Source organism: Daktulosphaira vitifoliae, unplaced genomic scaffold (assembly GCF_025091365.1).
Source record: "Daktulosphaira vitifoliae isolate Bord-2020 unplaced genomic scaffold, ASM2509136v1 Scaffold_4, whole genome shotgun sequence".
NCBI lineage: Eukaryota > Metazoa > Arthropoda > Insecta > Hemiptera > Phylloxeridae > Daktulosphaira > Daktulosphaira vitifoliae.
Genome location: NW_026099575.1, coordinates 26,182,457 through 26,326,635, shown reverse-complemented (window position 1 = coordinate 26,326,635; position 144,179 = coordinate 26,182,457). Strand labels below are relative to the sequence as shown.

At 27.7% G+C, this 144,179-nt stretch overlaps 8 protein-coding genes, 2 long non-coding RNA genes and 1 other non-coding gene across 22 annotated transcripts in view; 5 read left to right on the top strand and 6 right to left on the bottom strand.

Moving 5' to 3' along the window:
- Window positions 1-2,034: 2,034 nt before the first annotated feature.
- Window positions 2,035-11,634, bottom strand: LOC126904425 (glucose dehydrogenase [FAD, quinone]-like). Of its 3 annotated transcripts, none has more exons than XM_050683461.1 (6): window positions 11,616-11,634; window positions 8,112-8,315; window positions 7,801-7,942; window positions 7,591-7,719; window positions 7,301-7,521; window positions 2,035-3,313 (listed from the first exon to the last, which is right to left on the bottom strand). In XM_050683461.1, the coding sequence occupies exons 2-6, from the start codon at window positions 8,235-8,237 to the stop codon at window positions 2,165-2,167; spliced, it is 1,767 nt and encodes a 588-aa protein (XP_050539418.1). In that variant the 5' UTR covers window positions 8,238-8,315; window positions 11,616-11,634; the 3' UTR covers window positions 2,035-2,164. The 3 variants fall into 3 exon arrangements, with proteins under 3 accessions (XP_050539418.1, XP_050539419.1, XP_050539417.1); XM_050683462.1 differs by lacking the exon at window positions 11,616-11,634 and adding an exon at window positions 9,082-9,098; XM_050683460.1 differs by lacking the exon at window positions 11,616-11,634 and having other exon boundaries at window positions 8,112-8,552.
- A 6,582-nt stretch (window positions 11,635-18,216) lies between these two features.
- On the bottom strand, window positions 18,217-22,957 carry LOC126904426 (glucose dehydrogenase [FAD, quinone]-like). Of its 2 annotated transcripts, XM_050683464.1 has the most exons (6): window positions 22,841-22,957; window positions 21,953-22,095; window positions 21,623-21,764; window positions 21,393-21,521; window positions 21,100-21,320; window positions 18,217-19,557 (listed from the first exon to the last, which is right to left on the bottom strand). In XM_050683464.1, exons 2-6 carry the CDS (start codon window positions 22,076-22,078, stop codon window positions 18,409-18,411), a joined length of 1,767 nt encoding a protein of 588 aa, XP_050539421.1. In that variant the 5' UTR covers window positions 22,079-22,095; window positions 22,841-22,957; the 3' UTR covers window positions 18,217-18,408. The 2 variants fall into 2 exon arrangements, with proteins under 2 accessions (XP_050539421.1, XP_050539420.1); XM_050683463.1 differs by lacking the exon at window positions 22,841-22,957 and having other exon boundaries at window positions 18,218-19,557; window positions 21,953-22,266.
- Window positions 22,958-35,424: 12,467 nt separating this feature from the next.
- LOC126904432 (mothers against decapentaplegic homolog 6-like) lies at window positions 35,425-48,956 on the bottom strand. The gene is made up of 5 exons (XM_050683474.1): window positions 47,759-48,956; window positions 45,587-45,640; window positions 42,473-42,547; window positions 37,031-37,246; window positions 35,425-36,956 (listed from the first exon to the last, which is right to left on the bottom strand). The coding sequence occupies exons 1-5, from the start codon at window positions 48,183-48,185 to the stop codon at window positions 36,634-36,636; spliced, it is 1,095 nt and encodes a 364-aa protein (XP_050539431.1). The 5' UTR covers window positions 48,186-48,956; the 3' UTR covers window positions 35,425-36,633.
- Window positions 48,957-60,356: 11,400 nt separating this feature from the next.
- On the top strand, window positions 60,357-60,438 carry Trnas-uga (transfer RNA serine (anticodon UGA)). Its single transcript has one exon. It is a non-coding gene; the product is annotated as a tRNA-Ser (tRNA).
- Window positions 60,439-83,964: 23,526 nt separating this feature from the next.
- Window positions 83,965-85,334, bottom strand: LOC126904177 (transmembrane emp24 domain-containing protein 3). Its single transcript, XM_050682940.1, has 3 exons — window positions 85,049-85,334; window positions 84,733-84,978; window positions 83,965-84,675 (listed from the first exon to the last, which is right to left on the bottom strand). Exons 1-3 carry the CDS (start codon window positions 85,208-85,210, stop codon window positions 84,433-84,435), a joined length of 651 nt encoding a protein of 216 aa, XP_050538897.1. The 5' UTR covers window positions 85,211-85,334; the 3' UTR covers window positions 83,965-84,432.
- Window positions 85,335-85,457: 123 nt separating this feature from the next.
- On the top strand, window positions 85,458-87,498 carry LOC126904176 (charged multivesicular body protein 5). Its single transcript, XM_050682938.1, has 4 exons — window positions 85,458-85,624; window positions 86,520-86,671; window positions 86,779-86,944; window positions 87,032-87,498. The coding sequence occupies exons 1-4, from the start codon at window positions 85,556-85,558 to the stop codon at window positions 87,299-87,301; spliced, it is 657 nt and encodes a 218-aa protein (XP_050538895.1). The 5' UTR covers window positions 85,458-85,555; the 3' UTR covers window positions 87,302-87,498.
- Window positions 87,499-87,606: 108 nt separating this feature from the next.
- LOC126904174 (putative lipoyltransferase 2, mitochondrial) lies at window positions 87,607-93,191 on the bottom strand. Of its 6 annotated transcripts, XM_050682932.1 has the most exons (7): window positions 92,907-93,191; window positions 92,719-92,828; window positions 92,471-92,603; window positions 92,303-92,388; window positions 92,072-92,216; window positions 91,565-91,666; window positions 88,341-88,534 (listed from the first exon to the last, which is right to left on the bottom strand). In XM_050682932.1, the coding sequence occupies exons 1-7, from the start codon at window positions 92,967-92,969 to the stop codon at window positions 88,493-88,495; spliced, it is 681 nt and encodes a 226-aa protein (XP_050538889.1). In that variant the 5' UTR covers window positions 92,970-93,191; the 3' UTR covers window positions 88,341-88,492. The 6 variants fall into 6 exon arrangements, with proteins under 6 accessions (XP_050538892.1, XP_050538893.1, XP_050538890.1 ...); XM_050682935.1 differs by lacking the exons at window positions 91,565-91,666; window positions 92,303-92,388; window positions 92,471-92,603; window positions 92,719-92,828 and having other exon boundaries at window positions 87,607-88,534; window positions 93,015-93,184; XM_050682936.1 differs by lacking the exons at window positions 91,565-91,666; window positions 92,303-92,388; window positions 92,719-92,828; window positions 92,907-93,191 and having other exon boundaries at window positions 87,607-88,534; window positions 92,471-92,587.
- Window positions 93,192-93,582: 391 nt separating this feature from the next.
- Window positions 93,583-112,851, top strand: LOC126905474 (uncharacterized). 4 transcript variants are annotated; one of them, XM_050685197.1, is made up of 26 exons: window positions 93,583-93,601; window positions 96,455-96,592; window positions 96,691-96,767; window positions 100,845-100,919; window positions 100,977-101,283; window positions 101,349-101,636; window positions 101,714-101,943; window positions 102,001-102,183; window positions 102,247-102,395; window positions 102,459-102,721; window positions 102,793-102,889; window positions 103,920-104,274; window positions 104,668-104,773; window positions 104,833-104,950; window positions 105,353-105,438; window positions 108,163-108,275; window positions 108,331-108,395; window positions 108,517-108,586; window positions 108,847-108,908; window positions 108,979-109,081; window positions 109,144-109,284; window positions 109,350-109,453; window positions 109,514-109,584; window positions 109,860-110,750; window positions 110,821-111,250; window positions 111,674-112,851. In XM_050685197.1, the coding sequence occupies exons 2-26, from the start codon at window positions 96,484-96,486 to the stop codon at window positions 112,596-112,598; spliced, it is 5,418 nt and encodes a 1,805-aa protein (XP_050541154.1). In that variant the 5' UTR covers window positions 93,583-93,601; window positions 96,455-96,483; the 3' UTR covers window positions 112,599-112,851. The 4 variants fall into 4 exon arrangements, with proteins under 4 accessions (XP_050541154.1, XP_050541152.1, XP_050541155.1 ...); XM_050685195.1 differs by lacking the exon at window positions 93,583-93,601 and adding an exon at window positions 93,616-93,841; XM_050685198.1 differs by lacking the exons at window positions 93,583-93,601; window positions 96,455-96,592 and adding an exon at window positions 100,613-100,772.
- On the bottom strand, window positions 95,308-99,180 carry LOC126905478 (uncharacterized). Its single transcript, XR_007704005.1, has 4 exons — window positions 99,024-99,180; window positions 97,851-98,007; window positions 96,020-96,196; window positions 95,308-95,575 (listed from the first exon to the last, which is right to left on the bottom strand). It is a non-coding gene; the product is annotated as an uncharacterized LOC126905478 (long non-coding RNA).
- Window positions 112,852-114,458: 1,607 nt separating the features above from the next.
- Window positions 114,459-116,551, top strand: LOC126905479 (uncharacterized). The gene is made up of 4 exons (XR_007704006.1): window positions 114,459-114,769; window positions 114,901-115,014; window positions 115,883-116,219; window positions 116,293-116,551. It is a non-coding gene; the product is annotated as an uncharacterized LOC126905479 (long non-coding RNA).
- A 19,807-nt stretch (window positions 116,552-136,358) lies between these two features.
- LOC126905477 (uncharacterized) overlaps window positions 136,359-144,179 on the top strand; it is a 38,576-nt gene continuing 30,755 nt past the window's right edge. The window contains exon 1 of the mRNA XM_050685201.1: window positions 136,359-136,720. Within this exon, the coding sequence (XP_050541158.1) occupies window positions 136,506-136,720 (215 nt within the window). The 5' untranslated portion in view covers window positions 136,359-136,505. The remainder of the gene's footprint in view (window positions 136,721-144,179) is intronic.

Genomic DNA, 144,179 nt, shown 5'->3' with positions numbered 1-144,179 from the left:
GCTCACTGGGAGGATTTAAAATAGTAACTTTTTTACAAAAAATAACTTTTTCAACTTAATTTTTGAAAATGTTCCGGAAATACTGCGTCCTTTAAACATATATAAAATTAAAGCTTATTTTATGTACTACAAAATGAAAAAAAAAAATTTGTCCCGACGATCTATCTTCTATACGCAAATGGCTACCATATTGAAAAATATTTTTGTATGATAATTATGGGTTTTGTATTTTATTTTACTAGAACTTGATGTTGCTTTTGCAATTATCCATCAATTTTTTTAAATTAAACACTATCTACAGATTTGCATCGAAGCGTTTCTTATGATAGTGATTTTAATCACTGTCAGATTAAATCTTTACTGGACCCTACTATGCAATGTCTCCACTATGCCGCGACCCCACTGTGCTACCGTTTTTTTAAATGATTTTTTCTAAAAAATTTTTTACCTTTACTTTGGTTTGGTATCTCGAAAGTTACATACACAAATTTTATAGTCGCAATATTATTAAAACTTTTAATTATAACTATAGTATGTATAATACTTATAATTTAAAAGTATTATACATATCACTTCTTCTTTAAACATATGACAACTATAAAATAACTATTTACTAAAAAATAATTATCTATATTGGTTGCAGTCATTGTTACCTTGGAATTCCTAGAATAGATTTTTAGGGGTCATTTTTGAAAGTTAAGTTATTATTTTCTTACTATTAGATAGAATAGCGTAAGAATTCTTCTAAATTGCGCCCTCCGCTCACCTATAACTTAATATTATAACTACACATAATTTTTATCTGCGTAGTTTTCTCACCTTATAATTAAAGTGAACTATAGTAATGTGAATTTTTTATAATTATTATAGAGTAGTGAGAGGAGTACTGTGAGAGTGAAAGGGAACGCATTTTAGAAGAAATTTTATCTGTGCGTTATAATAAAGTAAAGCTGCACTTAATACTACCCCACTCATTACCATTTCTATGTCCTCAAATGCTAATATCTCATAATATAAATAATACAAATCTGGTTATCAACTAGTTAACATTTTATTAACCATTCACATTTAATAGTAAAAAATAAAAATAAGTTCATTGGAAAATTTTAATTTCCAAAATGAAATAATAAATTACAATTTTTTGTTAATTAATTATAAATATTTTTATTTTATTATTATACATTATTTTCTAGGTAACATATATATAATTTAGTGTGACATCAAAATATAATTAGAAAAAGAACTTTTATAGATAAAAAAATTAATTATTCATTCACTGGTGAAGTCAACTTATCAATTTTTATGAAAAAATCATACAGTAGTATACTTAATAAATAGCAAACTATATGAGGAAAAAAGCGAACAATTATATTTGAGTTCCATATATTTATTACTTTTATTAATTTATCAATAAATAAGGCTAAATTGCAATTAAAAATTGCTATTTAAGAATTATAAAAAACTTCACAATAGTACACCCCATTCTGCTTTAATCATATCAACTCCTTTTTCACCAATCTTAATGGTCTTTGCATTTGTGACAAGAATTTGTGCAATAGATTTACTGCAGCTGAAAATATTTACTACTTCTTTAATTTCAACTGAACAATGTGTAATTATGACGCTAGACGACTAGTCTAGTCTTTGCTTGAAGCAAAGTAGTCTAGAAGCAATATATACTAACGATTCATCCAATATTATTTTATGTATTATCACTATGGACCATAGTGATTGGAATAAAATTACAATATATATATCTTTCACATATTTCTAAAAGCAATTTTAATTAAAAATAAGAGTATCCTAAATACGGTGTAAGTAATTAGTAATTTTATTAAAAACACTTCCTTCTTAAATTTGAAAATTCAACGAAAATAGTTTGAAACCAGTAATTTTAAATATTTCATGGAGATTTTTTTACGCAAAGATGAACAGAGCTGTTAGAGAATCACTGAGAAATGTGTAAGGGATGTTATCAACAACAACTAATGAGTTGTTAAGATTTTTAATTAAAACATTATTTTTATAACACAATTTTTCTTGAACATAATAAATATATTTAAATTAAAAAGACAAATATATATTAATATTCCTAATATGAAGGGGTATCTTTCGAAAGTTACCCCTAAATAAATTATAATTAATATCAAATATTCAATTGCATCTAAACATTATTTACAATAGTGGCACCCCAATCCTCTTTAATCATATCTGCCCCTTTTTCTCCGATCATAATGGTAGGTGAATTTGTGTGACCGGCTGGAATTTCAGGCATAATTGAAGCGTCTATGACCCTCAATCGCTTGACACCGTGAACACGAAGTCTTGGATCAACTACCGCAGTGGGATCACCAACTGGTCCCATTTTACATGTACCAGATAAATGATACATAGAATAACTAATTTGTCGGGCTGCACATTTCCAATAGGCGTTCGAATCAAAAACGTATTTGGTACAACCAGGCAACGGAGTTGTCAATATTTGGGCATCAAGTTTTCTCATAGCGTCTGTCTTTAACATTCGCTGAACAATACGAACGCCAGCAACTATCACATCCAAATCGGCCTTGTTTGAAAAATAATTAGGATCAATAAATGGATGGTGGAAAGGATTCGTATCTCTTAACCAAATACGACCTTTACTTTTAGGGCGCATGACCATTGGAAACACTATAAAACTGTCTTTGTCTGCAACTGGATTATAAACTTTATTAAAGATGTCCGTTCGAAGCCCAAAGTATTTGTGAGCTGAAACATCAGAAGTGTACGAAGAAGAAAACAATAGCAATTCAAGATCGGTATGGCCATCTGAATTATTTGGATTTTTTGTATCAAAAAATGCCAACGCTTCTGTGCAACCAGCTACTGATATTGTGCTATCTATACCAGTAGTATAGTTGTACATCGTAAACGGATCTTTTAACAATCTATCCATTTTTATCGATACGGTATCATTTATTAAGATAAATAAACCTCCTAATGATATATGATCCATTAAATTTTCACCCACTGGTAAATTACTCAATACAGGAATGCCTTTTTCTTTCAAATGAGCTTCAGGTCCAATGCCTGACAACATTAGCAATTGTGGTGAATTAATTGCACCACCACATACTATAACTTCTTTTCTAGCATAAACTCTATATTTTTTATGTCCATTCACATATTCTACTCCAATTGCTGTTTTTGAGACTGAATCAATTAAAATTTTAGTGACTGTACTATATTTTTTTACGTGTAAATTCTTTCTTTTACTTGCTGGATACAAAAAAGCTGAATTGGTACTCCATCTACGACCGTTTTTCATTGTAACCTAAAAAATCAAAATATTATTTAACACTTTTTTCAAGACATAATTAGAAATTTTAAGAATTATCCATTGTATAAAGCTAAGAGTTTATGATATTTTAATATGAGTTTACAATTAATTAAAAATAAAAATTCCCAACATTTCTATTGTTTTTAACCTGACTCCTTATTTATTAAGATTCTCAAAAAATTTTAAAAACTCACTTCCTCCGACAGCTGCACATTTTAATAACTATATATAACTAGATATGTCAGTTTTTTACATGTCCTAAAAGTGTAGTATAACTTCTACATATGTACTCTTTAATATTTAAAGTATATTCAAATACTAATTTTTTACATATTCATTGAAAATTTAATTTTTTAAATATGTTGAAACGAATGAGCTTTCAAATGTCATTACTAATTTGTTTATTCAACATTATAAAACTGACTTCACTAGAATTTTTTTATAAATATATTTTTATGACACATATGCCAACATCGAAATCATGTAAAACAATAAAAAAGAACTTATTGTTAAATTAAGTCACAATAAAATAAAATATTATAAAAATAAAAAGTAAAATATTTCGTAGTTTTTTGACAGACAAATATTAACACTAATAATTTGTTTCATTATTAATTAATTCTAATTAACTATTTTATTAATTTTAAAATGACAAACAGTTCATAAATAATCATTATAAATTAGGCATATTATTATTAAGTACTAATTTTTTTATATATAATTTTACTTTTGCACATCATTGTATAAATTATTTATTATAACAGACAATAACTTTTAAATAATTTAGACACCCAAAATAATTAATCTTGTATTTATTATTTCTAGTAATTAACTAGAAAAATTATTCTATAGTAAAAATAAATTTACTAAGCCAAAAATGTAAAACAAAAATTTAATTATAGCTAATCTTAAAATTTGTTTTTTTGTTTGTCAATTCGATTTACCATTCTCTTCTATAATATTATTTTAATTATAACAAAAAAAAAAACAAATTAAACTTTCCTATAAATCATAAGCTATCAATAAATGCTATCGTACGTCGGTAGTATCCTGACGTAGACACAAAAAGTCGTACACAAATTAACAAATGTTCTTTGACGACGAGTTCGTCGTTTTTAGCTTTTCTCAAGTCCTCCCGTTGGATACACTGATCAGCCCCAATCCTTCAAATTTGTGAACTATTAAAGGAGTAGAGTTTAGACCCGTCAGCACAGTTTAGCTCAAAGTAGCAGACTGAAGGGTGGCTCCTCATCAGCCACCAGCACAACTACCTTTTCACTATATCTACTAAAGGACGGTAAATAACATTGCTATTTAGTGGTATCATATGATACCACTAAATTATAGAATTTATATAAAATCGAAAAATCGTGGTAGCAATGTTATTATTGTTTTCGTTTAATGTACGGAACGTTACGCATCGGTCTACTTAGTTGTGTCATCATTGAAAGAGATATATTAATAAACGCGAAACTGTTTTGTGCATTTGAAAAAGTCAAATTTTACTTTTTTTTTATATATAATTAACGACCAAATAATGTAAGTATATTTATAATTAATTACTTTTATTAAGGACGATAAGCCCAAAAACTAGCCAGGAAGCACACCAATTACACCGGCACACAAAAAAAAAAGTTGTCTGTACTTTTGACCAGACCCACCTACGGACATGTATTTTGACCCGTTGAATCCGAATTTGAAGCCCGTTTGGCCCTGTCACCCTTCAGATTTGAGTAAAATGCAAAAAACCAAAAAATAAGCAAAAAATTGCGAAAAACTGCAGTCACAGCGATGAAAAAAATTTTATGGACCCTGATCAAGTATGATTTTTATGTATTTCAATTTACTGAAACTGAATCTGAACGTTAATTAGCCCGTTGAGTTGTTAACATTTGAAAAATAGCAAAAAAACCCAAAAATTGCAATAAATCATGAAAAATCGAAATTATTGAGATGAAAACAATTTTTTGGATTCAGATTGAGTATGATTTTTATGTATTTTATTCCACTGAATTTGAATCTGAAGTTTTCTTGTCCCATTAACGTTTTAAAATTAAAAAAAATCTCAAAGAACCAAAAAAATCAGGAAAATTGTAGTTATAAATATGAAAAAAAATTTTAAAAGATTAATATTGAATAATAATAAACAAATAATATTAAAAAAATTATAAATAAGACTAGGTATTTTTCTTAAATTTCAGACTTCTGATAACTTCAGTTTTTTAACTGAATATAAGTTTTATAACATATTTTAAAAGTATTTAACAAAATAATATATACTGTAGTCAATTTTTTATTAATTTAGTATAAAATGCTCTCATACATTCTGGACATACAGCACATTCTGAATCACTAGGGATTTCCAAATCAAAAAAAAAAAAATATATCTTTATCCCTGAGATCTATTTTCAACTAGCAAAAAAAACATCATACTATAAATTGTTATTATTTTTCATATAATAGGCACAGTGGTATCATTCCACATAGTAACTAAGCAATTTGGAATACATAACAACATTATATTGTTTCAATATTGCCAAATATGAATAGATTGTACTATTTTATGTAATAAAAGTAATTAATTATAAATATACTTACATTATTTGGTCGTTAATTATATATAAAAAAAAAGTAAAATTTGACTTTTTCAAATGCACAAAACAGTTTCGCGTTTATTAATATATCTCTTTCAATGATGACACAACTAAGTAGACCGATGCGTAACGTTCCGTACATTAAACGAAAACAATAATAACATTGCTACCACGATTTTTCGATTTTATATAAATTCTATAATTTAGTGGTATCATATGATACCACTAAATAGCAATGTTATTTACCGTCCTTTAGTAGATATAGTGAAAAGGTAGTTGTGCTGGTGGCTGATGAGGAGCCACCCTTCAGTCTGCTACTTTGAGCTAAACTGTGCTGACGGGTCTAAACTCTACTCCTTTAATAGTTCACAAATTTGAAGGATTGGGGCTGATCAGTGTATCCAACGGGAGGACTTGAGAAAAGCTAAAAACGACGAACTCGTCGTCAAAGAACATTTGTTAATTTGTGTACGACTTTTTGTGTCTACGTCAGGATACTACTGACGTACGATAGCATTTATTGATAGATTATGATTTATAGGAAAGTTTAATTTGTTTTTTTTTTTGTTATAATTTACTTCAAATTCGGATTCAACGGGTCAAAATAAATATCCGTAGGGGGGTCCGGTCAAAAGTACAGACAACTTTTTTTTTTTGTGTGCCGTTGTTATTAAGATTGACTAAAGTACCAGCAGTTCAACTTCGACTCTTGCTGCACACAAACACACAATTTTAACAAAATATAAAATATTTAAGCTAAGTGCAGGTTTTTAGATAGTTATTTTATTTAAGAAACGTAATCAACAAAAAGTCAAATTGTAATATAAAAATGTAACACAAAATAAATTAAATCGTACAAAATACAAAGTTGATCGCATCAAACATCCTGACCCGTAACTCGACGTTTCTTTGTCAAAACGTCCAGTCTCACACTCCTTTTCACGTTTCCTTTTTATATTCTTTTTCCAACCATTTTAATTTGCTTACCCTGCAGTTCCCTTTTATATGACGTTATCGTATTGCTTGGGAATTCAAAAATTGCTAACTCAGTGCCTGAGCAAGTGTCGTGGCAAGCGGGACACCTGCCCCGGGACCCTCGGTCATTGGTTTAGTTTAAATGCCTACCTACTTTTTTGTCCGTTGAGCAAATAAAGGTCTTTAAAAAATTTCAACCCAGAAATAGAGAAAACCCACACGGCTAACTTGCCCCGGGTCCCGCAAAACTTTGCGCCAGCACTGTGCTTACTCCTGTTGTAAATTTTGTATTATACTAAAATCGACGTTATTCAGCTTTTACTATAAGGCCTAATTTATGCTGTATAACACTCAAATATAAAACACTATTTTAATGAAAAAAATTAAGTATTCTTAATATATCATTATTAACCTGTAAATAGTTTGCTCCGATTTGTTTTTCACCATTTATATCAATAATAGGATGTCCGATTTGTAGTAAACTGTTAACAAAAGCTTTAGCAACTTTTGTCTTATAATTGACATCAGATACCCATAAAGGCCCATCTTTGCCATGGAAATTCTTTTCACGTTGTGATAGATTGTCCCGCTCCGATTTTATGAAATATTTAAGGACTTGATCGTAACTCCAACCTACAGGATTAGATTAAGAATTAAAAAATTAAAATTGTATAACAAATTCAAACATTTATATCTTCACACCTTCATTGCCTAATGCGGCCCAGTTGTCATAATCTCTTCTGTTACCTCTATTGTAAATCATAAAGTTCAGAATGCTGCTTCCACCCATCACTTTTCCTCTTGGTATCTTGCAGCGTCGTTTATCAAAACCTAAAATAAATAAGTTACCATACGTAATATCAAATAGTATATGTATTTTATAATAGCATTAAGAAAAATTAATTTTAGTACTCAAGCAAGAATTGTTCATCGGTACTGTTTTATACTTCCAATCAACATCCGACCCTTGCAAATAAACTGCTGTAATTGGTACATCCATTAAATGAGTGGATTTTTGACCAGCTTCAATTAGTAGAACTTTCCATTCGTGTACCTTAAAGTATAACAATTAATAAAAAGGTTTTTTTTTTATGACACAAATTAATTGTTTGATAATTGTTCTTTTCAATTATCATTTATCTTGAATTGATCAAAAACTAAGTATCCTCTGAATTTGTGTTCAAGTGTTAAATAAAAATAATAAATGATATGATAATGCGTACCTCTGATAATCTGCTTGCTACTACGGCTCCTGCACTTCCTGCTCCAACCACAATAAAATCATATTCCGGAAGAACAATTTTTCTATCTTTTGGTTCTTTAGCTTCCCATTTAATAGCCTCAATCATATATGTCAAAAAAGATTCTGACAGTGGAGGAAAATTTTCCTTTTTAGCGTTCTGTCTGGATTGTCTTGAACAATCAATCTGAATAAGAAATGTCAAGAAAAATAGTGAAGTAAAATTTAATATTAGCGAACGCATAGTGTTAATAACTTTAACTGTGAGAGTCCAATGTAAAATGTCGAAGAGGACAATCGTTCATACTTGTTTTATTTAAAACATTATAACAAAATTATTTCGTGTTTTGGAAGGGCGCTGACTGTTATTATATAATTCATCTCAGAAAACAAACAGTAAAAATTATCTGATGGTTTCAAATTTTTCGTATGTTTAAATGTAAAATTATTGACACCTCTTCAATTTGGAAAATAATCAATAAAGCAATGTAAAAAAATCAATTTTTAACATTTTTTATTTAAATTGTTATCGAAGTTAAAATATAAAATATATAATTGAATAAAAATTTAATAAGCTTTAAAAATTATTTGTTTGAAAATAATTTTCATTTTTTCGGAATATTAAAATTTCGAGCTATCTAAAAGACAAAGTAGGTTTTTGTAAATAAGTTAATATTTTGTATTACAGGAGACAGAAAACCATTTAATGAAGAAAAAAATAAAAAACATGTGTAATGTATTTCTACACATATTTTTACACATAAATTTTTTTTTTTAATTAAGTTGAATTTTTGTTCATCAACGTTTATTTACTAAACTTAAATAATAAATATTTTGATTTATTATAATTTGATAATTTAACAATACATTGATTTGTCCAGCCTTACAAATTTTATTAATTAATTTAACATAAAAAAGTAGTTTTGATTAGAAAAATTAAGACAAACATTTACTTTTAAACTGTTAAAATAAATTATAACTTTCTTCGACCAAAAACATCAAATTTTTATCTCTAACTTTGTGATATAATTTTAAACCATTAGTTGAGCAATATACAGTGTTCAGTAAGTAAGGAAACAGAAAATTGCTACAAATAATAAGAACAATAGAAATCAGTTTCCTTACTTATTACACACTCTATAGAACAAATTATTGCTCGTTTTATAATAAGTAATAACCAGTTACAGCTAAAAATCTGACAGAAATATAAGTTATTATATATTTTAAGAATGCTTGTATTAATGTAAACAAAAATATAATTGTACTTTTTAATGGTAACGACGAAAAAAAATAATATTGTGTAATATTTTATGTTATTATGAAAATTAAAAGATGATACAATTCTATTTTCCCTATATTTTTCTAAATCAAACAAAAAAATGTAAAATTAATTGAAATTTCAAGGATATACGCTTTATTTTTTAATTTACAAAATTAATTAGTTACAAATACCAAATAATAATGGGAAAAAAAAGAAAGCAAACTAAAGAATTTATGTATATCTTAATTTTAAGTTGCTAAAAACCATGTTTGAAGGAGAAAAAATAACTCGAAGAAAAAATTAAAGACGTCCTTAAAAATAAAAATAAATAATAATAAAAAATAAAACAAAGTAAACTTTATTTAATTTAATACAAATAGGTATATATTGATATATTATAATGATATAAGATTTATACAATGATTTTAATTGATTAATTAGATTTTTAGTTCATTTATACCACTATTTGAGTTCTAAAATAAGGATCTCAAATAATTATTAAATAGTTAAGAATAATATTTAAAGTTTTGATATTATTTATCTTAGGCTAAAATTTGGAGTAACAATAAAATGTGTAAAAAAAATTTTTTGTGTGCCTATGTGCCTTAATTTTCAAATTATAATATATAATTATTTCTCATTAATGATGGATATGAAATTAATTATGCTAACACAAAAACCAATAAAAGTTTAAAACCATAAAATTTTTTGAATTATCATCAACATCTGGGACATTTTAAGGATAAATCAAACAAACAATAGCACTTCCGTAAAAAAAAATGATGAGACTTTCTAAAACATTTAGGAGAGCTAAAATTATGTAGTCAAATTTTAAAATATATCCCTGATTTTAAAGACATTATAAATATATATTTTTTTGCTAGGGTAATCACTTTCTTTTCGCTACCTCTAAAGGTTAATTTCCTCAGAAGGAAAATAGAATGTTACTAAATCATAGTACTATAATTATAAAAAACTACAATGAGTCATTTATTAAATAATTTTTTACTCTAAAGAAAATTGATTATCACTTAATAATATAAATCGGTGTACTACAGTGAACTTACAACTCAATTATTTTTTTTACTTGGAATGAAAAATTGTTTGTAAATATCTTAAAACTACTAGTTTATTAAAATGTATATATATATTTATATATAGGTGAACCAGATCTATTCAACAATTTTTATAACTTATGATCTAATAATCATTTTGTTATATATTTTTTTTAATTTTTTGTATTTTTAAAGTACGTTTAAAGTAAACTTTTCATTATTTGTCTCACTTTAAAAAAAAGTTCATTTTTTATAAATTTACAATAAAACTATTTTTTAATCCTTTTTGACAAAAAATATTAATGGCTTGATAATAATTTTAATTTATAGAGTGAATATGTAGCAGAGGTCGGTACAGCCAGACTTATTAATATTTTTGGATATTTCCGCTATAAGAACAATAATTTCATATATATTAGCTTAGATGCGAAGCTTAGAAGATATTAGTATTACTACGATGTATTTTTTTTTTTTGTATCTGTTACCACTTTTTTTCAGCTCTCACCAAACCAATTTCTTTCAAGAATACATCATAAGATCACAAATCGTATATACTGGAATACTTTACTCTCAAAAATTGAAAAAAATTCACTCGTTCCTCGTAAGTGGGGAAATCCTTAAAAAAATAACAATTTTTAAAATCAGTATTTTTTGACATCTTTTACTTATCTGCCATAACTTTCTGAAAAATGAATGAATCAAAACAAATTTGTTTTATAAATACTGAAGGTATTTTTCTATCATTTGATATAATGTTTTTTTTAAATCTAACTTTATATGCTATTATAACTCAAAAATTAATAAAAATAAAAAAAGTGGTGAGGATAAAATTTGTAAAAGTGGGAGTTACACCTAAAGAAAAACCTCAATCAATTTTGATAGAGAAATTTAATCAAGGGTTTATGATAATGTTTTATTAATACGAACAAAATAATTATTCTTATAAATAATTATTGTTCAAGACAAGAAAAAAAAATATCATGTTGATAAATATATCATAGATTTAATAGTAATGATATATTTATCAAATTGAACAATGAATTTATTATATAGATCGAGGTTTTTCTCTGGGTGTAGATTAATAGTGAGAGTTACTTTTAATTCGGGTTGTGGTTTGAGGGTTATGAAATAATATAAATATAAACTCTTATGGATTTAAAAAAAATCTTACCTAGTAATTTTTTCTTAGTTCTTATAATATCTTAAATAATAGTATTAATTAATAATTAATGAATAATATAACATAATTCAATTTAGTTCACAACTTTAACACGTAAGAACTTCCACAATGATGACGACAATGTTAGCGTAGTAATGTCTAGAGCACGAAAAGAAAAGACCAGAATAAGGGTTTGCTCTGCCCTTTTATAATACTTTTTATCCTTGAAAATCATCATTGTCTAATTCTTACAGTATAACTGTTTATTGATAAGTAAGCATAAAATACAGAAATGATTACAGATGAATAGAGTATATAAATCATTTTGACATTTTATATATAACATTAACATAGTTTTATTACACATAAGATTAGGGTTGATACAGTGCATTTAATTATTAAAATTATAATAAAAAGATGACAAAAATAATTTATAGATTTCTTTTCGGAAGGAATGATTTTGAAAAGTGACTATTAATCAATTTATGATTGAATTGTGTGTATTAGAATATAATTAGTGTGTGTTTGTTGAATGTTTCTCCAAGTTGTTTATTTATAAATTTTTGTTTGAAAAGAATTTATATTTTTCTAAGAATATAAATATAATGTATAAGTAGAAATGGTTATTATTTTAAACGAAAAAATAATAAGATATCATTATTGTGGACACAAACAGGGTAACCTAGTGTTATCCCATGTCAATGGTAGTGACGATATATTACGGCAATATAATGAGATTTTAAAATACTTAAAATATACAAAGTACAACATTTGCACAAAAATCTAACTTCAACAAAATTTCATAATTTTTTAGCAATACTGCGTTCTTTAAACATATGATAATTTAAAGCATTTACTATATACTACACGTTGAAAAAAAAATTGTTCCGACACCTTATCTTCTATTTGCAAATGGTCGCCAAAATTAACGTTAAAACAACAAAAGATATTATTTTTGCGTAAATAACCACTGTTTTTTAATTTTTTATAATTTTCATTTTTTTTCAACTATTTACTTACTTATTAATTTTTTATTTTTTATTTAGCAACATTAGGTTAAAATAATATTAGTCATATATAACGCAGAGGCAAGTACTTCCATTGAACTTCCTTTCCTATTATACAAAAATAAATAAATACGATTTAAGTTTAAATTATAAATTTTTTTATCAAAGATTTTTGTAGCTTTTAATGTACATATAATACAAGAACACCTGCAAACAAATGTCTTAGAATAAATTTAAATCCCTCAAAATCCTCGAATATTGAAGATTATAATTGCACGAATCAGGTTTATTAATATTTTTTAGGTTAGATAAAAATTTAAAAAATTCCCAGAGTATTAAGGAAAGTTTCTATCTACACCCAGAGAAAAACCTCGATCTATATAATAAATTCATTGTTCAATTTGAAAAATATATCATTACTATTGAGCCTATGATATATTTATCATTATGATATTTTTTTTCTTATCTTGAACAATAATTATTTATAAGAATAGTTATTTTGTTCGTATTAATAAAACATTATCATAAACCCTTGATTAAATTTCTCTATCAAAATTGATTGAGGTTTTTCTTTGGGTGTAAGTATGATAACTGAACAATTGTAATAGTAAATTTTGTGTATGAATTACATACTAAATTTAATTGGTATAATAAGTATTTTCCAAGTATTATATTATAATTATAAAACTTGTAATCAGGGTATAAATAAGGAAATAGATGTTCATATTAGTTTTGGAGCAATTTAACAATTCCTTCTAAAAATTAAACTGTATCTATAGATTTGCATTGAAGCTTTGTTTTATATGATATTGCTTTTTACCATTTTCATATGAGGCGTATAGTTTCAATATCAGCTATAAGTGATTTTTTTTTAAACGATTTTTTTTGTATTTTCTAAATGGTCACACTGTACTAAATGTTTTGTACAATTATTGTACTTAAAAAAGGCTATAACAGTTTTAAATTAATCATGGAAAAATATGGGGTTGGTTTCAAAATCGCCCATCTAACAATGTCAATTTCAAAAGAAGCCATAATCAATTATATGTTTTTCTTCGCGGTAAAATAATAATTGATAATGATTATATTTTACGCTACGATATTAATACTGATTAATATTTTTAAGTATTTAAATTTAAAAGTAAAGTTTTTATATTGATTAAAGAGTACAGTAAAAAATATAATATTTAGTTTTTATTTCAATGTTTGTTTCAAAAAATACCTATATCACATAGTCAATTTCAAAACCAGCCATATATACAGGAAAAAAAATGTTGAATTCAAAACCAGCCATCTGATGAAATTGGCAACAAAACCAGCTGTATAAAAATTATAAAATTAAATAACTCTCTTAAAAATATTTTGTTAAATTAAATATTTACTCACAATGTGTTTACACTCCTAAGCTTTAATATCATATATATTATAAAATCTTCGAGTTAAATCTTAACCTCATTATTTTATTTTGTTGTTCCTGAAAAAATTCAAAGAATGGTCTAGCTGGTTTTGAAACTATACGCCTAATATATCATATATACTTGTCTCAACTATGTCACGTCCCAAGTGTGTACGATTTTTTATCTCCAAACTTAACTTAAACGAAAATACTTATTTAAATTGTATATTACACTTTAAGGTCAATTTTCTACAATAAAATTTAGGATTCACTCTGTATATAATTAAAATTATATAATTGTCAAGGGCATATGTTTTAACTGGATTTTTAAAAAGTATTCTTTTGTGTTGAAAAACACGTTTTTAGCTTGTGGTGCAGGATTATTTTTTTATATATGACATTTTAAGAGGAACGTGTTAAAATAATTTCTTATTGATGTTTTGTACTTAAATTTTTGTAGCATTTTAAAGTTCATCAAAATAATTTTATTGTGTCGTTTGAAATATATTTAATATAAACCAAAAATAATTATCAATCAAAATATTTTTTAGTGTTAATAACTTTAATACGGTCAATAACAGCATATGTCACCTCAGATTTGTATTTTCAATATGTATAGTTTTTAGAATAATTAATGAAACAATTTTTTTAATGGATTTAAATATATAGAATGATCAAAAAAATCTTATTTTCATATTTTTAGTTTAAAAATTTCAAACAATTTTGTTCTTATATATATATTTTAAACCGATGAATCATTTCCGTTTTAAAACTAAATAAAAATTTGTTTATTAAATAGAAATTCATTTTTAATTTGATTTTCATAATACTGGAGATAACAATAAGCCATCTATTATTGTCAGTATTTATTCTTGTTATTCATCAACAGAAAATTACCAATAGAAAATTGGTCAAATATTTAAACTTTATCTAGCAAATAATAGTAGAAGAATGATTTGTCGAATAAAAAATGGCCATAACCTTAATCAATCACCCTACATAAGGATAACAAATACCTAAGGAAGTCATTAATTAATTTATATACTGTAAATTGAACTAGAAAAACACGTTTAATTTACATAACGACCTTAATGTTAAGATTCTTACACTAACAATTGTAAAATAAAATGAAAAAAATTATACTTAATAAACTGAATAAGCTTACTGAATTGTTAATGGTTAAAAAAATAAGATTATAGGCAAAATTTAGATTAATTTATACTTATAATTAATTTCCTAATTTCATTAAATAACCTCATCACTATACATTTTTTATAAATGATCAAATTCTTTAAAAAATATTCTCTTTGATAATCATTAGACTCATTATCGAAGATAAGTTTCTGTCAAATACCAGATTTAACCTGTTAAATAACTTGTTTGTCTTCGTCTTCATAGAATAATGAATATTAAATTTTTTTTTATTGCTATAATTATGAAAATAGAATAAAAACAAAGGAGTGATAAAAAACCAACACAAGAGGGTCGCGACACAGTGGTGACGTGCAATAGTTGGGTCATGTATAATGATATCTGACAGTGATTAAAATCACTATAAAAAAAAAACGCTTTGATGAAAATCTTTAGATAGTGTTTAATTTTAAAAAATTGGTGGATTATTTCAAAAGCTATATGATCTGCTATTTCCTTATTAATATCCTGATTAAGATAAAGTACGTATAATGAAAGAGGGATATAAATATTATTTCTCATAAAAAAATTGTATTGATCCATACACTTTTTAATAAGTTATAGCATTTTAAAGTTAAAAAAATAAAATCTAAAATTTTAACACAAAAATATCATTCGGTAACTATTTACACCGTGAAGACAAAATAAAGTCCGACATTTTTTTTTTCCATAATAAAGTATATTACATTATCTTTAATATAATATATATATAAAAGTGTCAGAGTTTCCGGAACACTTTCAAAATTAAAGTTGAAAAAGTTAATTTTTTGTGAAAAAGTTGTCATTTTAAATCCCTTCCTGTGAAAGGATCAGATTTATAAAAAAAATATACCAAATGCTAAGTAATGACATAAAGCATCTTTAAAAAAGTTATGGCAGTTTTAGGTAACAAAAATTGAAAAAATTAGCAATTTTTAATTTGTAAATTCTTATGAGATTTCCCCCATTTACGGGGAAAGAGGGAAATTTGTCAATTTTTGAGGGTAATGACTTCGACTAGATACGATTTGTGATCTTATGATGTATTCTTGAAAGAAATTGGTTTGGTGAGAGCTGAAAAAAAGTGGTAACAGATACAAAAAAAAAAATACATCGTAGTAATACTAATATCTTCTAAGCTTCGCATCTAAGCTAATATATATGAAATTATTGTTCTTATAGCGGAAATATCCAAAAATATTAATAAGTCTGGCTGTACCGACCATGAGACACATGGATAACATACACATTAAAAAAATACATCATAGTAAAATTAATATCTTCTCAGCTTTGACACCAAAAACGTTTTAAAAATATTAAAATTTATCGATTTTAAAAATTGTTTGAGAGGATGTGTTCAACTATATAAAATCTGTTTAAAAATATTTGTCCAATGAGAGCTGAGAAAATTATTAACAGATATACGATAAAATAAACACATTAAAGTAAAATTAATACTTTCTGATAAACCAAGAGTTATATCATTCAACAATTTTCTTAAAATAATAATTATTTTAAGAAAATTTGAATGACAAGCGTTAAAAAAATCACTTGTATAAGATACAATTTAAACAAATACCAACCATAAAAAACAATTTACATTATAATACAAAACTATTGTACAGACCTTAATGTAATTTATGTTGTATTTTTATTTTTTAAAGGGGTATTTTACATAAGAAATAATGTATTGAGTAAGATTCAATCAATAATTTTGAGTCTTCACGAAACACATAATAATGAATAAGAAACTTAAGAGCGTTTTCCTTGACACGAAATGTGTTTTCGTATAACTAATGAAGTAATTTTTTTTTCTGAACAAATTTTTTGGGGTACCTATTTTAGATATTTTGTAATATTTTTCCAAAATGTTTTTCATAACAACTTCAGATTTCAAAAACAATTCTATTCGTGCTACTGATTAACGCTACAATTAAATTTAAAATTACTTATATCTTTTAAAATGTAGTATATTTTATGTCATGTGTAGAATAACATTTTACAAGTGTTTTACTTCTCTATAAAATAATAATTTTTAATTTATATTTTAAGTTCAAATATCTCAGAAGAAATAGGAGTAATTAATCTACTTATCTATATCATATACATTTTCAAAAATTTAGTATATTAAATGATATATCTGCAACACCATTACCCTTATATTATTCAAGTGTTTTGATACTTAATAACCAAAATCAATCGAATGTAAGAAGAGTTTAAAGTTAGATTTATAAATAGGACAGCAACAATATTCATTTATAATTTTTTTTAATTAATCCAAACACACCAATGAACAAAACTCATATTTGTTGTACATCAGTAAGACGTGCTCAATAAAAGATAAAGTAATCGAATAATAAAACTACATCTAAATCTTCAATTAATTATTGTCTAAACACCATTAATATTAAAAAACATTTAACAAAAAAGAAATGCACCATTTGTCTGAGATAATGAAAGTAAAAAATTCATTGGTTTAGGAAACAAATCTGGTTCGAATTTTGCGTGAGAACAAATCACAATAGCCCGTCAAAAACTTCGGCAATAGACTGACTACAGCTAGAAATATTCTCTACTTCTTCAATATCAACTGAACAATTTGTAATTATGATGTTGGATAGTGAATAATTTGAAGCAAAATATACTATCGATTCATCCAATATTATCTAATGTTTTATCACTATGGACCATAGTGATTAGAATAAAATTACAATTTTTATATCTTTCACATATCTATAAAAGCAAATTTAATTAAAAATAAGAGTATCCTAAATACGGTTTAAGTAATTAGTAATTTTATTAAAAACACTTCCTTCTTAAATTTGAAAATTCAACGAAAATAGTTTGAAACCAGTAATTTTAAATATTTCATGGAGATTATTTTTACACACAGATGAACAGAGCTCATTAGAAAATCACTGAAAAATGTGTAAGGAATGTTTTCAACAACAACTTATGAGTTGTTAAAATTGTTAATTTAAACATTATTTTCATAAGACAATTTTTCTTGAACATAATAAATATATTTAAATTAAAAAGACAAAAATATATAACTATTCCTAATATGAAGAGCTATCTTTCGAAAGTTACCCCTAAAAACTAATCTTAAATAAATAATTGTTTTACAATAAAATTGATATTTATCATAATTCATAAAAATAAATAAAATTTTTATCAATAAATCATTATTTAACAAATAAATAATAATTATATATAAAATATTCAATTGCATCTAAACATTATTTACAATAGTGGCACCCCAATCCTCTTTAATCATATCTGCCCCTTTTTCTCCGATCATAATGGTAGGTGCATTTGTGTGACCAGCTGGAATTTCAGGCATAATTGAAGCGTCTATGACCCTCAAACGCTTGACACCGTGAACACGAAGTCTTGGATCAACTACCGCAGTGGGATCACCAACTGGTCCCATTTTACACGTACCCGATAGATGATAAATGGAAAAACTAATTTGTCGGGCTGCACATTTCCAATAGGCGTTCGAATCAAAAACGTATTTGGTACAACCAGGCAACGGAGTTGTCAATATTTGGGCGTCAAGTTTTCTCATAGCGTCTGTCTTTAACATTCGCTGAACAATACGAACGCCAGCCACTATCACATCCAAATCGGCCTTGTTTGAAAAATGATTAGGATCAATAAATGGATGATGGAAGGGATTAGTATCTCTTAACCAAATACGACCTTTACTTTTAGGGCGCATGACCATTGGAAACACCATAAAACTGTCTTTGTCCGCAACTGGATTATAAACTTTATTAAAGATGTCCGTTCGAAGGCCAAAGTATTTGTGAGCTGAAACATCAGAAGTGTACGAAGAAGAAAACAATAGCAATTCAAGATCGGTATGTCCATCTGATTTATTTGGATTTTTTGTGTCAAAAAATCCCAACGCTTCTGTTCCACCTGCCACTGAGCACAGGCCACCATTACCCATATAAAAGTTTTGCATAATATACGGATCTTGAAGCAACCTATCAGTTTTCAAGGACACTGTATCATTTATTAAAATAAAAAGTCCTCCAAGTGATATATGATCCATTAAGTTTTCACCTACTGGTAAATTACTCAACACAGGAATGCCTTTTTCTTTCAAATGAGCTTCAGGTCCAATGCCTGACAACATTAGTAATTGTGGTGAATTAATTGCACCACCACTAACTATAACTTCTTTTCTAGCATAAACTCTATATTTTTTACGCTCATTCACAAATTCCACCCCAACCGCTGTTTTTGTAACCTCATCGATTAATATTCGGGTAACTGTACTATATTTTTTTACGTGTAAATTCTTTCTTTTACTTGCTGGAAACAAGAAAGCCGAATTAGTACTCCATCTTCGACCGTTTTTCATGGTGACCTAAAAAAAAATTATGTACATTTTTTTGACATTCCTCATATTTAAGATAAATTCTTAACTATGCAATGTCTTCACAATTGTATAAATGTTATTTTTATTAAAATAACATTTATATAATTAGGGAGTAATTGATTTATTGTAGATTTTGATTTGTATAATTATAAACATTTATTTTTCGATTGCTAAATCATGATTTAAATACTTTTTAATTCTATTCTTTATAAAATAAATGAAGTTAACATCTTATAACTTATAAAATGTTAACATCATTTATTTTAGAGAATATTTATATTTATACACATTTATTTTAGTATAAATATTAGTATATCTAACTGAAGAATTGACTGGTCGATTATAACTATTGAGCCAATATTTCGGAAATTATAAATATTTCTCTATCATGCTACTCCAACGATCCAAATGTAAGCAACTAATTTTGAGCTGCACATCTTATTTTGCCAAAACATTAACGGAAAAGCTACTTTTAAAATTGTTCAATAGCATGTACTAATATTCTATGCTATAAAAGTGATAACTTCTAATGGTAAATATCAAACTATATGATAGTCATATAATATTAATTTAAATACTAAATATATACCCTAGTTTTAAAAAGTCATTGATATGAAAACTATTTAATGTTTTTTTTTTTTTAAATTTTTGGAATACGAAAAACTTTTTTTCAAATTTATGTAATAGGTTCAACAAATTACTAATTGTGATATTTAGATAAAAAGAGGCATGCCCTTCCAATTAAAAAAAGTTTTTTACCAAAATTATGAAACCTACGAACATCGAAATATTAAAAAAAAATATTAGCTTATTTTAAACTGGGAAGGAATTGGTTTTGTGATAATGTGCATTTTTTATGCTTGTTTATTAAAATTTAAATTAAATTAAAACTTTTTAAAAGTTTTCAATGGTTAAAAATAATCTTTTTGATGATATTTTTTCAATGTGTTATTTGATTTTAAAATGTATTTTTTCAAGAAAATATTTTGCAGATTCACATCGAAGTGTGTTTTATAAAAGTGATGTTAATCACTATCATCTATACATGTTCCAACTATGTCACGTTCCCTCTGTACTAGGTTTTTTCATTGTGTAATGAATCACGATTAGCAAAAATGTAGAAACTCCTAAACTCATATTATATTGTCATTGTCACTATCATCGAATGCTAGAATTCATTATTATAAAAAACTTAATTCATAATATGTTATTAAGATTATTATAAACATTTAATTTTTAAAGCAATATTTAGAAAAAAACTATATTATAACAACTAGCACTCAGTATGTAACGACTTATAACACAATAAACTAAATTTTACGTTTTTATTAGCTCTAGTAAAACATTTTATTTTCGTATTATAATTATTAAATTGAATATATAAAAATTTAAACCGGAAAAATTCATAAAAATAAAAATATATAAACTATAACAGCTAGTCCCACTTTTCACTATTAATTACATATAATACGATATATTTTCATGTAATTGGATAACTCGTTTAACGTTTATACTATTAAAAATAATTACCTGTAAATAATTTCCTCCTGTTTGCTTTTCCCCATTTACGTCAATAATAGGATGCCCAATTTGTGATAAACTCTTAACGAAAGCTTTGGCTATATTTGACTTAAATTTAATATCTGATACATATAAAGGTCCGTCTTTACCGTGGAACATCTCCTCACTTTGAGACAGATTTGCTCTTTCCGATTTTATAAAATATTTTAGTACTTGATCGTAATTCCAACCTACAATGATAACAATTTTAAAATTGAATAAATTAATGTTATGCGACAAGCATAAACATATATTTTACACACCTTCATTACCCATTGCAGCCCAGTTATCATAATCTCTTCTGTTGCCCCTAGTATATATCATGAAGTTGATAGCACTGCTTCCACCCATCACTTTTCCTCTTGGAATTTTGCAGCGACGATCATCAAAACCTAAAATATATTATTTAATAGATGGATACTACCCCTTAAATAATAACACATTAATAGTATATGTATAATATAATAGTATTGAAAATAATTAATTTCAGTACTCAAGCAAGAATTATTCATCGGTATTGAACTATACTTCCAATCAATATCCAACCCTTGCAGGTAAACTGCTGTAATTGGTATATCCATTAAATGAGTAGCTCTTTGACCAGCTTCAATTAATAAAACTTTCCATTCGGGAACCTAAGTATAAAGATTTTTGTATCCGTTATTATTTTTAATGTTGTGAAGATGAAATCATGTTCAAATTAGAGTCATACAGTTTTTTATTGAATACATTTTATCAAAACTCAATATTTTATCATTTAATTGTGTAAAAACATGTTAAAAGTTGTAATAAAAATTATAATTGATAAAATATTACTACATACCTCTGACAGTCTGTTGGCCAAAACAGCTCCTGCACTCCCTGCTCCAACCACGATAAAATCATACTCCCGAAGCAAGTTTTTTTGATCTTTAGGTTCTTTAGATTCCCATTCAATACTTTCCATCATATACGCCAAAAAACCTTCTGTCAACGGAGGAAATTCTGTATTAGTGTTAGTATCATTATCACGAGAGCACTCATTGAATGCCAGAAACGAAAAAAATAATAATATAAAAATATTAAATATTAGTGGGTGCATTTTTTCTAGCTTCAATCACAGTTGCTCAGTTTGTAATAACCGACAAAATAAAATTCTAACTTGTTTTATACCGTATCTAACAAATTTATCCAATTTGTATTGGAGGGGTAATGAATATTAATCAAACAACCTGTGGATTTTTTATTTGGTTACAAAATAATAATACAAATATTACAAACTATTTTGATAAATAAATTAAAATTATTTGTGATCGAAGAATAACCAATACATATATATATATATATATATTTTTTTTTTTGAAAGACCCCAATTTTACAATATTTACATTGATATAAGATAAAAAATTGTTTTTTAAAAATTTTTTAATAATCTTGTTTTGTTTAGATATTCATTTAATAATATATTTAATGTATCAAAAATTGGCATTTTATTACCTACAAATTTAAAATAAAATTTCATTAAGTTTTATTTATTATATATTTGTTACATTTCAAATTAATATTATAGCTAAAGTTGTAATTTCAAATTATAAATTCTTATAATTCTAGTAGAGATATTAATTTTCCACAAATTCATTTTCCTAAAAAACTAACAAACGTTGGATAGAATCCAAATTTTCTAGAACAAAAATATTATTTTGGTTTCAATAGGAAGCTGAGAAGATTTTACCTTGATATGCATTTTTTTTAGACTGTCCATGAAAATTCACAACACTCACTGGACCGCTTTCAATGATTAATATATCAAAAGAACCCGATTTCAAACTAATTAAACCTATCGCTGTCGAAAATTAAAAAGAAAAACCTTCATTTATAAAAATTGAGAAAAAAAATCTCAAAATTACGCTATTGTAAAAATAGCATTAATCAATTTTTTTGTATTTTAAAACTACTACTATAAAAAAAATTAACTTATTGAAATTTTAATATGGTATACTAAAAACAATAATTTTTCTTTTGATATACTTTTTATGAAAACCCATTGAAACACATAAGTATAGAAAGGGTTTAAAAGTGATTAACGCATGTAATAAAAATTTCTTCAACTCAATTTTTAAAAATATTCTAAAACGTCTGACAACTTTTAACCTATATTAATTTAAAGCTTTTGAAATTTACTACAATAAAAAAATATTCTTTCTTACCATTTTTATATTATGAAAAATCGGCCATCAAAGTAAAAATTGCAATTTAAAAAAAAATTTAATAATTTTTAATTAAGTAAATAATTTAGCAAGCACTTAATATTCGAGTGAAATTTGAAAACATAGAAATTGATTTATTAAAAATATACAAATTATTGCATAATTTAACAGAAATGAAGCGTTTTTTATTAAATAAATGTTAAACACATATCATCTATACTTGTCCCAACTATGGCACGTCCACACTGGGACGTTTTAAAACTTTACTTACAAAAAAATAAAAATTAGTATAATACAATTTCAGAAGACTTATAAAGACTTAAAAATTTTTCATATATATAAATTACTTCGACAAACCCATATTTTAAGAACTATAAATATAAGACACGTTAAATCAATATGTGTTATCACACCTACAATATGTACATATATATATCATTGAAAATAAAATAAAAACAACAATAGATCCAACCGCATTTGGTACGCTTCCGTCTTGTCTGGTTTATGCTTCTTGCTGACTCCAATTTAATATATAAATATCATATTGCTTGAGCATCAACTGTAAATAAAACGAAAGCGAAAAAGGCTGATGCGGATACACGAAATAAAACAGCCACCTCTCGACGAACCATCGTAGAATATGTCGGTCAATGCTAATTCACGGCAAGATGTAATTTCCATAGGAAGCCGCTACACATACTGACGAAAGGAGCACCAAAGGCTTACAGCTTTGACTGCAAGCGAAACCTATTTCAGCCATTGCCTGCGCCGTGTACACCAGTGCAAAATATTAACACTAGTGTTTTCATCACATTTCATAGTTTATGTCATGACTTAAACGCTATTTAATTAAATATCCCACTATCAAACAATCGAAATCACAAAACGTTGCTGCTATGGTAGAATTTGATTAACAAAAAATATTACAAAGTAATGAGACGCAATGTTACGCCTGAGTTTCAAAAAAATATTTTTTTCGGAACTCAGAAAGAATATTTTGTCAATATGACTATATAATATTACTTAATATACAATATTAGCATTTATTATTTAGTATTCGTTATAATAACGACTTTAGAAAATATTGCAGCGATGCTTAAATTGGATTACAAAAAGAATTTGTTCATTTTAATTCTCTCGACATACAGAAAGGTTCTTAAAAGATGGGATAATTTCAAGATGTCTTAAAATACCTTGTTTGCTGTACAAGAACAATGCTTAAAGGCATATGATAATCATTACAATCTCTTTATTGTTATTGTATTAGAAGACATATTTTTTCATTGTTGTATTACAAAATCTTTTGATTTAATTTTACACCATATCATAAAAAGAAAAAAAAAAATTATATATGAATAGTAACCAATAACACAGGACGAAAATAAAAATTTGTATGGTTTATATCAATATTTTGACCCATTTTCTTTGTTGTATTAACACAACATAACATTTAACAATATTGTGAAACCTCTAAAGCTTTAATCTAAGTTATTTCAAAATATATTTCCTCTAGCACCAAAAAATAAATGCCATAGAAAACTAGTAAAAATTACTATTTTGTTTAAAAACTATCTATATTATTTATTAAATTAAATATAAATATAAATTAAAATACTTTAGTACATATTTTTGTTTGTTTTAGTACTAAAAGAATAATCAGAAAAATAATCTAAACTAAATAGGATGTATTGATTAAATTGGGTCCGCTTTGATTGACCTTTAGGTACATTTAAATATACCAATATATTTAAAATATATTCAAACTTCCGTTACAAATAACCACCATATTAGTTTAAAATTCTAAAATAATTATCACAAATTCATTTACATGTTATAAAATAGTGTTATTAATGCTTCTATATCAATTTAACACATAACCTTACACAGTGGCAAATTATGTATTTCTTAAATTGTTTAATGTGTAGATAGGTATTTCATTAAAATAATTAATTAATAATTTACAGTTTAAAATAACCAAATAAGTAAAAATGTTTAATTATAATACATTCTATTAGCATTGTCTTTGAATAGATTATTGACTATTATAATTTATATATTATATTTTATATGAAAATAATTAACATAATAGTGTTTATAATAATCAATATAATATAAAATATACTTTATATAGTAATCACTAATATCGAAACCGATTATGATTTCAATATTTATATTGTCGTACAACACTATTATGTACAAAATAATTGTTTGTTTGTTAAATAATTTGATGTTTTGGGTATTATAAGTTTAACAAAAAAATATATTTTTAACAGTTTTATAAATTTTAGCTTCGATGTGAAGCTGAGAAGGTATTAATTTTATTGTAATGTGTTTTTTTTTGTGTCTATTGCCATTTTTTCTCAGCTTTCGTCGAGCCGCTTTTTTTCAACTATACGTCATATATCACAAATCGTATCTAGTTGAAGACATACCTATAAAAATTGAAAAAAATTCCCTAGTCCACTGTAAATAAAGAAAATTTTTAATTTTTAAAATTGGTAATTTTGGACATTTTTTAATTTTTCTTTTTTTTACTTAAAACTGCTATAGCTTTTTGAAAAAGGAATAAATCAAAATTTAATAATTATAAAATAATTTTTTTTTACAAATATACCTTCGGAGTTTCCTATTATATGTTTTTTTTTTAAATTAAACAGTTTACCTGCTCATAGGAGGGATTCAAAATTTCAACTATTGCACAAAATATTAACTTTTTCAACTTAACTATTGAAAATATTCCGAAAATACTGACACTTTTATATATGTATCTTAAATTAAAGCAAATAGTACCTAGTTAAAGACATTGCCTTTAAAAAATCAAAAAAATTCTCGTAAAGTTATATCCTATAGTATTCTATAATATACTGACATTCAGAAATATTGTGTGCCTAGTTTCACCTATGATTTCGGCCGCTGTTGTGATGTTAAATTTAATTTTAACCTATATTTTTGTGTTTATTTTTTATATGTTAATAATTGTTTTTAACTAATTAGTAATAATAGCAAAATTTAGTAGTGGTAGAAAAATCTAAATGCAGATTTGAAATCAGTGCGAAAAATTTATCAAGAAAAGTATATTTTTGACTAATAAAAATTCCTTCTTTACAATTTTTTCATAATTAACAACTAATTGTTTTCTGAAATGTTTTGGACCAAGCCCTTTAATTTTTTATACAAGTTTGCCATAACATAACAACTATTTAATCATTTTTTTTATAATTTCCCCGTAAGAATTTCAATAATATATTATTAAATATCAATTTCATATTATATTTAATTGCTCTAATATATAATAAAGATTGATCACTTGTGTCTAATATTACTTAAAATTAAAACTATATTAATAATATTATTAATTTAAAACTAAAAAATCCAGCAGAGTAGGAATTGCGGCACAGTGGGGACGTGGCATAGTTGGGTCAAGTATAGATGATATCTGACAGTAATTAAAATCACTATCATAAAAAACGCTTCGATGCAAATCTGTAATTAGTGTTTAATTTTAAAAATTTGGTGGATTATTTTAAAAGTTACGTGATCTGCTAATTCTTTATTTATATCCTGATTAAGATAAAGTATGTCGATTTATAAGTGTAATATATGAATTAATATTTATTATAGCAATATAATATAGTATGAAATTTGTATTGAATAATTTAATATTGTAATTTGGTGAAAAAATCATATTTTTTTATTAACTTTGATGTCCGTTATCACAATGAAAACAAAATAAAGTCCGAATTTTTTTTCATAGTACACTATATTACATATTCTTCTTTTTCTTAGCCTTAATCCCAACTACTTGGGGTTGGACACCCTTATCCTAAACTTCCACTTGAACCGATCTCCCATATCATCTATCCTCACATCAGCTGTCCTCATATTGCATTCAATAACATCCCTCCATCTTTTTTTTGGTCTTCCTCTACCTCTTCTTCCTTCAACATTCATTTCTATAACTGTTCTTACAGCTTCCGATTCTTCTCTCCTCATAACATGACCAAATCATCTAATTATATTTTCTCTCATCTTATCCACGATTAACTCTACACCTATACTCCCTCTTATATGCTCGTTCTTTATCCTATATTCCCTAGTCACTCCACTCATTCATCTAAGCATTCTCATCTCTGCTACATTCATTATCTGCTCTACTTTCTTGTCAACTGTCCAACATACATCATAGCTGGTCTCACTACAGTCTTGTAGAATTTACCTTTCAGCTTCATTGGAATTCTTTTATCGCATAAGATACCAGACATTTTTCTCCACTTCAACCATCCACACTTAATCATGTGTCTTACATCCTCGTCAATACCACCACTCTTTTGCACAACTGACCCTAAATACTTATACCCTAATACTCCACCTCTCCAATCACGTCCTCGCCTATTGTCACTGACCTCCTCATTTCACCTACCTTGTGTTCTTAGTCAAACTCGTACTCTATATACTCTGTCTTACTTTTACTTATACTTAAACCCTTTTCTTCAAGAGCTGATGTCCACACCTCTAGCCTTTGATTAATTTCCTCCCTATTTTCTCCTATTAACACTATATCGTCAGCAAACAACATGCACCACGGCACCTCTCCTTGTATTTCTCTAGTAATTTCATCCATCATTATAGAAAATAAGTAAGGGCTTAAAGCAAAACCTTGGTGCACTCCTACTCTTACCCGAAAAACTTCTGTTACTTCTCCCGCACTTTTTATCCTAGTACAAGTGCCATCATACATATCCTCAATTATATTAATGTACTTTTTCGGTACTCCTTTTCTCATTAATGCCCACTTTAAAACCTCTCTCGGTACTCTGTCATACGCTTTCTCCAAATCTATAAATAACATACAAAGCTTTTTCTTCTTTTCTCTAAACTTTTCTATTAGTTGCCTCACACAAAATAATGGCTCCATTGTTGACTTACCAGGCATAAATCCAAACTGGTTTTTAGATACCGATGTCTCATTTCTTATTCTCTTATCTATTATCTTTTCCCAAATTTTCATACTATGACTCATAAGCTTTATATCTCTATAATTTCAATACTCCTGTATGTTTACTTTGTCTTCAAATATCAGCACCACAATACTATTCCTTCATTCCTTTAACATTTTGCCTTCTAATGGAAATTTATTAAACAGATCCTTCAACCACCTTATGCCAAGACTGCCTAATATGCTCCATACTTCTACTAGCGTTTCATCTGGTCTTACTACTTTATTCTTTTTAACTAATATCATAGTTTTCCATATTTCTTTCTCACAAATTAAACCTAACAGAACCTCGTTCCTCTAATGTCTCTCTTGAATAATTCTCATTCAGTCATTTTTCAAAATACTTTTTTCATATCATCAACGCTCTTTAACACTCTCTTATCATAACTTTTATATACTTTACATTATAATGACCTTTAAACCATTTTTTTCTTACTTCTATAAGTATATAGACTTATTTTCCACCTTCCTTGGTTCCTAGCCTATCATACCTCTTAAACTTCGCCTTACTTACCGCGCTCTTGGCCTCTTAACACAAACGTTTATTCTCCATTCAATCTTCTCTCTTTTTGTCTTCTGCCATACTTTGAACTGCATTTTCTTGTACACTATGATTTTCTGAACGTCCTCATACCAAGTTTCCTGAAATTCTACTCTTAATCTCACCAACAATCTCCTTCTTTCTATGTTGTGTAATTACACTTTCGTTTGGAATAATATTACAATCTTTTACTCCCACTCTTATAAATTATATAACGTTTCTCCCTCGTTCTATAATAAGTATTAACCATATCAAGATCATACGATACTGCGAAATTCAGAATACTTTTTCTAGCCTCATTCTTTCCGCTAAAACCATACCCTTCATATACTTTTTCGTATCCTCTACTCACATTACTAACATGTCCATTCATATCTTCTCCTGTCACCGCATTATCATTACTTGCATCACCTCTACAAAACCCTACCTTATCTATTTCATCACATCCTACTTGTGTTGCAATGACACTTACTACATTCAACACTTTTTCCTCGAAAATTAATTTTAGGATTATAATTTTGCTATTTTTCCTAACTACTTTTACTACTTTAATTTTCATCTCTTCATCCATTATTATTTCTACACCAATCTTTGTTTTATTCTTACATAAATATATTATTTAAATAGTCATTAAAATAATAATTATTATACTTTTACTAGGTAAAAATGTAAACTAAATGTATAAATATCAACAGAAAAATCAAAATAATTAAAACTTAAGTAATTGTTTAAAAAGCAAATAGTTAATAAATATGTACTTAAATAATATTAATAACGCTTTTCATAGAAAATTATATTTTTACATGGGGAAAATTTTTCATTCTTACATTTTTACAAAATAATTTTAACATATATTTATTAATCTATTTAAAATATATACACACTTCTGTTACACTACCATAAACTGAAATTATAAAAAAACTGGGTATACAGTTTTAGTATAGAGTTTTTAGTACTTAAGAAGATATCATTATTTAATCGTAAAAATGAAATCGTATAATCGTATAATAGCTAATTTATTAAAAAGGAATATTTATTGTTTACCAATTTTTTTATTATTACGTTAATATAAATTACAAGAAGCTTTAACTTTTTTTAAAAACATTTCTTTACTCTCAAATTCTTATACAATTATTTAACACAAACATTTGTACGTTGTAAAAATTTCAAAAATATTTCTCATCATCTTATCAAGCCACTAAAATTTATTATTTAAGCATTTCTAAATCTGTATTATGAAAAACTGGTTATAAATTTCATTATTGAAATTAATTCGAAAAAATTTGAATATTGTAATAAAATTTATATATTGTGAATATTCAATAAGTTATCCTTGATTAAGATATATTTAAATGAAATTAACGATTTTTTTAAATATATGTTGAAATTATTTTGTACAAATTTAGGAATGGAAAAATGTTTTAACAAGAAAATGGATCAAGTTTGAAAAAGTAAAATTTCAAAAAGCTTTTATCAATATTTTAAATATTTATATTATTATAAATTATTTTAAAATATTACTATTTTTTAAATCGGTAAATTTTGAAGTTTTACTTAAAATTGTCATAACTTTTTGAAAAAGGAACATATCAACACAATTTTTTTATTTAAAATACCTTAGGTATTTCCTTTTCGTATTGTGTATATTTTTTTAAATCTAATTATTTACCTACCCATGGAAAGGATTCAATATAGCAAAGAAAACCACTTCATCTTAACTTTTGAAAATGTTCCGGAAATATTCTGAGTTTCTAACATATGTTTAATGTTTATGTCACATACTATAAGTTACAAAAATAAAAATTTATCACGACACCTATGTACAAATTATATTTTTCTATTATATTTTCTATGTACAAATGGCTGCCATAGTTTAAAAACGTGTTACTTTTGTGTTACAATTTTTAATTTCATATTTTATTTTTCAAAATTATAAAGCTATAATTTTTTGAAAAACGTTGTGGATTAATAATTTTTTTGTAAATAGTACACATATTCTATTCCTCTGACTTAATTTTTTACTTAAAATTTTAATACCGTATAAAGAGGAGGCTACAGCTAAGAGGTGATCGATTTCGATAAATGTTATGTAAATGAAATTTACATTGAATATTTTATAATACCTGAATAAATACTTATTATAGTATTAATATTTGTAAGAAATTAATATTAAATAATTTAGTATTGTAAAATTTACGGAAAAACTGTAAAAAATTATTATGTTTTAGAATAAAGAATAATTCTTTAATATTAGCCACTTGCTTTCTCTTAAAATAAAAATTATTTAAAAAAAATAATTTTTTGAATTTTTAGTTTCATATAATTCTTGATTTATCAATTATTAAATATTTTTTACTTCGATGAGAAGCTGAAAAAAATATTACTTTTACTATGATGATTTTTTATTATTATTATTATTATAATTTTTTTTTTTTTTTTGGGGAGGGATCTGTTAGCATTTTTTTCAACTCTCACTCTTATTCCCGTATATGGTGGAAATCATCAAAAAAATACAATTTTAAAAATCTGTGATTTTCGACATTTTTTAAACTTTTTTCCTATAATTGTCATAACTATTTGAAAAATGAATGAATCAAAATATTTTAATATAGATACCTTAGGTATTCACCTATCAATTGGTATATTATTTTGTAAATCTGACAATGTCAATAACTTCTGAAGTACTATATCAAAAATTATTTTAAATAAATTAATACCCTTATTAGGTATAAAGAATGAATTAAAGAATACCAAAAATAATTTTCCTAATAAAATTATTTAAACAAAATTGAGTGACTAATATCAAAAGAATTGCTCTGTATACAACAATTTAATAACTTTTTATAATTTCGCCATAAAATTTTCAATACTAAATTATTCAATATCAATTTTATACAAAATTTAATTACTATAATGTAATTAGTTATGTATTCTATTTATAAATCATAAAACTTACCACAATAATATTATTTTTTAAAACTGCTATCTGGTTATAAATAAGGAGATAATAGTGCATAATTAATTACAAACTTGAAATAGTATTTCATCATATTGAATATGAAACTTAAGAATTTTTCATTAAAATATAAAAAATATTTTAATGAATAAATATGAAAAGTTGACAATCTTATGATTTACTTATTCGGCTTTCAAGTTAATCAATAATACAAAACATAATATAAGAAAATTAATAAAAAAGAAAATTATTAGTTTTTTACACAACAATAGTTCTGGTTTTAAAGAATTATACAAATTTCTTTCAATATTAATGAATGAATATTAAACAAATAAAATATATAAATCTATAAAGAAATTCTATGATTTTAAATTAAATTAAAGGTGAAAATACTAAATTCCCAACATGTAAAATTAAATTATAAATAATTTAATTAAAGTGATTGAAGGTTTAACATTTCTAAATGTCTATCAAAACAAAAATTAAATTTTAGAATAGTTATAATTTAAATAATAGTTTTGAAAACTTTATTATCGAGTATAATTATATTTACTATATACTATTTGTTAAGTTAAAACCCCAAAATTAGTAATGAAATATAAAATATAGAAGTGTTATTGAAAAAAAATTAATATATTTGAAAAATAAGTTAGACAGCAATTTTTTTATTACTAAAACATAAAAATTAAGCTTTGGTATTAACAATTATTAATATTCGAAATTAACATTGCAATGCTAATATTTTTTTATACCATACATATTTGACACAAAGTATTAAGGGGAATTTGTACATTATTATCATTGATAAATAAAGTATTCCAGTAAATATTACAAATAAAATATATTTAATTCACTCTTAATTTATATTAATTTCGTTTCTACACTTTCACAATAATTTTATCTAAATAAGTAAATAAATTATAGTTAAATTTTCTATTTTAAAAGATATTCTTTAATATTCTTGTGTTTTTTTATTAATCGTTAATATGTGAATATTTAATTGTATAACATCAATTCCGACTATTTTTATAGGATTTTTTACAACCAATAGTTTTAGTTTTATTTTTAATTTAATACTTCAAAAAACATGCTTAACTTGATATTTTCTTCACGATAAAATAACTATTATTAAATCAAGTTTTATTTTAATGTTATTTTTTTATTCTTAAGAGCGCATGCTTAGTTTTATGCTGATTTTAGTTTTTGAGAATTGTATCAATTGTTTAATATATAGAAAAAATTCTAAAAACCATTAACTAATAGTTTTTATTTTCATTTTTCATTATATGTAGAAAGATATTTAATCATAAAAATAATTTTTTTTTTAATACTTAAGTCAAAACGGTTTTGAGTACATATGAAACAGCTAGTGTTGTTTTTAACTCGGCATAACACACATCTATTTCGAATTAATGATCTCCATTAAGTTCTTAAATGCATTTTTGATGGATTAATGAAAATATACGAGTAATTAAATAAAAGAAAAATATTTTTTTTATACCAAAATATTCCAACAGCTTAAATATATATACATTTTTATTTAAAGTATACAAAATAATCATATTTTATCATTTTTTTGGTTTTTCGAGGTTCGAGATTTTAAAGCAGCAATTTTGTATATTTCACGAAGAATTAAGACCTGCGTTATTTGTCTCTTCTTATAATTCAAATCAGTCATTGGGCTTTGACAATCCTGCTAAGGAGTGGCTTTTAGCCGGGTTTTTATTTATTACTAATTCTTCGACGGTAATAACATATAATTTGATAATAATTTGATCATCATAAAACATTTCAAAGCCTGCATCATGTTTATCTCATTTTAACTAATCTATTATTTCTTTTGGTGTTGATATTTTCGTCAACACTTGCAGTCTAAAAAAAAATCCATAACGGCTCTAAATAATTGGTGTTTCCAAACTTATTGAATACTCTGTAAATGATAATTCTACTTGTTTATAAATAAAAAAAAAAAAAACAGTACGGTCACACTGACTATTTTTAAAAAGATGTTAAGTAACAAGTAGTAATAATTACGGCGGCACTATCGTTGTAACCGCCTAGTGTTATTCTTTTGTTTTGTTATAAATAGTTTTGTACTAATTAGTATTTTTTATTTTCCTTTAGTTTCTGATGTAATTCAAAAAAACATTATCCCTAAAGCTTAAAATATTTATTCTAAAGAAAGTTAACATTGTTTAGAAAATACCTAATTTATTTAATGTTAACGGGCTACAAACTTTGTTACATGTGTGCATTTGTATATTATATTAAATAATTCATGTTAACAGAAGAAATATAATATAGACGACTATACCAATGGATCTAAAATTTAATTTAACAGTAAAAAGTATGATCCAAATTAATATTTGATATTCAACATCTAATAGTCATTTTTTTAAATAATTTGTAGCAAAACATTTTAACACGTGTAATAACTAATACATATATTCTATAAAAATATATCACATAATAAGTGATCCCCGTGGATAAAATAAATTGAAAAGTAATACATTTCCTTACCCTCTTAAGCATTTTAAGAAATGCCCATGCAAAAGATTCTATTACATTTGACCAATCAAATCTAATAAAGCATATNGGAACGGAACGAAATTTCACGTTCCGGAACAATATTTTTGTTCCGTTCCGAATCCCTGCTTAAAAGACCCTCAATAAAAATCGCTAACACATTTTTACAGACTATAAAAAGACCATTTTCTCTAAAACAAAAGTTCTTGGTCAATATTCTCTCACATACAATTTGTGTCAGTATATGTAAATATTTTCATTTCTTTTAAATGTAGCAACTATGAATTTCTAAATGATAACATATATAACTAGCCAGTTTATTAGATAATGAACTAATAAATAAAGTTACTGTTTAATAAAAACTTTTGGAATAGTCAGATGAAAATAGGATGAGTACGCTTATCCTTCGACCATTACTATAAATTGTTAATAACTTCGGAAATACTGGTCCAGAAAATATTAATAACTTATCATTTTCTTAATTAGAACATTATCTCATAAATACGATTTTTAATTATGTATTGCTATTATAAAAATAATGTTGGTCCCTTATATCTATTAAGAATGAATATAAGAAATATTTACATATTGCAAAAAAGTATAGAACTAAAACAAAACAAAAAAAAATGTATCAATATTTTTTTTTAAATAATTGAATCATGATAAATATAGCATCATGTGAATATACACAGTACTGGTCTTAAGACTTTTAGTGTAAGCATTATTTTCGCAACTATAACAAAGTTATGACTTTTGTGAAAGAATAAGCCAAACACAAATTTTATAACTTATTAACAAATATTTCTTGATGAAATATAGAGAAATCATAGTCTTTTCAACAAATAATTTATTGATTTTTTATAGTATAAAATAATCATAAAAAAGGAATTATAAGGATAAATAATTACAATTCAAAGATTATTTAAATTTGATTTTATTCATAAAATATACAATATTTGTATGATAATTTATATAGTCCCCAGTTTTTTTGTCAAAAATAAAATATACTCAAATAGTTATACAATTTTCAGACTATTGACAAAAATATGTGAAATGAAATGGTCATAATAAGAAAAAAGACGTATAAATATAAGTTCATAATGTAAAATTTTTGTAAAAAAATATGACAAAATTGATTTACATTTGTAAATTTTTAATAGATTATAATTGTATAAATAAATAAATAAAGTAATATAACAGTATTGGAAAACTAAGATTTTGATTAAGTAAAATAGGCTAATTATTTGTAAAAATAAATCTACATGACTTTGAAAAATATGTACTTCATTTATAACAATAATACGCATATTAAAAAACAAACGAACAAAAGTGAAAAGTATCAATATATATATATATGCTATCAAAATAGTCACAGGACAGGAACAGACTTAAAGTAGCTTAAAACCGATATAAATTTAAATAATATTTATGATGACAAAAGGGAAAATGAGCAGTAGTAATCCTGTTTGTGTTTGTTTCAACAATTTATTTTATACAATTCAACATATTCTATTTAGTTTACAATTTAGTTAAATGTAAGAAAATATTTTTTTTTTTTTTTTACAATAAGAAAATGGGAGTAATAAATTGGTAACATCTAAAAAAATAATGCTTTTCATGTAAAAGGTACAAGGCACATTTATTTCTCTTACAATCTAACAAAAATTCATAATTTTGAAAAAAATAAATTGCCAAAAAATTATTCATTTTATTACATTTAAATTACTATTATTTAGTATTTGCTATTCTATTATAATTCCTAAACCAATTTTGATCAACAGTCAATTTTAAACATCCTGACTAGATCTTAAAAAAAAAAAAAATTACAAAATTCTAGTTTACATTAAATGGAGGAGGAACAAATAAATCCTGTAATAACAGGGCGAGAGGGAAAAAGGTAATTTGTCAAAATAGATTGGTTCATGGAATGTGGATGTCATTAAGCTCTAGTTTCCCTTACGTGTTGAAATAGCATCGTACCCTTAACAAAAAGAGCAGTCGTTATAGGACGCTGAACTAATATCACAATAGTATCCTTTTGTTATTACAAAAATTAAAAAAAAAAAAACAATAATTTAGTTTGTTCGAAGGTCTAGTTGACAATAATAAAAAATTGTACACACAAGATCAACAAACATGAACCCTAAACGAGCGTTTTCAACACAACTTGGTTTGAGTCACAAATTCAATAAAAATAATTAACCTTACAAACTAAAGTACATATTATTAGTTTGAGAGTAACAGTGTTAAGCACTTTAATCTCATAATTTCGGACTATGTTTGTTTGCAGTCACTTGTGTCATCTGCATGGGTCGAGTAATACTTCAATCCAAGTAGGACAAGAAGTAATCTCTTGCCGGGAATACTTGGGACCCCATCCTTTGGCAAAGCTTATGCGCACAGCATTTGGGTCAACAGGTCCTACACGTAATCCATTCGAATAACGAATACGGTCGCCATGAGGATTACCCGTAAATATATTTAAACAGTGGCCCGAAGGTACACGGAACACCAAGTATGACCTGCTGTCAGGATCATCAAGAGTAGGTGAGTTTACAAACATGGGCCAATCACTTAAATTGTATGCCCATACACCGTCGTCTTCTCTGCTCAGTGCTAGACCTACAATTAAATTACTCATAAATACTTCTGTTTATTTATAGTTTATGATTTATATATATATTCTTTTAATTTACCTTGTCCGATTTTGGTCCTATTTCGGAGCACTGAATCCGGGGTTTGTTGGGTAGGCGAATAATTGTGCTGAGTAAGAGCAGCAAGAGAAAGCCCCGTGCCTATGGGTACATTCCAAAACACATTTACCGATTTCGTGTCTACAGGATAGAGCCTACCGACCCTCTGCGACAATTCCCAATAGGCAACTTTACACCATTCTTTTTCATTTGGTTTTTCTGTAAAATAATATAAACGCACAATTAATATTATTTAAAAATTAGTCTAACAAAAATTATAACACAGACAATTTACTCATATAACAAAAAAATGTATTCATCTTACAATAGCCTCTAGAATACTATTTTTATTTTGGTATTTTTAATGGAAGTAAATAATAAAAAAAAAATTAATCAAATCATAGGGAATTATTTTCATTCAGATCCTCTTATTAAAAACAAATTATTAGTTGTTGTGCAAAGGTTAATGTTAAACATTTTTCAAGACCTCATCACAAATATTGTTTTTATAATTTTTTTATGGAAAACCCAAATTTTGTATTTTACACTGAGTGTAAAAATGACTATATGATGTAGCTAATTTATACTACTAAATAGTACACCACCACATGCTTCAATAGATTTTTGAAACACGAACACGAAATAAATATCTAACCTTTTCACAAATATAAGTGACGTAGATATACAAGAAAAACCCACGACAAAACCAAAGCAAAAAAACTGTAAACCGAATAGGATAATAACACATCTTAGGGGTAGACTAGTTCGTGTTGCTTCTATTCCAGTCTTTTTCTCCGCTATATAATAATAGTAATAATGGTGATAACACTATGAACGACGGCGGCGGCGGCAACCATATGTGATTTTGGCCTTATTGGTACATAACGTTATGGAAAAAAAGGTCGAACCGAGTTTAACCGCACGCACTCACACGAAATAATAACAATGGCCCCGAGGGATTCAATAATGTACTGGCGGTACAGGCGATGATGGATGGATTCTCCGAGTAATCGAGTAAATAAAAAAAATAATAATCCACCAAGAGCACGTGATACCCTCCTCTACGTGTTACACCAAAACTGGTAAAAATCATCTGTGCAATAGATCCAACGCATTTAACGATTTCAGTGCAATTTTAATCGAAGCTGATCATAACATGCAGTTGGCAACGATAAAAATGATGATGTCTTTAAACATGTTAGTCACAAATATTTTGATTATTAAACTTCTAAATAATTTAGAAGTTTAATAATCAAAATTATTAAATTCAATTATTGAAAAATTACTACTACTACGACGAACTGTAGGCGTTATAAATAATATTTTTTATAGTCATCACAAAAAACAAAACAACTGTTGTAGTGTTCATTACTGTCTTTGGAAATGAATATCATCAATTCGTATCATCGCGTGTTCACAAGACAAAGTAAAAAAAATTTTTTTGAAAATAAAACGAGTGGAAAAAACAAACAGACGGGGTTTCTATACCATAACAGACGGCGGCTGCCGTGGCGCGTTTTTAGGTACTCTCCGAGGCATTTCTAACATTCCGGGCGGCCGCCCGTCGGCTGATAGGGCGCCGCCCACCACTCGCATTCCACCGGCGTCGTCGTTTCGTCCTTCTTCCTCTGTGGTACTTTTTTATTTTTAAGGATATAACCGTCGCCGCCACACTACACACACACCAGTCTCCTCCACGCATAGGTTAGTAAATAATAAAAAAGACGCCGGATCTCTACTTGTCTTTACAAGAAGAGCACGACAACGATCCAAAGAATACGTTATTATCATTGTCGTCGTCGTCGGTCCAGCTGTTTATTGTTCCACCCTCTCGTATCTAACACATACACTTGAATAAAAAAAAAAAAAAACATGAATGAAACACAAAATATTATACTCGCAACAATAAACACAAATATAATACTGTACACAATATCAAGGTTTAATTACAAAACGTCTAAGCTCCATAGTTATATAGCTCTAGATATGGTTTAATAACAACCAATTAACAATTGGCACGTTTAATTGCATTGTTATATTCGACGCGCAACATGTGACACTTTCATGTTATAAACGTCAAGACGATAGGCACGAAATTGTAAATATTTAACTTGAGAATTAATTACCGAGGAAAAATATCACATGCAACACCACTACCACCTACAAAATTCATTCATAAGGCATCGGTGAAATAATTCAGTAAAATACACGATGAAACATAAGCCACTGTTTGAGGCCCACTGATGGGTTTGGATACTCTTTTCCAATACATTCTGTAGAGTTCCCGTAAAACCGCAGGTAAAACTGATATTTGCCTTTAAGGTTAGCGTCGAGGAAAAGTAGACGACGACGACAACAATGTTCAATAGTTAACCGAATAATATTCTATCGATAGTTTTCCTAGTGGTCGGCGGCGTATTGCATCGTTATTACACGTCTGTTGTTGCAAAACAAGCCGACAGACAGTTTTAATGCAAATTCGGTACTTCTTCAGTGATAAAAAAACCACTACCAACTATATGAACGCACCGAAAAGCAGCGGTTACATTAAATCAACTCAACGAAACAAGTTAAAAACGCAGGGGCCCCCTTCTTTGTGCGATCGAGTAGTAAAACGTTTTGTATGACGTTCCTGAACTATGTTCGTGTGAATGCGGAGCGACGCGACCCGAGAGAGAAATCGTCGTCGTGAACAATACACGTGAAAATGATTAGGAAGTAATGAATGAACCGGTCAAAACCGAGTTAGGTCGGAGGACGTCGTCGCCGCCGCCGTCGAAACGCAGTCGACACGTTTGAAAAAGTTACGGTGCACATATAGTACGATTTTGAAATATCGTCATGTTAATGGACAACCTCACGCTAAAGGCATACGGACTATAAGCGCATTGGACCGGTTTTGTTTTTTTGGACTTCACGCGTCTCATTTTTAACGCACACAAACGCATAAATTTCAATTCGTTCAATACCGGCGGCGCATAACGTTCGCAATGACATACCCGTAGCGTATAGAGCAAATTTCGGCTAGTTTTTTAAGAAAAATATTGCAAATGTAAATGAAACCATTATCTCCTAACTACGGAGGGGGGGGAGAATCTATCTGATCCTAAGGAACAAATAATCAGTGCACCCTACACTACATTAGTCGAGTTATTGTTTTTGATTCTTAGGTAAAATAATTACCAAGGCGACCACCCGTTCGTTGCATTGTGAGTAGTGACCAGTTTTGGGCGCCATACAACCGTCGCCGGCGGTGCTAGCGCTGTGTGAACGCGGCTCAGCACGGCACGACGACCGACGAACAGCCAAAAGCAAGTCGGCGGCGGCGACCGGTTCTCCGAAACGAGTGGCGCGGCGGCCGTGGAAAAACAGGGAGTACGTACACGGTGGGGGCCCGTGATGAATGGCCCCGGCACGACGGCGGCGCAATGGATGCCGGCAACCGGATCAGACTGGGCGCCACGGCGGCCCATCATTAGCCACCAACACACACACACACACACGCATAATACACTGTTGTACTGCTGTGTACGGAGAGAGAAAAACACACAATACAATAAAAATCTTAACAAATCATCACATACAACTGTACCAAACTAAAATAGATGTCTGTACAAATTGCACGTAAAAAATGAGGTTTATAGAAATATTAAGAATAACATCGCTGGATAGTTTTCGAATAAACCTTTGAAAATAAGTCTCGAACAAATATTTTCGACCCTTGTGATTCCACACACACACACACACGTTGTTTAACTCTGCCGACGGCAAAAATACATATAATATTATATCATGTAAATATTTATATTTGTATTTTATTTTATGCGACGACGATGACATCATGTTGTTCTCGAATCAACAGCGTTGAAATGACGTCACGGGCGCCAGTAAACGACGGCCGGCGGTCTTTTGTGATGGTTATTTTTATCGGGGCCGAGACGGCTGTGTGGTGTGTGTGTGTTTTTGTCCTAGTGAATCGTGTTGTATATATTATATATGGCGTGTGGCCGTTTCAAATGAAAAAATTTAAACAAAGCTTGTCCTTTTTTCGCTATTCGTCACAGAAAAGACTACGATATCACTAGTGTGCAAACATTTTGAACATTAATATACACACAGTGAATAATACATACGATATCGTCTCAACGACGGCGGCGGCACACATTTTTTATAATTGATAATAATAGTAACAGAAGTAGTGTAGTAGTCGCCGTTGCCATTACCATCATATCCTTGGTGGGTCTCTGTCACCCAACCCTCTCCTCCACCAGATAAATCACACCACCTATACCGTCCGCCTAGACTCGATCAATCATCATACGGTCGTCATAGTTGTCGACGCCAACAACAGGCGCCGCTCATTACCACCGTCGCGACCGCGAAAACGATCAACAACACGCCACCGGTTTATCATATTTTAATATTATAAAATATTCACGTAATATTATATTACTGTGGCTGCCCACCCGTACAAGCAGCAACAAACATAATATATTGGAGAAGTATTGTTTTTCATTATTCCCAGGCCGACAGTGCAGAGGTAATAATTAACGTTATTATCGGTGAAACATGGTCGTCGAACCCATTTAATACTACTATATAATCGTTAAACGAATAATACGTTGAAAAAAAAAAAAAAAATAGTTTCATTACCGGGCCGATATTTAATCTACTGGCGCCTGTGAAGTCCACGTCAGCCCGACGGCTGACCTTCCGACATTCGCGATAGTTCGAACCACCCCCGTACCGTGTTACCCAAAAGAGGCGCACGATTCTTTTGTGGGCAACTATCGACGGCGGCAATGAGCAATAATAACATTATAATATTACAATCGTTTCCGCGTCCGAGTCGGTTACGCGATGGTTTCGAAGGAGGTGGACCGCTAACCATCGCCGCCACTTGTAATTAACCTTTGGTGAGTTTTTTTTTAAGTTTGGTCGGGCGCCAGTCGGTCGCGCGGGTGCACCGCAAAATGTCATCTGCCCGACCTCGTCCCCACCGCCGTCGTAACGATACGCGTGCAATAATATAACAAACAACAGCCGTATAGATAGACATGAAATTTACTACGAGTCATTCGAGGGAAGCGCCCACACGACAGTTCTCACGTTCCTCATTACGGCTGTTGGTAAAAAATAACATTTTAAATGTTCATGGTGCATTTTGCACGGATTGATTTTTGAGGATTAAACACCCGATATTCGAGACTAACGTGAGCCGTCGTCTCGAACAGAAATAACTAGGAAATCCGAACGGATTTCTACTGATTAATATAAAAAAAAAATGAAATAGAAAATTACTATCACGACCGTTGGCAGAAACCGAGAGTTTCGGCGCGTTTTCGACGTGAGTACCTCCTAAACGTGTTTAGCATTAATAGCACAGCAAGAATTGTTTAATGGTCCGTGTTATTAATGAAGTTAAAAGTAAAAATTTGAAATTACCGTCGCCGTCGGTGCTGAACGATCCTCGGAGCTCGTCGTCGTTGCTGTCCCAGCTGCATTCACTCGGAGCCCGATCTGTAAAAATAAAATGGTAAAAAAATGTTAGCGACCACATTTTAGACATAGTATATATATACACACGCGAGCACAACTAGAACGTACTTATATTACATAAGTCGTCGGTTTCTATAACGTGAACACGGCGACGTTAATTAGGAATGACCAACGGAAATAATTCTATTTCAGGATAATTGTTATTGCAGTCCGCAAAATGTTTTGAATAAATAGACCGTTAATTTGTCCACCGTACCAATTTAGTTTTTTATTCGTATTTGCAATGGCGCATAGCGTGCGACAAACCCTAATTAAGTAGAACAGTCACCAGCACCACAATGCACGTGTTTAAAGTTCTAGGACAAAGACATCAGAGATTTATGCCGAGATTAAAGCCGACCATTAGTAGTGCAGCCTCCTCCTTCTACTGCATCATAATATAAAACGAGTAATTGACCTATTTAATGACTCATTGTGCGTACAAAGTCCGTCCGAGACACGCGAATCACACACGCGTGGACCGAAAATACGATTCCCACGATCTCAGTAAAACAGAGACACTTTAATAGATACCAAAGTTGTTAGTTTACATTAAACTTGCGTTTTGTAATACGATGTACGTATTGATTTTTTCGAGCAAATGTGAATTATCGAAATGCCACAAATATCGATAACAATTGCATAACACTAACAAATGAAAAAACAACGCAATTTACAAAAAATCTCTTTCGAGACTCTGTAAATTTTAAAATTTCTTATTATCTATTTTGATTTTTTGAACGAATCGCCTGTGCTTCGATAAAACAGAGAAAATTTCATATAATTTTATCATACACAAAATAAAATTTCACAGTTTATTTTTTGCTTTTCTATGAGAAAAACGAACGNCTTTCGAGACTCTGTAAATTTTAAAATTTCTTATTATCTATTTTGATTTTTTGAACGAATCGCCTGTGCTTCGATAAAACAGACAAAATTTCATATAATTTTATCATACACAAAATAAAATTTCACAGTTTATTTTTTGCTTTTCTATGAGAAAAACGAACATGACCGGCGATGAGTCTATATCAGAGGGGTAAAGCTAAAGATGTGACTGGAATGCGACCGGTGGTAGTCATCTCCGGAATGATAATATTACGACATAGACGTTAAGAAGAATAACGTAGGCGCACATAGAGAAAAACAATACTGTTTGTACGAACAGCGTGTATTACCCATTGCGAATGAGATATTATTAGAAAGAGAAAAAAACTATAACAATTTCATTGTGTGCGAGCAAGAACGGTATTAAAACAGGTCGCGGGGATGGCATGGCAACAGCTTGAATTGTGCACCGAGTGTTTTCATATTATTCCTGTTCTCTCTCGATCGACTGAGGCGAATGACCACATTCCCGACGAATGAATCTTCAGTTTCTTTTTTACACTCTCTCTCTGTCTCTCTCACAAACCCTACCGCCGTATTAACTGTGTCTTTCTCTGTCCCGGCTGTCACTCGGCACACAAAACACCGACCGGGTTATTTTTATATACAAATTGAACATTATTATAAGAAGAACGCCCATGCGGTCGGTCATCGAGTAACTTTGTCATTTTTATTTTTTACCTCTAGCCAACTACATTTTGTCGGACCTTCAATTTTCATTTTCATTTTTTTTTTTATTTCTGTTCGATACTACTCATTGAAACACAAAGACTTATTAATCAGCGAGTCTGCCATCTAACGAACACAAATAGAGCAAGTCCATTGCGTTTTAAGACGACGATATTTGTCACTGACGGGATTTCCTCAAACAAAGGGCCACCGAGTGAACTCGAAATAGAAAACCCAAGCCGTTTGTAAAGAGATGAAAATAATATAAACCAACTCACGGGATTTGCTCTCCCTTTTATTGCTCCACGCGTCATACCTATCGCGCCTGGCCGTTTTTAATGACCCTATTTCCCGGTTTTCTTCTTCCGCCGGCATTGTTTCCCACCCCAGGGACACCGAAACTCATTGAAATGAGTGACAGTACGCGGCGGCGAGGGAGTAAACGTACCAGTCAGCAGCACAACAGAGGCTAATCTCCAAGCTTCCACTCGAACGGATTATTTTTATGTGCGTCGCAGGGACGACGGTGGTCGTTTCGCCAAAGCCTCTGCCGCACATAACCCCCGGGGAAGAGGGTGAAGAACACGTGGCGTACCTGCTTCTCCACCGCTACCGTCAGGGTTAGAAATCGGACGAGGGTAAAATTGGAATTCCAGATCGTTTTTCACCCTCTTCTTCATACTCGCTCTCCTGTTGCCGGCAGGCATCTCAAATGCCCGAAACGGTTTATGACGCGTTTTGGCGAACTATGCGGAGGGCGAATAGTAGGCGTACACGTCGAGAGCACACACAATGGGGACCGGAAGATTACTTAGTACTTTCCTCAAAGCAACGGTCTTACCGCTAATATCACAAGGACCCTGTACGCCGTCAACATTACGCAGAACGAAATCTTTCATGGGGTGTAACGGAGCGGAAATGAGGAACGTGACAAACAGAGTTATGACAGACTCGACGAACGGCAGAAAATTAAGTATTATTACAAAATCAGCGAAACGAACTTTTCATCATAACACGTCTACCAAATTACGTTGTCGAATCAAAATATAAACGATAAAAAAATGCTTTGTTAGGAAGCATCTTGTGGTAGAAGTTATCGATCGTACATAAAGAAATTGAAAGTCATAAACCAGACGATTTAGTCTGGACCTGTGCCATCACCACAATTTAAACATTTTCCGTTCTCCCGTAATACTATTTCAAAAATAAGTTGAGATGAATTAAAAATGTATGGGAAATAAACAAAATAAATATTTGAAAGAAAATGTAGATTAAAATTAGTGGACTCAAACATATTACACAGCCGATAAAATAGCTACTAAACATTTATGCGAGTTTGAAGCGAGATATTTATTTTATTCAAAAAAAAAAGACTTATCACGAACGGAAAAAAATGTTGAGATTAGAAAAAACATAATATTTACAAGCCGCGTGTACAATAATATAAGCAAAATAAACACTTACCTTCGGGTTTTAGTTTTTCTTTAATAAACCTTGAATAAGGTGGCGGAGGTCGTTCTGAAACAAATAAAGACATAATTTTAATATAATTGTTACGAATGAGAATATTTTAATATAAATGAGTACTACCTCCTAATGAGTTAGGTGAAATAAATGTGATTTTTCGCAAGCATAAAAGAACAAAACGAAATCGACAAATGTAACCGCCACAAGTAAAATTTATGGTACACGTTCACTCGCAACTAATAATCCCATTAAAACATTTATTTCGTCACGAAGACGACTAGGAGGAGCTGACAAGACACCACTTGTTTGGTTCGTATTGGAAGGCGCGCTATTTTTACACACACACTCAACAAAGGCGTAAACACAAGACGGTCGCAAAATAGATAATTGTTTGCGAGCAATAGATTCGGTCGTTACGTGTACATGAAACAGCCAACTACGCGTACGCATCGACCGTCTTGGCGGCGTCGGTCTGAAGTCCATTTAATTCTCATCATTATTCATACGACGATAAAAAATAACCAAGGCGCCAGAGTTTTAAAAATAACCATAACACAAGATTAGAGTCAAATAAACAGCACATCAATCAAAACTTGATACACACACGCACATTTGAAAACTTGTCAAAAATAATTCGACAGATATCACGACTCTCGAATATGAACTTTCGGTTTATTGAAATTATCCCAATTATGCACGCACATTGCGCTCATATATTATTGCACACGCTAACCCGCGTCGCAATAAATCCCATATTCAGACACTAAAACGCCCCCAGTGTGGTTTTGAACTTTGGACGCCTTCGTCCTCGCCGACGGACGCCTTTGTGGAACCCACGAAGGCGACAAGTTGCGATGACGGACATCGTATTCACACGCGTATAATTCACGTTATAATATATAGATAATACGTGTATAATAATATACCGGTCGACGTGCGTTGACGTTCACAGTATGTTAGTGTATATATGTATATATGTACTCACGAGTCGGGCGCGCAAGTGTGTGAGGATAAAGCGGAGAGGAACGCGCGCGGTTGGGCGCCTCAACGCGGCGGCGGAACTGGTGGCGCCGTCGGGTTGCGTGACCGGGTCTGCGCGCTATTTATTTCTCATCCGGCCCAGGTGAAGTGGCCGCCGCAACCGTCGCCGTTGTGACGCAATTGGTACCAACCAAAACGATTATTATCGTTACAAATACACAACAATCATCGCATTGATCGAGAATACATCTGACATCATAAAATAAAACGTAGGGAAAAATACGCGCACCAGGCCTTTGGAACGGAATGAACATTATATCGTTGATTAAATTAAAAGGGGCCGCGCCTTATCATGGCCATGGCTTATCACAGTAAATGCTCTGAACATTTCCAAGAATAATAATCGCTGTTATTAAAATGTCGGCGGCAACTTCGCAGCAACCGTGATACATCACATACGCCGACCGGCATTGTGCACGTTTATCGACAGATTACATAGAAATCCTGTAAGGTGCGGTGTGCCCGGCGAAGGTTAAATAAAACGTAATACTATTGGATTTTTTTTTTTTACCGAGACGACGTACAGGGAAAAAACATCTCGCATAGTTTTACAACTCGTGTAGACTAGACTCATCTATGCATACCATATACGAAATAACACCGACTTTATTGCCAATAATTATAAATACTGTCAGTTTTACTGTTAATTCGAGTTAATCATTGCTAAAAGAGCAATGAAACGATGAATCTTGTATCAAATAAATTTAAATTATGATTAAAGGGGTAATTAGATAAAGGTATTAACTGACATTTTAAAATTGTTAAGAATGCTACTTTTTAAATGAATATTAAAGAGCTATGGAACTTTTTTGACACAAAATATATGAAATTACTTTCATAAGACAAATATTACAGGTCTAGCGATGTTTTTTTATGTACTAACACTTAAATTTGTTAACACTTAAATAAAAAATGCCAGATAACAACTTTATCCACTGGCCCCTTCCCTTTCCAATTATCATATGAAATTTAAGGACACAACTAGAAAAACAAATTTTTATTTCTCAGACAGACACGTAATATCAAAAATCAGTCAACTAATAAACATGTATGTAAATAGTGATTTAAGCAGAATATTTTTGCTTTAATTGTTAAAAACAAACAACATATTTTTATATTGAAACTTACCAATTTCACATCGTTTACTCCAATGGTACGGGTTGCAGCATACTAAATCTGGTAATCCAGTTGACGAGTACTGTTGTTGGCAGGCAGGTGTAGCCTTTAGTTGTTCGGCGGACTTGAGGTCAGGCCACCGCCACAGTCGACAGCAAATCACCGCTGGGTCGGCGAACAGGAAAGGCCTAACAGCTACACATTCGGCCGCATCCGCGCCAACAGTATCCACGGCCCTGAGTAATGTTTCCAGCTGCCGGTCATCGAGACGCTTGAAAAGCGCGTTTCGAAACTGCCGCTCGTCCGAGTCTGGACCGGGCGACAAGGCCGGCGGCTGGCCAACAGTCTTTTCCGCACACCGGGTTTCATTGTCCCTACGTACCCGAGCCTTCCACAATCGTTTAGCTAATGCCGTCCGCCTCCTCCTGAACATGAACATAAAACACGTGAATGCCGCCTCGCATTTGGTGGCCACTACTTCCGCCGAACCGCCAAACCAAACACTGCGCGGGTCCGCCGGCCGGCGTGACGCGCGCGCGGCAGGTTGATATGTGATCGCGGCGTGCGCAACTCCACGTTTCCCGGACGCATCCGTGTCGGACCGACCGCGGCTGTTGCCGGCACGTCGTCGTCGTCGTCGTCGCTGTTGCTGTCGACGTCGTCCCGTCAACAACGCGGTGCGGCCAAATCGGTCGACACCATCGCGACGCACAAACCACAACAACGCGACGACGGGTAGCAGCTGTAGGACGCGCACCACGTGTTGCAACGACCGCGACGGAACAACAAACTCTCAAACCACATATATTATATTATCTCAACAGTGGTACTGGTTTTCCCTTTAATTATCGAATAAACGATGATATTTCACACGGAGTAGTGCCAGTCGTCCCAACAACTGTTTATCACAACAATATTAATATTAAATAAGATAACAGAACTCACTAAATTTCACAATTGTTATACACACGCACACATAAATAATCCTAATTAGACACCGATAAATTTATAAAACAAACGTGAAATATTTTTATATGTATGAAATATTTTAAAATAAAAAAAAATTAAACGTTAGAAGAAGGCGGCGGAAAACAGTCGACGAACCGACACTATGAACATGCGGTGCAAGACTGACGGGTGAAAGAGAGAAACGCACGGCGTGTGTATGTGTATGGAATGGTGAGGCGACGGCTGTTGCTGTGCGTGCGCGCGCGTTGTTCGGGTAAAGAAAACGGGAACGACGACGTTGTCGTGTATAACTATGCCGGCTGCCCGCCAGCCCGGTGTTAACACCACCTCTCTCCCCGCGACTTACTGGAATAAGAGTACGATGTCTTCTCGCGCGGGGCGCCACCTACCCCGGCGCCAACGGCTATCAGTGCGACCACGCGCGCTAAACCGAATGTCGCGTATCCCACGTGTGGTCCTTTTTACAACCACAGAAAACAACACGTTGTCTGTTAGCGGTATTAGATTAAAATTAATATATTTATATAGAGATTATTACCTTAGTAATAAGCGTTGTACAATAATTACATAATCATGGTTTTAGAGTTATAAGTTTAATCAGAGGTGCTTGTAAGGAAAACATCTTAAAGAATTTGAATCAAACAAAATAAAACAGATTGACTTATAAAATTATGTTCTGCTCCATCTCATTTATTTTTAAATCTATTCTAATGTTAATGTTTAATGAAAGCAAAATGTCTCATCTATCACTCCAGAAAATATTCTTATCCATCATTGTATTATCATATAATAATTACTAAATGTTTTTTATCTATAAAAATGATTTGACTAAAATATGAAATAAAATTCTCATTTTTTACTAGACAAATGATTCACAGTGAATCATTCAATTTTAATTAAATTATTCAATCACATAAATATTAATTCTATCATGAAAATATTGATAAATATTATATAACTACTTTTAGTATGGATTAAGTATTATTTAATATTAATTATTAATAAAAAATAACATTATTTAAATTGCACATTTAATCATATTATTTAAAGTAATCGTTATCCCTAATGGTGGAAAATAAATAAATAACTCAAAAATAGATATACATTTATAAAACAATTTTTTTTTTTATATACGAATTTTGAGGCTTATTTCGAAAGTTTATTACAAGTACTTTGATTAAATACATTTATTTACCACAAAAACGATTTATTGTAGTCTACTAGTATTACAAATTATATTTTTCGAAAAGAACTTCTATACATCTTTGAAAGAAAATCCTTTTATACATTTCTAAAATTGCCTTAAAGAAATAAACTTTATTAAATAATTAATTTATAAATTTAAATTTATAAATAATTTTTTGAACATAAAAATTTTGATTTCACTATGAAGTTTGACTAATATTTCAAGATTACAATTAATTAATATTTTATTGTTAATTATATTATTTCCTTAGGTAAAGAAAAATCTCTAGGGTAATTAAAAGGTCGAGCAAACAAATAAAACCGGCTATTTGGGCGGTTGTAAAAAATACTAAAGCCCCCTCCAAGATTAATGATATAATACAAAATTATTAATAATACTTTCATAATGTATGACAATAATAAATCATTATCAGTCATCAAAGCTATATAATTAAAAAATAAGTGTAAACATAGTTCTTGTTATAATTTTATCCCAATTATTTCACTAGCACTGAATAAAAATATCTATTTTAAACGAAACAATAATTATAAATTTTCCATTTTAATTTGTCAATTCATTTTTTTTGATACCTTAGGTATAGTAAAAGTGAGAGTATTGTAATATTAGTCCTTTTAATTTTTATAATTTAAAAACTAAATATATATTTAATTTTTTTTTCTAGGTACTCAATTTAAAATATTGGCGAATGTTATATTGATACTTTAAATAGCTAAGGGTCGCAGACACTATTGAATTGAACAAAAAGTGTATTTCAAAAGTAGAAAAACGCCATGAAAATATTAAATAACCCATTTATCGAATTTGAATATATAGTATAGATCGCATTAGTTACATAACTATGATTTCTGCTCATTAGCCATTTAAGAAAATTAATAATTTCAAATGGAGTACTATAAATAGAACATCATCATTAAAATAATCTCAAAAGAAATTTATTCATAATTTTTAATAGATCAAATATAACTCTAAATATTACTATAAAAGCAACAATTATGGGACTGTAAATCAATCTATTAAAATACATATAACCACTAAAGTTATTGCTATTTTTATAATAAAACTTTATTAACAGAGTACAAAATTATAAGTCGCACCTTTTCATAAAATTTAATAACCATGTGGGCTAAATCCACGAAAATTGCACACATCTTATACAAGATGCTTCAACTATAAATGTAAGCTATGTCTTAAAACTGTATTTATTTAATACAAGTTAAAAATGATTTATCGACAACCTACTTATTGAAATAAAATGCACATGAATTTCAACGCCAACATCATTACAAACATTAAGTAATATTTTTTTTAATCAACATTACTAAGAGGATTTACCATCTACCGTGGCATATCATGACAATTTTAATTCAAATTCTCCGTAAGTACATTAAATTGTAGTTGATATAAGCTGGGTGTGTCAATGAATTTCTCGTTTTATATATCTTAGTGTACAATTGTTTTGAAATCACAATTCCATATTTTTTTTTTATTAATACACTATTAATGTATAACGGAATAAAACTTGAAGGCTTATCGTAAATACTTTGATTATGTACATTTTTATTTGCATTCGGCGAACTCACATTATACACCATATTACAAAAAACATAGCAACTTTACATATTTTATCTGGTAACAAAAAACGCAAAGGGCTTTATAAACTATAAATCATTAAGTATAAGCCCTTTGTATTTGAATTTCAACCGCAGTGACACAAAAAGATCCGTTTAATCTCTCATAAAACTAATTTGATTGTCGAGTTTATTCCTATTTAGTGTGAATATTTATCTGCGCGGGGCTTAAAAATCAGACGTTTCTTTGATAGTCTTTTACCCTCCTCCTCGTGATGGACGGTGACAAATAACCGCGAAAATCTGATGGTGTTTCTAGGGATCATGTAATTATTTATAGCGCGTTAAAAGTTTTTCTCGGTAACGTTAAATTAGAAATCTCTCGCCTCTGTCGCCTTTGCGATTAATGCGCGACTTCCCCGGCGGGGGGCAACACTTCTCATATTTACATTATTTTTCTTAATAACTATTAAATTATGTGTACATGTTCGTGTATATGTTATTATTATGGTTATCGCCGAGTGGAAGGAGGAGGAAAAGCGCCATTGTTAGTTTCGCCCAAGACGGCAGCGAGTTCCATTAATCTACACGGTTTATTATTAGAAAATGTCCCGACAACGGTTTATAAAGTTGCGTTTTTATTTCTTTAGAGTGCCCCATTAAATTTTATTATGATGAGAACACTTGATTGTTGTTTTCTGCCGACTGTTCTACTAGCGAAAATAAAAAACAATACAAAGTAGGGTACGGTGTTCTTACAGGCCATTCACCGAATTAGGAACTGGCCTAACCTTAAAAACCGGCACCTATCAACTGCATCCTAAATAACATTGACAAAAAAATTATTTAAAATATGCATAAATAAATTTTACATAAATCGCACGAAGTAAACCACCTGTGTTTAATTTAAACGACTTAGGTTAGGACTAATATTAATCTTCCATTGGGCGGTCCATCCCAAATTTCCCTAAACGCAGTTTTAAACATGCAAAAAAGAGTAAACGATTTTAATATTAGATGTCGCGACGATTTGCATTCTGCAGTTTATATTATTAGTTGTGACCAACGCGAAAACTATTTTTAATTATGTGCGAGCGCAGAAATATTTACAAACGGTGCTACGTAGTTTAGCTTTGTAGCCAACGGAGGAGACTATTAAAGTAAACAAACAAAATGCAGTTTGCATTGGTATTAAGAGTCAAATAAAAACGAAAATCAAACATCTGAAAGGTCGAAATTAAAAAAAAAAATACTATTAAATATTTAACAAAATTATGAAAATTTATAGCTATTTGCTCTGTCATTCTCCATTCAGTATATTATTTTCAAGACTGAAATTCATTTTAGTACGCTTTGCTTTAGGATTAACAATATTAAACTTTTTGTCACAATCTTTTAATTTTTTTCACACTAGACATTTTAAATTAACATTATATAAAATTTTTTTAGTCGTATATAAATTATTGTCATCAATTATGTACTTAAAATTTATTGAAAATATATTTAAACAGTTTTTATTTTATATCTAATATGTGTCATAGCTTCAGGGTAACCAATTTTTATGCATAATAAATGATTGCCTTCTTCATGCCACGAAAATTGCACAGAATATGTTATATGAAAATCTTAAATATAAATTTGATAAATTAATATAAATTGTAATATAATTAAATTCATATAATAAATATAATTTAATATAATTAATATAAATTTGTTTTGGTATTTCATATTCATTTAGGTTTTTTAATGTATTGCTAAATTTTTCGATTTAGANTAATATAAATTGTAATATAATTAAATTCATATAATAAATATAATTTAATATAATTAATATAAATTTGTTTTGGTATTTCATAATCATTTAGGTTTTTTAATGTATTGCTAAATTTTTCGATTTAGAATTTTAAAATTTCTGAGCACTATTCTGTTAAACATAAACAAATATTAGTTATGATCCTGATAACAAAATACTTTAAAGTAAGCCCAGACCTAAAAAAAATTCATTCTAGGACACATTACTAAGCTCAAAAATAACAGTTAATTACTAGCAAGTAACTCGATGCAACAATTAATAACTCTATAAAAATTATTAAATTTATTATTGTAATGTTTGATACATTATTAATAATACATTTGTGTAGTATAATTTATAACTTAATAGGGTGGTCTTAATTTTATTATCCGATGAGAATAGAATTAAATAATGTTTTTACGCCATATGCATACAATTAGAATAATTGGGAAATTGCCATTGTAAGCAAACGAGGGCGCCGGTTTTTAATACTTATAAATATTTTATCGGTTCCAAAAAAAAGTTATAATAAACTGCTTATAACATTTTTATCGTCATCCGTTTCAATGGTTTTACGGTTACAAGCATCAGTATTTACTATTTAATACACTACGTGTAGTATGAAAATAATTTCCGCTGGCCGTTAACCTGTGCGATGTACCTGTACACTGGTATGCATGCAAAATTAAAAAATGTATAATGCATGAATAACATTGATATTTATGCACAACAGATACGAAAAGCCGAAGTTTAGGCGCCACCATTACCGCGTGCATTATAAATTTGTATAACATTATTTTAATTCGCATATTGTTGCATGTGATATATGATAATAACATGTAACAACATTGAAGACATCGGATCCAGTTTGTACATACATTTCAAGTAGATTAACAAGTGTAGAAATAGGATTGTTCAAATGCATTATAATCTTACTACACCAACACAATACATGTCGGTACATTCAAATTATTATTACATTATATTAGTATAGGTATTTTCTTTTTCCCCATAAGCAAAATTTCCTTTTTAAGCAGTGTTCTAAGATATACCGTTAAATAGTATAATAATATAAATGTAATTTACACTATATAACGAGAGTAAACAATAATGTCTCAAATGTATACGAAAATAAAATACTTTATTGCAACTTATCATACTGTATACTAATTATATACAATTGCATTTTAACTATTTAAGAAAAACGTTATATGTACTGACTACAGCAGTGTAATTTAATACTGTTATAATGTCATTGAGTTCGGTTGTTCTGTCTATATGATAATCGTTCAGAATTCCTAGAAAAGTACACGTAAGAAGAAAACAACGTTTGCAATTAATACATTGATATAAAATTCGACGGCTATAAGAGAGCACATGTAATTGAAAACAAACATTAACTATGGATAAATTATGCTGCTCTGGTAAACATGTGTAAACTACACGAGTAAATTAAGTTGTGTAATTGAGAATGCAAAATAACACTTTAAGTGCTGTTTGGTGGTTTAGAATGGAGGTTTCATCGAGAATAAAGTTTTAATCATTTTAAAACAATTTCAAAATAACCCAATAATATTTTTACGGAATAGATTATTATTGTTTATATATATATATATATCATTTGAATATACACGTATTAATTAACTTGCGTTATGTCATAAATTTCGATTCTAAATATTTGAAAATTGTTTCTTTTACAGTTAGAATGGAAACTAATTATTCTACCTCGGTTCAGGTGTTATCCTCCAAACCACTCTTGATATTTATGCATTCCCAATACTTTTTACTTGCTTTACTTTAAATAAATATAATTCAAATTAACTTCTTTAAACTACAAAAAAAAGTTTTAAGCAATTATAACAGATATAAAATATATTTTGTAATAATTAATAATTTATATTATATAATTAATAATTTATATAACTTAATTTCGAATGAAATAACTTTATAATTATGCATTAATTAAAATTTCTAAAACTTTTATCACAGTCACATTTGTTATGTCACCAGTATGAATTTCATTTGTCATGAAAATTTTAATTTACTGGCAAGCAAATAAATGTGATAGTAATTATAGCTGCAAGGACAATAAATTGCATTACATTAAACAACAACTTTAGGCCACCGAGTTACACTTACTTTAATAATTTGCCTTGAATAAAAACATGAAGCTGAGGTTCAGGGTTCTAGCTTCTAGGTAAATGTTTTTATGTTAAGTATAATTATATTGAATTATAAATATAATCAAAGGCGCAAATAATACAGAATATTAGTACTGAACATAATTATCAATATTTATAAATTGCATAAATTCTCTAATACGCGATATGCGGCGTTATACGTGTTAAAACAAAATTTGAGCTCAAAATTAAAGTCTAATGAACTAACCCATCACTGTAGTATAAAAACTATACTGATATAATTGAAAGTCAAACACGAATGTAGTGTTGTGAGAGTGTGTGATCACTCGATAAGCCGCCATTCATAATATAATCGCATAACGAGCATTAATCTTCTTATGATACACGTCATGCTATTGATTTATCTCAGGGCGTTTGACTGATTTCAAACGAACGTGTAGTAGAAGGTAAATACAACTTGGAAGATTTTTTTCGTTGTTAAATCTTCTCTTGCCAACTAATAGATACCATACTGCAGCTAATTAACTTCTTGTGGGTATAATATTAATTACGACATTCTTATCGGAATCGTTTTCTGTGTTATTATCGACAGAAGTTAATATATTTGTCGAAACTACTTCAGCCTTGGTAATAGATAGTCTCAAAATAATATTAAGGTCCGACTATAAATTGGACCGATAAAACGCAACAACAGATTGCGTTTTATTTTGTTTATAGTAAACTTACATAAAAGTCGTCATGTATCACCCGTCAACTTAACTATTATATTATCTAAAAAGTCTACGCTACTAATTACAAAACTCGATCTTAATAAGTGTCTCCAGTGGGGCCCAAACTTGAAAACTATTTTTTTTTAATGAAAATTTTTAAATGTTGACATTATTTTTATCAAAAAAAAAAAATTTAGATGATCCCCAAAGTATTACTTTACCGCTAGTTGCTCCACTGTACGTTACACTTCAGTTCTATGATTTTCAAAAGTATAGAAAACTTAAAAGATTGTAAGCCGTAAGGTAAACATAGCTTTTTACTATATTTATTATACGAATATCAACTTAAACAGCGATGCTGGATTTAATGAACACGCTTACTAGGATGATAGTGTTAACCTCGTAGTCAATTAGTACTGGCAGTAGTTATACATAAATAATACGAGTGTTTAAGTGTTGCGGCGCCGTTTTATCGTTTCCTCAGGAAATTATAGCCCGACCCTGGCACGAAATAGTTTTGATTATAATAAAACGTTATTGTCTGCGCACAACAGTTACATGCCTAATATACTATTACATCGCATGTATAATGTACTTAATGTTCCACAAAACATTACACTTGAAGAATCGTCTGGACAAGTAATCTCATAGAAATTAGAATCCACAAAAATCATTGTCGGCGCCTTCCGCGTGCACATCTTGTAATTTGCTGTTATACTTAATAATATTGTATCAAAACAATGGGCGACTCTCAGATTGATCACGAGGCACATGAAACGGTCTTGCAGCCTTACGTGATTATTTTCTCGACGAAACCAGTGCACACATATGTTATTACAATAACATGTGTATATATATATATTACTTATATGTAGTTACCGGCCGGCAAACGCATCCTATCTAATGCACAGGAAAATCCCCGATTGCCCTTGAAGGAAACTCCATAACTGACACATGTGGCGCCTCGTATTATGATATTGCGTGCAACAGCAGCAGCTCCCTAGCCTACATTTGTCTTTATATTTTTTTATTCTTCTACCTTTAAATTACAATAATAATAACGGAGTGAACAATTGATTTGAAATAAAACGTTCGGCTAAAATACCACTGCGCCTTTAGGTCAAAAATTGCCATTCTCGCAATACCTACGCCGTGTGCGCATACACACACACACACACCTTGTATATTTTATGTATAAAATCAAATGGAAATAATTCATTGTTGTCATCTCTGCAGCGCCGTAAAGTTTCGATTCGTAGTTGCCCCAGCCGTAGTTATTCTTTTATTACCCATTATTATTATTATTATACGGTATTACCATTATTATTTTCATTATTATTAAACCGAAGGCGACGCACACAGCACAGACTCATATCTCCATGTGCATACCAGCGCCCGTCTCCGATAATTACGCGCTCAGACACCGAACGCTCATACCGCTAGCAGTGTATAGTAATGATAATTACAATTTATCCCACGCCGCCACGTTTGTACCAATTCATGTACATAGTCACACCTCTATCATTTTTAAGTGTCATCGATACGCGAGTTTGTCAATTCGTATTGTTTCAGCATCTGCAATTGTTGTCGGCTTTGTCGCGCCTGTTGCGTAACGCTCATTCGGTTGACACGGTCGTATGATGACACTTTCATCACTACCGCGACGACTGTGATGCGCACCGTAAAGCATACACTGTAACGATAAAAAAATGCATTGTGTTGTGATTAAACTGAAGCAATCGGAGAGCGTAATATAATACCGAATTTCCTATTAGGGTTTCACCAATATACATACTGTTCATGTGTATTCGATTGCTGTTATATAAGTTCCTGGATTTTTTTTTCTTATTACATCTATCTTCATACAATGATCCAACAAGGGAAAAATATATATTTCACTGATGTTCGACAAAAGATGATCTTGACAATACTGTGCTTACCTATTATTCAATCCGGGTCACGCGGTACACGATAATATTAGTATTATGCCTTTCAGCTGTCGCTCGATTGCTACGGAATCCGACCTAAAATACCCGTTTTGGTAGTCGATGTTTGTAGACGTTTGATATGCTTACACATACCGATCCAAGTTCACTGTAGTACTAAATCAAAAACATATGGTCTTGCGCGACCTATATTGTCTTATATAAATTATATTAAAAAAACAAACCCGGACGATGCATCATGTCAAGCGAAAAAAGCTATCTAGTGTAAACACATGTCAATACGACCGTTAAAAACCGCTATTTATGTGCGCAAATAATTTTGATAAATGCATTAATATTTCTTGACATTTGCATAGTACATATTGTAATAAATCTGTCGTATGTATTCTAAAAATATTAAAAATACAAACATTAGTTTCGTACCACCCCTTACAACTCACGAATATAGCCTAAATACAATTATTAGAATTGACAGTACACGCGATTTTGATTACGTTTAATAGATTTTGCAGAAAGCTAGTAGCCAATATTTTTAATGTTCGAAATATGGGTGACATTTTTATGTTTCATTTTAGAGTTGTATACAATTCATAACATACTATGTTCTAACAAAAAAAGCATATATATGAAAATAAAATTATTTTATTTTCACGATATATTTTTATTATTAGAATATGTTTCAAATAGGGTTCATTATTTGAAACATTAGATACTCTAGTTTATACGACCTCGAATTAAGCATACATTAAACTAATTATAATATATTAAACTTTCTTCTTCTTTTTCTTTTTCCTCGATTTAATCCTAACTACTTGGGGTCGGCCGAGTAACTTTAAGTCATTATATCTAATCCAGAGTATTAAAATTAAGTATAATTTTAAGAACAAAACGTTGAAACGATGAGTCATTCTATCAAAAATTGAGAAAATTGCAATCGAAAGTCGATGTTTGAAGAGTGAGACAAGAAATTAAAAACCTGTTTGAACTCTTGTCAGAATGATTTACAATAGATTTTATTTCTTGTAACTAAAAATTCTTTATTCAACGAAAATGAGTTGATATAACGCATATATGAATACACTGATCAATTAAGACATAAATACAATAATAAGTGAAACTTAGACAACAAGTTCAATTTTATATAACAAAAATATTTTCTGTAAAATAATATAAAATGATTGATTAACTATACCTCATGTGATATCTTTAAAAGTATAAATCATATTACAATTTTTTATTTTCAGAGTTAATAGTATCCCGATTTCAAAAAAAATTTGATCATATTTCCCCTCTATTATTAATGAAGTATCAACAAAGTTTCTTAAATGGAAATATACATGTCTAATTAACATAGAAATAAGTTAAAGATTTAACAAAGAAAAAATGTTTTTAATAAACCCAGGACGGGGATTATGGCTGGGTTGCACCAGAAACCAGACACCACCAATTTTACTACTGAATATCTTACTAAAATATAAAAATTGAACTGTATTTTTTATTGAAATGATTATTTATTTCTATCTGAAAAAAAGATACTTCTGGGCGTCTCAAAAACAGGTAGATAAACTAGAAAAAAAAATTGAAATAATTGTATCCCACATTTAAATTAACACAAGTTAATTTTTTGTAAAATTGATAAAGAATTGGAAACTAGCCTAAAATTTATGACAAAATAATATTTGTATAAGACAATAAATTTGGTAACATCATACTAATATAATTGTAGTTGCGACTATTATTTACTTTTTTATCAGAAAAGCTCTAGAAATTATTTTAATAAGATTATGTAACAAAAATAATCATGGTTATTCTTCTAGACCGTCACATTCATAATGAATATTTATATAGATTTGCGATACAAGATATTGATCTTACTTTTAACCAATAAAAATTAATATATTGTTAACGAAATTATACTCTATTTATAAATATTTTAAAATATTATAAAAGATAAAATTATTAATTATTATTAATAATAGTTATATTAATTAACTTATAATAACTTGAATATTCGGAACTAAACAGTGTTATTATCTAATTATAACAATAGCTTTTTAGTTATATAAATTTGGAATAAAACAAAACTCTGTATTTCCAATTTTAACAGGTAATATTTTCATTAAATAAATAGAATTTTATTTATATAATGAAAATAGTTGTGTTAAAGTAATTAAGTTAATATAGATTCATTTAATAAATGAAAAGTTAATTTTAACACATAATAGATTTTGTACATGCTTTCCTTAAATTACCCATTAGTGCTCCCTTTCTATCGATGCTGCGGTGTCCGAGCGGTTAAGGAGTTGGACTTGAAATCCAATGGGTTTTACCCGCGCAGGTTCGAATCCTGCCCGCAGCGAGATATTTTTTGCAATTTTATTTAAACATAATATTATACATTTAATTAATAATAAACCTAAATTATAATATATTAAAAAATATTTATGTACTGCCCGTTATATAAATTTTTTCTTTTTTTACACGGCTAAATTTAGTAATATTCAGACTTAAAAGTTTTGCTTAAATCAGTGTATTTAGAGATTACTTGTACTATCTAACTCGTAATACTTGTAAACATTTTAACGCTGATAAACTTTTTTGCAATAAATTGAGCAGAATGTCATCGTGATTAAAGCTAAATTATTTTAAATAAATTAAATATATTTTTAAACTACCTACAACTATTCTGGTAAAATACTTTATAATTTTGGCGCTTATATCCAATTTTTTTTCTTTTTGGTATTATATTATGTAAAGACTAATTGTAAATTAAACAACAAAAATATATTTTTTTGTTTTTTTTTCTTGACTTTTTTTATATACTAATAATATTTTACGAATAATCAAATAAACAATTGTAAAGCAACTGTGTCATTTACAACATAATTAGAAAAAAATTGTCAGTATGTCATTATATGTTTATAATTATTATTTTGTTATATATTATATAGAAAAATAAAATAAAATAAATTTAATTATAGAAATATGATCACATAGTACGAAACAATATTTATATTATAAATAAAATATGATTATACTGTATAAAATGATGAATATTTTATTTCTTAGATGTTTAGTTCCTCAAATTATCGCTTAGGTCAATTTCTTAAAAATAATAAATGACAAAACATCGTTTATATCTTTGTAATTTTATTAATATCTAGGTAAGAAAACATTTAGGTAGGTCAGTGTGGTCTGGATCCCCTCTAAATATTTTCAAAATGATATATATTTATGAGGTACCCACTTCTCCAATTAGAATCTTTGATACGTGCATGTTTCTAAGGAACTTTAATTGAAATTCACCTTATATATCATATCTCTCAATGTGCCAAAATTCCTTTGCTTATAAGTAGAGTATACAGGATGTTCAGTAAATAAGGAAACGAATTTCTATTGTACTCATTGTTTGTAACAATTTAACTGTTTCCTAACTTACTGAACACCTGTATATCAGGGTGACACAATAGTGCCATTTCGACGCTTTTGCTTTGTAAGTATCGATATTTACTACCTTTGAACATTTTTTCTGATGCTGCCTATAAATATTATGCTATTAGAAATACCTATTGTTTTAACTTTGGTACTATAATATAATAATCATAGGAACGTAATTGTAATGTTACAATTATTGTAATATTACAATTGAATTCCAAATGTGATTTGGTATATTTAAAATGTTAAAAGTTTAATATATATTTTATTCTATATTTTTACATGTTTTTTGTAATTTTAGCTTCGATGCGAAGCTGAGAAGGTATTGGTTTTACTAAGATAATACTAAGATTTTTTTTTTTTTTTTGTGTCTGTTACCACTTTTTCTCAGCTCTCACCGAACCGATTTCTTTCAATGATACGTCAAAAGATCACAAATCGTATCTAGTCGAAGACATTACCCTTAAAAATTGAAAAAAATTCCCTCGTTCCCCGTAAAAGGGGGAAACCTCCAAAAAAATGACAAATTTAAAAATCGCTAATTTTCGAAATTTTTTCAATTTTTTTTACTTAAAAGTGCTATAACTTTTTCAAAAATGAACATATCCATATAATTCTTTTTTATATAGATGCATAATATCATTACCTTTCATTTGGTATATTTTTTTCATAAATTTAACCCTTAACCTGCCCACAAGGGGGGATTTAAAATGACAACTTTTTCACAAAAAATTAATTTTTTTAACTTAAATTTTGAAAATGTTCCGGAAGGTCTGACACTTTTATATATATCTTAAATTAAAGCTAATGTAATATGCTTTATCATGAAAAAAAAAAATTTCGGACTTTATCTTATCTTCATGGTGAAAATGGCTACCGAATGCTATTTTTGTGTGAAAATTTTCGATTTTGTATTTTCCATTTTTAACTTTATTATGCTATAACTTTTTGAAAAATGTATGAATCATTACAATTTTTTTATGAGAAGTAGTATTTATATAGATCTTTCATTCGACATACTGTTTTTTTAAATCGGACCATTTCCCTAAATACAGGGGGGATTCAAAACATAAAAATGCATATAGAAAGTAGAACTTTTTCAACGTAACTTTTGAAAGTGTTCCGGAAGGTCTGACACTTTTATATATATCTTAAATTAAAGCTAATGTAATATACTTTATAATGGTAAAAAAAAATTTCGGACTTTATTTTATCTTCATGGTGAAAACAGACATTAAACTTAATAAAAAAAATACGATTTTTGTAAAAAAATTCTTTTTTATATTTTTAACTTTATAATGCTATAACTTCTCGAAAGATGTATGGATCAATATAATTCTTTTTTTTGTAGATGCATGATGTCTTTACCTATCATTTGGTATATTTTTTTTATAAATCTGACTTTTTACCTGCCTACAGGGGGGGATTCAAAATGACAACTTTTTCACAAAAAATTGACTTTTTCAACTTAAATTTTGAAAGTGTTCCGGAAAGTCTGACACTTTTATATATATCTTAAATTAAAGCTAATGTAATATACTTTATCATGGAAAAAAAAAATTTCGGACTTTATTTTGTCTTCACGGTGAAAATGGCTACCAAATGCTATTATTGTGTGAAAATTCTCAATTTTATTTTTTACATTTTTAACTTTATAATGCTATAACTTATTGAAAAGTGTATTGATCAATATAATTTTTTTATGGGAAATACTATTTTTTAATAATCCCTTTTTCATTCGACATACTTTATCTTAATCAGGATATTAATAAGGAACTAGCAGTTTATGAAGCTTTTGGAATAATCCACCAATTTTTTAAAATTAAACACTATCTAAAGATTTGCATCGAAGCGTTTTTTTTTGATAGTGATTTTAATCACTGTCAGATATCATTATACTTGATCCAACTATGCCAAGTCACCACTGTGCCGCGACCCCCCTGTGCTGGGTTTTTTAATTCATATTTTATTGATTATTTTATGTTTTTATAGCGTATTAAATTCTATAAAATCTTAAATTACTGCAAAAATTAAAAAAATGACCACCCTTTGAAAAGGGTTCTGTATTTTATAATAAATTAAAATATTATTAAACAATAAATATTTTATTATTTGTTTTAATAATTATTGAAAAATACATTCCCATTTCAGTGGGGAACTGGTATAGATTAAAATAAGACAGTGATTAACATCAAAATCATAAAACATTTTCATGCGAATGTGCAATTAGAAAGTTTCAAAATAATTTTTGGAGGCGTAAGAATTAATTCCCTCTCTACCTCTCATTTTTTATTGCACTATATGAAATAAATATTCACTATATGATTTATACTATATGTTTTTAATAAAAAATATTTTTAAAGTTGTTATGTTTTCCGGAACATTTTTAAAAGTTAACTTTTATATGAAATTTACTTTTTAAATTCCCGCTATAGAAAATTAAAGGATCTAATTAAAAAAAAATGACTCATAAAAAATACCCAAGTATTATAATATTTAATATAAAATGTTTTTACTCATTTATTTTTAAACATTTTAGCAGTTTTTAATATATATATTTAATGTTCAGATTATAATTTTTCTGGGGATTTGTAGTAAAATTTACAAGGAACTTTTTTTTCAAGCGTAATGTCTCATTTTAAATGAAATCTTTTAAGAGTTATTTAGTACTTTATTCAAATGGTGACAAACAAAACTCAACCACTTACATAGTGGTTTGTATTTTACGACAGTAATGTGTTGGGTTGTGTAATACTTAATAAGCTAACACAATATTTGAATCTTCGTATAACTTCTTAATGGATAAGTGTGCGTATCCACTCTTCTTTACTAATAGGTCCATTTGTATATTTTTATTATTATTATTTATCTTTAGCGAGTTACGACGTGCCTTCCTGTCCTTTCGCTATATCTGCTGCGTCACCGCTGCCCATTCAAGAAAGCGTTCCCATGCAGTGACTCTCTAGTATATTATTCAGGTACCAGCCACTACTGATAATTCATTCACGTTTTTCTGAGAGAGTTGAACAACCGACCGCGATTCTTTGCCACTCTCGGCGCCGCATAACGGTGGTCAAGTCGCAACGCAGTCACTACCGCCGCCGTCACCGTGACATTCTACACATGACCAATGCTAACTGTTGGTGACGATTGTCTAAAATATACATTTGTATGAACGGAATAATTAACTATATGAAAAATATAACGTTTAAGATTTTTTTGATAGGAATGCTTACTGGAAAATGTTTATTAGATTCCAACATTTTTTTTTTTGAAAAAGTTAAGTTACCTCGTTTTTACACAGTACCCTTCAATTATAATAGTTACACAAATTTTCTGCTTAATACTTTTAATTCAATTTAAATATTGTATACGATTTTTTTTGAACTGTAATTAGCAAAATGTAAAATTGGGGTTGGAACTGAGTTATTTAAATAACCATGATAACACATAAACACAAGTTTATGAAGATTGTTCATAAATTTTTGTATGAGTGATATACAAACATGATTGTCTAAGGCCGGGGCCACGTCTCGAGCGATGGGCTTGGCACTTAGAATCCTTCATTGGTCCCATACACTTAAAAAACTCTATGTTTTCTTTAAATACAAAAATTTACATATATTACAACTGTATTTTGTATTTTTATTTGACAGTATTATGTGATTAATTAAATGAAATCAAGTACAAAATACTTGTACAGTATAAACTATGATATTAAAGGTTTATTTGGAGTAGTCTTCTATATAGTGTTCTAAACAAAATATTAATAGGTAATAAATATACTTTACGCGTGTTAAAGTTTTAAAATAAGAGAATTTACCGACTTACGGGAGTATAGTTTTTTTCGTGCGAAAAGCATCACATTTTTTTTTGTGGACCCTGCAAATCGTAGAGACGGTCTTGCATACAAAGTGAGTTAATACGGTAAAGATTTTAAAATTTCGTCGATGATATCATTAATTAAATTATAATAATTTATGAAAGACTATAAGGAATGTTTAGATTTTGTCAATACCAAATGGGTTTGAAACTGTCTGGAAGATGTCGAAAAAATTCTTTTTTAGTTTTTTATCTGTTGTTGTCTTGTGATTCAACCTATAATTTGTATGCAGCAGCAAAGTAATCGTAAAAATAATCTAAGGACTGAATTATATTTTCTTTGCTATAAAACTGGCGTGTGGTCATTGGTTTTTTACCCAATGTATTCTTAAACAAATTTATGGTGAGAATATATTTTTATGTGTGATCATTAAACCGCGTATACAGCTTCTGCATTTTAGGGTACATAGACCATTTGTGTAGTAAATGTATATAAAACGGTATGTTTGCGATTATGGACTACACTGTACAATGTATCAAATGGTTACAAAAGATTGGAAATCATCCGTTTTAACTGCGCTTCACTATTGGATAGTATTCATTGAAAGTTGTAAACGATCGCTTTTTAAATACATTTATATGCATAAAACAGGTGTTTAACTTTTTGTTTTTTAGGTATTTAATCAAAACATCGAATAGCTATTGTCGTGTAATAAATTTTATTTGACAATAATTGCCGTTATAACGACAATTCAGTAGAGTTATTCTAATTTAAATTTATGAATTTAAGTATAACTTAACATTACCCCAAATAATTCGCAAGAAAAATGATGAAAACAAAAATTTGATTTGATATTTGAAAAAATTAAATATAAATCATACTTCAATATTGTCGGAGCGAAAACCGTTAAAATATGTTGATATTTTATTAGTTCTATGAAAGTACAATTGTCGTCAGATACAAAGTTTTAAAGTATTAAATTAACAATAGAATTACGAAATTCAACAGGCACTAAGTACAATAATAAAATTAAACAACTTCAATTAGAACTAAATTTTATTTTTCATTATTACACCATTCCCAGTTTTAATATCTCATTAGGCAAGTTTCGTTTTGTAATATCTTATAAACATATATTTGTTAAAATTTGTAGATTTCAAACTTATGTATTTTTATCTAGCAAACTAACTTGTGGAAAACACATTTTCTATGTTGTTTATTGTGAGATTTGTTTAATAATGTTATATACTGTATTTTGAGTGAAGATTATTTTTTTCCGAATGGACATGCAGACTGTACCGTAGAGGTCAAACGGATCAACAGATACGACGCATACAAAATCAACGCCTTGGGAGGTACATGCAAGATTGTGATGCGGCTGTTTTGTCCATATCTTTTATTCAGACATATATCTACAATTTGTACCTACTTAAAAGTGTTATGGCTTACCTTAATACCTTAACTATGTACTAAATTATAAGTTTAAACTACATTAAACAATCGTATACAATGATTTACATTTTGTACAAATATACAATTTTGTCTTGAAGAACAGTTTTATTATATCACGACTGTATGTCAACCTTGTGATTTAAAACTACTCAGGCTAACAACTTGGGTGTACTAACTAATGCTCTGAGCTTATTTTATACCGTAAAATGTTTTTATATAACACGAATAACATTCTGTCCCTCTTTTATATTTAATTGGAGTGTAAGTTAAAACAGAACCCACACATTCGTGTACAGCATATTATAAGTAACTCGGTACATGTATGTAATTATTTTCCTTTCGGTGGCTCAAAGTACAAAAGAACGTAATAACCAATACGATTGCTCACATACTATTATCATTATAAGTATAATACACACGTACAACAATGTACTCGCCTCCGAGCTCTCTGACGCGAGCTGCGTGGTTTACCCTATTATTTATATACGATATTATTTTTTCGGTTATGAGTATTAACCTCGGGGTAAGGTTGAAATGGAAAAGAAAATACAGTTGGAACAAAAAATAATTTTTAATCAGATTACATTTTCTATAATATTATTAGAACGAGGCGTTGGCTATTCGACGCGTCAGAAGGTCGAGTCACATAAAATTATTTTCAAACGTGTTGATGTTATTGGCGACAACGTTGTACTTGATACAATTTTTAATACTTCGTCTAAACAATAGAGTCGCAAAATATTAGATGAATAATGGGTCGGTAAATTTTTTTGTTTGCGGTGTAGTGTCTGAAGGATAAAACGAATAATAAAGTGTAATTTTTTTTTTTTTAACATTGTTATTGATGATAACTATTATTGTCATTACATGTTACAGCGCATTCAGTGATGTTTGGTACCTAGTTATTGACCGTGTTCCGTATTATAATATTCCAAGGGCAGAGGTGTTCTAGAATATTATCATATATCGAGGTAAATGTGTTAAAAAATGATAAAAATTTGTTCAAAAAAATCAAACTATGAATATATAGAGATGAAGGACCATAAAAAAAACATTATTGAGACGGCCCTCGCAGACCAAGTGATGACGGAAAGCAATAAATATCGTGACAATCAGGTGCCATTGATGTAACGGTTGGCGGCGACAGTGGCGTCTATGATGGCGGTGGTGTCGTTTGCATGTTTCATATCGTTTGTTTCGGTTGACGCCACCGTATGACATTGACGGAAAACAACAGACTACTTGAAATATTGTAATGCGACGTCGTCGTCTACATACGGACGAATGTTTAATGACAATAATTATGTCGTTATATTCAGCGGGCGTAGTCGAAACTTAGAGCGGCAGTTCAACGGTATTATATATATATATATATATATATATATATATATATATATATTATATGCTACGAATCGAGTTTACAACGATAATATCATCGTTGAAGAGAAGTTTTCAACTGCCCCGATAAGAAGACGACGTAAAAGTCAAACATTATTATTATTATTGTTATACATTCGGTGTATGTGAGCGTTGAACATATGCACGTATTGCAGCGGCAATGGTCGCCGCCGGTGGATAATTAGCCGTGGCCCGCCACCGCAGCCGCCGTTACGTTTCACCTGGTCGAATGGCGCCACAATCATCCAGGCCCTCTTTTGTTTTTATGCAATCATACGCACACACACACACACACACACACACACACCGTTGAACTATAACAATATGCGCGGAATACATACACACGTACAAATGTATACGTATCATGAACAAAACACGACAGCGACGTCCGATAGATGAGACGGCGCCGATTGCCACCGTGACGGAACGCCGACACGGACAAAATTTCACCGCATGCCCTAGAAAAAAAATTACAATGCAAATTGTAAAAACACCGGCACTCTGCAGAAAGATCGACACACGATGTTTGGGCAGGACCGAAGTGAAGACTCACGAGGCGGTTTACGCAAAGACGTGTGAAAGTGTCAATGACCCCATGCTCGCGGTGCAATGTCTGCATTGTTATTTTACACACCGCGGCTGTAGAAAGTTGGCCGTTTGCTCATGACGGATTTTTTAAATAAAATTATTACATAAAACATTTCAAAAACCAAAACGAAAGTGGAGTCAACCGAAGTGTTTTAAACGTAGTAACACAGACCAAACGGTGACTTGTAGCATTTTTTTTTGCCATACTTGGATATGTAAATTTACAAGTAAAAGTAATTTTTACAGTACTTTTTTTTTTAATGGTAAATTTTTTTTACGAAAATTTACAGAACAGTGAGATTTTTCGTTAAATACGTATTAATGTTTTATTGTGCGTTAAAATTTTGTTGTTAATGAATAATTTTCATCGTGTCATACTACTGTAATCATTGTGTCGACATTAACGGTATACTTACATCTATAATTTTTCTCAACAGTAGTGAAATTAGAAATTTTGTATGGGGATCCGAGTAGCTTTTAAATTTAGAGTAGCACGGAGATTTACCCTTATTCTCCCTTTACCACTACTATTATTTTATTAATATATACTATTATACTATGATCATACACCCAGAGAAAAACCTCGATCTATATAATAAATTCATTGTTCAATTTGATAAATATATCATTACTATTGAATCAATGATATATTTATCAATATGATATTTTTTTTTCTTGTCTTGAACAATAATTATTTATAAGAATAGTTATTTTGTTCGTATTAATAAAACATTATCATAAACCCTTAATAAAATTTCTCTTTCAATTTTGATTGAGGTTTTTCTTTGGGTGTAGGGGTCCAGAGCCAATGAATTCCCTTCCTCTGTAAATACCTCACTAGCAACAACATTTCTTTATTTTATTTATATTAAGTTTTATTTAAAAAAAAACATTTCATACGCCTAATTGCTATGGTAATATGGAATAATATTAGATAAACCTATGGTGGTTTAAGGGGTTGTTACCCTTCTCAGACATACCATATGACAGTTTAGATAATTCGACAAGGAATGGCTCGTAAATGTCTAATAATTAAATTGTCTGGAATATTATATTCAATTATATATTTTTGTTTGGAATCTCCTTCAAAAGTAAGTATAGTAGCATTTAATTTTGTAGAAACTGTACCGCGAATATAGTTTTCCCGTATTTTATTTTTTTACTACAGTGGATACATACAATCTTAATTCAAATCAAATAACATATTGTTATGTTTAAGAAGATTTTGTAGAATTAATTCTTTTAGATTTTCCATTTACATATTTAAGAAAACGTTTTGCAAACACATGTCATTTTGACTACTCTATAAATTATAGGCCATGTTTATTAAACATTGATAATTAACCGATAATTAAAAAATAAAGGTAATTATTGCTGTAAAAAAAAAACAAGAGTTTTTAGCATAATTTACCAATTTATCGAATTTCCCGTAATTTTATCCAATTAAATTTAACTCAGTGAAAAAACATCTCTATCCATACTTATTAATAGCAGCTAAGATATTAGCATTAGTCAAATAAGGTAAATTATACTTAACATGTGAGTAAAAAAATTTGTAATTTTCAAGGTAAAAATGTTAATAATAAAAATAATTTATAATTCTCTACAATTTTAAATTTGCATGATACTTAAAATTTATTAAAAACTAATTATTTTAAAAATAAATTAGTAATTGATATATTTATCATTTTTATCATACTCCCTAAAAAATAAAATATATTTATGTGTACACGACAAAGTGTTATTAGATTACGTTTTTTGTAAATGTATATTTACGTTTCTGACGTTTTTTAGGATGTACATTTTTATTTGTAATCCGAAATAAACAAATACAAATCAAACATCTAGTAAAGATATTAGATTTATATTTATATTTATATTTGAGGAAGCAATCGGTTATTATAGCAAAAAAAAAATTGATTAAGAGTAATAGTAATCACAAAACTCATTTTTCTTAGGAGGTCCAAGAAATTGGTCCCAAATGCATTGATTTATAGAGAGGCTCTCTGTAATATCGTAGAGTCCCTTTTAGTACTTTAAAATATAACATGTATGCTAATTATTGTATAACAGACGCATGACGAGAAGGGAGAGAATGAGTGACATATTCTCTCTGGGATTTGTCGCCAATCAAAATAATATAGTAGCTCACTTGGTAGATTTTAGTTAAATTTTTATCAATATAATTTAGAAATCTGAAGTTTTTTTTCCATCGATTTTCGTCACATTATTGTATGATCGGATTTATAATTAATAGAAAATAATATTTATAAATAAAAATATATAGTTTATACACGATGAAGATAATATAATATCTATTGTGAAATATTTAAGATAATTAAATACATAGGTAGGCCTAGTAAAAACCCAGTATATTAATGATAATACATGTTCATAGACATAATATTATTTTTAGGGGACAATTTATATTACGCTGACACAATAAGGATAACGATTTTAAGACTATTTATTAGTCTTATTAATAATTTTATTTATTTTATTCGCATCGAAGCTAATAATATCTCCCCCATTCAAAATTTCTGAACAGGCTACTGTATAACATACATGGTATTTTTTAAAATTTTACCTAAAAGATCTGTTATACAAATTGTTTAAATTATACCGAATTTAACATGTATAATATATATATATATATATATAAGAAGCATGCCCTTTTTTTACGACAATCAAATAATAACATAGTCGTACTTGTCATAATAACATAATGATATTGGTAAAACTGTAAATAACATTCATTCCTAGACCTAAGCCTCATTAAAACATAATTTATTTGCAATCACATGTAGTAATGTAAAATTAATCTAAATTATATTTTCCCTAATTATTAGACGTCACCTCCAATTTCTATTTTCATTTAATAAAATTCTAGATGTTTTGGTCAAATATAAAGTATATATCCATGTATTTCACAAACCTGAGCTTAAGTATAATTAATTTTCAGAATTATTTGGATAAAATCAAGTTAAATCATTCTAAACGTTCGTGTAATGTTTATAAACAAACTAACCGGAAACGTTTTACTTATACATTATTAGTACAAAATAAATGTGCAAACATTTGTTTCACAAAATAAAAATTCCTAGTATTAAATCTGTACTAGAATTAAGTTACAGACATTTTTGTTGGGTTTGATTTCTCGTAAATAGCGTTTTGATAGTATGCCAGTATGGATCAGTATTGTGCCCTCGGTAAAAATCTACATTTACATAATTATACAAAACAAATTTAAAAAAATGTTTTTTTTTTAAATTATTTGAACGAATTGTTAATTAATTATAGTTTTTTAGACTCAACGCAAAATCTTGTTATTTAGAAAACACAAGACGTCGTGGGAGCTGGTAAATTATTGTGTGTATAAAAAGTAACTAATTCAAACTAGAAATGTTTAAATTATGAATTTTTTAAGTTGTAGTAATTTTTTTCTTAGTAAAAACTGACAACAGACAAAAAAAAAATTTAAAAACAATAGCAATAATAAAACTATGTGAAGATTTTTAAAATTCTGAATATAAAGTTTAGTATTTAAAAGTCTTGTGGCAATTAAATTTTTATGTTAAACACGATTAAATAGAATTAATTATTATGCGTTAATTTACAGATTGATCCTAATGAATAACTTAATGAATTGATACGAAATACATTTTAAATTGGTATCAAACTAATGAAAGTTGAGTTGTCGATGTTTTTCTTTTCAATGTGGTAAATTTAAAAACTACTAAACTATTCATAACAATCAATTAGTGTGATTGGAAAATAAACTCAATATGTTACAACATATTATTAAAATGTTTACACGTGATAAAGTAAGCGTTAATTTTCATTTAAATTTATATGAAATTGAAAAAAGTTTCTATGAAACAAACCAGAAACGTCTCCAAATGACGCCCTGAACCAAATACTGCTAGAAATAAATTTAATTTAATTTAAAATGCTGTTTAACTTTTGAAATCTCGTTTTAAAAAATGTAAAATATTTTTCATATAGTGATATATCTCCTCGTAATAACGTGTTTCTTTCATGTTTTAAACAAATTTAATAGCGGTTTAGAAAACCCATAGAATTTGTTATTCACGAAGTATTTTTGATGTTGATTGTTAAATTATTACGAACATAACACGAAGAACGTTTACAGCAAATTGTATGTTTTAAACAAAATTAATGATAGTGACCAGATGATACATTCCAATGCGTTTTACTGAATTGCGGTTTTCTATTCAAAAGGATCTCTTTATTGCAAACATTTATTTGTTAATAGTATACGCGTGTAACTAATTTTCCACATTATGTGTTTGTATACAAACGTACATGTGTATAAAAAGGACGCACCGCGCGAGGGTCGATGAGGGTGGTTGGTATGCATTTTTTACTGCTCATAAAAACGTTTCATTGAAATATATTCGCAAAATTGATTATCATTTACAATTGTAACGGTCATGATGCTAAGGTCGTTATACAGCGTCAACATCACCGGGTAATTAAATAAAACCGTCATTAAATTCATGACAATTACTTTTTAAAAATAGAGTTAAACACCACTGAGAGTTAAATACCACCTACTCGAAAGGTTTTGATGAAAAAAATATCTCTCTTACACAATGTGAACCTTGCATGTTACAGTTACAAAATTATCCCAACGCTTCGGATTAACGAACTTTAATCTAGCAGCATATGTTTACACGTTAACTGTGAATTAATCACCGCGGAGTGATAAACAAAAGAAGGCATTTACTCGTCAATGACATTTTATTATCGGTCATACGGAGTGCCTTCACTTTGTTATGTTACTTCGGGTCTGTTTCAACGTATTTTGTACACACAGTCGAGACGCAAGACGTTTGACTGAGTAAACAATGTATAATGTAGTCACGGTTGTATAGGCTATAAGTACGACAATTAAGTAAACAACACATTTTTTTTTGCTTTTCGCGTGCAGACATACCGTTGTATATGGGTCAAATAGAAAATAATCAAGTTTTTTTGTCATTTCGGTAGGATAATCAAGTAAAACAAATTTTGAGTTGAACTCGTCATTTTATCCGTAAAAACCTGATGAGTAAAAAAAGCTTTTAATATAAAATTTATAAAAAAAATATGCGCGTTCAACTAACGTTCTATCTAAACATTGTTCGGTATTCTACAAAAATACATTTTAAGCGCCTTTTATTTGCTCTGAGGTCGGAAAACAATTGTCTGGCAAAACAAAAACCGCTGAAATTTACAAATGACGATAGTTACCCGCAGCACTTATGTAGGCGCCAGGCGCCAACTATTAGATGTGTAGTTTTATGCGTTTATAATAACAACCGTTTTACATATTGACATTATTTATTTTTAAAACGGCGTGCAAGTCATACATTAAATAATAGAGTAAATGTTTTTTCCATTAGTAGCTGACTACATTAGATTGCTATGCTAAATCATTAAAAGCAAACACATTGGGGTAAACAGATTTTAGTGTTTCTCTGGGCCTAACCACTGGCATACTCCGTAGAAAATTCCATAAAACGTTGTTATTTATTTATATTGTCTAATTTATAATTAGTAAACATTTTTTATTAATAGGTTTTACATAATTTTGTTTTTCAAAGGAGTATATTTTAGGACACTCTAAAATTCTTTTAGGAATCATTGCATTATTTTTCGTCAAATTATATAGTAATCATCAGTAGTGGAATTTAGTTTGACTCCCTGAAGAATAAATTAACATGCATACAGGGATTGCTCAAAACACAATTTGTAAAACGGAGACTTGTTTTATTGAAAATAGCCCCTTAAAGCCACTTAACCAATTCTATTAGTTTATTCATTTCAGTTCAATCCTATGATACCTTTGGCAAACCATCTAATAAATTTTTCGTAAGGCTCGCTAATGTTTATTAAATTGTTTCTTATTTTTTTTGCATAGGAAAATAGGAACAATACTAACTGGTGAACCAGAGCGATGGTAAATTAAATTTGAATATTAAAGTTATTTAAATGTACTTAAAATACATTAACACATTATCATTATGTAAGTATATATGTTTTAGTTTAATTGCAAATTTAAAATTAATTCTTTGTACGACACCGCTCGTTTTCATCAATGTATAATAAAGCATAGGTTTTTATGCATTACTATTGTGTTTTATCATTATGCGCAAGCTCTTTTACTGCGTTGTAATTGCAATGCGCTTGTCAAATTATTAAAAAAATTTCTCGCATCATAGAAAAAAAGCGATTATTATTAGTACACGTGTACTTGGCGCTCAACATTGGCGCCAGTGATTTTGTCAGATGATTATACTATTGTTTTTTTTATTTTTTGTATGGCATATTGAAAAACAATCGTAAACCTTCGCCGACTGATAGCTCATACGACTTAACGCTTAGGTAAATTATTCAAATGATTTGTACTATCGCTCATAAGTGTCAGCAGACAATTATGCTGTTCATTATGTGTTTATCAATGTCAGTAAACGCCTAAGATTCAAGACGGTATTTTCAAATGATAAATACCTAAGTAATAAGTGAGAAATACAATTTTATTGTTAAATCTAATAGTTGAAAATAAAATTAAACTTTTTGAGTCAAAATATTTAATTGTTAACTTATAATACCTAAAAAATTAAGGATAATATCTTTTAAAAGCCTATAAAAAAAAAATATTACACTCAAGTGCTCAATTATTCATTTACTTACTTCAGGATTGAAAATGACAATCAACAAATTTTGCTATAATAATCTCTGGTTTTGAAGAATGTTTTTTAATAGATATCAAAGTATGCAATTAACAGGATATAATTTGTAATTATTTTCTAACAAACAAAATTGGTACATGTGGATATTATATTTTTTATTGAAAGGGTTTTTGATCATACAACGCTTATTGCTTATTATGAAATAATTTTTAATTTAAAATTAAAATATTCATCTTGAAATACCTATTTAGAAATTTTACTCCAAAATTTTAAAATGTAATGGTTAATTTATCTTTTTTTATTGGGTAGCAGCACGTATCAAAATTTTGTTTTTAATAAAAACCAAATGGTAATGCTCCATAGAGACTCGGCACGATATTTAAAAAAAATATACATATATATAATTTTAACGCTTTATATGCTCATTAAGGACAATAACGGCCTACCCCATAGGAGAACCCGTACGGGTGGTTAGTTCGTCCGTTAAAAATATTATTGATATAATATTGCTAAGAAATTTTATTTTTACCTGAAACGGAAGATGAACGCGTGCATTGGCGAAATAGAATTTATTTGTGAAATTCGTAATTATTATTTTTACAAGATGAACTCGTACAATCACGTTGCCAGTGTCTCCGAAAGGCAGACTTCTATGCCCCTTGGTTGTAGTCGGATCGGCAGCATTAAGCGCACTGGTGTGTTGTTCCAATTTTAACCAGTGTCTGCGTCTTACAGGGGCGGTTTATATTGTGGCTGACTTATAGCTCCGCCCACAGAAACTGGAGTCGAGCTTCGTCGTACGGTTTTTAATTTTTATTGTACTTTTTATCTTATGACTTATCGTTAACACGTTCCAACGGAAGGATGGCGTCAGATTCAAAGTGCACAATTGACACTTCCGGTACGTCTCGCCAGCAACTAATTTATGATGAGACAACCTCGTCGATTCATGAAAATACTCAACTGCGCGCAGAATGCAACAAAAGGCGCGATACGGTTCTTAATAACTTCACGCGGCCGCTTTAATTATTGAATATTAGAATGAAAGTATTTGACTATGAGGTCGTGTTGTTCACGATCAACATAATAACATTCCACTTTATTGTATCAGCATACAAAAAAATTCAACTTGACTGAAATTATTGTAAATAGGTAATGATTTATAAGAGCAAAGATAAAAACCTACAAAAGTGCGTAAACAAATAATTTGTTAACTAAATATGAAAGTTTTTTAATTGCCTAATAAATCCAATTTATTTATCGGGTTCAACTACCATAAAATATCCAAATTGTGTTTCTATAATTATAAGAGTTCGAGTTCAAAAAATTCATTATTTTATCGATCGAGGGGAATTAAAAATGCTTTTAAATTATTATATATATATAAAAAAAAAAGTTTTTCAATTATTATCACTGATTAATTACTGAAAAAGAAGATTTAAATTGTTTTGATATTTGTGTTGTTTCGGGCCGAAGAACCGGGAAAATTTCCGCTAAGCTGCTGCTTGTATTAAAATATACCATATGTACATAAAAAACTGACCGTCATCGAAAAAAAATATTGAAACTGTGATTTCCCTAGCTGATTTTTTCGTTTCTGGTCGCTTGTTACAGACACACCATACTGACATTGTCAGTATTGACTAATTGCTCGAAAACAAGCACCAAACCTCTTTTTACGACTTCATCTACCAAATAGGGTCCCTTGAGAGCATTTAAATTTATTACACGAGATTAGAAAAGACTTACTTTAGTTTTTCGTATGTTTTGATCAAACATGAAAAAGCATCTGGTTTTTTTACGGATCGCTCGGTTAAACGGAAACGTTGAAAAGGCGCTCAAGTCTCTGTGGAAACATCTTATGGCGGTTTTATTACCACTTTTAGTTTTTTCTCAATTTTATTATCTTTAAAACCTGCAACGCACAGAGCGTGTGTTGTATGGTAAATAAGATTTCGACTTAAAAGAATTCTATGTATATAAAATGTACATTTGGCCCTTATGGCATATGATCGTACCCAGAGAAAATAACACTGGCGTCAGATTCAAGGACAGTGTGCGAAGCTCGAAGACGCCTAGGTCACCCCATTCGTCTGGACAAGTCCCCTTGTATTATTTACAACAACTCGTCTGACCTCACGTCACATAGTCAATTTCGTTCAGTACACATCTCTTATTTCGCCCTCTCCCCGTATACTTAAACCAGCAGCGTAACTTTATAATATTGTAAATAAATATGTACTTATGTGCACAGGAGTGTGTGTGTGTGTGTGATTTGGAGTCGAACCGAAACGAGTAAGATTTATTGCTGTTTTTAAACCAATCGTCAATAATTCCGCATTGCGATTTACTCACTGTTTTTAAGTCCTATGTGCCTACGAGTCGACGGTAAATTGTGTACATTATGTGCTCTACACTATTAAAGTGCAGTTTCGTTATTCCATTAAGGTTACTCAGTTGAATTGACGCGCAATCGAGTATTGGCAAAAGTTTCGTAATTGTTGCTCATTGTACTTGCCAAAAGTATGGTAATTTATAGCCCATTTTAGGCGCTTATTATCCATCAGCAGTCATGTCTTCAAATCAATTGCTCTTCAGTTGGAGCTAACATGTTTATGTACACGTAAATAAACTGCAATGCGTAGAACGTCTGGCGAGTGTAAATCAACAGACAAAGTAAAAAATCTCGTCTTCGACAGATCTCTGTCTATTGTTCATTAAGCACATATAGATTGCAACGAAATGGTGTAAAAAGTTCGTCAAGATGTTTTAGTCATCGCATGTAAAGTATAATTCCAGTAAATTGCTTGTGTCGATCAGTTTTTGCACTTTTTAAAGAGTTATTTTCCATTGACATCTCATAATTTGATAACCTTAGAGGTCGATGTTTTTCTACGAAATAATATCATAATCAGAAGCAGATTCGAGTGAACCATAATTAGGAATTTTTATTAAATAATTTTTCTTTCGAAAATAACATTGTTTTTTAAAAAAGCGTCCACTTTTAAACAAATAGATCACATGCTAACAGAAATGGTGATATTGTCGCCCTGAAAAATTTCTTCTGTATCATCGCCTGACCATAGTTATAAAACAATTAAACTTTTAAAGAAATAAAAATGAAACTAAGTTAAATTTAGTTCTTACTGTAGTTTTTCATACCTTCAATGATTTTGTTTTTTTAGATGTATATTAATTTTTCAATTATCTTTCTAGAAAATTTGTTAAATGCTTACTTTTTTTATTTATAGGATACTTTAAACTATAAATATTACCAACAATTTAAAATTTAATTTATGGTGTTCTTAAGTCATGTCCATAAGTTGAAATTTAAATTTGTCCATGATTTTTTGTTTTTTTTACAATAAAAATATCATTTTTTGAGTGTTTAGTAAGTCTACTAAAACAATCTTAGGGAAACTATATTTTTATCGTATTTATAAAATCTTCTAAGGTATCGAGGCGTAATGAACTACTCAGTTGTCTTAGTACTGATGTTTAATTGAGTTGTTGCTATTAGTTTTTGGATTGGTAACTATATGGGAACTTTAACAGAGACACACACTTTGTTCCCTACTCAAGTTCATTGGATGGCAACGTTTGTGTTACTAAGTACAAGTCCATCCGCGTGCGACAAATCTAAGGGTGCGCGTGATGAGGTCATCAACAGATACTCAAGGGATCATAATATTTATATTATTAAGTTCATATTATCGTACATATTATTAAGTTCGAGATTTTGAATACGAATATTATAAACGACAACATTACTATGTTGTCTGACGAAATTATTTAAAGTATTTCTCATTTTTCAACATTAATATTATCTGGATCGAAAACGAAAAACAATACTTTCCAGTTCACTGCTATTTATGTAGAACATACAGACGTCTTGTCGGGGAGGTAACTTTGATAATGTATTTATCGTGAGGGGCCAATAACCCTGTGGGTTCGGTGTACATGAGACGTCTACCGCGAGGACCGGTACCTTTTATTTTAGTCGTTCTTATACGTCCTGACTGCTTGCCACTATTGTGAACCCATTGCTCATGTTTATGTTTTGTGCTGTCGGTGGTTAGGCGCCCCCGTGTAGGGGCGACAGTATGTCGAGGCGTCGATCCGGTATTGTGTTTGTTTATGTGTACAATGTTTATGTGTGTGTGTGATTATTTCTGTTTTTTACCGACTGCCAGGCACCGATAACGTCCTATTTTTCGCTCCGATTTGTTTAACCGGCTTCCCATTTTGCCGTCACGCCAACGAGTAAACAAGACGGTCGTTATCTTGTCGAAAAAACATTTTTAACTGCTATTAAAAGTTATTATGCTTTGCATAATCGTTATTAAATAAAATTTGTTGTAGCGTATTCAACTTTTTTGACGTGGTACAATAAAGGCAAACGAGCCACCCGTCCCCATGCTGTATACACCGCCGGTAGTGTCTAGTAACAGCTTAATCTCAGTCGAAAGTTAACTATTTTTAGAATTCTTCGGTATAAATCGCCTACATGCTGCTTCATATGTTTTCTCCTGTTATCCTCGTGTATACATTTAATAATAATAAATGTATATGAATATTATCAATATACATACGAACAAGAACGTATATAATAGAAATATTGGCGACAGAATGATGTTGGCGTCGCCGTCCATTGCCGCCGGTACGGCTAGCCTGGACGTCTTCGTGCGACCGGCGTGGTGGCGCGCGCGCGAGCTCCGACGTCGCCACAGCCGCCGTCGGTCTCGTCGCGCGCTCAATGTATACGTGAGTGTATAATAATATGTACTCAATGTTTGTGTGTGTGTGATTTTGTATAAGGTTGTAAGGGTGTGGAGCCGTTTTCAGCCTTGGCGTCCGACATCTTTTAAGTCTGCCGCTGCACATGGCACCACCACCGATGGCAATGACACCGCCGTCATCATCGTCATCATCACCATCCCTTTACGAGTATGGTATATTCTAGTGAACACGCGTGTGATATTTAAGGGAGGAGGTACGCGACGGGTGTGTGTGTGTGTAAAAGACACCGAGACAGCCACCGTCATTGCCGCCACCGATGCAGCCGTCGCCCCGTTGTGGCGGCGCGCGCGACGTCCGACGCGGGAGAATATTATACGTTTAATGTTCTTGTATATATATATTATATAGATGTATTTGTATGAAAAAAGAAAGAGGGTGACGGCATAAATCGGTCGACGCCACTTCGATTAAATTACACAGTCATTGTTTTCTGTAAGTGTGTGATTGCGCAATGTTATTATTATTATTATTATTACTGTCGAGGCAGACGGCAAGTGTTGGTATAATTTTTTTTTACGCGACGGGACGACCGGTGGAAATCGAACCGGATATTAAAAACGGGAGTCGGGGGCGCCGAGTTTAATTACAGTATTGTTGCCATTTGTTGGACGGCGCCTGCAGTAGGACGACCGCAAGGAGGAGGCCTTGTTTTTCTTATACTCGGCGACGTCTGTTCCTCTTCACGGTGGACGTCCGGTAAAAACTTTCTTCTACAGCCTTTTCTCATAAAACGTCTGACCGTTTTGTTCCCAAACAAATGTTACCGTATTTTGTCGTCCAGAAATCATATTCGACGACTGTGTAAGTCATCCAATGTTAATAAAGTAAACTTATGATTATATAAAACTTAAGTTTGTCATATTAATCCGTTCGTTCTTGTAGTATTGTCATATTTTCTCTGCTATTAATAACAACAAACTTAATAGTAGCACTTAAACGACTGAAAACGTTTATTATTTTCTACGCTATTGCAAAATATTTTACTTAATTAATAAAGAGTTGACTTTGGGTGGAGATTTCAGTAAAAACAGATAAAATTTCTTGCCTGTATAATATCTAGAGTACTTATAGTTAAAATAATTAATCAATTTTTTAATTATTTTATTCATTGCATAGTTTTTAAAAATTGTCCATGGGACTATAGTTCTGTACTTTAATTATAAACTTGACGGGAAGCAACTGTACTACGACGGTCGTGATTCCTCTTAGTTCATTAAATTCAAATCGAAATCATCATCATCAATTGTTTTAAAACGACTGATCTCAATGAAAAATCAGACATAAGTTCCTTCAATCATTTATTTTGGACATGTAAGAATTAGGTATTTGACAAAATATTTTGTCAAATACTTTTTAGTTCATATGATTTTAGATTAAGTATACTTGATTGGAGTTAAAATAATACATTTATATATAATTGTAATAAAGTAATAATAATATTGAACGATATAGCTCTATGTATTTATAAATATTTAAAATAAAATGTAAATTTTTCTGAAAAATAGCGTTTATGTGCACTTTTGACTTCAGATAAGTAAATTACAATAATTAAAGACTTATTTAAATAATGTTTGAGGTGCGAGTGATTTTGACTATGAAATTCTTGTAATTTAATTTTACACAGTAATGTGAAACGTATACACCGTAAACATAACACAGTTGCCGCTTTAAAATTACAACGACGGGGTTAAAATCAACAAGTGTCTACAGCTTTGTTATTTCCGTTGTGGCTTGTGTACATTACGGTGGTTTATATTGGTATAATAAAAACTGCAGGACCGGATTGGAGAGTTGTGTAGTTAGTCATTAATGAATACTTAATATTGTACAATAAAAAGTGATTCATTACACCTTTTGTCGAAAATAACTCGTATACAAAAATTGGACACGATCGGAAACACTGAAAGTTAAAAAGAAATTTCTAGAAAATCGGAAATTCTTCAGGACTATATAACTTAATAAATCAGTAACTGTTAATAAAAATTAGGATGCACAAGTTAATCTTTAGTAAATCACTTAAAAAAACTATGAAATTTTAATGTTCGGTGGCCATACTCGTTTTCGGAGTTTTCTAATACTATCAATTATCACTCGGAGGCTGTTCTATGGTGTTTAAATGTAGTCGGTCGACGCCTTTGCGGCCAACAATCTGGGCACTCCCATGCAAAAGTCGCGACGAAAAGATTCTTTTTGCCGCGTTCAAAGTCCGACAGTGACGCCGCTGTATCTGACGCCGCGCCGACCAGCCGCCACACTCGTACAGCGCATACTTTGCTACAAAAGCTGCCGCCATACGCCCTCAGCTATTTCATCATAACCGCCAATGACGTCTCAAGGCCGATTCCTTCAGGGACACGATGTCATTGCGTCATTGGCGGTTAGTGTGGATGGCGTAAGACGGGACAGCCAGACGCCCGGCGCGGCGTCTACCGCGATTTTACGTTTTTGCTTCTTTGTTTTTGATTGTCACGTCTGTTCGTCAAATCAAATTCAGATTTTCTTCTTTACTTTTGTTTTTATTTCGCTTTTGCTTTGATTAATGAAATGTGCTGATCTATGATGTACTGAAAAATACTTTTTTATTGAACTCGTGAACTATTTTAATGTAGTTTTCGTTGGAAAAATATTGGAACATTTATAAAAATAAATTGAATTATTATAATGAAATTATTTTTGTTTTGGAGAACTATCCCACCTGTTACTGAAGAATTAAAACTTCTTATGAATAATTTTATAAAAATTTAAACACTAAAAGGGGGGACAAAAACATAAATGTAGTTTTTAAAAAAGTTAGAATTGAAATAAAACTTAAAAAACGTTTATGAATAGTAGAATTTTTGGTTTTTCATATAAATTGGTTACCAAATCCGTATTGTCATCTTAGTGACAAAACATAAGTGTATTAAGGAGGATTATTACTCCTCTAGGACATGCACGATCCAAATTTTATAGATCTGATATTTAAGTTTTATGTCTAAATACCTTTTTTTCTTGCGTTATCACTTTGTTTTTAGGGAATTTTTAAAAAAATAAATTTTTTCAATCATGTCTGCCAAAAAAATTGGCAGATTTACAATATATAACAAAAATCGTGCAACTCAATTTTTCGAAATTATATGAGAAAAAAAGAAAACGCTATTTTCATAAAACTTATATTGGAAATACTTTTTTTAATATTTCATTATCTCAAGAAAAATAAAAATCGTTTATTTCAAAATCTCTTAATATATATTACCCAACATTAAAATTTATTTACTAGTTTGACATCATAAACAGATTAATTTCTTAATATGAATGAAAATAATAACTATAAGATTCATAGAATAATTTTCATAAGTTGAAAAAGTATCTTTTATGTAAAAAATACATTTTCTTCTGCATTAAAAACATTTTTATGATTTGATTAGTACCCCAGTGCTAGGTTTTGTGAGCCTATGTCAAATTATAATGGCAGGACCACTGTGTTGGTAGGAATGAAGTTGAAGTGTGATAGATTCCCCTGGTAAAAATACAATTTTTTTTCGTTTGGAGAGATAAATAAAAATTTTGTCTTATGTACATTTCCCAAAAACAAAACACTAATTTTGTCAATGCTATGTGCGGTGCCTGTGCTTATCCTTGTGTCAGCACTGGATTTAAGACTAAGTACACTTATAATTATTTAGTATATAAAAATAAAGAATGAGAATAATTTTTAAAATTTTAGTTAATATATTTATCACAAATTACACTGAGAATACTGTTTTTTTTTACACATATCAAACATCTTATTAAGAAATAACGGAAGTTTATAAGAATTTTTAGGTGTAGTCATGTAATTTAAAAACTTTATTTAATACATAAATAATAAAAAAATGTTGTATCTGTTTTTTTCTATTACCAATTTATTCAAAATATAGATTTTTTAAAATAAATATTAATAATAATGATTAAACCAAAAAATTATTCATTGAGTATTTACACGAAAACCATATAATAGTTATTGTAAACTCTGAGATAAAATAGAAGTTTTAATTAATATAAAACAATAAATGTCTTTAAGTTTATCTCCCATACTCAGGAATACTATGTATTAAAAAACCTAAAGTATAATACAATTATAAAATATTTTAATGGTAAACAATGTACACAACAAAAAAAATACTTAAATATATGGTTATTAATACATTGACTTGTATTGCATTTGAGATGGTGTTTTTTCTGTGAAGAAACGTTTAAGCAAAAATACTTGCCCAAAAGCTACAACTAATATAGCTATAGTTTCAGCTGCCGACCATAATGCTACATGATAATTAAGATCTTCAGCTCGTTTACGACTTTGAGCTTCTTTAAGTCTGTGGTGAGTTTGATGATCGATAATTTTATTTAATGATTCATGGATTTCTTGAGATGTTGATTCCATCTGTAAAAAAATAAAAATATAAATTCATAATTATTAGACAAAATTGACCACACATACCTGAGTCATTACAGTTATGTGTTCTCCTATTCCAGGTAAAGCTGGTTCCTCGCCAACTTGTAAATCCATGTAGACAAGTTTATGAGAAAATGTGGAAAATTCATTGCTGAAGCATATAGCATAAGGACCAGAAACAGGTGCTACAAATGTATGACTATCAAATTGAGATTTAACTTGCCTGTAAAGTATTTCTTTAGAAGGTGATTCAATTATAACATCAACATCGTATTGCCCTCCAGTTACAACCTGTGTATCCATAATAGTAATAACAATAAGAAAAAATTTTATCTAACTATTAGAATGCAATGAGATCTACCTGATATTCCAATGTGGTAGAAATATCTTTTTCAATGTGTTCATAATAACAGTCTTTTGCCTTGTCTTCAAGTTCAAATGTTAATTCAATTGAACTGATTAATGATATGTGATAAACCCAAAATAGAAATGTAGCCAAAGATCTGGTGCTTGACGAGATCATTTTAAATGGTGTTAAGTGGTTGTAGGAAAAAACATTTAATATACTAAGAAACAATTGAATAAACTAAAATATTTTTTAGAAGTAGCCGCAATTTTCATAAAATGCCGATGTGTTGATAGTAAATAAAATACATCTGTCGTTGACGTCACATTAACGTACGTGTTTGTCTTTTTATTATTGGTTAATGTTAAGAGCTTATCAATTTTAAACATCAGAGTTTTGATTTTCCTGATAATAGAATGTTATCAAATTTCTTTAAAAATAATAATAAATTAAAATTTTATAATTTTAATTTTTAAGATAAAAAACTAATTATATTTAAATTTTGAAAAAAAATTGACAAAAATGAATCGTTTATTTGGAAAACCGAAAGATAAAGCTCCAGCGCCAGATATGACAGTTGTCATTAAAGGAGTAAGTAAAAACTTTTACTTTGTTAAAATTTATATAGTGCTACAAGGGTTTTGCAAGACATTTGCAATATTGTTATTGTTTATACGTTTTCAGCAAGAGGTGATTCTATAACATTATATTTAGAGAATTTCTACCCTAATTGGCAATTAATTTAACTTGTTATTGACAACTAATATTATTAAAATTGGTATTATTAACTTGTAATGATATGAAAAATGAAGATTCTTCATTCATTTAACCCCCCCCTACATACATTTAAAGTACCACCTATGGCCCTAGTGATGAATCTAGAGATCTGACATTAATAAAAAATAGAATACTTCACAATAATTTTACATAAAATAATCTTTTTGGCTAGGTAAAAAAAAAGAAAATAATTAAAATAATCAAGGGTTATTTATTATGACCCTTAGTTATTCCATGGCAAAACTATGCATCCCTAATTTTTTGAATTTATTCATAAGGAATAAATAAAGTACCATTTTTATTTAACTAAGGAAAAAGTTGTTTAAAACCCTATCATCTTAACTCAAACTAGACACTTTTTATTCCAAAAATGCTTGATATAACTTTTAATATTCTACGTATATATTTGTCAAAAATAAAGTCACAAAATTTTGAGTTACTTGGTTTTCTATGAAGATAATAATATCCTTAATAATTTAAAACAAATAATATCATTTTGTATGGCAAATTCTCAGGAATACTGTTTTGTATGATAAAAGAAAAATGTACATAAGATAATTTTAGTAAAAGAATCAACAAAAACTTTTTTGGTTCAGCTCCTGATAATAAGTTTGATGATGGCCAAATTTTGAGTTGGTGTTCTTAAAAAAATTGAAATTATATTTTTATGATAATTTTATAGAAATTTATTTACCATAATATAATTTAGGTTGATGATAGAGCTGAATCAATTGAACAGAAAATCAATAGACTTGATAAGGAGTTGAAAAAGTTGAAAGATCAAATGATGAAAATGAGAGAAGGTCCAGCAAAAAATTCACTCAAGCAAAAAGCATTAAGAGTGTTAAAACAACGAAAACAGTAAAACATTTTTTATAATAATTAAATTTGTTATACAAATTTATTGTGGATAAAGGTTTTTATTTTATATGATAAATTATATAAATAATTAATACTACAATTGACAGGTATGAAAGTCAAGCGGAAAATTTAAGAAATCAATCATTTAATATGGAACAAGCATCTTATGCTGTTCAATCTTTAAAAGATACTCAGTCTACAGTTGTTGCAATGAAAACAGGCATGAAACAAATGAAAAAAGAATTTAAGAGTATAAACATTGATGATATAGAAGTAAGTAAAATCATATTAGTAAAAAAAAAAAATAATAATATTGCTAGAACTGAATATATATATATAATACTATAATGTTAAATTTAGGATTTACAAGATGAAATGGCTGAAATGTTAGATCAATCTAATGAGGTTCAAGAAGCATTGGGTCGAACATATGGTGTTCCTGACATAGATGAAGATGAATTAAATGCTGAATTGGAAGCACTTGGAGATGAATTAACTTTAGATGACGATACATCATACCTAGATCAAGTAAATGTCCCAGATAAAGAACCAGAACAAAAAGAACCTAGTAAACCTGGAGAAATAGCTGTTGATGAATTCGGTCTTCCCAAAATACCAACCCAAATCTAATTATGTGATTAGCCTTGAACAAAATACTAATAAAATAATTTAATATAATTGTATAATTATTGTAAGTTTCTTATTTTGCTAATTAAAAAAAAAATGTCTATTATAAAAATGTGTCTATTTATTAATAAATTAAATTTGTATGTACATATTAATTTGTATGATAAGTAGAATTATTAATTAAAATTACTTGAATCTATTGTTTGATAGTTTTATATTCTATAAATTTTAAAAAAATATTTATAAACAAGTTTTATTATAGATAAGTAAATTTATGCAAAATCTTACTTGAGTTAGATATATTTTGATTTTTTTTTTATTTGGTTAAATTTAATTATTGAGAGACAAGTATATATTTTTTAAAAATTTACATGTATTAATTTTTAATAACAATATATTATATTGTAGTTAACATATTACACTAAATAAGTAACCAAAACTATTTAATAACAATGTACTATAAAAAAATATTTTAAAGAACACAATAATTTTTTACAAATTTATCATTTTTACAGGATAACAAATTATATATTATTGCTAACAAAATCGCACTGAAATGTTCTGCCAAAATGTTTTAAAAATAAAGGTAATACATCATCAACATTTAAATTAGTTTTAAGAAGTAAACTTAGAGAAGTAACACCTTTGTCATGTAATCCACATGGAACAATATGGTTGAACCATGATAAGTCAGTATTACAGTTCAAAGCTAGTCCATGTGTAGTTATGTACCGAGTACATCTTATTCCAATTGCACAAATTTTTTCATTATCAATCCAAACACCAGTATTTGATGAAGTGTTTGCATTGAGATTATACTCTTCTTTACAAAGGTTTAATATAGTATATTCTAAATTTTGAACATACCAACGTACACTAGATTTGAAGTATTTTAGATTAATAATTGGATATGCTATTAATTGACCAGGTCCATGAAATGTTATAAGACCGCCACGATTTGAATATTTGAATTCTGCGCCTAATTTAGTTAATTTTTTTTCTAAATCAGGTTTATAATTTTGTTTTCGAATACCTATAGTATATACTGGTTCATGTTCTACAATGACTAGATATCCAATGTGATTAGAATTGCAGGTTTTTAATTTCTCAGAAAGCTGATTTTGTAATTGAAGACAAGGGTCATATCGCATCCTTCCAAGTTTTAATAATTTAATTATTTTTGTTGACATTTTTTTACTCCAAACTTTTTATATGTTCATAAATAAGTAATGAAACCTAAAACATTTTTTTATTATAGTTCAAGGCATTTTGAGAAATAAATGCTGGGAAGGCTAAATAAACCCTTCTATTTAAAACGAAGTTATTATATAAGCAAAAAATAATTTTAAACAATATAAAATATATATATATGAATTATAATAGTTTTAACTCAAATTTAAGGGAGGCAACTAAGCCCTTTCTTTTTCTTAGTTGTATTAGAGGTTGTTTTTCATTTGTATATATTGAAATAGGCATAATTTGAACATATTAGTCTGGGGTAAAATGTTTTCAATATTGTAAATATTTTTTTTATCTATTTTTTAATAGAATAAAAATGTTATGAGAATAATTTGAAAGTAATTCAAGAAGTTAGTAATGACAGATGCCTCTTTGGTACAATAGGGTTAAATATATGTTAAAAAAATAAAGTATTTTCAGAAAATTTTCAAAAGTCAAATTAAAATAGTTATTTATGTATATGCATATTGCAACTTCAATCTATCTTCATTAAAAATAAGCAATTTATAATATTTTGAGAAATATGTTTAAAGGAAAATATATGACTATTATATTCTTAAAATATTTTTGTTTTGATTTATACACTTTTCACAAAGTTGAAAAATGAAATTTTCACTATCAACATTAGTAATTTTTTGGGTGCTTTTCAATTTATGGAAAATGAGAAGAATTATTTACAATTTGAGGGTAATATTCTCAATGTGATATAATTTTGGACTTTAATCATTTTAAATAGATGAAAATTGAGCAAATAGGATATAAATATACAAGAATAAAATATAGGATAACAAGAATTGTCAATAAAATCATGTTACATGATAGTAAGAAAAAATGATAACTACTGTAATTTAAACAGCAAATTATCAATACAAAATCAGTCTATAACTATTAAACTTTGGAAAGTAATAACAGATGAACGGTTTATTATAAAAAAATATTGTAATAACAAAAATTTTTCATATTCTATCATAATTCTATCATATTGTTAAACTAAAATACCTATCAAAGAAAATTAAAGGTAAGAATTTTTAACTCTTAACTTTCTGCTTGGCTCGACCATGAATGTTACATGGTAATGTGCCTGGCGGCATATTTGCCACAATTTTAAAAACTTTAAGACTAAAAAGAGTTTCTATTTTTCTCATTGTTTGTATTAATTGACCCGTTTCCTACTGAAAACTAAATACAATTTTCGTTATAACCAAGTTCAAAATATTACTATTAAAATCAAGTAAATTTGTGACTCCACATAGATTTGCTGATTTTTCATAATTTGTAATTAAATTTATACTGACATATAGTTTTATCATGGCATAAAATTATTTTCTTATGTTATTTATTATATTTTGTATAAATGAATGTTTGATAAAAAAAATATTGAAAAGTATTTAATCATCAACCGTCATTTAAAAATATTTTCAAGAATATCATATATTTTAACTAACACTTCATTTTTAAAAAAGGTATAAGTTATTAAGATTAGCGAATGCTTTTTTCCTTCTTATAATGACACTAATTATGATATCCACATTATCAATTTTTGATTTAACATTTTGAAATTAAAAAATTTGTGTTCTACAGTAAAAATTAAACCATTTATATGCTTATAATATTTGATAAAAAAATAAATAAAAGAAGCTGTTTTTGTTTTTTGGGGTATTTTGTTTTAAATACTGAAAACACATTAAGCGATCAGTAAAATTATTTTTAAAATCTCAAATCTTCACAAAATGCCTATTTTAATGTATACAATAAAGTTAAAATGGTTCTCGTTAAAATTTCGAAGATCAACTCTTTTTGATCTACCCTAATATATATATATATATATATATATATCATGTTAGTTGAAACTTAAAAAAAAAAATATAAGGTTTTGTTTTACTTTGACTATGAACACTATCTTTAGAATTATAAAATAAAAGTATTTATTTTTATAGAAGTTAATAGTATTCTATGTTTTAAAATCTTCAAAAATATATATATATATTTGTTCTATCTTCCCACTTTAAATGTTATCAACTTTAGTTTAATTAATAATTTTAATATATAATTTTAATGTATAATTTTAAATAGTAATTTATGTTTAACCTTACAAACTAGAAAATTAACTTCCTAAAAAAATGATTGATCAATAACAAATTTTATCCAAATCAATATTTTAGAAGTTATTAGTCTCTTTAATATAGAGACTGGAATAATATGTCTATTTATTTTATCTCTAGGTTGAGTTTAATTTAGGCATTAATTAACCACATATTTCTACCCTGTTATAAAAATGTTAATATTTTTAAAATAGTCCAAAAGTTTTTATGAATCATTCATTTTTTTAGATAATTATTTTAGTTTGTTAGTTGATTAAATATATATGTATCTATTTAAATAACTGAAGGTGACAAAATTTTATAGGGAGATTCGTTTTTTTGAAAATTATAGAACAAAGTATATGATAACCTTTTGAAAAGAAAAAAATATATTATGTTTCATATTTTTAATAATATTGTGAGTCAATCTTAAACAATTACACTGTATGTATGTTAAATATGTGTTAAAATTACAATATATGTAAGAATAATAAAAATTTGTATTTAAAAGGGAGCTTGGGAATGTGATGGGACAATCTCAAATTTAAGTTAACTTAGTAGGAAATAAGGGGAAAATTATAAATAATTATACTTTTTTTGCTCATAATTTTACTATATTTTATAGTTGTTTAATTGACAAGCACCTCTGGACCTTTTGTTTCTGTGATTCAACACACCTTAATACAGACCAAGTACCTTTAATGGAAACTTTATAAAAAAGATTAACTTTTGTGATGGTGTTAAGAAAAATTATATTCTCTCCCCTTTCAATTTGATGTTTTAAAATCATTCAAGTTTCTTTGAATTAATTAAATATAATTATTCAAATTTAATCTTAAAATTTTTAATTAATGATTGATTGAATTTTAAAATAAATCATTACAATATTTAAGTCTGTGACATAACTACAGAGAACAGTTATTCTAAAATAAAGCCTATTACTCACATAAGCATCTGTTGCGGCATAAGAAATTTGATTAGGACTTAAATCAGGAGTATCCCAATCACTTAGTCTAATAATTTTGTTTTTATCAACTCTTTTTTTTAACTAGAAAGAAAAGAAATTAAATTTTTTTTTTCAAGATAAATTGATGTTCCATGAATATTTACTAACTAAAATAATATAAAGATAAATAAAAAATAATTAAGTTATAATATTATTAATTATGGTTAATTTAATAATGATAATTATTTAACTAGGATAGCTAAGATTCCAATATTTTTTTTAAATTTTTCATTATTAATTATTTTAATACAAACTTTATAATTGTGTTAAAATCTAATTTGAATCGATAACAAGAAAGTAATTCAGTATGAGACTTTTATTTGTAGGGAAAACAAACATCAAATGAAGTTTAATTTTAATAGATCATTTTTTTAAATAATTAAATTTTTTTATAATTAGTAAATAATTATGGAACACCATATGTAATTTAAGTAACTGAGATCTTACTAAGTATTGAACTATGTCATTCATACTCCATCTAAGGTGTCGCTCAAAATTTAGTACATTGTTTAGGTAACTGCCTAAGTCAATGATATTATTTATTGCCATTTCTAAATTTATATTAAAATCTTTCCCCAATTTGATGAAATCACTAGAAAGAAAAAATAATTTTACTATATAATTCTAAGGATAAAAAATCGTTTAGATCAATAGAACTCAAAGATAAAACTATATTACTTTTTTATATTAACACCACACCAAGATATATTCTCAAGATTTAAAAGGTTAATAAAGATAGTTGGCAATATTTGTAAGTGATATATCTAAGTTGAAAAAAAAAAATCTATAAATTAATTTTTATATATCAGTTGATAAAAATAAAACAGGCCATGTAAAATTACATACATGAAATAAATAGCAAGTATTGTGATCAATACATATTTGAATTAATGCTGTTTTTTTTGATTTGCCACTTGGCCATTTAACTGGCCACTCCTGGTCATAACCATAACATTTTTTGGTATTTTTGGCTTGTTCTCTGCATGGAAAATTACATGAAAATTTATAACATACTAATTATTAATAAGTGAAAAATATTAAACTTTTAATTTATAATTATTTAAAAATATTTTCCAAGTTAAATAATAACTCACAATATTTCAGAGGCAAATTGCATTATTTGACAATTGTTAATGGCATAATTAGTTATACCATTAAATTTTAAAACATTTTTGTTGTTGGTTACATCAAGTTTTTGGTCTTTCTAAAGAAAATACCATTATTATATAAAACTAAGATATTTCATACATTTTCAAAAGGTTTTTAACATTATATTACATACATAATTATCTATATTTTTCATCCATGCAGGAATATATCTAATTTCTTTAGAGTTTGAAGACATTTTCTAACAAAAAATAATATAATAATAAATATTTAAAAAAATTACCAAAGTAAAGTAAGTGAAAGACAGCAATTTGAAGAATGAATACTTTGGTTAGTTAAAAACAGAAAATAATTAAAGGTCATTTATTATGACTACTAACGGACTAAATTGTTTAAAAAAATCAAATTTAACAATCTACAAACTTAAATTAAAATTCAATTAAACGTTGAATAGTAGCAGTTTATCTGATTTCGTTATCATTATTTAAGGATAAAATTATAAACATGTGTTTAATAATAATAATATTATATATTATGTACCATAAATTGATATACTTTAATAATAAAAAACAAATTGATAACAAATCAGTTGGTACCAAAGAAAAACATAAATTAGTTTTTGTTATTTAACAACAGAATAGATAATATCTTATCTATTCTGTAATTTAAGTATATAGTAATATTTTGAACTTTTCATTAGAAATAGAATATTTAAATTAAATTTCTTTATTAAAACCTGAGGAAAAATATTAACATATTTTGAAGTTAAAAATATATATTTATAATAATTTAGCTATTGCCAACTTAATTGCTATCAAACTTGAGTTTCCTTACAAGTCTGGTTGTTAAAATCTCGTTTGTGATTGTGTAGTAAGTTGTATATCATGTATGATGCATGCACTAAGTTGTTTGCAATACTTATAAGTTTTATCATGATGTTAATAGCATAATAAATTTTAATCTGATGTATATTTTATATTTTTCTATCACTCTATATGTGTATTTGTCATAAATTTTTCCTTCTAAGTTAATATTGATCAGACCAACAATTCTCGTCGATTTCACTGTGGATGTCATTAATTCTGTATTAAAAGTTCTTTTAGTTAACAGGTGAGATCACTAACGTAAAGAAGTGCGTCATTTAATTTATATTTTTAAATATAGAAAAATAATGATTATTTTATTATAACTGGTTTAATAAATGTTCTTATAAATATTTTTCTAAATATTATATGCAATATAAGTGGAGTACATTTTTTTTCAAAATTGGTGTAGCTTCAACAATACTTAAAAAACTATTTTTATTAATATAATACAGTGATACCCATGAGCGGTTCTTTTAAAAATATAGTTTATATTTAATGTTTTCTGTTTTTTTTATTATTTTAAGACAAAACTAACACTCATGCATTTTTTACAAACTATTCATACTATTACTTGTTTATAAACTTATTAAAATTTTATTAAGAAAATAAGAGACTAATTTTTAAATAATACCAATTACATAATCTTAAAATTTGAATAATTGTGAATTTCTCAAAAATTTATTTTTATTACTCATTTTAAGTTTAATTATTCAACCATAATGAAATTTTAATGTTTATTTAACCAAATTTTTATTTATATATCATATTAAAAATTATAGAAAATTTTGTAGATTTTATTTTTTTTAAACTTAGCATCATTGAATAAAAATCATTACATTGTCACCATTTAAAGTCATTGTCCTTTAGATTTACATTGTATTCTAAACTTATCAGTACAATACATTTTTTGTCTACTAGAAGAATATATCTATTGTTGCATAGACTAAAAATAATAGATTATATTTATGCTTGTTTGTTTAATTATTTGATATCAAAATTATAGTTTTTACTTGTTAATGAAATACTTTGTATTCATTATTCTGTATGTTTAATTAATTGTTTATGTAGGGAATTATTTATTTATTTCTTTGAGTCATTTTATTAAAGTGTAGTCATAAAATAGGTAATGAGTAACAATGAAACTCTTTTAATTTAACAAACATTTATAATAATTAAGAAATAATCAAAAACATATATAATGATTATATTAATTAGTGTTTTTTAGGTTTATTCATTGTGTACATAAACAGTTTTAATAAAACAAAACAAAATTGATGATGCCCCTTTGTAACATGTTAATATTTCTCATTTTATTTTAAGTATATTAAAGAAATGAGCTTTTATACTATGTATGTCAATTGAAGTCCAAGTTATTTAGGTTCTATTTCTATCTTTGTAACTCCACATACTTATATTATTGGAAATTCTCCAGGCATTTTTATACTTGAATATAAGCTCAATAGTGCACAGTGATGGTATTAGATATTATTTCTTAATAATTTAAAAATTAGGCACAAGGTATTAATAATTTATAGAATAAGAATGTTGGTAAGCATAGGCTTTATATTAAATTATGTTTTGAATTTGGGAGTACTTAAGTTCCAAAGGTAAAAAAAATTGTTGTTGCTTTATTCAAAATAATATACTCAACCTTCTTTTCATCTTATATAAATATACAATTATATTTATGGTATTTAATAAAAAACACAGTTTTTGTAAATCAGCTTAATCAGCTGTAAATCAGTTTTATTTTATAAGAAATACATTATTAATGATATAGATTGTTTCATTACTAATTGTGGTATGAGAGTGAAATATAATATCATACATGTAACCTCCTCTACTCGCTCGACACACAATGACAAGTAGCACTGTCTTGCTGGAAACACATTTCTTCAGTGTCCATGTCATCCAGAATAGGTCAAAGAAAATTGGAAATTAGGTTTAGATAATGATTTCCATTTACTATTTATGCATTCTATATAAGAAATTATTTTATTTTTATTATAAAATTTAAAATGGTAGGTTCTGCTTGGAGATGCTAAGTAAACAAAGCATCCTCCCCTATTTGTGCTTATTTTGGTAAGTTTAAAGGTTGAAAAATATACTTTTACTGTTTAAAAATTATATAAATAAAATTTTATTACAAATGTAATAACAATAATTNCTTTTACTGTTTAAAAATTATATAAATAAAATTTTATTACAAATGTAATAACAATAATTTGATTTCTTTACAAATAAGATATTATAAAAATATTTATTGAAGAAATAATTCATTTAGATAAATAAGTTAAATACTTCAATTATATTTGTTAAAGCATTAACAAAAAAAAAAAAATTTAATATTTTATGTATTTTGTATGAAATTTGGGAATTGCTATTTCTAAGTATATTTTGTATTCGAGTTATCTAAATTTACTTGCATTCTATCTTTCCTTGATATGTCCTTCAGAATAGTACTTGTATTATACATCAAAAACATTAACACTTCTACCTATATGGATACTTGATTTTATGATATATTACAAAATCGTGACTTATTACAAACAAAACCTTGAGTTTCCTTTTTGAGATAATTTTCTAACATTGGCCAAGGCTAGAACACAATTATTGAATATATTTAGTAATAAAATTAATTAGTTGTATCTCTATTTGGAATTATAAGTCGAATTTAGTTAAAAAATGAATATCTTTTATTTTAATAATTTTTGAACGACGTGATCTTCAAGTCCTTGAAATTGCATTTAGTAAGAACATATTTTCTCTATTTAATGTTATTATAATTATAATAACCCAATAAAATTTATGTATCCCGTATTGTTTCAAAATATTTTATTTTTATCGTTTTTTCTAGTTATTCCTACTATTGTTTAGTTATGAGATATGACACTTCCAGTTTCCAGCTATGAAGAGCTGTTGGAAACGGTCCGTAGTCTTAACCAAGAAACCCGTCAACTTCAAAGACAATTGGATATTCCTTTGTTAACACCAAGTATGAGATATGAATTTATTTCCTAAGCAATTATTTATAGTTATTCAAAAAATTATATTTTGTGTTAAATTTTTACGTTAAATATTTGTTACGTTTAGTGGAGTCCAATCGTGAAATTTTAACGAGAAACTCATTAAAAAAAATGACTGTGGAAGGCATTACTAGTAGTCAACAAGTAAGTATTTACAAATTATACCATCATATCGTTATTTTTGGTTGAAAACTTTTTTACTTTCCTATGTAATTTAATGGGTTAGCTAGCTGGTTTGGTAAATAATAATTTGACGCTATTAGTATGATTCACCAACAGACTGTTGTAAGAATATTTAACATTTCGTGTTCGACCAGCCTTCGTTATTGTTATTTTTGCCCCACTACAGTCGAAGTCTTATACGGGTTCGATGTATCTCGTGCAATTATTATGGAAGATTTGTAAGCAAAGTCGTTGAAGTGAACGACTATCCTAACTCAGAATTATTTATTCTGTTCTAAGTTTGTAAGCTATTAGGAAAGATTAACCGTACATAAAAATCTTTGTTCAGTGTATGTCAATAGAAAACAATTATTTCTTTGAGAAAAACTGGTTGCATTTACAGTAATAGATTATATTATTTTTGGTTATCCTGAACAATGAAAATTTATAATTAAGCTGAATGCTTTTGTAATGTAAACGTACCTATATTTGCGTAGTAACTTAATAAAAAATCTCATAATAATGTGTGATTTTCTGTAGTTTTATGACTACTAAAAAGCTATATTGTTTATAAAAATTATTTACTGTTTTGCTATAAATCAGCAAAGTCCGATTTATGAGAAACGATGTCTGATTCTTACTTTTTAAATTCCTTATTAATTCATTTGTCATAGTCTAAATCCTACTCAGTAATATTCTTCTAGTAATCCTACTTAGTAAAATTGCAAAGGATCACTAATTAGTTTCAAAGTTCAACACAAGAAGATAACTATAGCCTGTATGTCTAGATATTAACATTGTATCGTTTTTCGACGATAATTTAGGTGACTGTCGAATGAAATATCGTTTTTACTACTTTTGACTTAACTAAATTAGATTTAATTGATTAAAATTTAAGGGAACATATGATGTTATTTTAAATTGAATTTATTAAACTACAATTATAAAAAAAAAACACATAGTTATCGTTACGATTTTAAAAATATTAAAAGAATATATTAATATATTAAATTTCGTCAATGGTTGATTACAACTATTATCGTAAAATTTTTACTATAGATTCACCTAGCTGGGGCTCCGCTTTAGATTCGGTGCTCTGCGAGTCTCGCGCACTTACGGTGTGTTAGACCCTTCGATCTGTACTTACAGGTAGGCCACTAAGTCCGGTAGGAGTATCCAGTTACACCGGTCACAATAAGTGTTGAGCAGGAAAAGTATTACTCTAGAATCAGTTAAACGGAAATGTAATGGACATTTAATTAATAAAATGAGTTAAATTCAAAAATAATAAATAGTGAAATGTATAGGGTACAAAGTTTAAATTTTTTGACTAAAATCATCACGATATTATTATAATATTTCAAATTTAATACTATCTTTGGTATCATCAATATTAATAAAATTGTGTTACGCAGTTAAAGGTAATAGGTGGAAATACTATAATACAGAATAAATAATTCAAATAAAAGACCATACATTTAAATTTGTATTAGAATCTAATACAACAATACAAATTTTCATTAACATTTAATGTAAAAACTGTAGGAAAATGTCCTACCACAAAGAAAAAGTGTGTTGATATGGTAAGGCATATTATAATAATTAAAAATTTTGTTCCTAAAGAAAAAAAGGAGAAGGAAATAAAAAAAGTTATTAATGAAAATAATAATAAATGAACTTTTTTATCATACAATACTTATTTTTTATACATCCTTTAAAATAATTTTTATTGGATACATGGAATAATAAAAATATGACCTAATAATATTTAGGTATACTCCTAAGGTATCTTTAAGTACAGTGTTTTTAGTACACTTATATACTTGCATAAAATTTAAACAAAATTGACATGCGCAAACCAAAATAATAACCTATTAAAAACTATGCGCGTGGACTTAAAAAAAAAAGCTCACAATTCGGTCAAAACTGAGCAGATTTTAACAAAATTTTCAGGGTACCTTTGGAATGTCTACCTTTGGGTATGCCTGGTAAACATTTCAGATTTTAAATCAAAAAACGCTGGCGGCAATGAGCGTTTTTGATAATTATTTTAAACGCCCACAGTGTGCTAAAATTTTTTTTCTCATCTTCGCTAATAATTTCTCTGGAATAACTTCGTCAAACTCTTTCAATTAAAAAAAAAATTTTGGAAGTCGTACGTCGTTAGGTAATTTTTCCAGCATTGGCTAATTTTTCGTTTTATTATATAATAAGATTCAAATGTCTAAAAATGCTCACCAGTCTCGTGTTTTAATTTACTAAAGAATTCTGTAGAAGAAAAAAAATTCTGATAGTTGATAAAGTGGTGTTGAAAAATAACTAATGCATGTTTGAAATTCTGTGTAGTCTCATTAAATAGATATTCCACCATTAGAAATACATTTCTTAAAATTCTTTTTGCAAATCTTTTTTAAGTACTTTCTGACAAATAATTGTTTAAAAAAAAAAAAAAAAAGTAACTTCTTTTTATCAATTGATGCTTTTCCGTCGAAAAAAGTTCACGGTCTTCACTATTTGAGACAGCTGTTAGCCACTCCCCTTCAGTTCACCCCAGCAGCTGTAATATTGATTAAACTCTAGTATCCCTTGTATACGCATTGTAACATGACTAGTCGTCTAATTTTTGATCACTACTTAGTTCTCTTTATTAGCAATGAATTCTAATAATAGGCAGTCGAGATTACCTGTACGTTCTGTATCGTCGTCTCGTTCCCATCACGTCTCTCCATCTCCTGTAGGTCATTGTCGGTCACAATCGAATCCTGGTAAGACGCGATGGACTATGTTAACCAAAAACGATAATGATCATTTTCGCAATAACAACAATACTAGTTGTGCGACGGAAAGTTTTAGCTTTGGTAAAATAGACATTAATGACGGAAAAAATAACAACAATAATATTTTCGAAACATTTAACGACAAGTATGTATTTCATTTATACAGGTTGATGGATTAAGGATAAGATATTCTTTTGCTTGGAAATTATTACAAAATTTAAATTTTCTAAAGGAAAATATTGTTTATTTCAAAAAATTCTACAATTAAATGTAGTGAAATAATTTTTTTTTCACCCCTCCAGAGTTAAAAAACTTAATCTTTAATTTTATTTAACAGAAACCCGTATTTTTAGTTTAATGGTATAATAGAAAAAAATTTTATTCTTATATTATTTTTTATTTTAAGAGTCGTTCGTGTCTGTTATTAGTTATTAAATTTAGCAATTTTTAACCAATTTTCTATTGATAATTTTTTATTTAGCACACAATAATCATCATTTCTTTGCAATGTCATATAAACAAGATTTTATAGACAGTACTTATTATTGTATTTGTCACATACAATATCAAAAATAAATAATGACAATAATTTATATCTCATTGAAATAGTTTATTGTTGCCTCTGGCATTATGAAAACTAAATAAATGATAAATTTTTGTTTTAAACTGAAACCTCTATACGATTTAAAAATACAAATAGTTGATCGCATAAAACAAAAACTATAATAACAAAACAATTTGAAATTTTTTCGTATATTTTTAAATTAATAATAGAGATTCTCATTAAAAGAAAATTAAAGTTTAGGTTTTTTGACTCTGAAAGGGTGTATAAAAAAATTATTTAGCTACATATAATTCTAGAATTTTTTGGATCAAATTATATTTTTCTTTATGAAAATTTAAAATTTTCAATAGTTTTAAAGAAAATGAGAGTTATATCTTTAATGAATTGCCCTGTATGAAAAATATTTTTAAGCAAATCACTGATTGTTTCAAAAAATATATTTGTTGTTTAAAATTTTCACTTATTATTATTTCGTTTTATCTTAGAAATAATTTTACAAACTCTCAATATCACTTTTTTTTACACAATGTTGATGATAATCGAAAAGCTAATAATTGGTCAATCACACAGTCATTGCATGGTGACAACCACAGTGTTAAAAATTTTTACAATAGTGGTGATACTCGTCTGAGAATGATAAATGAGGTGACCATGAGTGGGATATTACTTTTAAAATACAAAGCAATGGGGTACATCTTGAAATTATTTATTTTTTAGGACCATTTTGTAGAGAAAGAAAAAAGAGCAATAGTAGAAGATAAAGAAGAAGACGAAGCTAAAATTTCTCCTGATGTAAATATAAAAGTAATTTCTTTTATGAATTTTTTAAATGTGTTTTCAAAAATTTAGGGATGTTTACCAACACCTCCAAGCTTAATGGCTGACAAAAAATTTAATATGTGGCACAGCATTGGGCCAACAAATGGGTCATCTAATTTATCTATGATTAGATCTCAGACATCTTCAGTGGAAGATGAAAAAGGACTATCCATGAGATCAAACAGTCAGCAACAGTTAGGTGCAAAAGTGGAAATTGTTTACAATTTATTATCATTATTAGAGAATAACAATTCAATACAGTCTTCATATCAGTCAGTCACTGTTCTTTTAGCGATGAGTAAGTCCCCAGATTGTTGTGCTGCAATGAGACAAACAGGTATTTATATTTCAACTATATTTAAATTCATACATTTAAACTGATACTTAACAAAAAATTTTTAGGATGTGTTCCTCTACTTGTTCAAATTGTTCATGATATGAACGCTGATATAGTTGTTCGACATAATGCTAGTCAAGCTCTAAAAAATATTGTTACATTTAATCAAGATGAAAAGCAAGGTCGTAGAGAATCTAGAGTTTATAAATTATTAGAAAATATGAGAGAGTATTGTGATACACCTGTAGTTGTGCTTAAACAGTTGGATATAAGCAAACATCCAATTACATCTATAGCTGCATTAATGAAATTATCTTTTGATAGTCAACATCGATTTGCCATGTGCCTTCTTGGTGAGAATTTTGATTAAAAAATATATAAGGTTTGTTAATGTATAGAATAAACTTTGCGATTCTACTTCATTTTAAAGGAGCTATTCATACAATAACAAGATTGATCCAAGTAGATCATGAAGTTCATGGGAGTGCTTTAGATTTAGATCCTATGTCAGAATGTGTTACATTACGACGATATGCAGGAATGGCTCTAACTAATCTTACATTTGGAGATGCTACAACAAAAACATTGTTGTGTTCATTTAAAAGTTTTCTTAAAGTATTGATATTACAATTACAAATACAATGTGAAGACCTTAGACAGGTAATAACCATATTGTTAATGCATATCTCAATAAATTATACTTATATTAAATTTTAGGTGACAGCTAGTGTTCTACGTAATTTATCTTGGAGAGCTGATCCTAAAAGCAAAGATATTTTACGAGAAGTAGGAGCTGTTAAGGCATTAATGGAAGCTGCTGTGAAAGCTAACAAGGAAATGACAATGAAGTCATTTTTGTCTGCTATTTGGAATTTTTCTGCTCACTCTCCAGAAAATAAAGTATTAAATGAATTATTTATTTTACATTAACCAAAAATTAATACTGATTTCTTAAATATTCAGGAAGAAATTTGTAAAGTTGAAGGTGCAATTGAATTCTTAATATTTACATTAAGTGGAACAAGTTCTTTTAAATCTGTTACTATTATTGAAAATGCTGGAGGAATTTTAAGAAATATATCTTGTATTATTGCATCTAATGAAGAGTATCGGTAATTAATCATTCAATAATTTCTTTAAATTTCTTAAATAAAGATTTTAATTTATTTTTGTAGGAATATTTTAAGACGCCATAATGTACTAGAAATGTTGATGCAACAACTACTATCTCCTAGTTTAACTATTGTGAGTAATGCATGTGGAACAATTTGGAATTTATCAGCTCATAATATTCAGGATCAAACAACTATGATAAATTTGGGTATTGTGCCTATGTTGAAGTCATTAATTCATTCCAAACATAAAATGATTGCTACTGGATCTTCAGCTGCTCTTAGTAATCTTCTGAATGCTATGCCAGCGTACAACTCTAATCATGGTAGTGCAACATAGAAAATAATATATTAATGTAAATTTAAGGATTTTCTCAAGTCATTTATTTATTTTAAGGTAACTTTGACAAAGATTCAGAAACAAATGTTAAAAATACTATTAGTAGTACTAGATACAATAGTGAAGTAACTAAAAACATAAATGTCACTAATGAGTATGATTATTATTTCTTTAAAATTTATTTTAATGTGAATTTCCTTCTACTTTCAATGCATGAGGTTTTTTCTTTTTGGTTATCTAGTTAATACATGCTATAACATTTTTTTCATGATTATTAAGGGGTTAAGGTTAGTCAAAAGCTTGAAAAAATTAGTAGTTTTTTTTTTTTTTTAGTTTATTTTATATAACAAATAGTGGTACGGTGTGGCTAAGTCGGTAACTCGGCAGTGCTTGACGTGCACTGCCTCGGGTTTGAAACTCAGTCACTTGCGGCTTCATTTGCGACGGACTAACCACCTGTCCCAGAGTATAAATGGTAAAGAAAACCTCTTCCTACGGGTAGGTCGCTATGACCCTTAATGAACTAATAAAAGCAATAAAAATTAATATATATATAAATAACAAATAATAAACAATTATTGTAGACCAAGTTAAAGGCTATATTTGTGGAGTCCCCTCCTAAAAGTTGTTGCTTGCTGTAACTATCATAAAATTTTACTGGTTCTTATAAAATCAATCGAACAAAAAAAAAAATCAATTATTTAATAGTTAATCTAGTGCCTTTTTTATTTTTGTCAAATAAAGTAAAAGTACAATATAATAAATTTGTATTATTTGTTGTATAAAATAAATTACTGTTAAACAAAAAAAAATATTTAAAATATTCATTTTTTAAGCTTCTGACTACCCCTAACTGTTTAATCAATTTGATAGTCAATAAAATAATATTTTTTTATACCATTTTGATAACTAAATATCTCATAAATAATTCAAAAACATTGTTTGTACTTCTAACTATAAATCTTTGGTATTAACATAGAAGTAAGCTATTATAGTATTTTTCAAACCTGTATTCATGATAGTTCATATGGAATAATAATATATTCTAATAGCTCCACTGAAAAAAGATTTATTTACTTTTATTACTTTTGTTCTAGCCCCCAAAAATATACTACTTAATGCATTGAAAGATTAATTTTTCTCTTAACTGATTTTTAATTAAAACATTATAATTTTATGGCTAGATTTTCAAAAAAAATTGAAGACTCCCAATCAACTTACCAAAGTGATGAAATTATTGATAAACACATATCTAGTGAAATTACTAATTCTATTGAATCTTCTAACTTATCTCATAATGGTACTCACCAAATTAATAAAGAGATTAACTTAAATGAAAAAGAAAAAAAAACAACAGACTTTACTGAAACTTCGTTTGATGAAGCAACTAACTATAGTTTATTGTGTGAAGATGACGATACTGGTGAAAAAGCGTTAACTGGTGATACAACCCAAACTTATTGCACTGAAGGGACACCTTACAACTTTTCAAATGCAGCATCTTATTCAGATTTAAGAAAATGTGGAATGGAAGAAAAGGTAATGACATTAATTTTAAGAGAACATTTGAGATGTCTTAATATTTAAAAATAAAAAAATTACTTATACATTAAAGTGAATCAAGTAACATAATATTAATGTTTTGGTAGACATAATGAATCACTTTTTGACTGAGACATCTCATATATAACATATGTTACTTATTGTTATTCAATACATTAAATACATTATTACAGTGTTAACTAACATTTTTCTGATAATGCATTTTATTATATAAATTGAAGTGTTATATCCCCAATGGTGTATTTAGTTCTTTGGCACTCCTAAGCCAAATTATTCTGCCAAATTAATGAGAATCCTTATTAATAGTTGAATGATATGTTTTTTAAATAGAGAACAATTAAAGATACTAATTAATTTTTTTTTCTTTAGAGTCAAAATGGATCTGGATTAGGACCATCTGAACAAAGTACTAATGTTCAAAACTCTGGAAGTCAAACCCCTGATAACAATCAACCTAAAGATGACCAAAAAGAAGGTAAAGTTTTTTTATTTTAAATTTATTCTATAAATGATTAATTTTCAAATAATACACAGGGAAAATGGTTACTTTTGAAACACCATTAATGTTTTCAAGAAGTAGTTCAATTGCATCACTTGGAAGTTGTGAACCACCCGAAGGATTTGTTGGTAGTTCAGCAGTCAGTGAATGCAGGTGAGTGTATAATAATGAAATGTATATTTTATTTATGAAAAATAGGAAAATAACATAGTCTAATCTTTTACAAAATAAAAATAGTAGCTTTCTAACTTTTTTATGTGTTATGATATTCCATTAAGTTTATATTTATATTTTTAAACTTGATAGAATTTTTTTTTTAATTTCAATAAACTAGAAGCAAATTTAACTTCTATGGAAGTAACATTCTACCAAATAACAAAAAATAATAATAATAAATAATGATAATTAAATATTTTAATTTTTTAAAATTAGTTCATAATTTTGTTTATTTATTTTATTAAAAAAAAAAACATAAGCTACTCTTTTAACAAAGATCAAAGTGTTTTATATATTTTTTAACTATAATTTTAACATATTCCTAAAAATTTTGCTTAGCCGTGTAACCAGTGGACTAGTGACACCTAGTGAAATTCCCGATTCTCCTACACCATCTGTCCCACCAAGCCCTCCATGTTATAAAAGTAAATATTTTTTAGTCTATAAATTGAGTGTTTTAATGTATAATTTAGTAGATGGTATCTGTATAATAAATGTTAACTATTTATAATTTTTATTTGAGAGGATAATTGTTATTATTGAATTAAAGATTTTTGCATAAAAATTCATTCTTGAATAAAGTGCAATTGAATAAATTTTATTTACAATGATTAGATTAGATCACCAGTCATGTGTACAGGTCTCTTGTAGTGTCAACGGTGAAGGGACATCACTACTTAACTCTAGGATACTCTCTTGTGTATGAGGGAGGAAAAAAAAGATAGATACAAAGTAAGAATAGGTACTTGGAAGAATAGGTACTATAAAATAATATACTTAGGGAAGTATAGTACAAAGAATGGTGTAGGGATAATAATGGATGAGGAAATGAAAAGTAAAGTAGTACATGTAGTGAGGAAAAGTGACAGATTATAGTCGTGAAATTGATATTTAAGGAAAAAGTGCTGAATTTAATAATTGCCTATACACTACAAGTAGGATGTGATGAAATAGACAAGGAAGTGTTTTGGTGAGAGATGGATGAGGTGATGCAAGGGGTACCTGGAAATGAGGATGCGGTGATAGGTGGAGATATGAATGGACATGCAGGTTATGAGAGGAGAGGATATGAAAGAGTACATGGAGGGTATGGTTTTAGTGGGAAGAATGAGGCTGGAGAAAGAATCTTGGAATTTTGCAGTATCATATGATTTTGCTATGATTAATACTTAGTTTAAAAAGAGGGAAGAATATTATATAACTTATAAGTGTGGGAGGAATAGATCACAGATTGATTATTTTATGTGAAAGAGAGAGAACGTAAAGTGAGTAATGGATTGTAAAGTATACAAGGCGAGAGTGTAACTACAAAGCATAGACTAATGGTAATGGAGTTTTAGTGTACTGGAAAAAGAATATACAAAAACAGAAAGAACACGGGAGAAAAATCGAAAATCTGTTGGCGGACATTGAAAGGGGAAAATGAAAAAAAGAATTAATCAAAATGGCAAAAAAGAGGACAGTGTGGAATGTCGAAGGTGACATAATTGATGTGTGAAATAGATTTGCTAGTTGTGTTAAGAATATTGCAAAGGAGATTGTTGGTGAGAGTAGGAGTAGAATGCTAGGAAACAAGGAAACCTGGTGGTGGGATGACGACATTAAAATAAATCATAGAAAGTAAGAAAAAGCAATTCAAAGTATGGCAGAAGAGCAAAAGGAGAGAAGAGTGTATGGTGTATAAACGTTTGTGCAAAGAAGCCAAGTGTGCAGTAAGTAAGGTGAAGTTAAAGAGGTATAATAAGTTGTATGATAGGCTAGGAACAAAGGAAGGCGAGAAAGAAATCTATAGACTTGCAAAAGCGAGAGAGAAAAGGACTAAAGACTATCATTACATAAGGTCTATAAAAAGTGCTGATAATAGGGTACTCTCGAGTGATGATGATGTGAAAAAAAGGTGGAAAGAGTAATTTAAAAAATTACTGAATGAGGAGTATCCAAAAGAGGCGTTACAGGATATCTCATGAAATGAGGGACTGGTAAATTTAATTAGTGAGAAAGAGGTATCGGAGGCTGAGGCATCAATGAAAAAGAATAAAGCAGTGGGACCAGATGAACTGCCAGTAGAAGTATAGAAAATATTAGGCTGTGTTGGCATAAGGTGGTTGAAGGAACTTTTAAATAAAATCTTATTTGAAGAGAAAATTCCAAATGAATAGAGGAATAGTATTGTGGTGCAGATATTTAAAGGTAAAGGTGACATTCAGGAATGTGGAAATTATAGAGGCATAAAGCTTATGAGTCATAGTATGAAAATTTGGGAAAAGATAATAGATGAGAGAATAAGAAATGAGACATCGGTATCTAAAAACCAGTTTGGATTTATGCCTGGTGGTAAGTCAACAATGGAACCATTATTTTGTGTGAGGCAACTAATAGAAAAGTTTAGGGAAAAAAGAAAAAGCTTTGTATGGTATTTATAGATTTGGAGAAAGTGTATGATAGAGTACCGAGAGACATAGGATTAAGTGAGAGTGGTTGAAGTGTCTGGTGTGTTATGCGATAAGAGAATTTAATGAGGCTGAAAGGTAAATTCTACAATACTGTAGTGAGGCCAGCTATGATGTATGGTTCAGAGTGTTGAGTGGTTGTAAAAAAGTAGAGCAAAAAATGAGTGTAGCAGAGATGAGAATGTTTAGATGGTTGAGTGGAGTAACTAGAGAAATAGGATAAGGAACAAACATATAAGAGGGAGTATACGGCGTAGTGTCTATCATGAATAAGATGAGAGAAAATATACTTAGATGGTTTGGTCATGTTATGTGTAGAGAGAAAATCGAAAGCTGTTAGAACAGTTATATAAAATTAATGTTGAAGGAAGAAGATGTAGAGGAAAACCAAAAAAGAGATGGAAAGATGTTATTAAATGTACTAAGAGGACAGCTGATGTGAGCGTAGAGGATGTGGGAGATTGTGTCAAGTGGAAGTTTAGGTAAAGGTGGCTGACCCCAAGTAGTTGGGATTAAGGCCAGGAAGAAGAAGAAGAGAATGATTATATTAGAATTTGATTAATTAAATTTATGTTTTACTTTAAATAATCTTAATTTTAGTAAATTAAATATTTTGATACCATTTGTTACTTACATAAAGACATCTTAATTTATTTAAAATTTTATGGTTAAAACATAAATAAAATTTGAATATTTAAGATGAAAGTATTTTTGAAGACACTGTTACTGTTTTTAAAGAAGAAAAAATGCCTGGTAAAGGATCTGGATGCACAAGCTTAAGTAGTTTAACTATTGATGATGATATTCCTGGGGTAAGTTCTTGTATTGTATGCATTATATTGTAATTTAACTATATTCATATTATAGATAAAAATTCAGTATTTACCAAACCTTCCAATGTTACCATCATTAAATGAAGAACTTAATTCTAAGTGAGTTATTGTTTATACATAATAAATTATTGAATCAGGAAACTTTATTTTTAATTTCATCTAAGACTGTAGTATGTAGTATAACTATATTTAGTCATATAAATAACTTTTTTTTTTACAGTATAAATAACAGTGAATTATTTAGTTCACCTTCATCAGATAAAGATTGCATATCTTTAAAATCTACTCAAGTAAGATTTATGCAGTAAATCTAAATTTTAACTTAAATAGTAAAAGGGAATAAATAATAATAATAAAAAAAAAAGAAGAAAATAATTGTCATCTGTGAACAACTAACCGTGAACAATTGATTACTTTTAGTGTTATTATTATGTAGTTCACTTTCACTTCTATTAACTGGTTCATTTGAGATGGGTTCTATTTATTTATGATTTCTTTTATACTTATCTTAATGTATGATAAAAATAAATCGTAAATTATTTATTTGCAGTCATCCTGTATGGAATCTCCATACATACAAAATAAAAATCCAGGATTTATACCTCATATAAAGTAAGTTATTCAAAAGATAGTTTTATTAGAAAAGATGTTCTATAATTTAGACCATTTAATATATTTTCAGGGCAAGATTTCCAGTTATGGTACAAAATAACACTCATTCAAGCGAAAGATATACTGAATCTTCATTTGTTTCTAAATCATGTAATAAAGTAACAGAAAATGAGGTAAAATGTATTATTTTTATCATTTTATGGACCATGAGGTTGTTACATTAAAACTTATTTAGGCTGATGAAATGATGGGATTTTGTACTGAAGGAACTCCTGCAAATATAAGTACAGCTACTTCACATTCCGATTTGTCCATGATTACTCCTTCTGAAGATGGTTCTGAAACAAATGTTATTCTAAGACAGTCAATGAAAGTAGTTAGTATTAATTGATATAAAAAGTTTTATAGTGAATATTTTTAACAAAACTCTTTGATTTTTAGGTTGGGAAAAGGCGCTTATATCAAACACCTGGAAATTTCCAAGGAACTTTTAATGTTAAGCATAATCAAAGTTCATCTATACCACTTTCTTCAAATACTTCTAGGTGAGTTTGTTTATAAGTAAAATATTTTTTTGATGATCAAATCTATAACTTTTATTTTAGACAATTGGCTTTAGATTCTCCTTCAACTGAATCTCATATATCTAATTCAATCAATTCTTCTGAATTAGAAGGTATGTATCAAGGCATTGTTTTTATTAAAAATGTGTTTATATAATTAAAATTGATAATAATCTTCTAAATGTAATATATGTAAAAAGATCTTTTATGTAAATCTAATACATACTATTCATGAATTTATATAATAATACTTAAATAGTGCTTCGGTATAAAGCTAAAGTATTGCTTCATCAAAATTCTTATTTAATAATATTAAATTCGATAAAAAATTTATTTTTAAATAGTTTGAATTAAATTTTTTACAAATAAAAAAATATTTTAATTGCAGATCCTGATACTGTTATTCATAAAAGAATGTCTACAGATTCAATAGGTAGTGAATTTTCAATGGATGATTCCAATAAATGTGATAATCGAGTATCAAGATCTCATTCTTTACAGGACACGCTTACATTAAATAGTGAACTTATGTCCGAAGATGATGATGATGATAATAATGCATTATTAGATCAATGTATTAATGCAGGAATTGAAAAAATTACTACAAATAAAACAATTTCTGATGATATACCAGATGATGAACAACAAGAGCTGTTAAATCAATGTATAGCAACAGGCATTAAGATATCAACTAAGTCTAAATCACAATTACCTGTTATGAAAAGATCTATCAAACAAGATATTGAATTAACCGAAGAACAACAACAACAATTATTAGAGTCGTGTATAGCTGCTGGCATTAGAAATAGTAAAAAAACATTTAAAAACGCAAATGATGAAATATCAGATGATGAGCAAGCAACTTTATTAAATGAATGTATTTCTGCTGGTATGAAAAATGTTCAGAAAAATAAATCGAAAAATATAAATAATAATTTAGATCTAAATGAAGAAGAAACTTTATTGAACAATTGCATTAATCAAGGTATAAAAAATATTGAACGAGTTAAAATTTCTAAGAAAAGAGAGATACCAGTACCCAACAACTATAAAAAGACATATGTAACAAAGTTAGAAAGTGAAGTTAGCGAATCTACTTATACTATTACACCAAGAGATAATGTTGATGGAATAGCTTACAAAAAAGATGAGAGTGATGATTCAACTTGGATAGATGATGAAACACTGACATTTTCTACTCTTACTAGTACATACCATAGTGCTAATAGTTATGAAAAATCAAAACCAAAATTAATCAAATTGGAAAAAGGTGAAATAGGTAATAATTTAATACATTTTTTTAAAATTATTATTTAAAATTTAATTATTTTTAATAATATTTTTTCTAGGAATCATATCTTCCATAGAAGTTGAAGATAATCATTTAGATTCCATCAAACCTCCTTCAGATATGGAGAGTCTATTATCTCTGACGGCAAGTATGCATTCAAATTATGGATTTGATAAGAAAGGAAAGGTTTTTAAAGAGCGAAATGATTCATTGGGCAGTTGTGTTAACATCGAGAATGTGAACCCTCCATCTTATATGGATGAAATAACTGACTTTGAAATGGAAAATAGTATCACTATCATATCAAGTATACAATCAGAAATAGTTGATCAATCTGTGGGTGCACAATTCTATACAGCTGTTGATGAATTGACCCTAGTTGATGATTTACCATCATCAGAAATGTCATCTGATCAAAATTTTTCTAGTCCAGCTCAAATAAGACGTAGATTGACTCCAAAACAAAAACGAAATATGAAAAAAGATAGGTAAATATTTTTATTCTTTTTTACAAAGAAATTACTTTTTGTAAAACAGTACATAAAACTTTTTTGTTTTTATGAAAGGAGATAATTTAAAATTAAAGGTCTCTTTGGAAAATAATGTATTTTTATGCTTATTATAAGGACTTTAACTTTTGAAATAATTTACGTAGAAAATAATAATAACAAAATTATGAGTGATTATTACATATATATATTTTTTATTAAGCTACCCTATACACTTTAAAGATGAATTTTGATTGAGTGGGTATGTAATGTGGTGGGTGTAAGTATGCTTTTAACATAGACCATAAAGTTATTAAAAAAATAAAATTAACTCAAAATATTTGCTAGTTAATAAAAGAATGATTGAAGATGTTTGAACACCTATATATACATATTAATATGTCAATTAAATTTTTTTATTAGGTATAATACATATACAATTAATTCTGATGATAGCAGGGAAAATTCTACTGGTCCAGAAAACAGACCATCACCTTTAAATGAATCCGATTCTCATTCGTCAGAAGGAGCTGTTAAAAAAATGTCACCTAAAGAAAAATTCCAAACAAAGAGATCAACTGAAAAAGATAGATTTCGAACCCGAACATTGGCAGATCTTGATCTTACTCAAATCGTAACAAAACAATCAAAAGACAATGATAATGATGTAACCATAACTGAAACTTTAAAAATTGATGATTATAGCTCTTCAGATGGTACAGATGGTTATTCTAGTGATGAAAATAGCTCTAACTTACCCATAATCTCAGCTCGTATTGTTAAGCCTACAGAAATTAAAGCAGTTAGAGGTAAAAAGAAAGGTCGAGGAAGTGGTATACCAATTGTAGCACGTGGAAGTGTGACACCTACAACACCACCAACTAAAAGCTCAGAAACTACCCCAGTGAAAAAACCTTTACCGCTCAAAAGGCAGGGTACCTTTGTAAAAGAGGAGTCTCGTATACCGACCCCAGGATCATCTGGAAAAAAGAACACTAGTGCTCCAAATTTAATTAAAGTGTTAACTCCAAAGTCTATAAGTGTATGTACTACTAGAGGGGTACATACATCATTAAGTCATAATAGCTTGAAAAACAGTGTTAATCACTGGGGAGGTAGTAATAATAGCTTATCTGCTGTTGGAAAAACAACTAAGACCAACAGCAATACAAGTTTAAACTCAAACATGTCAGCTGCTAGTTCTGGATGTTCCGTGAAAGGTAATGTACAAAAGAAAGAAGTTACTAGTAAGATAGCAACTTTATGGAAGAAAGTTGAGGATAACAAAAAGAAAAATGTTAATGCCAAAGATAGACGAGTGTGGATAAGTTCAAATTCTAAAAACTAAGTTTCAGAATAAGTTTCTGACATTAGTTATTGTAATAGAATTTGTTTCCTTTAAATCCAGTAAATATAAATTACTGGGAAAAATTACTTTAGTTTTCTTTGACCATTATTATTAGGAAGTTTTATTTTTCATAAAAAAATTAACTTAAAAATTAAAATTCAATTTATTAAATTAGTTTTCCTTGTCTAATGCAATAAATTTTGAACTTTAAACATTTTTTTCTGATAAATGTTAAGCAATATGCTAGTTAAAATGTATTTCATTTTACGTTTAGTTATTTATAAGTAATTTTTATTATATTGTTTGATCTATATAATTTTATTTAAGGTTTATTTGAGTGAGATTATTTATTTTATTGTTTTACTTTTATATATGGTTAATTTATGTTTTTAAGCAAAAAATTATTATTGTCTTGTAAATAAAATAGAAACGGTCCTATCTACTTTTTTAATATTAAAATATTTTTTTAATAGAATTTAATATTTAAAATATTAATAGTATAAATTATTAGTATGACAATTCCATTATTTCGAAGTAAAGACATTTTTGAGACTGACCTGAGTTTAAAATGTTATATATAATTTTTTTTATGTCAATAGTTAATAGTTGAAATATTTTTGTATGAATAGATAAACTCTTGTAATTTGGAAAATACAAGAGTTTGTACTTAGAGAAGGATTAAATAATAAAAAGTATTAATTAATAAAATATTTTAATTCTATATCTTAAAAATATTTGTTTTTATTCTCTATTTTTAATATAAATATATAAATAGATATATATTAGGATGGCTCTTATTTTATAAACTTTCATTGATCGATCTCTGTACCCGACAATATTTTTCGTTGTTATATGTAAGTCATTTGGGTAAAATTTGGTTTTAATAACTTGCCCCTTCAGGTACCGAATTGGAGTTGAAAATTCACTCAAAATAGTAATTTTTATGTTTTTTTATCATTATTTATAAAATTAACACATTTCTTAAGCTATTAAGAAAAAATAATTTATACCTAAATACTAATAACAAATAAGTTATAAAAAATTTTAAAATAAATATAAATTATAAACAANATATATATATATATACGTAAGGCGCATTAGACGCGGGCGTTATTGGTCAGTCAAAATAAAAATTTGTTTACATATATATAATATTGATGACAAGCACGCGTGTACGGGTACGATAACTAAAAATAAATTTTTATAGGAATAGTGTACCGTCGTATTGTGAGCGAGGCGTGGGGAGGGGTGAATGCGTATAACAGTCTAGTCTAGACAACGGAATATGCGATAACGCGTGGCGTTTGGAGAGTTACAAACTTACAAACAAACAACAACAAACATACACGTGAAACTAATAAAAGCGTGTTAAAAAGAAACAAATTAAAGATAAGATTTATCAAAAATTTTTTCATAGAGTATACTCTATCGAATTTTACTATCAACTAGATTCTAATCAGTGCAGAAACTTGGTAGTTTGTTATCATTTGTTGGACAAGAGTTAAAAAAAATTTACTTACAACCACGTTTGGAGTAACTGCTATTCCATTTATTATTACGTCTAGAACGTTATCTTTTTCAAATAACGTTTTCTATGAATATAAAAATGAAAATACAGCCAAAATAATAACTGTATTACTCAATAGAAATCACAAATTAATAATAATTTCAATGTATATAAAGCCTAGCACGTTTTTGATAATTCTTAAAAATAATTGAATTTTAAATTTGGGGGGGCCGGCCCTGGGCCACATTAAATCTAAGGGGCGCCAGGCCCACCCATGTCTACATGCCTGCTAACGATCTAAATATGATTGATAACACTCTTTATTCAGTGTATTATGATTATAATTAGGGTACTCCTCCGATAGTTTTGTACGGTCTGCAAAAAGTAAATAATGATTATCATACATTTTAGTAAATAAACTTTTAATAAATATTTTCATTTTTACTTGTAGTTAAAATTACTTTGCTCTACGACTTTTGTTAATATGCTATTGTAGTTATTCATTAGTTTTACATGACGTTTAGCCGTTTCGTTAACTACTACTATTGCTGCAATTATTTTTTTACCTTTTTGAAAGTCTTCATTTTCTTCTCAAAATTGTGGACCTATTTTATGTTAGATTATTTAAAAAATTGAAAAGACTTATTTGTAATTAAGTCAACTGGTAAGTCCTTCGAGAAAAAATGTGGCAATTCATCGATTTTTAAATTAAAGTTTTTTTTGTCACCTATTTCTTCAAATGATGCAGTTCTATTTAAAATTTTTAATTTTTAATGTTTTTTTTTTGTTCTATAGTAAAGCGAGAATCGATAATTGAAAAAAGAGCTCAATTGAATTAAGTGTAGTGAACCAGACTTGAGACTGACATTTAATAATGAACAACAGATTCTTTTTAGAGCCATTTTTTCCGTAAGAGTCAATTTAAACTGTTTTATAAATAGTAACTTTTTAATAAATAAATACCTTTTTCATCCAACGTGTTAAGTGATGTGCTCCAACCTGATAAAATGTTATAGCCTTGATATATTACTATAAGCTTCAGAAATTTTCTATAGTCATTGATAGAATATAGTTTTGTAATTTTTTTCCAGAGAATTGTAGTATTTTTCTCTATAATTTTTCAATATATATTTTAAATTGTATCATTAGACCAAATGAAATATTCAGTTTTATTTAATTTTTTTCAATCATTAACAAATCTCTTAAAAAGTGGTATGTCTGGATCAGACGACGGAACAAATTTTGCATCAATATAAAAGTATGAAATGTTATTTCAAAAACATGATGTCTGCATGCTAAGAACAGTATACTTCTTTCTAATTTTTGCTCCAATACTACACAAGCGCCATTTAATCGACCAGAGTTAAACACTGCTGTGTCAATTTCAAAGCCTTTGACTCTATTTAATAATGTCCACCTTTCTAATTCGCATTTTTGTTTTCCAACTATTATGGTAAAATTTTAGAAACCCAATGCACTATAACAAATTCTATGTTAAGTTCAAAAAAACTATCACAGCATATAATTGTAAATGATAAAATATTCATATTACACTGCACTTACCGTATTAGGCATAAATAGTTTAAGATTAGAGATAAAAGTTAAAAGTCACCGAGTAAATACCGTTTGTTATATTGATGTATTGCAATTTTGTAGTAAGAATAATTCTCTGCTGATTGGTTTGGTTGGGTTGCATATACTAAGCATTTATTAAAAATGCAACGGAATAAATAAAATCACATTGCTCTAAATCGTTTAAAGGTCTAATCGGTTTCAGGTTTTGTGTAGGCAACTTAATCATCAGAGTTTCTAGTGAAGTATATTGTAAGCGTGACCGCCGCTAAAAAAATATTTGGAAATATGGTACCAGGGAATCAGGGAAAATATGTTGTTTTTAATGTTAGACGCGCTCAGAACTTTCGATCAAATTCTAGAAAAATGGTATCAGGGGTTTAGAAGATGATGACGAATATGATTACCTTAAAGACACCGAACTGTGATGGCGATGCTGGCGGGATAACGTTGTGCTATTCTGTCGGTCGGTATTTAAGACAGCCAGACGTATTCGGCTGAATAATCTCAGATTTCTACACATAATATGGAACAAAAATTTGGTTAGAATTATACATCAAATGTTTTTCTCAATTAATTAATTACATTCGTATTTTTGAAAATTGTTCTGTCTAGACGCCATTATCCAAGACATGCAACGCGCAAATCAGTATCGTAAAATTAAGTGGCGTGATTGTATGATGAGTATGACATGACATATCATACTCATCCAGAAACGAGCGGATTTACCGGTACACCCACTGCCGATGTAAGGGACGTGTAGAACGTATAACTGCACAGGACATCGCACAAGTGGAAAATAGTAAATGAAAGTTCTTAAATTCTATTAAATAGTATTCCGTTGATTGAGTTTTGGTTTCGCGACACAGATGCGAATTGGGGGGGGGGCTAGTTTAAGTTAGCCTCTCCAATAAAATTTAGTATATATAAAATTTGTAATACCTTTTCAAATATTAATGCATTTATTATTTTAGAAATCATAAAACAATATAAAAAATAAACACATTTTATTATATTATTTAGTGTTTTATTATTTATTGAATATGTATGTACAGAATGTCCCGTTATGATTACTAATTTAACTATATAAACTAATAATAAAAATTAGTAAATCATAATGGGACACCTGTGTATAAAATTAGAAAAGTTGATATGATAAGTATTTTGTGTTAATGTCTTGGAATTGTAAGGGTGTTTAATGTAAATATTTCAAAATTAAAATTTTATTATTTCGTATCAGATGCACATAATCTATTCCTATTATTATAATAATTTTTCCATAAAGAATATAAGCGTCTTACCCAAAAACAATCGATCTGTATATAATTTTTTAATTTTTAATCCTTGGCCACTGATATATAGGCAATATAAATATTTCATAAATTGACTCCTTAAAAATTTAAAGCTAGGCAATAAATAATAATTATTTTAATTCTATATTGCCTGTACTCAAATATTCAAGGAGCAAAAGTTATATAACTAATTTATTATTGCTTATATAAAAATATTTAAAGGGCAAAATGTTAAAATAAATTTATTACCTATACTCAAATAATTAAGGAGTATAAATTAATTATTATTTAATTAAATAAAATTAAAACTATATTAAAAATATTATTAATTTAAAAAACTAAAAAATATTAAACTCAAAAGCCACAAAAAAAGTTACTGAAAAGTCGCGGATTCGTATTTCGGAAACAATGTTACCAACGCTAAACACATATTGACACCCCTTTTTTTTTTTATTATTATTACACGACCGGCCTAGTTGTAGGCCGCCCTGGAACTACCGTTAGGTATTACTTCAGGGCGGCACATATTGACACCCCGACTAGAAAAAACTACTTTATATACCCCTAGTGACCTTATCACCTAGTGACGTCATCACTAAGTAATATTATCACATTTTGCCAGTTTAAACAAGTTTAATAATGAATTTTTCAGTGGGCTAAGATCCCAATTAATTAAATTATTTTTATTTATAAACATTTCTATTGCCTCCCTAATATTAAGTTCTTTGTAATTATTTACGGTTTTAATTAGTTTTATGGTTTTAATGGAGTGATTATGTGTCAATAAATGTTCAGCCACTGGAGATTCTCAACTTCTTGCTTTTTAATGTTTCTTACATTTCTTACATTCTTCTACCTTATCTTTAAAGTTACTTAATAAATCTCTTAAATTAATACTCTTAGATGTTACTAAAGTAATACCAAATTTCTTAAATATTCTAACTACTCCATTTGAGATGCCCGGATAATATAAAATTGGTGATCTAATTACTTTTTGTTCCCCCACGCAAGTGAGTGTACTAGCCGCCCTCCTTTCTTTATTCCACTTTTGTGTTCGGACTAATTTTGAAATGATGTTTTCATTATACCCGTTTAATCTAGCTATTTCTTTTATAACCACCAGTTCTTTATCAAAATCTATTTTATTCATCGGAATATTAATTAATCTTTAAACTATACTATTAAAAGCTACCAATTTGTGTTGCCAGGTGTGGTTCGATGTGTTCGGAATGTATCTGAAAGTGTGCGTGTCTTTGCGATAAATTTCAAAATTTAGTCGCCTCTCTGCTCTTTTAACTGATAAATCCAAAAAAAGCAATTTTCCCTCTACTTCTTGTTCATATGTGAATTTAATCGATGGGTAAAAATAATTTAAATGTTGTATGAAAACCTCCATATTGAAATCTTTATTTATAACTACAAAAATATCATCTACATACCTAACCCAAATTTTTGGAAAATCACCATAAGCGTGTTTTAAATTTATTTCAAACCTACTCATGAAAAGTTCTGTTAAAAATGGTGATAGTTTTCATCCCATTGCTGTGCCCTCAGTTTACTCATAAAATTTATTTTGAAATTGAAAAATATTTTGATTCATACATAACTTTGTTAAATTAATAAGCTCATTTATTTTATCCTTTTCTATGTTTTGTTCCTTTAGCCATTCTTTAAGAAAATCAATTGTTATATTTATCGGAATAACGTTAAAATAGTTGCTTTTATATATGCTCAAAGATGTTACGGCGTATATCTCATCTTCCTTGTTATAGCTTAATACATAATGTATTGTATTGATTACAATTATTATAATACATTTCGTATTAAGTTTACTCTGAGAGCTAAATCCTAAGCTGAACTATCATTTCGAGTATTTTTTAAACGGTAATGCGTGGTCGATATTTTATTAGTATATGAACATTATATGTATGATTAAAATTGGCATTAGAAAAAAATAATTTAAAAATTTGTTTGATTTAATGTTTTAACTTCAAACAAACAAAGGGATTTACTAAAAAAAAAATTAACTTTGAATAACTGTTATTATACCTTTTTTTTACCTTTTCAGACTCATGAATCGGTTTACATAAAAAAAGGTATATATATATACGACTTAGACATAAGCCTCTAGAACAACAATAAATAGTTGAAATAACAATGTTGCAATAGTACTCATCAAAATTTATTCAATTCAAACAACGAACTTAAAGCTAAATAATTTTTAACTAAAAATAACAATTGAATAAAATAAAAATATGATATAAAAACTCATAACAATTAAGATTAAAATACAGTAATAATAATACAGGGTGGCCCACCATTCACTGACAACTTAAATAACTTTTGATTCAGTAAATATTTTTAGTTGATTTTTTTTTTAAATAATAGTTATACGCTAGGTTTATAGCTATATCTCAATAATTATTTTTTTTACATTTTATTAAAAATATTAATTATTTTTAAATTTTAAATAAAATGTAAAAAAAAAATCTAAGATAGCTATTTTGTAGAGTAGAATTTAAGAAAAATTTTAGTAAAAAAATATTTTATTAATATTCAGTAGTAAATATTCTGTAGCGTTTTGAAGTTTGTGAAAATTTGAATTTTCATGTACTATTTTACGGTATTAAACATTGAAATACGTATTGAGAAAAGGACAGAAGAAAACGCTATCTTTTCATGATTACTGTGTATACATATGATGATAATGTGTATACATTACAAACTTGGCATTAATACCATGATAAGAAATTAGATAAGGCAATTATTACTTATCACTCTCATTCAAAAGTATATTGAAAAGATAGCGTTTTCTTCTGTCCTTTTCTCAATACGTATTTCAATGTTTAATACCGTAAAATAGTACATGAAAATTCAAATTTTCACAAACTTCAAAACGCTACAGAATATTTACTACTGAATATTAATAAGATATTTTTTTACTAAAATTTTTCTTAAATTCTACTCTACAAAATAGCTATCTTAATTTTTTTTTTACATTTTATTTAAAATTTAAAAATAATTAATATTTTTAATAAAATGTAAAAAAATTAATTATTAAGATATAGCTATAGATCTAACGTCTAACTAATATTTAAAAAAGAAATCAGCTGAAAATATTAACTGGATCAAAAGTTATTTAAGTTGTCAGTGAGTGGTGGGCCACCCTGTATATAATGCAGAAACAAAAATTGTATAAGTAACTTTGCTTTTGAGACTACTCTTGCTTAACACATTTAGTGTTATTTTTCACAAAGTATACAAGTATTATTTCATTTGTTTTATATCAAATACTATAAAAAAGAATCATTTAATGAAAATAAGCTATTATAACTCCGAGTAATAATAATACGTAATTGTTTAAGTTTAAATTTTAAACGAATATTATATATCCGTTAAACTAAACCAATTTTTTAATCATTTGTTATGTATACTTTCAAAACCAGTGGTTCATTAACATAAGACAATTTTAATTTTAAGTATATATATATATTAAGTGCTATGATTAATAATCACATCACTGAGCTTTAATTTTTGATTTAAAATAAAAAATTTGAATCTCCACAAGAAATACAGCGTACAAGTAATAAATAATAATAATTTATTTAATGAAATGTGAATTTGCTCGTTGTCTCTTTTTAATTCGGCGAATCGTAAACACTTGTAGTGTGTATTTGGATGGAAACTTATAGTACAATGTATTCCATGAAATGATTGTTTCTTATGTAATAATACCTTTTCGTTTAATAACATATTAAATATCGTCGTAGCGCACGTGTACTTGAACACGAGAGGAATGACCATTATGACAGATTTTTCGAGAATCGTAACAGTAAACCGATACAGTCGTGCACCAGTAGCTTTTTGAAAGTATTCAGCTGTGTACGGTAAGGCCGTACAATATCTGTTGATGTAAGATGAACAATTTTAACGAATTCTAAGAAATGAAGTGTTCCGTGGAAAAACAAGAAACCATTTTTTTTTTTCAAAATTAGATTTTACGGTTTTTTTTTTTTAAGAGAAGAATGACGAATATACAAGAAAGAAACAGTTGTAATAATTAATATTAAAAATATAGCATTTTTAAAATTTTCTGTTAGATAAGGATACATATTAAAAATATCTTGTTTTTTAATTTTCTGAACATTTTTGAAAATAGAATTTTTTAATATTTTCAAATCTAGTCGTATTCTAACAATTGCCATTTCATTATGTATACAATTGTACATCGCATGTTTAGATTTTAACGGCAAATAAACGTGGATACTTAGAAATAACATAAAGAGTAAAACGTATTACACCGAAGCTGTGTGAAATTTAAATATAATTGTCCTTTTAAATAATATCTTCGAGATCTTTTCGACATTGAGTACAAGTTATGTTTTAAAGTTTTTATTTGATGTCATTTTCTTAAGAAAAACGTTTCGAATATTTTTCTTTATTATTATTATTTTGGGAATGATAATTTTCGTTAAAGCTTTTATTGTAGTTAGCGCCATAATAAGAGATAGTTCAACAAGTACACATATTCATATATTGTAAATACATGAATAATTACACATAATGTAATACCATTATCGCACGACTTATCGACTCGACAGATCGTCTTGATATGATACTGCCGACGTAGTAGATTGTCACTGGTTCGTCACGTAAGAATATAACAAGATTGGAAAACCAAGAAAATCCAATTAGTGGACGGTTTTAATGATCTTAAACGTGAAAAACATGTCAAGCCATATGACTTGGTTTAAATTTATAAATATCTATACATTTTAATTATTATTTTTATCATTAGGCTAAGTAGAAACTACTTCACATGCAAGTTTAAATACCATTATTTGTATTTGTATAATGATATATTAACAGGATTATGGCAGTATGACANATGATATATTAACAGGATTATGGCAGTATATATATATATATAAGTCACTGGAATGTTTTTCTTTTTCAATCATATATTATATCAAATAAGCATAATTTTGAAATACTTTAAAATGATGCGATTTTTTCGTTAGTTACAGGAAGTATAAAAAATTACAACATTTGAAATTTTTTCCAAAAATATTGATTTTTCTCTTTAGTTCATTAAGAATTGATTACTTGTGGATAATATTATTTAAAATTAAAAATGTATTCAAAATATTGAATTAAAAACTAAAAAATATTGAATTTAAAAAGTACTGAAAAAATTGCGTATATGTATTTTAAAACAATGTCACCATCATCACCACTAAACATATTAAGACGCTCCGACTGAATATATATAATCACTTATATAACCCTAGTAATCTTATCAATTAGTGACACTATCGCTTGGTAATGTTATCACCTAGTAGATTGTCACATTTTGCCATATTATACAAGTCTAATAATACATTTTGCAATGAGCCTATATTCCAATTCATAAATTATTCTTATTTTTAAACATTTCTATTACTTCCCTTATTAAATTCTCTGTAATTATTTACTTTTCTAATTAAATTTATAATTTTAATGAGGTCATTACAAGTCTATAAATTTTAACTCTTCTACTTTATATTTAGTGACCAATAACTTTTAAAAATCGAGATATTGCATTAGTTTTTATTTAAAGTAGGTTTAAAAAAATTAGGTTTTTTTAATTTTTATTAAAAATTGAAAGAACATATTTTGATATGATTTTTAAGTTCACTAGAATACCATGTCTGAAGTAGGAGCGGGAAGTTGTAGTGTATAATGAAAAAAAAAGAAGCAAAGTAAAACTATCAGCTGCGTATCAAAACTAAAATTCAAATTTGTCTGTAGTTTAAAGATAACAAGAGATTAAGAATAATATAATTTTATGAATTATATTTTCATTACAAAATTCTTAACGTTTTTATAATACAATTAATATACAGATTGTTCAATAAGTTCGGAAACACCGATTTTTTAGAGCCGCTATTGATTTTTTTAATAATTTTTTTTTAGAGGCTAATTGAATAATTAAATGTATTTTTTACGATTAAAATTAAAGTTCAACCCTAATACAAAAGGGTAGAAATCTACCCTAACTCAAGAAATTTAAATGGCAACCATTATTTTTTTTTAAATTTTCGGTTAGGTAATTTTATTTAAAACAAAAATAATTTTAAAATTGTACAAGTCATTTTTGAGTTTTTTTTTGTTTAAAAACATCAATTTTGATTTTGGAAGCACATTTTGTCACAGTAATAACTAATCAATGTGTAATTCCGTAGACACAATAATCATATAAATTGCCTGATTATTGTTGATTGGTTTAGCTTAATGATCGTATTTGAGCATGGAACGATCAATAAATATTGTTAAATTGACATTGTACCTTATCAATGGAATTATTAAATATCAATAAAAATATGATTTACGATTGCACTTTTATCACGTTTACAAGTGAAAGTAGATTGTTGTTGAAAAACATGTGTGTTATCAAATTATAACCAATTGTACGTTGTTATTCGTCAAAATGATTTTAACGCGTCTTTATCATTTTGGGTATGACAATTAAAATGTTCTGTCAGATATTTTCAAATCGACTTTTTAATTTTTTAACTCTTTATAATTTTCTGTAAAAATTAATCAATTTGAGAAATTATTATTTATAATTACTATTGTACTATTGTCATGTTGTGCTACATTTTTTACGGAGAGTTTTTAATTCCTGTGGTTTAACTTTTTTTTAACAAACATAATATTATGAGGTTGTCGTGTTAGGAAAAATACCACATACTCTTCCTTACACCGGACATATGTTACTGGATTAACCCCTACTTTTCTATTTACACATTTACACATTATTTCTAATTTTGTTTTCATATTATTCATTAAAATAACTTTAATTATAGCAAGTGCACTTTATATTGCGTTCATTTTTTTGTTGCGCTTTGCATCTATTAATTTTAAGTACGTATTTTTAAGATAAATTCATAAAATCTGCATGTATATAAAACTAGTCAGATGAATATTATTATCATTTCATTGTATCATAAGCTCTATCTTTCTATTGGATAATTCACTACATAATAATTCAACTACTATTCTGTTGTAATGGAACATCGTCCAGTTACATGTAATGTCATATTATATTATATTGGGTTTACTCAATTTTCTATTTTCAGTAGAATACACAGTTCATCAGTTTAAAAAATAAACAAATTTCTCGACATTTTTAATTGCATAATAAGAGATTAGTATTTCTATGGAAACAGAATTTGTCAATAAAATATGTAAGAAAAATATTCAATTGAAATATATTGATGACATTTTAAAATATATTTAAAAAGTTACTAACCTTATACAATGAACAATGATTACCATACTTTAATATAATAAAACTTAGTTAAAGAGGATCTATAGAAATTTTTTTTAAATTAATATTTTTATTAATAATAATAATTACAAATATTATGCGCAAATTTACCAAATTTTGTAAAATACATGTTATAAAAATTCTGTTGCTAATTGGAATTAAAAAAACCCAAAATAACACATCATTTTTTAATAAATATGAAAAAATATATTTTATATTTTAAAATATATTATATATTTTATTGAAAATGTAATACATTTTTACGTAATTATATTTTTGCATTTGAAATTACTTTGTTTGGTTACATTAATCTTTGACTTTTTTTGTATTCATTTGTAAATTGTTGGAAAAATATTATTGATAATTAATATTTTTTTATGCATTTTGAACATTTCCGAATAATTAAAAAGTCTACACAAAGAATAATAAAAATAATAAGTTCAACATCAATAATCACTGTTCACTTTTTGATGTTTCTCAGAATAAATAAATTTGTTTTTTCTAGAGAAATAAAAACAACAAAAAACTTTATGGATTCTGATATTAATTTTCCTTTCAACTTTTCTTTGAATAATGTAAAAAAAATCATTTAATATAAAATTACGAATTTTTTTAAATTGATTCCAGTAAGTAGTTTTTAACTATATAGTTATTATTTAATAAAAGAGGTTCTTTAACAAAAATTCTATTTTCTCTTCTAAGAAGTTTTTTATTTTCAGTAGTTTAGAAATAATAATGATAACATAATTTAATAATAGTATTAACAATTGTTTTTTCTTAATTGTTATCAATAGAAAATTTTAATAATAAAAAGTTAGTAATAAGTATACACTTTGATTTGAGTATTATATAAAATTATAATTATAAATGGAATTTTTATAATTCTATATAAAAAAAAATAGTTTTAAAATGCAAAATATTTGCATTATTGGAATTGAAAGACAACAAGTAAAACAATAAAAACTCAAGTTAAATTTCAACTCAAGTTAAGTTTAAATAAATTTCGACTTTTAAAATGAGTTCGCTGGATTAAATTTGATAAAATAACCAGAAAAAAATACTTTTCACTTTGTTATAAGTCAATTTAATTTTATTCATTTCAATTAATTCGTACAACTTTTCCTAGAAAATGTCATTTCTGGGTCGCTTTATAGTTTAGAATATAGTAATACTGTAGGATTGCTTGTATAATCTGATTTTGATACAACTACATGCAAGCTTTTCCCAGGAATTGAACCGTGAATAATTTAATTATTATTCCCAAGTAATTTGAAGGCGTATATTGAGTTTACTGGAGTACTAAGCGTAAATATTATAATTATAATTTTCAATATTCCGGTTAATACACATGTTCTAAAGACTGTAGTTGAATGTCCAGATAATACATAAAACGCATACCATAAGTGTTTTACATTCCCTGTTTTTGAAACCTTAAAAACGTTTTTTAGTTGTTAAAGGAATTCGAAATTATTTTACTAAATGAATCTTAAATACTATCAAATGATTAAAAATAAACGTTTTTGCTGATTGTTTTTCTCTGTGTATAATTTGAGCCACTTAAACATTTTTGAAAGTCTGTGTGTTCACTTCAACCGTCAAAACGTCAACTAATGAAAAACAAAAAAAATAAATAAAAACGAATAGCAAGGTAATAAGTTTAATTCAATGTAAATATATAGTAAGCTAAAGAACTTGATTTTGAAGCCTATAAATAAATTAAAAAAAAAAAGAAACCGTAATTATTCCAGGAAAATCGTTGTGATAAATTGATTCTTATTTATTTCCCTAATTATTATATAAATTAAACTCTTGAAATATTTAGACAAATTTTTTCGAGAATTTCTTTGTCAAGTGCCTTTTATATTACGACAATTTATATTAATGGATTTCTGGTAACTAAAGTAACAATATTGACTATAATTGAAATTATAACACTTTTAGAGTGATTAAAAAACATACGTTATTTTAAAGCAAGCGTTTTTTAACATTTTTTTCAGTAAAAAATTTCAAACTATTTAGATTCTAATGTTACGATTAACGAGATCACTGTACATTACTGCCATACGTAGTTGACAATTAGCCATATATATCGAAAAATGGGTGACAAAAGTGGTTAGATAGTAAAACGGTTGTACCACAGATCTTATCTGTGGTAGTTTTATGTTGAAGAGTACGGTCGAGAAACGATTAGTATAAATATAGTGATTAATAAAAATAACATCAGTGTATATTTTAAAATGATAATGAATTCCGAAATACCGTTCAATTACAACTTTTTGAACGTGTATATACTTAATTAAATCATTATATATTAAATAAACTAGTTTATTTAAAGTAGAAACAGTACACAAAGTATCTCAGTCTGTTCTAACTAATTCTATAACTTTTAATTCACTGAATATATTTTATTACTTTCTTTTATAAAAACATATTAAATCATAGGACTACAATAATATCATAAAATATAAAAAAATACGAAAAGTGACTTTTGGAAGAGTATTAGTATAGAGATAAGCTTCTCTAAGTAGGACGCAGTGGTGTAATTTTTATCACAAGACATTTCTTGGCCTCATTCCTCCTCCCGCCAAGGTATAAAAATTTTATCTATTATATAAACTAGATAATTATGTATGTTGCTATTTGAATAAATACAGTTGACATCTATATAAGGTATAAATATTGAACATAAAAATATACTACGATCGATTAAATGAAAAAAACGTGTATCTAAAAGAAACCATAATAAAAATCTCAATATTATTTTTCATTTTCTGTAATTATTATTATTATTAATTTATCTTAAGTTCTTTCTTTGAAAAGCTATGTGTTAAAGAGAACGGGAAACCAGCATAGCTCAACGTAATGGAATCGAACTCTGGTACTTAAGCACCAAAGCACGACTAAGCTAAGTTGACCTAATTAAGTACTTCATGATAAAAGAATCTCTCTGTATATTATTGTAAGTCAAAACTTAATAAAATGAAGGGAGAGTGGCTTGGGTAAAAGGTGTAAAAGTGAGAGTTACTTTAATTCGAGGATCATAAAATAATATGAGTAATAACTCTTATAGATTTGAAATCTTACCTGATCATTTTTCTTGGTTCTTATAATATCTTAAGTGATAATATTAATAATGATTTATTAATAAAATGACACAATGTGATTTAGTTCATAATTTTAATAAGTAAAAACTTTTACAATCATGATCATAATGTGCCCGTAACGTTGTTAAGGGTACGATAAGAACAGGACAGAGTAAGGGTTTTCTCTGCCTTTTTATAATCTTTGTACCCACGAAAATCATCATTGTCTCATTCTTACAAAATTACTGTTTATTGATAAGTAAGCATAAAATATAGAAATTAGTACAGATGAATAGTATACAAATCATTTTGACATTTTATATAACATCAACATGGTTTTTTATACTTAAGATTAGGGTTGATACATGGGTTAGAAAAAAAAGATGATAAATATAATTTATAGATTTCTTTTCAGAAAGAATGATTTTTATAGTGACTATTAATTGATTTATGATTGAATCTTGTGTATTACAATATAACTAAACAGTATGCATTTGTTGACTATTTCTCTTAAATGTTTTTGTTAAAAAAGGATTATGTTTTTCTAAGAATATGAATATAATGTATAAATAGAAGTGTTGATTATCTTAAACGAAAAAGTTAAATAAGAGACCATTATTGTGGACACAAATAGGGTACCCTATTGTTTGTTCCTAATTGTAATTGAAACCAGCATATTACGACAAAATACCTAAATATAATCTTTATTTATTCAATTACATATATTTCTTAAAATATGTTCAGGTATCATGTGACAAAGAAATGGCACACTTGTGATTTGTAAATAATATGGTTACCGACTTTGAAGTTAGATAGTTGATGTTTTTTAAAGTGTATCACAATAAATTTGTAACAGATTCAGATAAGTTCATACACAAAACGATAGCTACGCATAACGATGTTAGAAGAAGAGGTGAACCTGCTTAGGATAGTAAATTACAATTGTAGATGGCTAACGAGGAAGACGATCTACAGAACACAGCTAACAAAAAGTTTTTGTGCAAGTTGAATTGGTTGAGCACCGAAATTAATCAATCCATTCACGAGTATTAAGCTATGTTAGCTATGTAACTACAAAAATGCTTGACAAATATCTTGTCAGAAAATAATACTAATATTTTCTCCATCTAGTGAAGTCTTTTTCTAAAATTGGACGACTTTAAGATGCACGTTGCCAAGGCAACAGTCGGCCAATCAATCCATTATCATAGATCGACTTATGAAAACAATGCAATTAACAATAAAATTTGCTGAAAATATAATTTTTATTGTATCTAATAAATAAAACCGTTAAAAAGGTTTTTAATTATATCTAAAACTAATAAAATATTACGTTTATTAAAAAAGCTATGCAAACATATTTTTTATTTAATTTAATATTTTCGTATATTCTTAACATATTTAACTTGTATTTTAAAAAATCAAATCAAATTTATGTCTTGCATTAGTTAAAGTTTAATTACACTATTATCAAAATAAATAACTAAGTTAAAATAAAAAATAACTAATTCAAGGTAAATAAACTCATACATTTTGTATGGAAATTACTTTAAATATTGATTAATATTCGTGTGACCTATGTTTTTATTTAAACACTCATGTCCAATTAAAACGTGACACTGAGTCTAAAATCAATAAATGATTCTACCTTAAAGTTATTTACACCTCAACAATTAAAAAATATTATTGCAAAAAAATCTTTTGGTTATATGAAAGATTTAGCATTTGTAAAAGAAGAACGGATTGATGTGAAATACATCAGCAATTAAATTTTGATTTTATTAAACGACAGAATTATTAATAATCACATTATATTTACATTTTATACTATATTTAATCTGTAAATTTAATATATTTTATATATTTCTTAATAATTAAAAAAATTGATTAATATTATTATAAAACTATTTCAAACACTATTAACATACAACTTTTAAGAAGGTAAAAATAAAGTGCTATATATAATATATTATATTACTTGATGATGAAAAATATTTAAATTGTTGTCTTGCTGCTATTTGATTTCAGTTTCATTTAATTTATTTTACAAGGTTCAATCGACATTATTTTTATGCGTAGTAATTAACAAATGTTTAATACAATTGATTTTTATTGATTTGTTTCTAAAAGTTTCAAAAACTTCTCGAGACAAAATAGTTGTGACAGGACAAAATTTAGTTTGAATTCTCATCTCTAAAGAAGTTCTATATTGCTTTTACGAAGAATATATAGAACTGAGAGACAAAAAGAGACACGGAGGAAGAGTGTTATAAAATGTAATATAATCAACTCGAGTTTACACGAAGAGGCTTCAATGTACTACTGGGACTTTCCCCATGGGATATTTCAATAAATATTCTCAAGACGGGAAATTTTCCTGTGAAGAGTCAATACAAACGATAACACTTTAAATTTAATTAAAATCCTAAATGTAACTTCTTGAAAATTACCATAACAGAAAAGCACTATGATGTTGAATAATCAATATGATGTTTTTATATAGAAAGCCATGCAAATGTGTATAATCTAACTACACAATCAGAAACATTTAGCATTTAAATAGTTGAAACAAATATTAATTTTTTGTATAGTTTTTATCACAATGTTTTAATTAAATATATTATTTTATAATATATTATATTAATATATTATTTTAAGGCTACATTTATGTTTTCCGAAATAAAAATTCTCTAAAAAAAAAAGTAATAAGAATTAATTAATCAATTAATTATTTATTAACTACTATACATTTCAAAATTTAAGATTTTTTTGAGCTATGATAAAACTAGATTGAATAGTCTTAAGTTTGAATTAGTCAATAACTTTATAGTGAAAATACACAAAGGGGATTAGTTAATATAAATTATAGGAGAGAGGGATACGCAACGTAAATTAATTTTTATCTGTGCGTTATAGTAAAAATAGAACGTCGCTAAACACTACTTTGCACTTTACTACATTTTCTAAATCTTTAATTTTTAATATCCCAAAAGATATTATAACAAAACTGGTTTTTGATCAGCCAAAATTTTATTTAGACCACTCTTTATTTAACAGGAAAATAATAATAATTAGTCAGTTGACTTTCGAAAGCTACCCCTGAAATTTACCCTTAGAAATAATTTATTCCTAGAATAAACTTGATATATATAATGGTCCATAAAAATTAATTAAATTTTAATTTGTACATATTTACAAAAGTAAACTGTATTTAATGAAAAAATGAGAGATATCATTCTTAATAAATTACAGTGTAATATATAGAATGTACCAACCTGTTTCCACAAATTCTATAACTTTTGATTTACTGAATATATATTGTGATATTCTCGTTAAAAACTGGTTAGTTGTAATGTTACGAACCTTGATTTTTGGGATCTAATCAAATCCGAATAGAACTTTCAATTTTAAAACCAAAATAAAAAATACAATAAGAAAACGGTGACCAAAATGACATTTTTTCTTTTACTACGAAATAGTAGGATTAGGAATTAATAGGAATTCGTACATAAAAGATAAGGTATAGAGACAAATGTTTTTTTTTGTATGTAACATAATCTTTAATTCAACACATTTTTGAAACTGGAAGTATTTCAAAATATTATCAAAAGTTAAATTGAAAAGGTTCATGAAAAAGTTGCTATTTTGAACCTCATTGTGTATACATAAAAAAAGGATAAGATTTTCAAAAAAAAATATGGTTAATAAAAAAAAATACCTAAAGCTTTTATGAAAAACAGGAAAAAATGTTTTGATTCACCAATCATTGTTTTAAATAAAAAAAGTTTTAAAAAATGTTGACTTACCGAATTTAAAAATAGTAATTTTTGGGGATTCCCTCCATTTATGGGATTGTTTTCAATTTTTGAGGGTAATGCCTAATATTAGATACGATTCATAATCTTTTGATGTATCTATCATAAAAATCGGTCCAGTGAGAGCTTAGAAAAAATGGCAACAGACATAAAAAAAAATAAACACATCACAGTAAAATTAATATCGTCTGAGCTTCTCGTCGAAGCTTCAAAAAAAATTGACAAAACACACTTTTTTACTTTTATAGAATAAAACTTCAAACAAATAATTTAATAATTCATGGGTAGTATTCATATTATAGATATTCCTAACATTATAAATATAGGCGTATTTTGATGAAAATATTTGTTGGGAATAAATTGATTTTTTCCCGCATCCTTTTTTTATAAATACATATTTTTTTAAACAATGAGAAAAATATTTTAAACATAAATTTTAAAATAATCATTGGCGAATGAGGGTTTTGTCTTGAGAGATATACATAACAAAATTTTTCACTTTCCTCTCTAAACGAAATAAATTTGTATCATTGCTATACAATAATTTTTATAATTTAACACTCATCTTTTCTATAATTACTGCAGTACAAATAATAAGAAATAGATATTAAAAATTTTTTTATTTTTTTATTTTCTTTGAACACAAAAAATATATTGAAATAATTATAATAAATAAATAATACTTTCTTAAATTATTGTCAAACTGATATACTTGCTAAGTACATATTATTATTATGCATTTATTATTAATCTAATACAGGGGCGTCATTTCAGTTTTTTTTTTTGGGTGTGCAATAATTTTAAGTTGGCCTTTTTGAAATTTCATCAGGCCATATAAAAATAGATATACCTACTAAAATAAATACAATGTTTTTGAAATTTGAATTAATGTATAAAAAATTGGTGCATATTTTTGCAGGCCAATTGGGATTGTTTTCAGTAAGGGTGCAACCGCACACCTTGACCCCCTTTAAATGACGCCCCTAATTTAATGTCACACAATGTATAATCAAATTAAAAAATGGCCATTTATGAGGTTATCATTTTTATTAATGCTTATTATTAATTATATAAAATATTCAATATTTTTATTAAACTAATATTAAATATTTATATGCTGGCTTATTTATTTTTATTAAAATCATCTATTATAGAACAAAAAAAAAAGGTGCTGATAATAAAATGAAAAAACGGTATTTGATTTTACAAGAAAATGATTTAAATATAATTTATGCACAGATTGAAATCTGACAGTAAGTAACATCACTATCATAAAATTCTTCGATACTAATTTTTTAAAAAAAATGTTTTGAAAGGAGAAGGAGGATTTATTATCTTTCCAACCATTCACTTTCAATGCGTCATTGAAGTCGACAGTAATTTTAAAAAAATTCCTTAAAAATTTGTGTACAATAGTTCATTTAAATATTAAATATTTTTACACAAAAAATGTACTTTTTTCATTATCTTTGATGCCAAAATATTTTTAAAATTAAGTATATTACATAATCTCTATTTTAAGACATATGTTAACATGTATGTTTTCGGGACATTTTCAAAAGTTATGTTGATATTATTCTACTTCTTGTAAGCATGTTTCAAGCTTTGAACCCATCCTTTGCAGGGGACGGAGTCAAATTATCAAACAAGTATGCCAAATATAAGGCGAATATTTTTGCCTAACAAGGTGCTTGTTTTTTTTCGCTCTAAACTCAAAATATTGTTGAAAATATATAAAAAAAAAAACAAATTTTGAAGCCATAATTTTAATATTAAGTACTTATCCATATCAGCTAAAGGTTTCCCATTTAAAATGGTTATGCTGTATTGGTCATTTTTGTAAAGCGTCTATCCTTTAGAATATCCCTTTTTTAAGCGACGTGATAGTATAAAAGCTGAGTTGAGTTAAAATTGCTAAGTTTAAAAAATAAAAACCTAAATTTATGTGTATTTTAAATGGAAATCTTTACAAATACACCATAGTAAAATGAATATTTTTCAGTTTTGCATCGAAGCTAAAATAAGTAATAATAACAGCCAGTAAAAGCTTTCGACTTATAATCATGATTTTACTATAAAACATAAATCTGTGGTTATTGTTTTTTCTTAGTTTTATAACATGAGGTTACTTTAGTTTAGTTGAGTTTCTCATGCAAATTTTTTAGTTGTTAATTGATGTTATTAATATAGGTTTTGGGTATTGTTATGAAGTTGTTTGTACATATTAATTAGGGAGCTTTTAAAACTATTATCAGAAATTTGTTTTGGGTGGTTTATTTTAAGTTTATTAAGTTTATTTTACTACGAATAATTAAAAAAAATATTTGTTATAAATATTTGAAATTTGACGTTGGTTTGATGTCAAAATAATAATTGTACAATGATTTTACTTAAAATGTGCTTTTTCAAGAAACAATAAATTACTCTTTAGACTTTATTTTCCAGAGTTGATACATTATTACCCGCATAACAAACAGTTAATTAAACAGGCCAATCATGAGAACCTCGAGTTTCTAATTTAAAAACTTTTATAATAGCAGTGGTGTTTTGAGTGGTATATGCGAGCATATGACGTATACACTCACTAAGTTATGTCAATTAACGTGTAATCTGTAAAAGTACAACAATACGTGGGAATATGTTTACCTTGCGTATATGTGTGCTATACATTGTGCATATCTTGAAATAAAATAAAAACTGTAAGTATTTATTATACTATATGAGATTTAAAGCTTGATTTATTTGAATAGTGTATTAAGTACATAATACAAATACATTGTATTTTTATCTTTATCAAATAATATTTATCAATAAGTAAAATCAAGTAACAACTTAATTGGTTATTATCAGTGCTTGAATTGGCCAAAAATAAGTAGGGGAGCTCAACTTCAAAAACAATTTGAAAACTGCGTCCCTAGCATTTTGAAGACCTTTTTTTTTTTTACTCATTACTTTATTTAGTATTTATTAATAAATTATATTTCATTATCATACTAATATTTAAAAAAAAAAAGGTGGTATTTTCCACCGTCCTCATAAAAAAAAGTAGTTGGGGTGCGCAAAAAAAATTTAAAAAAAAGTAGAGGAGCTACGTCCCCCTGCGCGCCCCCCCCCCCCCAATTCGAGCACTGGTTATTATAATTTTGATTTTAAAATTTCAAGAATAGTTGAAAAATTATGTGTTTTATGTATAAATTATACATAAAACAATGCAAATTGAGTATTATTTAATAATCGCAAAAGTAATTATTTAGTGTTGATAATAAATCCATCATTAAATATTTTAATAAATAAAATTTAAAATAAAAAATATCATTTCTTGACACAACAATAAAACAGAAACTCCATAATATATAGTTAGATATATTTTTAACCCTTACGGTCTAATATATATACATTTATAAATTTTGTTTGAGCCATTTTAAAAAATCTGAAATTTATCCAAATTTGTTATTGGAATATAAAAATTTAAAAATCTTTCACTAATTGTTGATAAAATTTTAGGTGTTAAACACAATTAATACAAAAATCTAATTGTTTATTAACATTAATAAAGGTTTAATCTGAATAGAAGTAATCTGTGATACTATTCAGTTATTTGCAAGATTGATATAAATTTTACCTGATTATTGGATTTCAATGCAATTATTTATAATACTAGTTTAAATATCAGATATTAAAAAAAAACTGATACCGATAAATTCGACATCGAATAATTTAGTCAATATCATAAATCCAATTGCATATTAGTGTAATCCTACTCGTAATATTTTTTCATCGTACCCAACCTTATTTGAACTTTTTTTTTCATCATATAAAGAATTGAGAAACCATTTTTAAAATTCATAAAAGTAATAATTAATATAATTATCAACTAAGTGATTATACAATTAATTATTAGTCATTAAAAATAATTGAAAAAAGATTCTATGTTAAGTACATTATCCTCTTTATTATGAATGAATGTAAATGTTTTCTCAGTTAGTTTTAATATCATTACCTTTTCAAATGAGCTTTTTATATGATTGGAAATAAATCCAATAATATCCCTATGATATTTCTACGTTCAACCATTAATTAATTACAATCAATGAAAATTAAAGAACGAAAAGCTCTAAATTAAATCTAATATTTCAGAAACCCATCAACGACAAATTAATAAATAAAAACAGTTTTGAAAATGTTAAATTTTTTGCTTTTGGGTAGTACAAAATTAGACTGCAAACTATATTATAAAATAAATTTAATAAGGATGTGTTTTTATCATCGATGTACTTTAATAATTTTGAATTAACCCTTCACATTTTGGGCGTTAATTTATTTCTCTCTTATTTCCGTTATTACATGAAGTTATTAGGTAAAGAAAAAATTAGATGTCGACAGCATATAAGGTAAGTAATTACTAACGAATTGAATATTAAAATTCACGATTCAAAAAATTTAAAAATAGTATAATTATTAACATACATGTATAGATAATTCTTAACACATATGATATAATGGAATAATAAATATTGATAAATATATTTATTTGTGTACGAACTTTCGATACTTTATCTCAAATTTACACTACTGTAAGTAAAAATAACGCGTATATTAAAAATATTATGCTGATATAAGAGAATCTTTGTATCATTTCTTACAGTTTATTCACTAAATGGTTCTTGAATTTAACAAGCAAACTTCTGATCCACTAAATTAATTGAGGCCATTTGTATTTTAAAATGTATGACTACTTATTATAATTCATAACATTAGTAGAGAAATATTAAGAGTTCTATTAAACTATATAAAGTATATGAATAAAAATACTTTTATTAATATTTTTAAGCAAAACGAAGACATAAGTCTTAAATAATACAATGTTTGTACATTTAACATACATTCCGATTTATGTTTTATATTACACGAAAAAAAGTATAGAAAAAATTATATTAAAACGTAGTATTTTTTTATTTTATATTATTCGTCCTACAAACAAATATTCATATTTGTAAGAATGGTTTGCATTTTGCAACTTTGGGGTAACGTAATTTTAGCGACTAGTGGTTTGAAATTTCTTTTATTCTCTGAGACTGGTCCATAGCCGAGATTATTATTATTGTTGTGAGTTCGGCCGCAACAGCCGACAGTCGCGCCACCATCTCACAGCGGACGTGCCACACTTAACCAACAGTAATGGTATTGCGGTCTGTGGATGGCCAGTGTTGTCACATTCGCGGCGCGTTTCAGTCCTCGTAGCCGGCTGTTATCATGTAAGATGATCAACCTTACGATTGATCACGTTTTCGTAGAAAACTCATCGTGAACGACTAACAGTTCGAACATGTCCGACTTAATACAAAAAACTTTTATTGTTTCCTTTTTTATGGCCACCGTTGCCATACGAGAATTACAGTGTGCATATTGTGACGATCACAAATTTAAGGAACAAAAGCCAGGTGTTCAATTCACCAAAGAGTTGACATCGTTCGAATATGGAGCCATCAGTTCGTTCAAGACACTTCACTGTTGCGGCAAAAAGTATCTTAGTCTTGAATGGTAAGACCTCAATTTCCATATGTCTTTAAATAACCTAACTAAATATAATTTAGTTTTTGAGACAATTATTTACTCAATGCAATTTAATACTGTATATAAAATATTTGCCTGTTGCAAATACACTAAAGCGATAATTTTCGCAAATTCTTAAAATTTTTTACAACCTTCAAAACTTAAAAAATATTAACCGTCCTATCATCAAATAAAATTTGGGTCAGCGAAATTGTGTATTACAACACAAATATATATATATATATGTGTGTGTTAGGGTTAAATCAAATGTCTTTTTTTTACTTTAGAATGAAAGAATCTGAAATCTCGATTTCTAGGAATTATTGTGCATCAAAGCCAAATATTTTCAATAAAAATTAAGTATATGGCATTGTCTTTAATTTGACGTAGGCTTAATGAAGACTTTTTTAAATAACATTATCAAAAGTTTTAAATAAAAAAATATTGATATCATGATTGAAACAATCTAGTACTGAGTATATAGTACTGAGAGGAAACTTCTCAGTACTTCGGTTAATTTTAATTAACCTAAGATTTTTAATCTGACGAAAGAGATTTCAAATATATATAACTTAGTTTTAGTAAAGTATTAATCAAAAACCATAAGAACATAAACCATAATATAAAATAAAAAAATAGTTTCCCTAACTAAATAATTAATTGGTCATCATATAATAAATTTAGTATAATTATCGTACTTAGCGTAAAATTTCTTGTGAAATTTCCTTTACGTGAGTTTTATTTTCGTAATTCTAAATTAATTAAAAAATAAGTTAGGAGGCAGAGAAGTTATTTTTAAAACTGCTTTATCAACTCAACTTAAGAGAATAGGGTACGGGTTAACTTTAACGTATTGGGCCCAAATTTTTTACAGCTCATATTTATGAGCTTTAAAAAAAATATTTACAATGTCTCAAACTTAAATAACAACGCTTATAACTTTTTATCAATTATTATAATTAAGAATTTTTTTAAAATAATTATTGTCTTAGACAACGTTTAAAGCCTTTTCTTATTATTTAATGTTCAGTAAGTAAGGAAATGGGTTTCTATTGTTCTCATTGTTTGTAATTGACCTGTTTTCTTACTTACTGAACGTTCTGTATATCACAATTGGGAAAAAAATATTATATTTAAAAATTTTAAAACAGCTTTTTTTTAGTCCTTTTTTTACAAAAAAAAAAAATGATAGATTGATATCAATTTCAGTACCAGTAATAATTGAGTTACAAGCATTTTATTACATGGGTGGAATAGAACGCCGGCGAAGTATATGTACATAAGTATAAGTAGTAGTGGCACCCACCCTCACTAAATACTCACTTTATGTATTAAAGTGCTATTTATTATAAAAAATGTCTATTTTGAAATTTTGAAAAAACATTTTTAAACATATATATATATATAATAAACTATGTTTATAACGTAGTATAAAAAGGCAATTGTTTTTTCTAAAAAAGTTTCGATTAAATTATAATTGTATGAAAAGTTATAAGCGTTGTCAGTTTGGTTTAAGACATTCTGTATACCTGTAAACCTGTATATATATAACTTGTGGGGGTGTTTCTTTTTTTTTTTTTTTAATAACAACACACTTAATTAACTAGTTTAATAGATAGATATTGATTTATTTAAGAAAATTACTGGTCTATAACGATTTTTGGACCTGTATTACAGAAGTTATTAAAAATTTAGAGTATTGACTGGAAATGAGACACAAGTGGTGCTATTTTTATCACAAAACATTTCTCGGCCTCATTCCTCCTATCTTCTAAGTATAGATTAGGGTGGTCCTAAAATTCCAATGTCTTTTTTTTTTTACGCTACCCCTTAATTTTTTTTTAAAGTCAAAAAAATGAGCTGTGCAAAATTTGGGACCGATCCGCTAAGGTTAACCCGTGCCCCCCGGGCCTATTAAGTTGAGTTGAAGATGCAGGACATTTTTTCCGATAATTGGTTACTATTTGTTAAACGTATTGTTTCTGCTCTTCATTTGTAGTTAATATATTGTTGTAGTCTTCGTTAGATTTATTTAAAGTAATTAATTTGAACACTGATTTTTTGAAAATGGATCCATCATTTTGGAGTGCGAACAATATTTACATAAATGCTTTAAATACTATAAGCAAATTATGAGTCGTTAATGATACATACGAGTGTAGCATTAAAAATTAATCGAAAACTACAACAATTTCCTAATTGTAAAAAAAGTACATTAACAAAAAATATTTTGTTTTAAAGTTATTATTATTTTAAACAAAATAAATTAAAAATTGTTCATAACAAGTAAAATATTTTATAAAAAAAAATTATGTTATAATAAAATCAGGTTTGTTTTCTGTCCATAATATAATAAATGTTAACTCGAGAAATTCTTTAAAGTCATTCCTTGGTTGTCAAAAATTATTATCTTTTGATGTTCTGGTTCTATAATTTTTTTAATATTACTTTCAAAAATGTAGGGTTTAAAAAATTCTTTATTTAAATCATTCCAAGCCTGCTGAAATCGCTTGAAAATTGGTACGTCTTTGCAGTAGAACAACTAATTTTACTATCGAAAATGCTTTTGAGTATAGTTTCAAAAATATGGTGGCGGCAAGGTAAATAAAGCAATTCTTTTTCTAAAAATCGTTCCAAAACATAAGTACCTCTTAAATGACCACTATTGATAGCAGTTCTATCGAAAGATAACGCTTTTACTGATTTATTTATGTTCCATTGGACTAAAGTTTCATATAGCAATAATATTTGATTTTTAGACAAAATATAATACTACAATAAATTTTGTTACGTTGTTCATTAATAATTAATTAACTATCCATAAAATAATAAATCTAGTATAATTATCGTACTTTGCATAAAAAATTAAACTTTTAGAATTTTTTTTTTAACGAATAAACGTTTACCAAAGAATAAAATGAAAATAAATAAGTAAAATTAAACAAAATCAGTTATAACGTATTTTTAAGACTTTTACATGTTTTATACTGTACGTAGTGTTTTTGTGGGCTATTTATTAAGAAAACAACATTGAAATTATTATTTTTGAACTTCTTGTAAAATTTCCTTATTTGAGTTTTACTTTCATAATTCTAAGTTAAGCAAAAAAAAAAAATGTAAGAGACATAGATCAGTTGTGTCTATTAAATTTGCGTCTTCTACTCAACTTAATAGGCCCGGGACGCACGAGTTAACCTTAACGAATCGGTCCCAAATTTTGCACAGCTAATTTTTTTGGCCATTAAAAAAAAAAAAAAAGACATTCGATTTTTGAGGGCTACCCTAGTATAGATGTTTTAATATTTTTTTAAATAATGGTCCAAAGTTGATATTGACCAGTTTTTTTCTTAAATGGAGATACATGTAACTATAATAGCCAAGAAAAATAAATTGACATAAAAATTATTATTTTAAGAGAAATTGACTGGCTATGCTAATAAAAGAATCATTCTGTATACATTTATTTTTTAACGTTTTTGCAATCCGTTAAGGGTTGCATTATAAAAGCCTCCTTTAGGAGAAAGTTTTTTAACTATAGATACTCCAAGATCAGTTGTCAGTATTAGGGATGGTGTTTCAATTACTACTAAATTGTAGTAACGAGTCTCGAACCTGAAACAGTGTGGCACAGGTATTGCCGCGTTGCTAACTCAACCTCACTATCTCTCTTTACAGTTTATTTTACCTTTGTTAAATGTAATATTTACGAATTACCAATACAACTACTTTATAAAGATTAAAATTTGTTCAAACAAGGTTAAATTTATTTATTGTTAACATTACGGTTAATAGCCCATAAAACACAGTATGTATTTGACAACAAATTAATTAACTTAAAATTATCATAGAAGCTGTGAGTTTTAAAAGGAAACTGATATAGGAATCGTATTTTCTGTTAGATAAAGAAGGAAGTTGCTAGAAATTTTGAATAGGAGTTAAGTCATGAGGTGGAGGGGAATATTAAGGATAAAAGCAGCAAAGCGCACAAATTTACGCTAGTCTCTTTCGAGCAACATAAAGTCTGTAGCTGTATAAGAATCTCATAACACCGAACCATATTTGGGAATAGGGCAATTTATTCGAAAATAAATTAAAATGTTACTCTTAAACATAGAATTTAGACCTGAAATAAAATCGATTGTCTGACAAAAGTATCATTTATACACAGTTACTATTAAGAAATGGCTCGCAATATTTTAAAATTCAATTCAAACCTAAAGAAATATGTATTTATATTTAATGTTTTTTATCGATCATCTATCAATGATATTTATCAATTAATTCCAATTTCGGATAAACTTGTATTAGTCAGTTTTAAATTTTCATATATAATTTTCAACCTTGATCTATTTTTAAGTTACGTCGTCGTTACTTGATTTACCGCTTTATTGTTTTCTTGGAATTAATAATAAATGTGTTTTATACCAAAACTGATTGAACAAATTCTACGAAATCTTCTTTTTTCCAACAATAATATTCTAACAACTATCGTGTATGTATTTATTCTGATAAATCGTGTGGAATCAATACTCTTCTGTTTTCAATAATTAATATATTGAACGGTAGTTACAGAGATGTACTAATTTAAGTTGAATATTGAAAAAGTATCTTTTAAGTTTGTCTGATTTTTATCAATCAACATTGTTCATTTCTTAACCACAAAATATAAATTATTTATAAGTATTTCGTATACAGTATACGAAATACTTATAAATACCACAGTGGTTAAAATAACCATATCGGTTATTGGTAATTGACCGGAAAGAAGATAGTAGAAAACGGTTCTTAATTATAATATTCACATTTGCCAAATATTTGAAAACTACTTAAATTAAGTTGTAAATTATACGTTTCATCGATTTTGTATTGAATCACTGACAATTCCAAATTTCTTATAAATATTTATGTCGGTACAGTTTGAGAATAATTTGTAATAGGTAACGTTCATTTTTTGGATGCTAGGCCAATAACCCCGTTGCCATAGTTGTTTTTTACTGGAAGTTACTGATAAAATTACCAAGTTGACCCACATATAACCGAAAACAATAGCTATATAGTTCTTGTTCAAAATTAATCTTTTGAGTTGGGTTGAAACATAGTCTTTATCTACACCAATAATTTGAAAACGGTTTCCTTTATTATTAAAATCGCTATGGTTCTCCGATATTATTTATAAGGAAACCATTTATCATAAACTTCAGTGTGGTCATATTAGGAAGTGATTATGTGTTATACTCTAATAAAAAAAAATTGTCCGAATTTTTACATACATATATTAAATGGTTTTAATGCATACAATGCAAGAGAAAATTCTCATAAATTTTGATATAAATGTTATATTTGTGTGCGGATTTTCAATACTTTATGTAAAAATTACACTACGGGCATATTACAAATATCATATTAATGTATGAGAATTTTTGGCTAATTTATTACAGTGTACTTTGATTATTATTTTTCTATAAACTGTATTAGTATTAATTTTTCTGATAAACTCCATTTATTATTATATTTTCTCATCTTAGGTATTGTTTATAACGATATCGTTGCTATACTCTGTAAAATATAAATATCTAAGTCTAGTTAAAATTAATTTGAATGACATATTTTCATATGACTATTTATGTTACTCATATTTTTTTTACTTTAGAATTAAAGACTGAGTCAATTGAAAAGGAAGTCAAATTAATCATTTTAAAATATAAAATGATGTTTTTAAAATGACATAATAAAAATTAAGATATAATGAATTTTTATCATGTTTAAATGTACATCTAAAACTAATTATTTTGCTAAATCTCTTTATTTACATTTTTCATCTCTATAGTACATATCAAAAGTTTTTATAAAGCTTACGAACATTTTTTTTTCAATTAAATGTAATATCCCATAAACTTGTCATTGTGAACTCTTTCATTTTATAAATGTCCATAGTTAATAAAGTAAATACATTTACTGAGGAACACGTAAATATTTGTGTACTGTTCGTCTTAAATTAAGTTAATAATTAACTTTATTTATTTTGAAATGTTAAAGTATAATATAGTTACTAAGTATAAATGAAATAGCTGTTTCATTAGTTGCCGGGATAATAATAATGTTTAGAAATAAAAAATTACTTTTACAGTTCATTTGCACTAAATAAATAGTAAATAAAATTTTGTCAACGAATTGTGCTACAAGAAAAATAATATCCAATTTATAATAAAATCTATGGCTATTTTTCGAAATCTGATATGCAACTTTTTGGAATGAGAATTGATAAAGTGCATAAAACAAACCTTCTCGATTCAATTGACCTCTAATATTCTGACACACAACAAATAACACTTTTTTTGATAAATTACAAAAAAATCTGAAAAACTTAATTTTGTAACATATCAGTTTTTGATTATAAGACACAGAAATATATTTTTATTGTATATAATTATGCAACGACAACATAATTTTTTATGTACAAGAGATGTACATTTAAATTTAATATTATTAGTTTAAATATTAATAAAAAATAATGGTGCATTTTGTTTTGAGTTTAAAAATTATATTTTGATAACCGTAAGAAAATTAAACCTTACAACCACACTCAGAGAAAAACCTCGATCTATATAATAAATTCATTGTTCAATTTGATAAATACATCATTACTATTGAATCAATGATATATTTATCAATATGATATTTTTTTTCTTGTCTTGAACAATAATTATTTATAAGAATAGTTATTTTGTTCGTATTAANACACCCAGAGAAAAACCTCGATCTATATAATAAATTCATTGTTCAATTTGATAAATATATCATTACTATTGAATCAATGATATATTTATCAATATGATATTTTTTTTCTTGTCTTGAACAATAATTATTTATAAGAATAGTTATTTTGTTCGTATTAATAAAACATTATCATAAACCCTTGATAAAATTTCTCTTTCAATTTTGATTGAGGTTTTTCTTTGGGTGCAGTGTATGCTTTTTTCGAATTATCTATATACGCTTTTTGGTATAACTCGTAGTGTTGTTATTTTTTTAATACTACCCGGCAGTAGTCTTTTATAAAATAATATTTTAACGCGAGGGTTATTGATTATGACAATATTGTATGTGTATTTGTGATAATTCTTTTAAGTCTCGTGGAAAAAAATACGTTAATCTTTATTAACCGCGTTTACAAAATTCATAAAATCTTTTCCCCTATATACAGATATATATAAGGATACATAATTTTTTATTTTCCACCTACTTAATTCGGTAGTAAGTAATCCTCAAATGTCTTCATGCGATAACTCGCTTTGGTTATTCTATAGTTAAGTGTATTAAAGTATTATATGTATAATCAATGGGTAACTTATCGAAATTTTGTCTTAGATACGTGTCTAAATAATTATAATTATTTTATGAGACTTGATAATTATCAAGTCTCATAAAACGCGGTATAAGTAATTTT

What these genes read in the sequence shown, in the direction of transcription:
- LOC126904425 (XM_050683460.1), bottom strand. Translation starts at nt 8,372, where the DNA reads ATGCGTTCGCTAATATTAAATTTTACTTCACTATTTTTCTTGACATTT. An exon ending in GATGAACAATTCTTGCTTGA is followed by an intron (nt 7,720 to 7,800) that starts GTACTAAAATTA and finishes TATTTATTTTAG; the next exon opens with GTTTTGATAAACGACGCTGC. An exon ending in TCGGAGCAAACTATTTACAG is followed by an intron (nt 3,314 to 7,300) that starts GTTAATAATGAT and finishes TTGATTTTTTAG; the next exon opens with GTTACAATGAAAAACGGTCG.
- LOC126904426 (XM_050683463.1), bottom strand. Translation starts at nt 22,210, where the DNA reads ATGCACCCACTAATATTTAATATTTTTATATTATTATTTTTTTCGTTT. An exon ending in TGGCCAACAGACTGTCAGAG is followed by an intron (nt 21,765 to 21,952) that starts GTATGTAGTAAT and finishes CTTTATACTTAG; the next exon opens with GTTCCCGAATGGAAAGTTTT. An exon ending in GATGAATAATTCTTGCTTGA is followed by an intron (nt 21,522 to 21,622) that starts GTACTGAAATTA and finishes AATATATTTTAG; the next exon opens with GTTTTGATGATCGTCGCTGC.
- LOC126904432 (XM_050683474.1), bottom strand. Translation starts at nt 48,185, where the DNA reads ATGTTCATGTTCAGGAGGAGGCGGACGGCATTAGCTAAACGATTGTGG. An exon ending in AGAAAAACTAAAACCCGAAG is followed by an intron (nt 42,548 to 45,586) that starts GTAAGTGTTTAT and finishes TTATTTTTACAG; the next exon opens with ATCGGGCTCCGAGTGAATGC. An exon ending in GTTCAGCACCGACGGCGACG is followed by an intron (nt 37,247 to 42,472) that starts GTAATTTCAAAT and finishes ATTATTTTACAG; the next exon opens with AAAAACCAAATGAAAAAGAA.
- LOC126904177 (XM_050682940.1), bottom strand. Translation starts at nt 85,210, where the DNA reads ATGATCTCGTCAAGCACCAGATCTTTGGCTACATTTCTATTTTGGGTT. An exon ending in CTACCACATTGGAATATCAG is followed by an intron (nt 84,979 to 85,048) that starts GTAGATCTCATT and finishes ATGGATACACAG; the next exon opens with GTTGTAACTGGAGGGCAATA. An exon ending in ACATAACTGTAATGACTCAG is followed by an intron (nt 84,676 to 84,732) that starts GTATGTGTGGTC and finishes ATTTTTTTACAG; the next exon opens with ATGGAATCAACATCTCAAGA.
- LOC126904176 (XM_050682938.1), top strand. Translation starts at nt 85,556, where the DNA reads ATGAATCGTTTATTTGGAAAACCGAAAGATAAAGCTCCAGCGCCAGAT. An exon ending in GTGTTAAAACAACGAAAACA is followed by an intron (nt 86,672 to 86,778) that starts GTAAAACATTTT and finishes TACAATTGACAG; the next exon opens with GTATGAAAGTCAAGCGGAAA. An exon ending in TAAACATTGATGATATAGAA is followed by an intron (nt 86,945 to 87,031) that starts GTAAGTAAAATC and finishes TGTTAAATTTAG; the next exon opens with GATTTACAAGATGAAATGGC.
- LOC126904174 (XM_050682932.1), bottom strand. Translation starts at nt 92,969, where the DNA reads ATGTCTTCAAACTCTAAAGAAATTAGATATATTCCTGCATGGATGAAA. An exon ending in CAATTTGCCTCTGAAATATT is followed by an intron (nt 92,604 to 92,718) that starts GTGAGTTATTAT and finishes TTTTCCATGCAG; the next exon opens with AGAACAAGCCAAAAATACCA. An exon ending in ATGACATAGTTCAATACTTA is followed by an intron (nt 91,667 to 92,071) that starts GTAAGATCTCAG and finishes TTTTCTTTCTAG; the next exon opens with TTAAAAAAAAGAGTTGATAA.
- LOC126905474 (XM_050685194.1), top strand. Translation starts at nt 99,439, where the DNA reads ATGAATTCTAATAATAGGCAGTCGAGATTACCTGTACGTTCTGTATCG. An exon ending in TAAAGATGACCAAAAAGAAG is followed by an intron (nt 104,774 to 104,832) that starts GTAAAGTTTTTT and finishes AATAATACACAG; the next exon opens with GGAAAATGGTTACTTTTGAA. An exon ending in TAAGACAGTCAATGAAAGTA is followed by an intron (nt 109,285 to 109,349) that starts GTTAGTATTAAT and finishes TTTGATTTTTAG; the next exon opens with GTTGGGAAAAGGCGCTTATA.